The 144,179-nt window shown below is 42.7% G+C and overlaps 2 protein-coding genes across 3 annotated transcripts; both read right to left on the reverse strand.

The window, feature by feature from the left end:
• Positions 1 to 13,963: 13,963 nt before the first annotated feature.
• Positions 13,964 to 102,134, reverse strand: CFAP206 (cilia and flagella associated protein 206). 2 transcript variants are annotated; one of them, XM_089691316.1, is made up of 13 exons: positions 101,956 to 102,133; positions 88,561 to 88,669; positions 74,953 to 75,036; positions 69,080 to 69,170; positions 67,191 to 67,379; positions 66,706 to 66,864; positions 45,068 to 45,276; positions 40,621 to 40,740; positions 36,764 to 36,962; positions 34,552 to 34,692; positions 33,091 to 33,284; positions 23,332 to 23,475; positions 13,964 to 15,663 (listed from the first exon to the last, which is right to left on the reverse strand). In XM_089691316.1, exons 2-13 carry the CDS (start codon positions 88,666 to 88,668, stop codon positions 15,430 to 15,432), a joined length of 1,872 nt encoding a protein of 623 aa, XP_089547442.1. In that variant the 5' UTR covers position 88,669; positions 101,956 to 102,133; the 3' UTR covers positions 13,964 to 15,429. The 2 variants fall into 2 exon arrangements, with proteins under 2 accessions (XP_089547442.1, XP_089547443.1); XM_089691317.1 differs by lacking the exon at positions 67,191 to 67,379 and having other exon boundaries at positions 101,956 to 102,134.
• A 12,055-nt stretch (positions 102,135 to 114,189) lies between these two features.
• LOC149450886 (uncharacterized) lies at positions 114,190 to 125,226 on the reverse strand. Its single transcript, XM_089691286.1, has 6 exons — positions 125,161 to 125,226; positions 123,679 to 123,765; positions 122,002 to 122,090; positions 118,528 to 118,959; positions 115,576 to 115,627; positions 114,190 to 114,314 (listed from the first exon to the last, which is right to left on the reverse strand). The coding sequence occupies exons 1-6, from the start codon at positions 125,224 to 125,226 to the stop codon at positions 114,240 to 114,242; spliced, it is 801 nt and encodes a 266-aa protein (XP_089547412.1). The 3' UTR covers positions 114,190 to 114,239.
• Between the last annotated feature and the right edge of the window lie 18,953 nt (positions 125,227 to 144,179).

Raw genomic sequence — 144,179 nt, forward strand, 5'->3', positions numbered from 1 at the left:
TGAATGGTAGGTGGTACCGGTATGTAACTCTCCAGTATATGGCTCTCCAAAACGATCACCAGTAAGGCAAGAGAGACTCATATAGTGTAAAACCTTTTTATTAATAACAAAACGAAATCCTGCTTACTTTCATTTTATCTTATCTATATACTTGCAAATAAATAATTGTTCTTCATAAATTTAGGCCAAGATGTATTCTGCTACATGTCTTTGGTGAAAATAACCCAAATTAGGATGTATTTTTTAGTTTGTAGGGAAGTTATAGCGTTCACAAACTATGGTATACAGTTGCAAGAAAAAGTATGTGAACCCCTTGGGATTAAGTGGAGTTTTGCATGAATTGGGCATAAAATGTGCTCTGAACGTCATCAAAGTCACAACAATAGAAGAACACAGTCTGCTGAACATAATACTACACAAATATTAGATGTTGCCATGGTTTAATTGCACATAACATGTAAACATTCACAGTGCAGGGAGGAAAAAGTATGTAAAGCCCTAGCTTAATGACTTCTCCCAGAGCTAATTGGAGCCAGGAGTGAGCCAACCTTGACTCCAATCAGTGTGATGATATTGGATGTGTTGCTGACAGCTGTCCTGCCCTTAAAAAACACACACCTGTTTTGGGTTTGCTGGTTTCAAGAAGCACTGTCTGATGTGAACCATGCCTTGCAGAAAAGAGCTCTCAGAAGACCTACGATCAAGAACTGTTGACTTGCATGAAGCTGGAAAGGGTTACAAAAGTATCTCCAAAAGCCTTGATGTTCATGTGTCCACGGTAAGACAGACTGTCTACAAATGGAGAAAGTTTAGCACTGTTGCTACTCTCCCTAGGCGTGGTCGTCCTGTAAAAATGACTGCAAGAGCACAGCGCAGAATGCTGCATGAGGTAAAGAAGAATCCCAGAGTGTCAGCTAAAGACCTACAGAAATCTCTGGCACATGCTAACATTTTTGTTGACACATCTACAATAAGGAAAACATTAAACAAGAATGGAGTACATGGGAGGACACCACGGAGGAAGCCATTGCTGTCCAAAAAGAATATTGCAGCACGTTTGAAGTTTGCAAAAGAGCACCTGGATGTTCCACATCACTACTGGAAAAATATACTGTGGACAGATGAAACCAAGATTGAGTTGTTTGGGAAGAACACACAACACTATGTGTGGAGAAAAAAAGGCACAGCACACCAACATCAAAACCTCATCCCCGGGGGCGTGTCCAAGATGGCGACCGGAGCGGCCGCATAATCCGGAGCTCCGGTGCCGTGCTTTTAGATCCGCTGCCATCCGTGCGGCAGCGGATCACAGAGTGCCGGCGGAGGACCCGGGTAGTATCCCTGATCCCGGGGAGTCGGGGCCCGGGTGATATATTACCGCCCCTCGTGGCGGCTGACATCCGCGGCCTGGTGCGGCCGCGCGGGCCGGGGCTCCGGCGCCACCCATCAGCTCTCCCATCCACACCTGCTGCCATCCGGGCTGTGGGAGATCGCCTGGGAACATCCGCGGCGCCCTCTGCATTGCTGGGACTGGGGGAGAGACGCCACTGAGCCTTGCTGCTTCCCGCGGTGGCGGCGGCCTACATCACCGGTCTGGAGCCTCCATCTGGTCACAGTGAGTGGGGGATGCAGGTGCTCTCTTATTATTAGCTCCCCCCGCAGTGACCTGGGAGTGGGCCTCACGTTGCTGACCCCGGAGCCTGCCATCTCCTGTAACCACAGCCCCTGTTGGGCTCAGAGGCCTACTGGGGCCTTGATATTGCCCCGTGGAGTGTCTCCCTGGAGGGCCCTGTGCTTGGTGTTGGAGGTCCTCTGCCTCCCACTTGTCCCTCTTGTGTCCTAGATTGGGATCTGGTGCCATCATCCTGCTCCGGTGTGCTATATCTGCGTGTTACTGTGATCTATGTCCTCTCTACCCTTCCATGACTTGCTAATTATCTTTACAATATAATGTTCTCGCAGATGAATCTAACCGCATTCATGTAACTACAACCCTGAACCTATTTTGGGCGTTATAGGTCCCCTGGGGTTATAATCTCCATTCCTTATCCTATTTTCAGTTGATCACCCCCAGGAGACTCCCTGTATGCCGTCCACAAAGAAAAAAAAGGGACAAGCCCAGAAGTCCCTCACAACATACCTACTTAAGGCACACGAACTTTGTAACATGTCTCCAGTCAATACAGAGCGAGCATCCCTGTCCGATCCCACGCAGGATACCACCGCTCCCTTATCGGCCTTGGTCAGTGAAAATACACAGCAACTTACAAAAGGGGACTTGGAGTCCTGCTTGGAATCTATGTACGCCAAACTAGCCGCCAAATTTCAATCAGAATTGCATAAAAGCACTAATGTTCTCTCTCAGGAAATAGCCACATTGGGCTCCAGGACAGACCGCTTAGAAACCAAACACGATGAACTTAGCCTGGCCTATGGTGAACTTTCCAGAGAGCATGATCATTTACAAACGGCCTTTTTTCAACTACAGGCGCAGGTGGAGGACCTTGATAATCGCAATCGCAGGAATAATCTGTGAATCAGGGGAATCCCGGAGTCTATGTCTGACCTCTCCTTAATCGTGACCAAATTATTTCAATCACTCCTCCCGGATCGTGACCCTGGGTCTTTTGCCTGTGACCGCATCCATAGAGCCCTACGCCCTAAACCTCCTACTGACAAGCCACCTAGGGATATTGTCCTGTGCATGAGGGACTTTTTGACCAAAGAGGAAATACTCAGAGCTGCTCGCAATACCCCTACGATCTCCTTTGAAGGCTCGGTCTTACAAATCTTTCCGGATGTTTCCCCGGCCACGTTGGAGAAGCGTAGAAAAATGAAAGAAGTCACAACGGTCCTGTTCTCAGCTCGTATTCGCTACAAATGGGGCTTTCCCTTTAAGTTGATTGTTCCACATAATGGGAGCACATATATAGCTACATCTCCTTCTGAAGGTAGAGCAATCTTGGCCAAACTGGGCCTAGCGGATGCCCCATCACCTCAACGTCCACCCTCCACCCCTCGTGTCTCTCCCATTTGGCATACCCCATCTCCACGGAGAGATAGAAGGAGAGTCAGACAGGATCCGGGTTGATAGGTCCATTCTCACTTGCCTATTACCTATTGTTTGACAGTCCTTGGTCTTGCCTATTGTCTTTTATGACTTTACCGAGAATTGAGACACAGGGATTTTGTTTCTTACATCTTACGCTGTCAGGATGTGTATTTCTATGGTTACTGCTATGTTAATTTTATAATCCTGAGTAATATATGTGTGCCTTGCATTGATAGCTGGACGAGTTAAGGTATAACAAGGGTCTTTGGTCCCTCTTAATTGCGCCCATTGGTTTATGGTTCCACAACTCTTTGACACGTTACCCCACCCTGCCTCCTGACATGGCCGGAAGTGTCGCTGCCCGATTGAGGGGTGGCAGTTCCGTTTTCCATGTTTTAGGGAGACAGGGTTTGGGCCCATTTGGCCCCTTAATATTTGAACTTTTTGTTTTATCAGGTATGACAAATTTTCAGCCTGATCCATGTTCTTTAGTTACCTTATTTGTAGGAGCTCTTCAAATCTCCTCTCTATTGTTTTTTGTCTTCTCTTTTTTCAACACTTTTGTGCATGAGGATTGTGTTGTGTCGGTCTATGGACATCATGGCCCCCATCTTGGGGCCGGGGGGTCCCCTGGGCTGGTTCTACCACCTGTACGTCTGTCTGCTATAGACCTGCGGATCTCTATGTCTAGCCAATTAATTTTAGGGGATATCTCTGTAATGTATACTTTTATGATGATAGTAATAAGCTCTGTTTGCTATGGTAATTCAATGTATTTCGCATAATGTCCAGGGTTTCAATTCGCCAAACAAGCGCAAAACGGCCTTTCTTCAATATAAACGACTGGGAGCCAAGATTATCTTATTACAGGAAACACATTTTGCAGCTGCAAAACACCCGACATATTTTCATAGATCTTATAGGCAGGGGTATTATACCCTGCATTCCTCCAAGAGTAGGGGCGTAGCCATCTTTCTACATAATTCATTCCCCTTTGAGGTTCAACATGTGTATCGTGATCCGGACAGTAGGTTTATCATTCTTAAAGGCACCCTTTCAGGTCGAGAACTTACTATTGCTAATGTATATGCACCGAATTCAGCTCAAGCTACCTTTTTTTCAAAATTTTTTGGTACTCTGGATAGGTTTTTGTCCCCTCATCTCTTGGTGGGTGGGGATTTTAATCTGGTGGCAAATCCTCTTTTGGACCGTAGTTCCCCCTCGCATTCTTCCCAGGCTTTCCCAAAATCCCTTACTAAGAAATTAGATACCCTCCAGTTGGTGGATGCCTGGAGAGCGCACAACACCGGAGCCAGGGATTACACATTTTATTCCTATCCACATGACTCTTATGCTAGATTAGACTATATATATTGTACCCCAATTTTACTAGCTAATTCTAAGGTAGCTTGCATTCATTTGAGCCCCTGGTCGGATCACAGTATTGTGGCCTTATCTATCACATTTGTGGGATTGGCACCTACTCCTTTCTCTTGGAGACTTAATGATTCTATGCTAACCGATATCGACTCTCGCCAGGAAGTGGTTTCATCTATTCAGGAATATTTTCAATCTAATTTAACCCCTGATATTTCCCCAGCCACACTCTGGGTAGCCCACAAGGCGGTCCTACGAGGCCTCATCCAGAAATAGAAAACGTTGGCAGCAAATACTACTTCTAACCCGAGAATTAGAAGCACACTATAGAAGCCATGTCGCTAATCCATCTCTGCTTAATAAACAGCTACTGTCCCAAAAGCGCTTGGAACTGAATGCCCTGCTTTCCCAAAAAACTGAAAAGGCCCTTCGCTGGTCGAAGGCCTCATTCCTATTACATAGTAACTCGGCATCTACCATGTTCGCAAGGAAGTTGAACCACTCTCTGCGCCCCCCACACGTGTATAAATTACGCACAAATTCGGGTGCTATCTCATCTCTACCTCAGGAAGTCTTGGGTATTTTCGAACATTTTTATTCAAAACTACTAGCTCCTCCGCAGTCGGATTCTGTCCCTCTGTCGGACTCTTGGCTGGACTCTATACCCCTCCCTGCCCTTACACCCTCTCAGATTGTCACTCTTAATGCCCCCTGTACTTTAAAGGAAATAACATGTGCGATAGGCGCGCTCAAGCGCTCTACTGCGCCGGGTCCTGACGGATTTACCGCTAGCTATTATAAACATTTTGCCTCTACATTGGCTCCATACTTGATAACTTTATTTAATGATGTTTTGCAGGGGGGTAAGTTCCCTGAGGAGATGTTATTGGCTAACATGTCTCTAATACCCAAGCCACAGAAGGATCACTGTTTGCCACAAAACTATAGACCAATCTCAGTCATGAATAATGATCTAAAAATATTTAGCCGTATTTTGGCGGACCGGTTGGCCCCTATCATCTCCTCTTTGGTCTCTCCAGACCAGTCGGGTTTTATTCCCGACAGATTTATTACAGATAACATTCGTCTCACTCTAAATGTTATTCAAGACGCCAATTTACATTCCAAAGAGGTTCTGTTGATGAGTTTGGATATAAACAAGGCCTTTGATAGTGTTCTTTGGCCCTACTTGTTCTCCTTGCTACAGAAAATGGGCTTTAGTGAAGGGTTTTTGGCAGGCATACATGCCCTGTATGACTCTCCTAAAACGAGAATTAGGCTTCCTGGCTGTAACTCTGACTTCTTTACATTGGGTAGAGGTACCCGCCAGGGCTGTCCTCTTTCACCCCTTTTATTTGCGCTGGTGTTGGAACCTTTGGCATTGGCGATTAAATCACATTCGGATATTTCTGGCTATTCATTATTAGTTTCACATTTTAAATTGAGCATGTATGCTGATGATGTTATGCTTTTTATTACTAACCCGTTGACTTCTTTACCTAACTTGTGTGCTGTATTGAACGATTTTGCCAAAGTGTCAGGTCTCACCGTTAATTTTACCAAATCTGTGGTCATGCCTGTTAATGTTCCTGACTCCCTAAGTGCATCTCTCCGTAGTTCTTTCCCATTTCGCTGGGTCAAGGACAGGATATCCTATCTGGGGATTAACCTCACTCCCAGATACTCGGATATATTTGCGGCTAATTATCCACCATGTGTATCGCGTCTCTCTACTCTACTGAAGATCTGGCATGGTTATCATATCTCCTTTCTGGGTAGAGTCACGGCGGTTAAAATGAATATTTTGCCCAAATTGCTTTATCTTTTTAGAGCACTTCCAGTTCCGGTCTCAAAAACCTTTTTGGATCATTTTCAGCGGACTATTAATAATTTTATTTGGGGAAATAAGCATCCACGTTTTGCCTCATCCATTTTGTATCGCTCACAACGGTCGGGAGGTCTCGGTCTTCCTAACTTTTGGCTATATTACCTCTCGGCTCGCTTTGCGCAATTGTCACAATGGGCTACTATTAACTCTCAAATCCCGTGGATCAAGTTTGAGTCTCAGTCGATACGCCCTTTTTATTTACCGGGAATTTTATGGTCTAACATCTCCCCCCGATCGACTGTTTTTCATAACTCCATAGTGGCTCACTCACTGACGCTTTGGTCCAAACACAAATCTAAATTGGGTTTAGTCTCTTCTATTCCCCCAGGTGTGTCATTTTTTGGTGATCCTACTTTTGTTGTAGCCTTTTCTTCCCCTCATATGTTTCGTTGGTGGTATGATCGATCTTTTATCAGATTGTCTGATTTCCAAAGAGGAGGATCTTATATTACTTTTGATATGCTGCGCGTGTTGTTTGATGTTCCTCTTCGCGAGTACCTTCGATATAGACAGATTAGGCACTTTTTTAAAGCGCACTTTGGCCTTGCCCCATCCTCTCCGATTTCCTTTTTTGAACGTGTCAGCCGTGACTCTCCCAGGGGTAGGGGTCTTATCTCAAATCTTTATCACCAATTTTTGATCTGTCTTTTTCATGCTCCCCCTTTGTACAGACGAAAATGGGAGGAGGATTGTGGCGTCACTTTTTCGGATGAGGATTGGGATTCCATGGTGGATAATATATGCAAGAGCTCTAGATCTCTTTCGGTTCGTGAGACGGCCCTTAAAGTTCTAACCAGATGGTATTATACCCCGTCAAGACTACATGTACTGTTTCCACAAACGTCCCCTCTATGTTTTCGGGGCTGTGACTGCACGGGTACTTTGGTTCATATATTTTGGGATTGCCCGACCATATCTTTGATCTGGCGTAGGATTTCTGAGGTCGCTACCTTATTGTCGGGCGCCCCGATACGATTGTCCATGCAGACCTGTTTGTTGGGGGCCCATATCCCAGGGGTCTCTGATGCCAATCTGAGATTGATACACACATTATGTATTGCCACTTTATGGTCTATTGCCCTACATTGGAGGTCCAATGTTGTACCCTTAGACTCCGTTTTACACAGAATTGACACTGTAATGCTTATGGAACGCATTCATTATACCCTACTGGATAAGCTGCACTTATACGATAAAAAATGGGAGTCATGGAGAGATTGCAGACACTTATTACATGCTTAATAACATCCCCAGTAAAAGTTGGCTGGCATGTACTATTGACAGGTGTATCACCTAACCTATTTTGTCGTTTACGTACTTCATGCACTTGTAACTTCCTCTTTTTTTTCTTATCTTCTTTGTTATGTTAATATACCTTTATGTATTGTACTTTTCAAAAGTGCCTTGTTTTTGCTGACAATATCACTTTTAAAATGTGCTGTTGTTCTACTGTCTACACTTGTACAATAAAATCGTTTGTAAACAAAAAAAAAACCTCATCCCCACTGTAAAACATGGCGGAGGGAGCATCATGGTGTGGGGCTGCTTTGCTGCCTCAGGGCCTGGACGGATTGTTGTCATTGATGGGAAAATGAATTCCAGAGTTTATCAAGACATTTTGCAGGAAAACGTACGACCATCTGTCCGCCAACTGAAGCTCCGCAGAGGATGGGTGATGCAACAGGACAATGACCCAAAGCATACAAGTAATTCAACAAAACAATGGCTGCAACAGCACAGAATACGCCTTCTGGAGTGGCCCAGTCAGAGTCCTGACCTCAACCCAATTGAAATGCTGTGGCATGACCTTAAGAGAGCGATTCACACCAGACATCCCAAGAATATTGCTACACTGAAACAGTTTTGTGAAGAGGAGTGGTCCAAAATTACTCCAGATCGTTGTGCAGGTCTGATCTGCAACTACAGGAAACGTTTGGTTGAGGTTATTGCTGCCAAAGGAGGGTCAACCAGTTATTAAGTCCAAAGGTTCACATACTTTTTCCTCCCTGCACTGTGAATGTTTACATGTTATGTGCAATTAAACCATGGCAACATCTAATGTTTGTGTAGTATTATGTTCAGCAGACTGTGTTCTTCTATTGTTGTGACTTAGATGACGTTCAGAGCACATTTTATGCCCAATTCATGCAAAACTCCACGTAATCCCAAGGGGTTCACATACTTTTTCTTGCAACTGTAGATCTGAATATTGATCAATCCTGAAGTACTGACAGCCAATCTAATTTCTTGAGGTCCAAGAATGTCAGAACAGTACAGATATCCCCCAAATGACCCCTTTTTTCAAAGTAGACAGTCCGACGTACTTCATAAGAGGCATGGCAAGTTTTGTGACGTATTTTTTTTGTAATTTTTCGGAAAATTAAAAAATTAAAAAAATTAGTTTCACTATTTTTTTTTTTACATATTGTCACCAGTGCAGTACAGCGTCATCATATAGCTGGCATGGCGGTGATCAGGGACACTGACTGGTGACAGTATGGAAAAAAAATATATATATATATATTTTTTTATTTTTTATTAATATTTTTTTTTTTTTTTTCCATATTTAACTATGACCAAAGTAGTACAATGTTACCATAGTAACATTGTACTACTTTGGGGAAGTGATCAGTATTTTTTTTTTTTTTTTACACAATTTGCTTATAGCAAAGAATTACTTTGCTATAAGCAAGCATTTACCTGAATGACATCGATTCATTCAGGGTTTTTTTTTTTTTTTTGTGCTTAGCTGTGATTTGGCCACAGCTAATCACATGACATGTGCATGTGATTAGCTGTGACCATTCACAGCTAGACACTAGTATACAATGGATGGCATGAATGAAGCCATCCATTGTATACAACTGTCATGTGACCTGCAGGTCACATGGTACTGGCAACGGGGGCGGTACACGGCCGGGGACAGATCGCGCCGCTGCGCGGCTCTGCAGGAGCGCGATCTGCGCATGTGCGGGAGGACGCCATATGGCGTCCACCCGGAATGCTGATGACATTTGCCGGCCACCATTCGGCTATAGGGCGGGCGGCAAATGGTTAATGATGCTCCAATCCAGTGTGTAAATTTGTGGGACGAGTTGTCCGCTCTAATCATTCCCCCTGGTTGATAAGCTGGCCTCCTTGCCATGCGGGTCTCCTATAAAACGGTCGCTTGCCAGACCTTTCACCGACTTGAAAAAGCGCATGCACGCGAAACATGATGTCCCGGCGACCGGCCTCCTTCTTCTAAGCTGCGGCTCCAGCGTGGGTTCCTCCCCTCCATCTCCCTGACATTGCGGTGACGTCACCCAGCACGTGGTCCCTGCTCTGACAGGCATTCATCTCCTCCACAGCTCCCCTCTGAGCGGACTGGCCATCCGTCTGGAAACCTGGCGTCTTAAAGCCACAGTCTTGTGTTTTTTCATATTACCCTGTGATGTTTTATTAAAGGCACACCTCCATAATAAGGTGTTTTACATGATTACAAACTCCACAGCACCTGGCTCTTGTCAGTGCCACAAGTCAGGTATATATGCTAGCTCTAATTTAAAAAGGTGTATGGCCGGTGATAATTAGAAATGTTAATCTGATCAGACAAGTTAAATCTACATGATGAGTCAATTTCCATTTGGTTCATAGCATCTGACATTGAGCATTATGTACATTAGCCAAAAGCCTTACTCATGCCTCCCAACTTTCTGAAATGATAAAGAAGCACACCTTTTAGTACAGGGTATGTAGGCAAAGAACACATCCCTGCCCCAGCACCAGTTACACAGACAATAGATCTAATATGCAAAAAATGTTAAACACAAGTCGCTTTTTTTACTTCACTTTTTCCTGTATATGGATTTTCAAACTAACAAATGCAATAATATAGAGAGGGGATAAAAAGTTTAGTTCAGCATAACACTTTTGGTAGTTAAATAATATATTTTGTATAGAGATGTACACATCAGACCAAAATGGTGGACTATGAGACTGCACAAGGGACAGAAGGATTTGGTCTCCAAAGAAAGACAGTCCCTTCAGATAGGAAAGGTTGGGAGCTATGCTTGCTTAAGGCATCACTAATTGTATTGGTAGGACACGTGGCAGTATCTGTTGTGATTGTCTTATCCCTTTATGTATTTCTGGTTTGCACAATATCTGCCCTTTGTTTCTCTGCCCTTTTCTTTCTCTCTCTTTGCCAACTTGGCTACATGCACTGTCTTGCATTTTGTACATCTCATTTAATGCACCTTTCCTGTATCTCCAATTTTCATTCTCTATTGTTTCTCAATAGTATAAACAATCACCTTCTATATCCCCGTGGATCTTTCTTTTATAGGATAATTAAAAAGGAAAATCACTCTCCCCCCAAGTATTATTTTTTTTAATTCTTCACTTGCTTGATTGTCCTGCACCGCCATCTTCCTCCATAATATCAGTAGGAGGCAGCTGTCTCCCAATGGTACACCACTAGGCCCACCCCCTCTTCCTTCCATGATTAGAAGCTACTGCCTCCTGGGATATGTGGCGTGTATATATGAAAAAGGTAAAGAAACAAAAAAGGGGGATTTTCTTCTAATGGGCCTTGGTTGGAGAGGAGGAAAGTGTATTTTCAGTGTAAAGGTCTGCATGCAATGCAGTATTAACCCCCGCCCCCCCAAATGTAAGATATTGCAGCCTGCCAATTCTTAGATGTGGTGGCTGCATTGTTTTCTTTTAGGCCTTTGTTTCCTTTATTTGCACTTCATGATCCTGACAGTCTGTAATTTTTCCACTTCCTTAAACAGACTAAGCTGTCCAGACAAAGTAGCAGTTAGAGGTTTGAGAAAAACCATTTAACACTGACAGGGGTGCTTAGAATGGTCAGCTTTTATGTATTTATGTAAAACCTTTATTCCAAAAGGAGAAAAAACAGCTGAAACTGCCTATAAAGTATTAGCTGGAGTTTGTCTTAAATTTGTTAGTAAAGTCCATATAAATCTGCTAGTCTAACACTACCTTCCCCCCAAACTGATAATGCTGCTGTTCAAAGAGTAGTTTCATTGCCCCCCCAGTACTGGGGATGGGGGTGTTGTAAAGTGTCCGATAGATATGTACTGCTGAACCATACACTTTTTTACGCAGCGCACTCCTGAACTCTGCTTTTGGTACACAGTGCAACAACTTTGCATTCTGTACGCAGCACACTCTATGCCGGGTGTCGGCAACCCGCGGCTCCGGAGCCGCATGCGGCTCTTTTTCACCTTTCCTGCGGCTCCGGAGCACACTGCCCACCAGGTGACAGGCAATAGGGTCGGCAAGCCGCGGCTCTTTTAATGCAGATCTTCTGTGTGCCGGGCGCCCGCTGGCAAACATTGGCTGTCAGGATGTAGGCGGGGCAGCCCGGATGTAGGCGGGGCAGCGTGACGAACTCCTCTCCTCTCACAGTCCGCCCTGAAGACCAGAACGGCGCGGGAACCCAGCGAGAGGAACGCGCGGAGCAAAGGTAAGTGAATTCACACAATATGGGGAATGAATTACTATGGGGGATGAATTACTATAGGGGGGATGAATTACTATGGGGGATGAATTACTACGGGGGATGAATTACTATAGGGGGGATGAATTACTATAGGGGGGATGAATTACTATAGGGGGGATGAATTACTATGGGGGATGAATTACTATATGGGGGATGAATTACTATAGGGGATGAATTACTATATGGGGGATGAATTACTATAGGGGGGATGAATTACTATGGGGGATGAATTACTATATGAGGGATGAATTACTATATGGGGGATGAATTACTATAGGGGGGATGAATTACTATGGGGGATGAATTACTATATGGGGGATGAATTACTATATGGGGGATGTATTTTCAGTTTTAAAAATGTTTCTCTCAAAATAAATTTCAATCGTGGTTTTGGCAAGATTTGGCTCAGTCGAAAAAAAAGGTTGCCCACCACTGACCTAAGGCTATGATTGTGATTATGACGATACACTGTGGCCCTGATTAACCCTTTGCTTACTGGGCCCTTAAACCCCCTTCATGACCAGAGCGTTTTTTGCAATATATGCAGTGTCGGATTTGTTTTAAATGTTGCAATGGTTTTGCGGCTCCCAGTCTTTTTTTCCCTCTCGGAAACGGGTCCAAGTGGCTCTTTATGTCCTAAAGGTTGCAGACCCCTGCTCTATGCACTCCTGAACCATGCACTTTGTACACAGTGCACTCCTGAACTCTGCACTCTGTACAAAGCACACTACTAAACTGCATCCTGGTAGGAAGAAGGCATGCTCCCCTATCCCCAAGAAGGACCATGTACAGTATTTTAGAGGGCTCTGACAGATGAATTGTTAAGTGGGGAGCATGGGAACAGTATCAGTGAGCGGTGGAATAAGCTTTTAAGAGAACCGATAACTAAAATACTAAAAATAAATAATAATGAAAAATAACTATGAATCATCTAGATCTTACCCCCAAAGTTTCACATCCAAGTACTAACCAGGCCATGGGTGGACCCGGATACACGCTACTGAGCATGTGTGTAAGAATGGCAGCCATCTTTGATGTTGGAATTTCATGTTGCTGTACCATGTGATATGCTGTTATTTTTGGACGTTTGTAAGTGCTTAGACTTAATAAATGTCTTTTTAGTGGGTAGTTTGACTCTATATGGGGTGTCTATTTTATCATATGTGCGTCGGTCTGCTGAGCTAATTCCCAGGGGTGCAGCAGTTCCCTGCAAGTTGTGGATATAAATAGTGACAACTGACAGCAATATTCCTGGTGTCTCTGTGGATGATGGGAAGCTGGAGAGCGCATCATTTCCCTGGGGGAATTTCACTACACGCATATGACCACTCTTATATGGAAGGTCGCATTATTTGGTAAGCCTTATGTGTGACCAATGACACCTGGGAGATGTTACAAGTGTTTGATGGTGATGGCCTGAGGAGCTCATCCTATTTTCTCAACACGGCTTGTGGAACTCTTCATTTTGTCTTAGTGTACTTTCCAGTGTATATGCCTCTATATGAAATCCTGGATTTAAGCAGTTTGTTGATTTATGTTTTTGTATATTACCACAATTTATGTAAAGCATTTTGATTTCACATATTGCCGTTAACAATAGACATCAGGGGTAAAGCCTTCGGCCAGGCCACCCTGAATGCACCTGATCTTGGAAGCTAAGCACTGTTGGGCCTGGTTAGTACTTGGATGGGAGACATCAGAGGTAAGATCTTGATAAATCATAGGGTTATTTTTCATTATTACTTATTTTATTATTTTAGTTTTAAGTATTAGGCATAGTGTCAGCAGCTAATATACTGTATGCATAGATTCACCTGAGCGCAGATATTTTACTTCTGTTTTTTAAGAGAACCTGCCATTATCTGTTTGCTCTCAATATTATTATTATTATTACATCGAGTTTATATAGCGCCAAAGGGTTTGCTCAGCGCTGTACAATATAGGGGGGACAATACATGGCACAGTACAACAATAACAAACAACGTACGAGGGGTAAGCGAGCCCTACTCTTTCGAGCTTACAATCTAGGAGAACAATAGAACAGTAGTTTATAAGAATTGACTGCATCAGTTGGCAGACTCAGTATATGGAAGACACATTTACTACTAAAGTAGACAAGAAAACACATAGGCATATATAATGTGTATATAGTTTAATACATGTTCTTTATGCATAAAGTCACCAAGGTTATTTTTGCACATTTTGACAGTCAAGTACCGATTCTATATTAGACCGCTTTTATGTTTCTTTTACATGAAAATACACAGCGTTTGTGGCTAATAATTACTTAATAATAAATACATGTCACATTGGAGCAAACAATAATAACAATGGTGCAGCGTAACACATCAAAAATTGTCCATTAATCAGTGCCCCACTGTGTTCCTCTTTCTGAATAACACCTTACATGCAAACTGTGCAGATGGATGCTCACCACCTTAAACTACCTCTCTACTTGAATAAGGTCTACCAGCGCTTTAAGATGTCTCCTGCAGGGGGTCAAATCCTCAATGACCCAAGGCACATAGACGGCTGATGACATGTAACAAAAAGTTCTCTCCTCATAACGGTTGGTGACATATGTAAAGCAAAATTTGCAAGTATGGTGTTATTCAGAGGCTACATGTACACTGGAACACTAAAACGTTAAACACGGCAAGAACACTGAGTAAATGCAGTACCGCATCTAGACGTGTTTACCTGCGTTTAGCGCTTGTACATTTATTCATTTAATTGGCCAGAGTACTTGTCATTGAAATGGATAAACACCTAAGCTCTAAACGCGGCTAGCACTTATGCGCATTTACGCATGTTTTTGCCACGTTTTGTTTATTTTTTGGCCAAAATGTTCCTCTCCTGGACATGATTCTTCTGCATTCAAGAGAGGGACATTTAACTGCCCCTGAACTCTGCTACTGATAAACTCTGATAAAAGCCTATGTGTGCATGGACACATAGGCTTTTATTGAGTTGAGTTCAGGTGCTTTGGGAAAAAATTGCCAAAAGCTCTTAAACTCACAGGAGGAGCAGTGTGCACGAGGCCTGAGTTGGATTACTGATTAATGGACACATTTATGGACAATTTTTGATGGGTTGCACTGCACCATTGTTATTATTTGTTCTTGAATATGAAGTGAAATCACTTTTAGGTGTTATAGCAAGCGACTATTTTATGATATCATTTTTTATTATCTTTTTCACTTTATTAGTTTATAAGTGTTTTACTTTTATTTATGTTTTTTTTTTAATCACATGGGAGGTTGCATTCGAACGTGAGGTAAACATCTTGGGTAATTTTACAGGCTTTTTTTAGAGACATTGTACAGGTATTTTGGACATTTTTGCGGTTGTTTTTTCTGCTTGAGAGTGTTTTGATTAATGTTTGCTTTTTGGATACGAGCGTTTTTCAGGCGTTCCCAATGAAGTCTATTAGGGCCAAATCACTTTAAGCCTGTAGCTCAAAAGAAGCTCATGTACGTTTTTCACCTATAAGCATCAAATGACACTACGTTTAGGTGAATAGGTACAAGTGAAAACCACAGAATTTCAGATTATGAACATTTTAGTGATTCAAGCTACAAACACTCAGGTGTGAATAGGGCCTTAGGATTCTTCAATATCTCTGGTTAGATTTACTTTAACCATGTTCGTTGGCTTTAATAAACCACATCCACGAAGTCCAGCTAGAAAAACTTGCGGCTTAGGGACATTGCTTGAATTGTCCCTTTTTGCCTGCGTGCCCACTTGCTTTGGAAGATACACCTGTGTAAAGTTCTCTCTTCTCATGTGGCTACTATGAGTCTGCATTGAGTGTGTCACTTTCTGTCGCAAATTGGTCTGCAAGAAACAAAATGTAAACTGTGAGGTCACAACAGCTTTTAAAGAAATTATACCCAAACTCTAGCCAGAAAAGTTGAAACTGTATCTGCTGCTGTGAATACCCACAATATACTAGAAGATAAGACTAGAAAGTATGGCTTCTCAGCTCTTGGTAGTAGTAGTTCTGCAAGACTGTTTGTGTTATGCTGTATCTTGGCACACACACAGATATTTGGCAATAAAACAATAAAAGTCAGGAGGTACAGTAGTAAAGATGTTGTAATTAAACACATTTCTTTTGTTATTAAGTTTTCTTACTGAACTTGCATGCAACTACTGCTCTGATATACTGGGTTCAGCTGGAATGAAATACACTATATTTCTGAAATTATTGGGACACCCCTTCAAATCATTGAGCTCAGGCGTTCCAATTACCTCCATGGCCACAGGTGTATAAAATCAAGCACCTAGGCACGCAGACTGCTTCTACAAACATTTGTGAAAGAATGGGTCGCTCTCAGGAGCTCAGTGAATTCAAGTGTGGTACCGTGTTAGGTTGCCACCTGTGCAATAAGTCCATCCTTGAATTTTCCTTGCTACTAAATATTCCACAGTCAACCATTAAGGGTATTACAACAAAGTGGAAGCAACTGGGAACAGCAGCTCAGCCACAAAGTGGTAGGCCACGTAAAACGACAGTCTCATTGACAGAAGTCGCCAACTGTCTGCAGTATCAATTAGGGTTCCCACCTCATCCCTTTAAAACCAAACACATAATAATAAAACAGGTTCCAAGGCTAATTTAATGCAGATAAGACACTAAGTTAATTTAATTACCACCTTAATCAGCCACAGAACCTGTGTAATTATATGTGTTCAGTTTTACAGGAATGAGGTGGCAACCCTAGAGTCAATAGCTAAAGACCTCCAAACTTGTGGCCTTCAGATTAGCACAACAACAGTGTGTAGAGAGCTTCACGGAATTGTTTTCCATGGCTGAGCAGCTGCATCCAAGCCTTACATCACCAAGTGCAACTGAAAGCGTCGTATGCAGTGGTGTAAAGCATGCTGGATTCTAGAGCAGTGGAGACGTGTTCTTTGGAGTGATGAATCACGCTTCTCTGTCTGGCAATCCAAAGGACATGTTTGGGTTGGGCGGGAGCCAAAAGAATGGTACTTGCCTGACTGCATTGTGTTAAGTGTAATGTTTGGTGGAGGGGGGATTATGGCGTGGGGTTGTTTTTTTAGGGGTTGAGCTTGGCCCCTTAGTTCCATTGAAGGGTAGTCTTAAGGAGTCAGCATTCCAAGACATTTTGGAGAATTTCATGTTCCCAACTTTGTGGGAATAGTTTGGGGAAGGCCCCTGTAACAGCGTACACACAGAGATGGACGCGGTTCAACCATTTTGGCTTCAACCTCCATCTTGGCAAAGGGGTTAACCATCCTGACAAAAATATTTCCCCCTCATTCTCCCCCTCCCTTTCTGAGAGTCACAGCGACATTTGTCCAGTGTGTATGTGTGTTAGGAGTGTCACAGGAGGCCAGGGCCCAGCAGGGGGCTAGGAGCTATAAAGTCCCCAAGGGAGCTGGGGCCTAGCTGTCCAAAGAACCTGTGCAATGTAACACCTCGTATAAGATAAGGCAAGCTTTTCCAGGAGTTCAAAGAACATTCCCAGGAAACACGATCAGGTAACCACTTTTCAAAATCCATTTTTCCCCTATGTCTCATATCTTGGAATATGAGAGACTTTCATAAAAACCGGACATATTGTCAGATTTGCCACGAGGAGACGAACAATTTTATGGGTCACTCGCCTTGTCTCGAATACATAGGAAAGCCGAAAAAGTAGATCTCGTGAACCGTTCAGTGTATAATTTCATAATTCATATCTAACCAATCCTCAGAGGTGTCTGCATAATAATCTACCCGCGGGTGGAATGTCACTTGTGCAGATGGAAAGTTATGGACCAAAATATGAGTTAAGGGAGATTTTGGCTCTAGTTTAGGTCCACACCTAGACCTCCACACCCTAAACGGGGTATTGGTCCTTGACTTCAGAGACACCCCCTGCTGGGGAACTACAAAAATGGGCTGTCAGGCCTAAGAGAAAGAAGTTGAAGACGTCTCCCATTTTAACATCAGTACCATCTGGGGAGACCCGTGCCCTTTCGCTCTGAAACTTGGATCTGCTAACCCAGGACTTTGGCAAGTACCTTAACCCTTTCACCTCTCTCTGATATCTCTTTGCTGTGCTGTTGGTGTCTGTATATTTATATATATATATATCTTACAGTGGGAATCGAAAGTTTGGGCACCCCAGCTAAAAATTTGTATTAATGTGCATAAAGAAGCCAAGGAAAGATGGAAAAATCTCCAAAAGGCATCAAATTACAGATTAGACATTCTTATAATATGTCAACAAAAGTTAGATTTTATTTCCATCATTTACACTTTCAAAATAACAGAAAACAAAAAAATGGCGTCTGCAAAAGTTTGGGCACCCTGCAGAATTTATAGCATGCACTGCCCCCTTTGCCAAGCTGAGACCTGCCAGTGTCATGGATTGTTCTCAATCATTGTCTGGGAAGACCAGGTGATGTCAATCTCAAAGGTTTTAAATGCCCAGACTCATCTGACCTTGCCCCAACAATCAGCACCATGGGTTCTTCTAAGTAGTTGTCTAGAAAACTGAAACTGAAAATAGTTGACGCTCACAAAGCTGGAGAAGGCTATAAGAAGATATCAAAGCGTTTTCAGATGTCAATATCCTCTGTTCGGAATGTAATTAAGAAATGGCAGTCATCAGGAACAGTGGAAGTTAAAGCAAGATCTGGAAGACCAAGAAAAATATCAGACAGAACAGCTCGCAGGATTGTGAGAAAAACAATTCAAAACCCACGTTTCACTGCATGATCCCTCCAGAAAGATCTGGCAGACACTGGAGTTGTGGTACACTATTCCACTATAAAGAGATACTTGTACAAATATGGTCTTCATGGAAGAGTCATCAGAAGAAAACCTCTTCTACGTCCTCACCACAAAAATCATCGTTTGAACTTTGCAAATGAACATATAGACAAGCCTGATGCATTTTGGAAACAAGTTCTGTGGACCAATGAGGTTAAAATTGAACTTTTTGGCCGGAATGAGCAAAGGTACGTTTGGAGAAGAAGGGGCACAGAATTTAATGAAAAGAACCTCTGTCCAACTGTTAAGCATGGGGTTGGATCAATCATGCTTTGGGGTTGTGTTGCAGCCAGTGGCACAGGGAACATCTCACGAGTAGAAGGAAAAATGGATTCAATAAAATTTCAGCAAATTTTGGATGGTAACTTGATGCCATCTGTGAAAAAGCTAAAGTTAAAGAGAGGGTGGCTTCTACAAATGGATAATGATCCTAAACACACCTCGAAATCCACGGGGGATTACATCAAGAGGCGTAAACTGAAGGTTTTGCCATGGCCTTCACAATCTCCTGACTTCAACATAATTGAAAATCTATGGATAGACCTTAAAAGAGCAGTGCGTAACAGACAGCCCAGAAATCTCAAAGAACTGGAAGACTTTTGTAAGGAAGAATGGGCAAAGATACCTCAAACAAGAATTGAAAGACTCTTGGCTGGCTACAAAAAGCGTTTACAAGCTGTGATACTTGCCAAAGGGGGCAGTACAAGATATTAACTCTGCAGGGTGCCCAAACTTGCAGACGCCATTTTTTTTGTTTTCTGTTATTTTGAAAGTGTAAATGATGGAAATAAAATCTAACTTTTGTTGACATAAGAATGTCTAATCTGTAATTTGATGCCTTTTGGAGATTTTTCCATCTTTCCCTGGCTTCTTTATGCACATTAATACAAATTTTTAGCTGGGGTGCCCAAACTTTCGATCCCCACTGTAGTTACATCTTTTTCTGTAAATATTTTTATTGCACCCGTTTGACCTTTTTTGTACTAAATATTTCCTTGAAGTGTTGAACTGTTTCTACAGCGCTTAATTGCAATTTACGAATTCCTGCCTCTAAAAGAGACGCTACTGTGTTTGTATAACACGGTTCTACAGAGGGCTAAACAGACGATTACCTCAACCATTATAGTGTTATAACTGATATCGCCAAGTTTCCTCTTTCTCTGTACAAAAAGGAGGTGGTGGCAGTGTGAAGGGTTAATTGCATAATTAACCTGACCCAGTAACAATCGCGCAGGCTGCTGGTGCATCGATTGTGGTCCACTTAGCTGGAAAATTGTTGTGCAGGGTGCAGCTGAGTGTGGCATTGTTAGTAACGTGACAGCGCGGTTTTAGATTGGCTAGTCCTTTGGTCACAAGTTTGGTGAGAAGGGCTGGGGTCTGACACCACGTTCGTGACAGCCCCTTCCTGTTCCAACATGACTGCGCACCAGTGCACAAAGCAAGGTCCATAAAGACATTAATGAGCAAGTTTGGGGTGGAGGAACTTGACTGACCTCAACCCGATAGAACACCTTTAGGATGAATTAGAGCGGAGACTGTGAGCCAAGCCTTCTTGTCTGACATCAATGTCTGACCTCACAAATGCGCTTCTGGAAGAATGGTCAAACATTTTCATAGACACACTCCTAAACCTTGCGGGCAGCCTTCCCAGAAGAGTTGAAGTTGTTATAGCTGCAAAAAGTGGGCCAACTCAATATTGAACCCTACAGACTAAAACTGGCACGCCATTAAAGTTCATGTGCATGTAAAGACAGGTGTCCCAATACTTTTGGCAATATAGTATATATCTCAGTGGCTTAAATCCCATACCTTTTCCTTCGTAAACCCCTAACGTCCCTGAGCATTTTGTATGGTTTAGTCTTGGTTTTGTACCTTACATGTTTTATTGCTTGTAGTCTACCCCAACATATCATACTCTTTTTTTTTTTCTGCAAAAGATGTGGCTTAAATTTCGTAGCAGATTTGGATCCATATACTGTATTTTTATTTCCTGTTTGTATTAGTAGAAAAAAAAATGCATATTCCATGCAATACAATACCTGCAGTGTCCTCCTTGGGGACCCTGCAACGGACATCCTAGATTGTCCTTCCCTCCTTAGCCTGTATCCTTGGCTTGTCAGGTGTAGCACATTCCTCTGCTATTAGCCAAGAACAATCCTGCTACATCAAGCAACCTTGTCTTGTTCCCCTACTATTTCTTGGAATGATTCATCGGTCTCCCCAATAGGAGCCAATATATATAAAAAAAAATCTTCTGGGACCCCCATTTATTTAAGTTCTTCCTCATCATCAGCTTCTTTGGCACTACCTGAACATACAATCTGTGCTGGATTTTTCATCTCCACATACTATTTGTGTGTTATTAATGAATCAGTCTTTTCCACTGCTACTCTTTCGCCAGCACATACCTCCGAACTTGTTTGCACTCAACTCTTAAGTATGCCCGAGGCTCCTATCATTATTTCTGACTCCTATTCAGAAGCATCACAGCTTTTCCAGTGGAATTTATTTTTAACTGGGTCATGGAAGATTCTGACATTCTCATTGTTCTGTCTAATCTGGTAGAGAATGGCAAATAGTGAATAAAACAAACCCTTAAAAAACAATTTTTTTTAAATTACCCACATTTTGCGGGCGAGCAGCAGCTCTTGGCAAAGTGACGAAATCTTGCTTCACTTCCTATTATGGGGTGTGAACGTGCCTGCACCCCCCGCTGCCCCCCCCCCCCCCCCGGGTCAGTCCAGGGAGAGAAGAGAGAACACGGCACTGAGTAAAAGCACCACATTTTACACACACGTTAGATTAGCACATTTAACCCTTTGATTGCCTCTATTAACCTTTTGATCGCCCCGTCACCCAGCCAGTGGCATTAGTATAGTGTCAGTATATAGAATTTTTCACTGATCACTGTATTACTGCCACTAACGACATCAGATAGTGTCAGTAAGCGCTCCTCCCAGCCAGGGTCAGCTAGCATTGCCCGCACACTATAGGTCGCTGATCACCCCCATTACTAGTATAGTGTTTGTATGGATCAAGATATTGATCATGAACAGAACTATACTAGTGCCTGCTTAGTATAGTGTCCCCAAAAATGAAGTGTTAGCAAGAACAGCCCCATTCGCTGCTAACACTAGCGTTTAGCCCTTCCGCTCTTTTTCATGGAAGACGTTAGCTGTGCTCCCTTCAACCCCCCCACAACCCCCTTCTCTCTCACCTTCTCAACCCGGCTTTCCCCCCTGCCTGGCTCTCTCCGCGTTCTTTCGCACTTTGGTCCTCAGCTAACCTCCTTAGAGCCCATCACTTCTTGACTAACTCTAGTGTCAAATCCTTCCCATCTCTTCGAGAATCCCACTTTCTTCCCGCTTCAGAAATCTTCCATTACCTTCAACTAAAACACTTTTATTCCCTCCTCTCCGCTACTTCATACTCCTTTAGGTCTATGACCTCCTTTGAAAGCGCCTGCAAGAACGATTCGCACAGACGTGGCCTTCTCTTTCTTCTACGCCCTACTTTTGACATCTGAGTCCTCCCCTAGCCCCTCATATGTCTCCAAGTGGGAGAGGGATCTAGGCCCCCAGCTGAGCCCAGAGTATTGGGATCGCATATGGCAAGCAACTAAATCCTCCTCACAGAATGTAGTAGCAGTTGAGACGAATTACAAGGTCCTCACCCGTGGGTATTTGGTTCCGGCTAGGGTCGCTAAATATACTCCGGGGTATTCTCCAGACTGTTTTCGAGGCTGTGCGATGAGGGGCACATACCTTCACACTTGGTGGTCCTGCCCAGTAGCCCACACCTTCTGGGTTGGTATCTTCCACATGCTATCTGCCCTTCTCAAAAAACCGCTAGCGCCAACTCCGGACATCGCCTTACTCAATTTACGACCCCCCTTGATTTCTTGCAAGTCCAACCTCCGCCAAGCAAATTATAGCAAAATCCGGGAAAACCCTTCTCTTAGCATATTGGCGGTTCGGAATAAGGGGACACAGGCTATGATACACGCCAAAGTGGAAGCTACTATCACAGACACAGTCCCCAAATTTTTGTCAATCTGGTCTCCCTGGGTCGATCACTTCCTCCCTCAAGGTTTTGATGAATTGCTGCTTCTTCCCTAATACCTTCCCCCTTGGAAGATGCTCCGGAGCACTGGTCCGGCCCCGCATCCTCTTCCCTGCCATGGAAGTCACACACCTTACCTACCTCCTTCTCCCCTTCCCCCTTTTTTTTCCTCTCTTTCCTCTTTCTTCCTCCCCCCCTTTCTTTACTTTGGTTGCTCTATTAACTTTGCAATAATCATATTGGTGCTATAAGGCCTTGGGCCATATGTTTTCATCTGCTACATATACTGTAAATGAATGTTGCTTCCTGCTGTATGTTTTATACTCTTATAACCCAATAAAATGTTTGAACAAGAAAATTCCCCTGATAGAGTCTTTCTTACTGGCCACAGGGTGTCCAGAGATGACGCACCTCCAGCAAATGAACAGTTAAGTTCAAGCATCCTGACCCTAGGCTCTACCCTTCAACATCTGATAGATAATGAGAGTGTACCCCTCACTGCACATGTGCAGCAGGAAGTGTTAATTTTAAAACACTTTGGCTAGTACAAAAGCAAAGGAGTCTTTTGGCAGAAGAGCCAAACCAAATATTTTCTACCAAAATATCGGTACTCCTAAGATTTTCTGTTCAATTCCCCTTTAATAATCAATACAAACCAGTTTAATTGCTTTCCTGCGCAGCTCCCATTCATTCCACTCATATGATTTGACAATGTTGCTCTCCATGAAGTGTGTATCAGTCTGGGTGCCACTGTTACATTTGGTGATTGGTTTCATGAAGAGTTTTTCAGTAGCTTGAGCCTGGGGTAAAATAAGTAATACCATTAGAAAGCATTTTGACTTGTATATGCACTAATAAAATTATCAATAAACACATTAAAAATCACGCAAGACTCCCTAAACCAGATATTTTCTGAACAATTAAAGGAAATTAGGATTTTGTGCTTTCTACTAAACCAATTTTAAATAAAAAATACAAAATTCTTATTAAATGTAAAGGATGAAATTATTTCAGAACTACATCTAAATCTGAAATAATGCAAGCTTGAAAAAAAATGTGAAAATATAACATAAGGATGTGCAAAACTGTATACAAGTGTCAGACACTAAAATATAATGTAAAGCTTACTTATTTAGTGTTAGGTGTATTTAAATACAAGCCTAGGGTTACAATGGTGCTCCTTTAGGGTAAGTGTTGTCACCCTAGGAGAGGAAGTGTGTTACTGGCAGGAAATGGCAGGATGACCAGGTGAAAATAAAGGGCAAAAGAGTATGAAAGAAAACAAATGCACCCACTATATCTAAGGACTTTGAAGTGACAGTATAGTATATATTTTTTTAATTTTTGTTGTTTGTTTTAACCAGTAGTGGACTGCCTGCCACAGTTTTACTGCGACATAACGGCCCCGCTGTGCTAAATGTAAGTAGTCCACATTTCCAGGTAGGGGGCGCGTACGTGCATTACCCAATCTATGCTGTCATTTGCTACAGCACACATAGGTCAGCAGGTCCTGGCCTATGATTTATGGCCAGAACCTGTTGATTGGCCTTGCGAATGACAGTACAGAGCCTGTGTTTACTGAGAACATAGGGCTCTGTACACAGGAGCAGCAATGTGTTTATTTATCTCCCTAAAACAAACACATCTAGTAATAACAGCAGCACACATTACACATTATTAGGCACACAGGTAACTCTTTGTTTTCCCCTAAATGCCCCTTCCTAGCCAGTGTCATTAGTACAGTGGCAGTGTATAGTATTAGTACTGATCACTGTATCAGTGTCACTGGGGATGTCAGTGGCAGTTAGTCAGTTCCCACTAAGTGTCAGTTAGTGTCAGACTGCCCGCTGCACAGTTCCACTTTAAGTCACTGATCACCACCATTACTAGTATAAAATAATAATTGTAGTCGCTATAACTTTCACACAACCCAATCAATATACACTTATTGGGATTGAAGACATGTAGCAGAATACATTTTGGCCTAAATTTATGAAGAAATGTGATTATTTGACTTTTTTTTATTAGATATGCTATATAGCAGAAAGTAAAAAATATTGTTTTATTTTTCTAAATTTCTAAATTTTTATTTTTCAGTCTTTTTTTGTTTATATAATAAAAAATTACAAACTCAGTGGTGACCAAATGCCACCAAAAGAAAGCTCTATTTGTGTGAAAAAAAATTATTTAAATTCCATTTGAGTACAGTGTTTCATGACCACGCAATTGCCAGGTTAAGTAGCGAAGTGTCGAATAGTAAAAAATGCCCTGGTCTTGAAGGGGCTAAAATTTTCCAGAGCCTAGGTGGTTAAATACACAACCTAAAATTAAAGATCCTAAAAGAAAATGGTGCTGCTAGAGTGGCCTGCAGGGCAATCCACGTTGCTTCTCCAGCCATGTCTTGTTGGACTGACACTTACACAGTGTGACTTGAGTTGGCAAAAACTGTGAGCTACTTACTCCAGACCTAACCTTACCCATGAACTCTGTGCATTACTAAATCCTGACCAGTGAACCATCTGCATTACTTGCACCCTGAATTCTGTGCACTACCTAATCCTGACCCCTGATCTCTGTGCTTTACTTAAAGCAGAACTTCACTCTTTTGTTAACTGTTCTTAACCTTTATGCTGCTTGCCTTAGTAAATAGATAAGAAGGTATATTATATTTACTTGTTTTAAAGTTTTTTTTGCATTTCTTCAGTTGCTTCATGGTTTGGACTATGCCAAAATGATGTCGCACATCCCAGTCTTTCTGGGCATTTTTTATTCTTTCATCTGCAGGAGAGGAGAGGTTTTCTCAGCTAAACACAATCTCCTGCCTGGCCTAAGAGCAGGTGGATTCCAGAAAGTAAATGCTACATGAATCATCTTTCGCCCTTACTCAAGATGGCCATGACTAAAAATGATAGGGGGTGTTTTTCAAAGTGATTTCTCAACAAAATAAAGAATGGAGACATGGATCTATGGGTTAAATTGCTTTGAATCTTAAAAACAATTTAAATATTGTTTTCAGTTTGCGGTGCTTCTGGTTTAATTCTGACCCCTGACTCTGCGTTATTTAATCCTGACCCCTGCAATCTGGACATTACTTACTTTACCGAGTCCTGAACTCTGAATGTTACTTAATCCTGACCCCGTAAATCTGTGGATTACTTATTCCTAACATTTAAATTATGTGCATTACCATATCCTGACCCCTGCACTCTGTGCATTACTTACTCCTGACCCCTGCACACTATGCTTTACACTTTTGACCCATAGCAGTATAGGCTCAGGTTTTATTTAACCATACTCTTTAAGCCACTGTAACAGGAATTTGGCCATATCTATAATTTTCTGTAGTGGGTGTATCAAAAATGGGGTGTGATTTTGTAGGTGTGGCTACAAATGAGGGTGTGCTTTTGAGTGTGTGGTTAGGATGTCCCTGAACTTCATTTTAAAAAATCTGGTAACTTTAATATAAATAGAGATACTTCATTATAACCTGCACCAATTTGGCTTATGCAGGAACCTGAATGTTCAGCCTACAGTTGCAAGAAAAAGTATGTGAACCCCTTGGGATTACGTGGAGTTTTGCATGAATTGGGCATAAAATGTGCTCTGAACGTCATCTAAATCACAACAATAGAAGAACACAGTCTGCTGAACATAATACTACACAAACATTAGATGTTGCCATGGTTTAATTGCACATAACATGTAAACATTCACAGTGCAGGGAGGAAAAAGTATGTGAAGCTTTGGACTTAATAACTGGTTGACCCTCCTTTGGCAGCAATAACCTCAACCAAACGTTTCCTGTAGTTGCAGATCAGACCTGCACAATGATCTGGAGTCATTTTGGACCACTCCTCTTCACAAAACTGTTTCAGTGTAGCAATATTCTTGGGATGTCTGGTGTGAATCGCTCTCTTAAGGTCATGCCACAGCATTTCACTCGGGTTGAGGTCAGGACTCTGACTGGGCCACTCCAGAAGGCGTATTCTGTGCTGTTGCAGCCATTGTTTTGTTGAATTACTTGTATGCTTTGGGTCATTGTCCTGTTTCATCACCCATCCTCTGCGGAGCTTCAGTTGGCGGACAGATGGTCGTTCCTTTTTTCTGCAAAATGTCTTGATAAACTCTGGAATTCATTTTCCCATCAATGACAACAATCCGTCCAGGCCCTGAGGCAGCAAAGCAGCCCCAAACCATGATGCTCCCTCTGCCATGTTTCACAGTGGGGATGAGGTTTTGATGTTGGTGTGCTGTGCTTTTTTTTCTCCACACATAGTGTTGTGTGTACCTCCCAAACAACTCAATCTTGGTTTCATCTGTCCACAGTATATTTTGCCAGTAGTGCTGTGGAACATCCAGATGCTCTTTTGCAAACTTCAAACGTGCTGCAATATTCTTTTTGGACAGCAATGGCTTCCTCCGTGGTGTCCTCCCATGTACTCCATTCTTGTTTAATGTTTTCCTTATTGTAGATGTGTCAACAAAAATGTTAGCATGTGCCAGAGATTTCTGTAGGTCTTTAGCTGGCACTCTGGGATTCTTCTTTACCTCATGCAGCATTCTGCGCTGTGCTCTTTCAGTCATTTTTACAGGACGACCACGCCTAGGGAGAGTAGCAACAGTGCTAAACTTTCTCCATTTGTAGACAGTCTGTCTTACCGTGGACACATGAACACCAAGGCTTTTGGAGATACTTTTGTAACCCTTTCCAGCTTCATGCAAGTCAACAATTCTCGATCGTAGGTCTTCTGAGAGCTCTTTTCTGCGAGGCATGGTTCACATCAGACGGTGCTTCTTGAAACCAGTAAACCCAAAACAGGTGTGTGTTTTTTAAGGGCAGGACAGCTGTCAGCAACACATCCAATATCATCACACTGATTGGAGTCAAGGTTGGCTCACTCCTGGCTCCAATTAGCTCTGGGAGAAGTCATTAAGTTAGGGCCTCACATACTTTTTCCTCCCTGCATTGTGAATGTTTACATGTTATGTGCAATTAAACCATGGCAACATCTAATGTTTGTGTAGTATTATGTTCAGCAGACTGTGTTCTTCTATTGTTGTGACTTAGATGACGTTCAGAGCACATTTTATGCCCAATTCATGCAAAACTCCACGTAATCCCAAGGGGTTCACATACTTTTTCTTGCAACTGTATATCATAACTGTGCAGGCTTACCTATGATAGATTTATATTTGCTACTTATTTACAATGTAGCATTACTTGCTTTGTTTGAGCCTGACATTTTAACATTAGTGTAAGGATAGTTGCTGCCTGTCAGATCCCTAACCTCATACATTGCACACTCAGAAGATGCAATGTGTTGAAGTCCTACAGTTGACAGGCTAGTAACTGTCAGAGTTCACCCTTAGCATCTACCATAAATGTATATCGACAGTTTCCTTTTTATCACTGTAGGTCTGTGGCCAGCGACCTACCTATTGAGATCTGTTGGTGAGATCTGCGGTCCACTGGGGATTTCTGCAGAAAGACACAGGTACAAAAGCAAATGCAGTGTGCAGGTTCCACCTACTGGAGAGGCCTCAGCACTACAGGCTTCATTAAAAAAAGGTTGCTGTCATTCAGGGAAAGGGGGGGGGGGGTTGGTAACAGCAGTAGCATCAGACACTACCTTTCATTTTCCATTGCCACAAGGGGCCTCTCTTTTTTTTCTATAGAAAACAGTCTGTTTGCAGAGTTTGTGCTTGTATATTTATTTTTGCACTGACAATACTGACTCTTTCCTGTTATATGGTTTGACTGCCTGCCTAACACCACTGGCTGTCAAGGATGCACCACATAGATCCAGGTCATACCCCCTCTTATGTAGGCGATGGGAATGGAAGAGCTAAATTAGCTCAAATCCATGAGGTTTTTTTTGTTTTTTTTAACCAAGCTCAAAGACTTATTTTTTAGTTCTAAAGCCCAGTTGAATCCACTTTATTACTGTAATGAAGTCAGGCTACATGTACATTTCTGGGTTAGGTATCTTCAGTCATCTTGACTGGCCAAGCCCCAAGGCATGAGAGTCTAACCAGTCACAGGATTTTGTCCCATATTCACAGATCATGTTACAGGCAGTGTAATAAGTGAAATATTTTTTTCTCATTGAGGAGAGGGCCATCGGGAAGTGTCCCTGTCAGATAATTTGGCCTATTTACCATTGTCATTGAAAGTAAATACAATCCCACATTTTGGGTTGTCCCCAGAAAAGTAATAGAGGGGAAAACGTCTAATGGGGATACTAGTTCTGGGGACCTAGGGGTCCCCAAGGAATTCCCTTAATTTTCAAGGATTTCCACTGATGTCCTGTTTGGCTATGACACAGGAAATGAAGGGAAGTCTCCAAAATAGGACACAGATGGCAAAAAAAAAGTTGACAGGGGTTATAACCCTCCCTTGCTCTACCAAAACTAAAAAAAAATGTTTATAGTTCTTCTTTCAACTTTAATTATGTCTTCTGCATACCAAATTTTACATACTAACTTGTGGTCATCTCATGACTTCCAGATATTATTCACTAACTGCCTTGCCTGATAAAGGCGTCACATCCAAATTTAACTTACTGACGGATCACTGATTCACATCTTCTGCTTGTTTAACGTACTGGCTGATAACTGATTTAAAGGGTGTACATTTGCAGGTTCATTTTTTTTCTTAGCTTCTTCTCTGTTTACTGTTATTAATTACAAATGGTTTGGTACCTACAAACATATAATTTAAAAGATTTGGTATTCCTAGGCCCCTTTCACATGGGCGGAGTCCTCCTGCGGATCCACCTGCTCAGCAGAGGATCTGCCTGCTGATCCCCGCTGAGCAGGCAGATGACAGGTCCATGGCCGCTCCGCTTATGCAGAGCAGACAAAGACGCAGTCCATTGTCCTCTATGGGCGGTCAGGTGTAAACAGACTGCCTGTTTGTTTACATGCGACTGTCATCCAATCTGATCCACTAGACGAATGGGGAAGGATCCCAGGATGGGGATTCGTTCCCCATCCATCTGTTTTAGAGGACTGGATGCAGGCGGGTGCAAACAAACACATTAACATCCACCACTCCAGAGAGGGCAATGGATGGTAATCTCTACTTTTAAACATTGTTATTACATTTTAATTTTTTTTTACATTTTAATTTATTAAATACCTTCTTCAGCTCTGTGTATACAAAGGAGCATGGGGGAGCTCTTGTCCATAATGGGCATGGTATTGACACAGCTCCAGAGATCCAAGACCACAGAGATGAGGTCTTGCTGGAAAAAAATATTTTAGGCAACAGACAGCATGGATTCATGAAAGACAGAATTTGTCAAACAAATCTGATTTCCTTTTTATGAGGTGAGCAAAACCTTGGACAGAGGGGTGGCTGTGGACGTGGTATATTTGGATTTTGCAAAAGCGTTTGATACAGTTCCCTACACACAGCTAATGTGTAAGGTAAAGTCTACAGGCTTGGAAAAACCCATATGTAAATGGATGGAAAACTGGCTAAAGATTCAGAGAGTAGTGGTTAATGATTCATACTCTGAATGGTCTAGGGTCGTCAGTGGCGTACCCCAAGGTTCAGTGTTGGGACACTTACTTTTTAATATATTTATAAACGAAATAGGGTCTCGGATTAAGAATCCCATTTCAGTCTTTGCAGATGACACCAAGCAGTGCAATGGTACAAGCTGACCTGAATGCACTGTTTAATTGGGCAACTATGTGGCAAATGAGATTTAATGTAGATAAGGTTATGCACTTGGGGGCTAAGACATCATACATACAGGGGGAGTACAACTGGGGGAATCAATGGTAGAGAAGGATCTGGGAGTTCTGGTAGATCACAAGCTTAATAATGGCATGCAATGCCAAGATGCAGTTTCTAAAGCGAGCAAAATCCTCTCTTGTATCAAAAAAGGTATAGACTCCAGAGAGAGAGAGATATCATATTACCCCTGTACAAATCATTATTAATAACTCATCTAGAACATGCAGTTCAGTTTTGGGCACCAATTCACAAAAAGAACATTGGGGAACTGGAGAAAGTACAGAGAAGGACAACCAAACTGATAAGAGGCATGGAGGAGCTCAGCTCTGAGGAAAGATTAGAGGAACTAAATTTATTCTCTCTTGAGAAGGAGATTAAGGGGGGGATCCGATCAACATGTACAAATACATCAGTGGTTCATATAATGAACTCTGTGTAGAGTTATTCACCCTGAGGTCATCACAGAGGACAAGGGGGGCACTCTTTACATCTGGAGGAAAAGAAATTTAATCTCCAAACACGGAACGGTTTCTTCACAGTAAGAGCTGTAAAAATGTGGAATAGACTCCTTCAAGAGTTGGTTCTGGCTAGCTCAGTGGACTGGTTTAAAAAAGGCCTGGATTCTTTCTTGGATTAACAGAATATAACTGGATATAACATTTATAGGTAAAGTTAAACCAGGGAATATCCGATTGCCTCTCAGGCGATCAGGAAGGACGTTTTTTCCCTTGCAGGAGCAAATTGGATCATGCTTTGCTGGGGGTTTTTTTTTTGCCTTCCTCTGGATCAACTGTGGGTGTAGGATTATAATTTTTTTTTTTTTTTTTTTAATGGTAAAACTGGATGGACTTTTGTCTTTTTTCAGCCAGACTATGTAACGTTTGTTTGCACTTTACAACTTTAACAAATGGACATATAAAACCAATCTACATGGGTTACCTTTAGTACGTTTTTCTTTTTTTGCTCTCTGTAGGTTCCAGGGATGGATTTGATGACCACAAGTCCTTTAATGTCCAGGGAGGTGAACTTTAATCACAATTAATTCACACGGTCACATATGACAAAGTCAAGCCTAGACAGATATCTGTCAACTCTCATTTTTCTCCCAAGCTGAGTTAAGAGTCTTCTAATCCTATCTGCGCCCTGCTCTTGTCAGAAAAATAGCTCAATCCTCAGCATTGTTGAGTTTATTCGTCAAAGAAAGGATCCAGACAGGTACAACTATGAACATATCTTAGTAATGCCTTTACATGCACATGAATTTTAATGGCATCCCAGTCTTAGTCTGTAGGGTTCAATATTGAGTTGGCCCACTCTTTGCAGCTATAGCAGCTTCAATTCTTCTGGGAAGGCTGTCCACAAGGTTTAGGAGTGTGTCTATGTGATAGTTTGACCATTCTTCCAGAAGCGCATTTGTGAGGTGAGGCATTGATGCCAAATGCCTGGCTCACAGTCTCCGCTCTAATTCATCCCAAAGGTGTTCTATTGGGTTGAGGTCTGGACTCTGTACAGGTCAGTCAAGTTCCTCCACCCCATAGTCGCTCATCCATGTCTTTATGAACCTTGCTTTGTGCACTGGTGTGCAGTCATGTTGGAACAGGAAGGGGACATCCCTGAACTGTTCCCACAAAAGTTGGGAGCATGAAATTGTCCAAAATGTCTTGGTATGCTGACACCTTAAGAGTTCCCTTCACTGGAACAATGGGGCCAAGCCCAACCCCTTGAAAACAACCCCACACCACACACTGCATCCGAGGCTTTGCATTGCACTTGGTGATGTAAGTCTTGGATGCAGCTGCTCGGCCATGGAAACCTATTCCATGAAGCTCTCTACGCACTGTTGTTGTGTTATCTGAAGGCTACATTTAGCTATTGACTCTGCAAACAGTTGGCGACTTCTGCGCATTATGCACTTCAGCACGCACTGACCCCGCTCTGTCATTTTACGTGGCCTATCACTTCATGGCTGAGTTGCTGTTGTTCCCAGTTGCTTTCACTTTGTTATAATACCACTAACAGTTGACCATGGAATATTTAGTAGCAATGAAAGTTCACAGATAGACTTGTTGAACAGGTGGCAACCTATCATGGCACCACGCTTGAAATCACTAAGCTCCTGAAAGCGACACATTCTTTCTCAACTGTTTGTAGAAGCAGTCTGCATGCCTAGGTACTTGATTCTATATACCTGTTCCTAGATTGTAAGCTCCAAGGAGCAGGGCCCTCCTATCCCTCTTGTATTAAACTGTATTGTTGCTGTATTGTCTCCCGTTATATTGTAAATCGCTGAGCAAACTGTTGGAGCTATATAAATCCTGTATAATAATAATAATACCTGTGGCCATGGAGGTGATTGGAACACCTGAATCCAATGATTTGGAGGGGGTCCCAATACTTTTGGCAATATAGTGTGTGTGTATATAGACAGATAGATATACATGTATATAAAATGATTTAATGTTGATCCAATATGAGTAATGAGGTTTACTGGTGTAGTTGCTCATACCACATATGGCTCCGATATCAGAAAATGTGTCAAACTTGCTAGCATAATGCATGAAAATATGTAACAACCTTGAGTATCTGTTTAAACCTGTGCTATATACAATTTGTATTAACTGTGCTGATGGTAGTAAAAGATCTTATTCTGTGTTATACATTTCTTTACCTGGGAATAAGGTGTGATGGATGCAAACTGCTGGTGCAGTTCCAATAACTGTATGAGCTCTGCACACTGTTTTGCATTTTCTCCAATTAAACTGATATAGTGATCTGGATCTTGAGCAAACATGGAAGCACCTTCCTTGGAGCTGAAAATATAATACCTTTCTCTGTGCTTCAGAATGCCAATGTTTGGGTTTCCTGTTAAAAAGTATACACATATATATATATGAGGAATGGAAAGGCAAATATACATTGATTGAAAAATTCAAATCAACTACACATAAACACATTTATGTAAGTAGATGAATAATACAATATACAACACTGCTTTTTAAATGGCTGTTTATTAAACTGTATGTTATAATGAAAAATAATATTGATATTGTAAAAGATATGACATTTTCCATAAACGGCAAAACATAACACTTACTTTGAACCTTTTTCCTGCAAAGGTTAGATTAAATGAAGAAGCTAGATTACATTATTGCCATATGCTGCATTTACTACTCTAAACAGGAGGTGTCTATTCACTGAGTACTGTATGTGTGGAGGCAACTATGCTGTATAAAGATCATTCATTCTCCACAACATGGAGGCGTTCTGTACATAGTTGGCATACAGAACTTCCCCAGACATGTGATTGGCTCACCAGTTTTCCCACAAATCTGCACTTCGATACAAGTCAGATTTTAGGCAACCTCTGCAACAAAAAAATAATTTTGGTGTTATACTCCCAAAAGGTTTACTTCTAAAAGGATGTAGACTCTGCAACTTTCCTCATCAGAACTCTGCAAGTGCAGCAGCTGATTTAAGAATGAAAAAGTCACTTCCATTCAGATTTATTCTGCATACAGTAAACCGCATTTCTTCAGAGCAGAAACAGGTAGATCACCCAAAGGAGAATGTTTGTTTTTATTGTGCTGTTTGCCTCAATGACTTGTATACAAATATTGTACAAAAAATTGTGAAAGTAAAATATTATAAAAAGAAAAAGGTAATGAATTCCTAAGGCTTGAAAAAATATGTAGGTCTTTAGGCTGTGTTACCTAGTGATGGGGCTTTCTGTACATAAATGGTGAGCTTTGCCTTACAGAGCATATTACCCCTACGGAGTTCAGTTTGTCACCAGTCATGCGTGGATGATCCAGCTGACTGAGTGAACTTTCATATGAATGTTTATAATTCAAGCATACACATTCCCATCAGGTACGTGGTTGTACATATGATGTCAGGAAAGGAAGCACCCTTGCATGTCCTAGTGATAGGCCAAGGCAATCTAATCTGGCCAGTCAACACTCCTCTTGAGAAGGCTCAGGCTAGGCATATCTGTCAAAGCTGGGGGAACTGATCAATAATTGTACACCTAAAAGAGTTTTCTCCATTAAATGCATTATTTATTCATCGTGTACATTGTGAATCCATAAGTACTACATGTCCAGTTTTATCACATTAAAACAGACCACACCTGGCAACAAGAGGCCATCTTTCGTAGCAACAGTATAGCCACAAAATCCATGGTATTGAATTGGGAGCCGTTCATAATTAGCTGTGTTTTCAGGGAAATACCACTCCTGTGTTGAAAAATTTGATGGATTTATATGAATACCTAAGTAAAGAGATAAAACGTGTCGTTAATAACCAAAATATATAAAATAGCATTGTTATATACAATGGTCATCAAACCTACCAAAAGATTTTGTTTACAAACTGTTTGCGATACATGAGATTTTGAAAATATATATTATTCCTCTCGATATATCCATTAATAAGTGTACTTATTTTTTAAGTTAATTTTAAATATAAAAAGTATAAAACGAATAACAGACCTCCATTTGTTATAAGTATCCCATTAACACTAGTTATACTGCAAAAAATGGATTCATTGCATTGCAAGATGTGTTTGTTCTGTAGTATAAGCAAAAACATATAATTTTATATATTATGAAAAAGCATTACATTTACTCAAAATAAAAATAAGAAAAAAATAATTGTTGCAGAGTGCATATCAAATATTACAATTACACAGAAATGTTAGATTGCAATATACAGTCATGTGAAAATGTAGGTACAACCCATTGAAATTATTGTCTTTATCAAAATATTTGAATAGGCAAACATTAGATCTTCACACAGTGCCTACAGATAAAGGCAATAGACCTGAAAAAAACACAAGAAAAAATTGCCTACAGTATCTGCAGATCCCACAATGGACCTTTTTGAGGTTTCTAGGATAATTATTTTAGCATTAAAGGATCAGCTCTTTGGCTTACTTTGCTAGGCTGGCTAGTCCTGGACAAATTAGCAGTTGTTTAAAAATCCATGCCCCTTATAGATTATTTTTCTTACAGTGGAATGATTGATTATAAAATAATTTTGTGATTATTTTAAAGCCCGTGCTAGAATCCTAGGCATCTGGAACCTGCTTCCTGAAGGCCTTCAGCGCTTAATAGCAAAGAGAACACGAGACCTGAGATATGTGATGTTTAAATAAGACAGGTCCCACCTGCATACTCCCTTTAGAAGTTCTAATCACTGTCATTGACTATCTGAATAAAGGTCCAATGCTTTCCTGTTCAAACATGTTAACAAAGTAAACAATTTCTGTGGGGGGGGGGGTACTTTTTCACATGACTACATACTTAACATGCATACATACGTTATCAGATCTAAAAAAGATGCACTGTCCCACCTCACCTTATGAGGCACATTTATCCATTCACTGTACAGTATAAACCAGAAATGATGAGGGCTCTGCTTATACCACCTGTCCTCCCCAAGACCATCAGATGGTTTAAAGTATATGTAAACCCTCACCTTGTAAAACAACCCATTTAGTTTAAAATATACATGAGAGACAAACCATTAGTGTGTGTGTGTGTGTATATATATATATATTATAATTACCATTTTTAATTTTTTTATAAGTGATCACATAAGAGCTGTGGGGCTGTGGGAGGAGAAGCAGTAGCAAACTAATCTTCCCAGTGAATGGCCGTGTGTGTGTGTGTGTGTGTGTGTGTGTGGGGGGGGGGGGGGGGGGGCGTGTCAGCACAAGCCTGATCATTGGATTAGCTCCCAGCACAGCTAGAAAACTGACCACACTGTGCTTTCCAGCCTAGTGTTGTCATTTTTTAATAGGAAAGCAGAAGAACTGGCAGAAAAAACAGGAATTTCAGAAAACAGGATAGTTTTTCATACAAGTACACTGTACAGCAGGCACATGTCAGGAATATGAAATGCTGAGTTTACATATTCTTTAATGAACCCAGGCTGCCACAGTGCAGAAAGTACCCAATCACCTTAAATTGCAAATTCTTCTAGAAAATCTTCTTCCCTTTCACTGACCTAACAAGCTGTATACTTAGGAACCATTCAGCCTTGGATAGTGCCAGGCCAGATTCTACAGCGATCCTTTCAGGCAGAAGCATGGGGAACACAATTTGTTTCTGAGTGCATAGCATACCAGGTTAGTACAAATCTGACAGGTTCTCTTTAAATTGCTGACATAAATTTGCATGCATTTTTTTACCTATTCATTTTTTTAGAATGCCAGTGAGTTTAGCTTATCAAACCTGAAGCAAGAAAAAATAAACCTGTTACCATCAGCAATTAATCCAAGTCCATGTTATGTTATCCAGGTGAATTTTAGAAAAGATTAAATCTGACTCATTTCTCACCTTCATTTTCTTTATTCCTTTCTTCATCAGTTTTTATTGTTAAATCACTTAGTAATGGCTGGAGGATGTGATCAGGAAAGAGCTCTTCATGGAGTCCTAGAAAGGGCTGCAGGTTTGTAGTCATATTGCTAAGGACACTTAATAACACAATTTCATCCTGGAAGCTGTTCCACAGGTTAGATAGTGAAATAAAGAGTGGCTGCAAAAGACACATATAATCTTCATAACCAATGAGTTTATAAATAATGTAGTCTTGTTCTCTACTGTACATTGCACAGAATAGGATTAGAGTTATACTAAATTATAGAATAGTCCAGCATAAACTGTTTCATGAGACCAGTTATTAGTTCTGTTTTCAACATAGTATTTCACAGAATCAGCCAGAGTGGCCATTTTTTGTAAGTAAAATGAATTAAACTAACCAATAAACTCTATTTACCTATGTTATTGTGCCAGTGAAACTAAACATATGTTTTGCGATTACTGACACTACACAAGTTAACAAGCAATTAATAACAGGCACTTGCCTAGAACCCATATCTCCAGCATTGGTCAGAGAGATTCTCAAGCATGCTCCAAAATAACAGTACAGCTGATACTAGTAATAGGTAGTAGTAATCAATTCTCAAATTGGAAGAAGTTGTTCCTGCCAACTGTTAAAACAATGGGCAGATTTCAGAATATTTCATCATATCTGACCAAAGACAAGTCTATGCATGGCTTGGTCCAGGGTAGATTCAGTGCAAACTATATGTATTTTGCTCACAGTCTGTGTATTATGTCCAGTGGTCTCCATAGCAAAGGTAAATCCACTTACGTCAGATCTCACAGTTCTGCAAGACTTGACCAATCCAGGAACTGTGTGAAATGTTTTTACTCACCATTTTTCTTAAAGTCCATTGGGGTGCACAGCTTGATGAAATTAAAACTAAAGTTCAAGATACTTACTTTAGCTTCAGCGGTCCATTGCCCATGAGGGCCCTTGTAGGCATCTTCTCCTGGGCTTCTTCTGAGTCTCGGTTGTCAGCCTTCTTGTTTGGGCAGTGCAAGAGAACGTAGCTCCCACGCATGTGGTGTGCAGGAGTTCAACCATCTTGGCACACAGGCTGGAATGTATACTGAGCTGCTCAGTGTACATTCTAAAGAAGACTGTGAGCAGGTAGGTAGTTTTATTTTATTACAGAAGAGATATTGCACATATATTCTTCTATAAACAGCTTGCCTGCTCACAATTAAAAAAAAAACAGCTTTAGTTCCGCTTTAAAATGGAATTAAACACAATAACAAAAAATGCAATATATTGCAACTAATCAATTCTTAGATATGGTGATTGTATTAGCTACCTTTTTATGCTTTTTTTTTTATTTTATCTGTTGATCTGGCCATTAACAGCTAAGTTAACCTTTTCCAGAAAATACATGTGGAGTGTGCACCCCAATGGACTCTTAGAAAAGTTTCTGTATTGTCCATTGAGCAGCTTGATGAAATTAAGCAATGTACGGACATCCAAAAGCTGTCCAAACCAAGGGGCAGGCACACAAACTCAGACAAACCAGCCTGCCAAGGAAAAAAGGAAACCAAGAGCATTAAACAGCTATTTGCCTACATTTTCAACTAAGACTAGCACCAGCCAAGATTCAATCCATCTACAGTATGTATCAATTGAACGACTTGGGTACAAACAGCATGTCAGATTTTTAGCATGCAATAATTGACAGTGGCTATGGCCACTAGCAGTAATCACTGTATTCTCATGGCAGGTACAGCTCCCCACGCCCCCTCCCAGGAGAACACAATAGTTCTGTGGGAGGGATTTAGTCAGTGTTGATGGGGAAATCAAGCAATTTTCTTTCTTGCAACCCATGGTTCTAGGAATGAAAATCACATAATCCATGGCCTGCTTTAGTAAGCAAAACTGAACAAGTGTGAGGAAGGAGTGGTTATAGCTGTACAAGGGCAGGCCTTCAGTTTTTATGTGTCTAGTGTCCATTTCTCCTTTAATCAGTGGGATAACCTTAAATTGCTTAGTTTCATCTTGATTTGTACTTCAATGGAAGATATAGAAAATCAGGCTATGCTGGGGTTAAAAGCAACCATAAAAAGTTCTCATCACTGTTCCCAGAGATTTTAAGTAAGTTGGAAAATATCTGATTGGCAAAGGACAGTAACCCTTTAAAAAAGACAACTTTGTCCAAGTTCTCCAGTTTCTTCTCACAATCCAAAATCATGCCTGTAGGTGTATCAAATTCCTCTAAAAAAAAAATTGGCACTGCAAATGTTTCAGTGAAATGAGATGGTCCTTTGTGGGACTGGGATGGATGTGTATCAAGCTATGTACTCTCTAAAGTGTTGTGTAATATTTGTGCCTTATAAATACTGGGGTGTAGTAACTGTGAAAATGAAAAGTAGAGCTCTTCTAATAATTATTAAATCAGATATCTATCTAACTATGGTAAATATACCATTTAAATCACTGCAGAATATATATCCAGTGTATTTACAGCTCTTTACAATAAACCTATTGTTTGATTTTTGGTCTCTTCTTGAGTAAAATTATGTCTGTGATGTTGCAATGAGCTGTTTGTAAAGCAGGCCACAGATGGGTTAGATTTTTTTGTTCACCCAGCAGGATTCCACCATCCACACATTCAAAGTGGGTTGGAGAATCACTCCTGCTGAGCTTTTGTGATCAGTGCTGCTAACTACAGCCGGCAGTGCTGATCGACCAGCATTTATCTAACAGGATGTTTGTACAGAAGTCGATTGGTAGATTGACTTCTGTACAACCAGCGTGCCCATACATGGATCAAATTTTGGCCAGTCCCTGCTGAACAGGCCAAATGTTGATGCATCTATGGCTGGCTTAAGAAAGAATGAAGAAAAATTCCACAGTGTAATATTTTAAAATTCTCTGAACTGCATTATAGCGTGCTCATCAACCATCAATTGTTTTTCAGGTTGTAGTTTGTTTGGTATGAAGTTACTTAAAGAAGAACTACACTACACCTGAACACCACAAACCAAAAATGCAATTGAATTCACTTTTGTTATTCAAAGCAAACTCACCCATCCATACATGTCTCCATACTTTATTTTACTGAGAAATCACTTTTAAAAATACCCCATAGCATTTCTGGCTGTGTCCATCTTGAGTAAGGGCAGATGATTCAGGTAGCATTAACGTCCTTGAATCCATATGCTCTTACCTCAGGCATGCAACTGCTTTTTATTGCTACTTTGTTTCTGGCTGCTAAATAATAATAGGCTAGGCCTGGAAGAAACTTACAGTCCATTTTCAAGTAGTCAAAGTATGAATATGATACTGGTCACAAGGCTTATTTATGCCTTTTCATCTCTTTCTGAACTCTTCTAGCCTGAGTAAATTATAGTTTTTGGCTTGGCCTTTGATCCTGTGTTCATGGGAGATTCTTCTGTGTTCTTCCTTTGCTACCTATCCCCTTGTTTTATCCTTGTTTCCCAACCTACATCTTTTCCCTGGTCATTTACTTTATCTATTTCCTCCTTCCCTGGCCTGCACCTCTTCTCCTCACTACCATTCCCCACTCTCTTCTCTGATCACCCCCTCTCCTGCCCTCCCCCTTCACACCTTTTCTGGACCTACCTTTTCAACCAGTGGTTTAAGTCACCTATCCATGACTAATGGACCCTAAAGGGCCCACTAGCATTGTTTTTACATAGGTCCTGAATGTTAACCAACGCAAATGTTTTCTCATCTTTACCAATATTGATTGTTGTTATTCCTATCAGATGTTTTAGCCTCTGCATGTGTGTCATTGCTGTTAGCTCAAATTAATAACATGCAACATAATGTGACATTGACAGCTGTCATTACTTACATAGACCTGCGCTGTGGGAACTGCAGACTTTAACCGGACTGTATCCCTCAATTGTTCCTTTTGTGCCCAGTACTGCTTATCAATTAGATCAACTTGTTGGGCACATGTGATGATATCTGACTAAAGAAATAAAAGAAACATACATTACTTTCTAGCATAATAAGTGGCCACACACTAGTGCAATATTATGCTACATTTTATAGAATCACAATGAACACAGTGGGGTTGTGTCAAAGGTCTGTGCAAAGTGCATTGATTCACCAGAATCTATATTACTGTAAACACAATAAACCTAAAGCTGACGTTTAGGTATGTACTATTTTTGCATAGTTACATTGGTCTGGCTTGGACCATTGTAAATATGTATGTGCCGTACCTGGCCAGTCCTTGTGGACACTGGAAGTCATTGTAGTAGGTATTAGTGTGATCTCTGCTGTTTTCCGGGACCCGTGCCAAGCTGCCTCTCTATTGCTTTGTGAACACAGGAGCTTGCTTACCGTATATACTCGAGTATAAGCCGACCCGAATATAAGCCGAGGTACCTAATTTTACCACAAAAAACTGGGAAAAACTATTGACTCGAGTATAAGCCGGTGGTGTCAGTGGGGGGAGGAATAGTGCCCCATCGTTGGTTTCAGTGGGGGGAGGAATAGTGCCCCACCGTTGGTGTCAGTGGGGGGAGGAATAGTGCCCCATCGTTGGTGTCAGTGGGGGGAGGAATAGTGCCCCATCGTTGGTGTCAGTGGGGGGAGGAATAGTGCCCCATCGTTGGTGTCAGTGGGGGGAGGAATAGTGCCCCATCGTTGGTGTCAGTGGGGGGAGGGATAGTGCCCCATCCTTGGTGTCAGTGGGGGGAGGGATAGTGCCCCATCGTTGGTGTCAGTGGGGGGAGGAATAGTGCTCCATCGTTGGTGTCAGTGGGGGGAGGAATAGTGCCCCATCGTTGGTGTCAGTGGGGGGAGGAATAGTGCCCCATCGTTGGTGTCAGTGGGGGGAGGAATAGTGCCCCATCGTTGGTGTCAGTGGGGGGAGGAATAGTGCCCCATCGTTGGTGTCAGTGGGGGGAGGAATAGTGCCCCATCGTTGGTGTCATTGGGGGGAGGAATAGTGCCCCATCGTTGGTGTCAGTGGGGGGAGGAATAGTGCCCCATCGTTGGTGTCAGTGGGGGGAGGAATAGTGCCCCATCGTTGGTGTCAGTGGGGGGAGGAATAGTGCCCCATCGTTGGTATTAGTGACACCAATGATTGGGCACTATTCCTCCCACTGACACCAATGATACTTACCTTGCTGACCCCTGCTCCAGCCTGGGCTCACTCGCTCCCTCCCTCTCCCATGGTACACACTTACCGGTCAGATGTCTTCCTTCTCCGGCCGCTCTCCTCCTCTTCACTCGCTCGATCTTCGCGGTGCCGCTCGGCTCCTCCTCTCCAAGCTCCACCTCCTCGCCGGTGATTGGGCGCCTGTGTGCCTCTCCTGAGCTACAGTTCCAGCGGCCAATCACCGGCGAAGATTGATCCCGGGGGTGTGTCCAGATGACAGGGACGGCATGTCATCCCGCCCACACCTGGAGACGTTGACTCGAGTATAAGCCGAGGGGGCCGTTTTTCAGCACAAAAAATGTGCTGAAAAACTCGGCTTATACTCGAGTATATACGGTACTTGGCACGGGCACCATTCAGAGAAGACTTTGCATTTTCTCAATCAGTGCAAAGGGTTCTCTGATTGGACAAGGTAGAGATTTTGACATCACTACCTCTCCACCTTATCCAATCAGAAAATGCTTTCAATTAATTGAGAACATGCAAAGTGCTTTCTGCATGATGCCCATGCAAGGGATTAAGAAGACAACAGTAGTGGTGTCTACTATAGTGATTTCCAGCTTCCACAGGGGATCCCACAGGTATGGAACATGCATACTTACATTTCTCCAAGCTGGACCAATGTAACTCTACAAAATAGTCTATACCTAAACTTCAGCTTTAAATCAAACTTATTTCTATGGGTTACTGTACTTTACACACTAATAAGAATATGTTTTTTCAAAATAAATTAGTTTTAGGGAGAACACTTGAGAAATGAAACAGTATAGCTGGGGTACAAATATATCAGCAAAAATATTGCTTGACAGCCAAAAACAGGTTTAATCCTATCCACATTCCTTCAAGGCAGGATAACAGAATCACACTATTGCTTTGTGAAATGCGCTATGAATGGTCTCCAACGCACCAAGGCAATGCACCTGCTTAGCAACCCTCACCAACACACTACCATGCATTTTGTTTCCAAAAAAAGGTCAGGTGCAATTTGCCCATACTAGGATGCACTGATAGCTCAGTCCAAAATAATGGGCTGCCTTAATGCAATATGCATTAACGTGTGTACTTCACATTGTGGATGTGTGAACCTTGACTTAAAGTGGTATTAAACCCAAAAGCAAATATTTTTTATATTGCAGTTAACCAATTTTTAGCTGTATAGGCTGCATTTGTTTTCTTTTTTAAGCTTTCATTTTAATTTTCACCTGGTGATCAAACCAGTAAGTCTGTTATTTTTTAACAGAACAAGCTGTCCCGCAGATGGAGCAGTTAGAAGGTTGAGAGACCATTTAACACTTACAGAAGTGCTTACAATGATCAGCTTTTATTTATTTAAATTAAACCTTTATCCCAAAAGGAAAAAAACTTTTGTTGTAACTGCTTGTAATGGTGTTTACTGGAATTAGGCCTCCATTTGTTAGTGTATTTAGATCTGCTAGTGCATCTAATACTTCACTCCCCCTATACTGTTAATGCTGCTGTCCAAAGGTGTCTCTGATGCTCCTTCATCCAGAGTGTAGGCACCCTAATACAGGAGGTATGGCAAAATCACCAGGTGGAAACAGGGAAGAAAGTCTACAAGAGAAATCTAATGCAGCCACCATATCTAATGATTGTCAAAGTAGTTGTAAAGGCTGAAGGTTTTTTACCTTCATGCATTCTATGCATGAAGGTTAAAATATCTTGTGCGTGCAGCAGCCCCCTCAATACTTACCAGAGCCTCATCGCGATCCAGCAAAGTGAATGACAGCCTCGGCTGCCTCCTCATTGGCTGAGACAGCAAGCAGGAGCCATTGGCTCCCACTGCTGTCAATCACAGGCAGTCAGCCAATGAGGAGGGGGGGGGGGGCAAGACGCGGCTCCATGTGTGAATGGACACACCAAGAAGTGGGTGCCCCCATAGCAAGCTGTTTCCTGTGGGGGCACCCGACAGAAAGGAGGAGCCAGGAGAGCCTGTGGGGGACCTGAAAAGAGGAGGATCCGGGCTGCTCTGAGCAAAACCAGTGCACACAGTAGGTAAGTATAGACATGTTTTTATTTTACAAGAAAAAAAAATGAACCTTTAGAATCACTTTAAGCTGCAATATATAAAATTTTTGGTTTTGAGATTAACACCACATTAACAACAAGTCATGCAGTTTGATATAGCTTTTAAATTCATGCTGCAATATAGCCAGAAGTAGGGCTGACTTGAACTTAAAATAGAGTTTTCTGTAATTTTCCTCTCTACTGAAAGACTCTGTACATGCAATGATACACCGCAATATAATAATGTTTTTATCATTAAAAAGCAGTCCTTGAGCTCTGGTCAAATGAGTTTGCCTAGAATGGGAAAATGTCATTCGTCTGCTTCAGAAATAAAAAACGTTTAGTCTTGGTTCACACTATTGTGATACGGGAAACCGCATGTGATTCAGACAATTCAAATGTGAATTCTGAAGGAATTTGGTATAGCTGGAGATAAAATTTGCACCAAACTCGCACAAGACTCTTTTTTTTCACCAGATCAGAATCGCACCACATAGATGTAAATGGCTTTCATAGCAATGTTTTTTCAGATGATGTGCGAATCTAAGCCTTTCAGATCGGATGTAATCCGAATAGGTGCTCAGTCTCCATTTCCCCAGTGATCAGAGTGCATGATTGTAAATTTGTAGAAAGTCACAAAGTGGGAGGTACAGCTGGGGCTAATCTACATTAGACATTGAACACAGCCAATGATTCTATGAGAATTTACATGACTGTTTCATCTGAGCTAGATTTTTACTCTAGGAAACATGCTGATCCTGGAGGATGCTTTAAAAAAGATAGTGCTGTCCTTTTGGGAAAAAAAACTGATCTCTGTAGGGTTGCCACCTCATCCCTTTAAAACCGAACAAATATTAAATACACAGGTTCTGAGGCTAAATTAATGCAGAAAAAGCACTAGATGAGTTTAATTATCACCTTAATCAGCCACAGAACCTTTATAATTAATATGTGTTCAGCTTTAGAGGGATGACGTGGCAACCCTAGATCTCTGTGATAGGGACATAGCGTGACAAAATGTAACTGAAGCTTGGTTCGCTTTAATCAAAAGATTTTAAACTGTATAATACAAACCCCATCCAAGACCACACACAGCACTTACCAAAATAATGTTTAAAAATGCCTCATGCTGTCTTGCATTGTAAAGTGCTTCTTTTATCTGGGTTAAATTGAGCAGATTGGTTTTTGACTGTTTTCCATACATCTTCTCCAAAATTGCTGTGTATTTGTATATCATCTCCCGAGAAGATTGGAGCTCAGAATCAATGTGCTTTGTTGTAGCTGGTATTGCCTCCTTTAGAACGACTGGCACTATCAAGGCAAAAAGTCAATTTAATGATAAATAAATATTCTAAGCTCTAAATATAAAAAAAATTCCCAAAATAAATTCACCGTTCAAAAAAAATCACATAAATCCCCTTACATATCCTCTTGTGTAAGAAACATGTGCATGGGAAAACAACATACTTCTACATAAATCGGGGCAAATCCTTCAAAAGTGCTCTTTCCATACATTATGACGTTTCTCTTGGGAAAACAAACTCACCAGCACCAAAAGTATAATGACCAGAATGCAGGAGTCAGGACTAAGAAGCGCAAAGTGCAGGGGTCAGTGGTGTGTAGGGCAGAGTGCAGATGTCATCAGCATGCAAAGCACCATGCAGGGGTCAGTAGTGTGCGAAGCAGAGTGCAAGGTTCAATAGTATTCAGGGCAAAATACAGGGGTCAATAGTATTCAGGGCAGAGTTCAGGGAGCAGTAGTATGTACAGCAGAGTACAGGGGTCAGTAGTATGCAGGGCAGAATACAGGGTCAGCAGTATGTCGAGCAGAGTACAAGGGTTAATAGCATATATGGCAGAGTGTGATTCCCTCAAATTCCCAGGACCAGGAAGTTGTGGTGAGACAGATACCTGTGCTGGTCCCTGTCAATCCACCTCTCACATCCGACCCATCATATGTGATATAATGAATGCCAGAAGATGTGTGTGTTATCAGTTCTGTGTTTTTTTTTTTTCAGATTAATGGCCCATACACACGATAAAAAAAAACAAATGAAAATTTCCATACAAGGAACGATTGGCTGATTATGTGATTGTTAGTATAATGCTTTGGACTTTTCGGATGACAAAACTGAGGGTGCAAGCTAGAAAATTTTTATTGTACGTGAACATAACATCCGATTTCCATTTAATGTGTACAGTAATCATATGTAAATAATTGAATAGAAAAAAATGCACATGATCAGAAGTATAAAAGGACCCTACACTTCCTCTTCCACTACGCTAGTATGTAGCTACATTTGCCTGCGTTTGCCTTTGTCGGTCAAGAACTTTTTTACAAGTTAATACCATTCCGGCTACATCATGGAAAATTGGACAATCAGTCATCCAATGTTCTCATAGTGTATACTAGGCTTTACATAAAATGAATTTGTTGCTTTTAGGAAGTAAACAACAGCAGTTTTCTAGTGGGAGCATCTATCAAACAAATGCCATTGGAACAATGTTTGCACAACTATTTTTTTAGTTTTGCTATCCTCTAATATAGTGGGGAAATGCCATTAGAAGATTTCCCCACTATAACTGTTCTGGGGACAGCCCAAAATGTGGGTTTTCTTTCACTTTAGAAGAAAACTGTAAACATGATCAATAGAGGGGGTGAATCTTGTTTAAAGAAAAAAAGATATTTCACAAAATCAGTTAAAGTAGAACTAAAGGCAAAATATTTTTTTTCATTTTGTTATAGTAAAAGGTTATAACCTGTCAAGTTTTTTTTTTTTTGCCATCTGTGTCTCATTGGGGAGATTTTCCTTCACTTCCTGTCCCTTAGTCAATACAGGAAGTGAAAGTGAGGGAATACCTTGTTGTCACCAGAGTCACTGAAACTAGTGTATCCATTGAAAGATTTACGCTCTATAAGGCTAGGTTCACATCTGTGTAGATTGCGGTTGATGCATGTGTTTTGTGCTTTTTGTTACTTTACCTGGTTGTCAAGGAGCGGGCAGCTGCCGGTATCCTTAACAACCAGTGAACGACATGGTTGTTAAAAAGCGGACAGCCGCCAATGTCCTTAACAATCAGTAAACAACATGCTCATAAAGGAGCAGACAGCCGCCACGTACTTGACAATTGAGTCATTTGAGTCATCAGCTGTCAGTGGGGTTCCCTGCTGCCAGCTGAATATAAACAAACCTACTACCGGTGATTAAAAAATTGGGAAAAAAACAGCATGCCCCCCCAATCCTTACCAGACCCTTATATGAGCATACAGCGTGGCAGGTCAGGAAAGGGGAGGAGCGAGTGAGCGCCCACCCCCCTGGACCATACCAGGCCACATGCCCTCAACATAGGGGGTGCTTTGGGGCAATGGTGCTCCTCCACCCCAAAGCATCTTGTCCCCATGTTGATGAGGACAAGGGCCTCTTCCCCACAACCCTGGGCTGAGGTTGTGGGGTTCTGCAGGGGGTGACTTATTGGAATAACAAAGGGTCTCCCAGATCCCGGCCCCCCATGTGAATGAGTATGGAGTACCCCTACTCATTCACCAAAAAAGTGTCAAAAGTGAGTAAAAACGCAACAACAGTTTTTGACAAGTCCTTTATCAAAAAAAAGGTTAAAAAAAAAAAAATTGCTGATGACCTAAAGAAAAAAAAAAGAGCTCCGCTCCCGACGAAGGCTTCTGCCGTCTGATAGCTCTTAAATAAGCTAAGAGATGGAGCATGCCCCGGTCAATGGCGTCACAAGGGGGCGACATCACTGTGTGGCTCCACCCCTTGGCTTATTTAGGAGCTATCAGACAACGGGAGCTTTCGTCGGGAATGGAGCTCTTTTTTTTTTTCTTCGGGTCAGCAGTGGTGTTTATCGTGATTGATGTTGGATCTACTTCGGGGGACAATTTTTTTTTAAAGTTTTTTATTAAAGGACTTGTCAAAAACTGTTGTTGTGTTTTTTATTCACTTTTGACACTTTTTTGGTAAATGAGTAGGGGCACTATGTGCCCCATACTCATTCACATTAGAGGGGGCCGAATTCTGGGGGACCCCTTGTTAAGTCAACCCTTGAAGACCCAAACAAGCACAGCCCAGGGTCAAGTCACCCCCTGCTCCAAAGCACCCCCCAGGCATGTGGCCTGGTATGGTTCGGGGGGGGGAGGCTACCCCCTTTCCTGACTTGCTTGGCTGCATGCTCAGATAAGGGTCTGGTAAGGATTTTGGGGGGGAACCCATGTCAGGGTTTTTTTTTTAAATTGGCATGAATTCCCCTTAAAATCCATACCAGACCCGAAGGGCACAGATGTGAACTAGATCCACAGGAAATTACCGTATGTTAACCTCCCTGGCGGTATTCCCGAGTGTAGCTCGGGGTAGAGTTTTAGTAACAAAAGCGGTAACCCCGAGCTACACTCGGGCTTACCATGCGGTGCTGCATAGGGAGTCCCTGCAGCACTTACCTTGTCCTTCGCTCCCACGATGTGTCCCCTGCAGCGTCCCCAGCCATCTCCTCCGGCTGATGCCGGCATCCGGCTTCTGTATTCCGGTCCCCGTGGCGTCGGGACGTACGGGCGGCGGCGGCGGGAAATTTGAAAATTTTTTTCAAAACACATTTTTCACAGTAAAACATTGCTGTTTTAACCCATTTCACATACATATTGTCCCTAGTGCTTTGTCCTGTGCCCTGCCTACATTTTGTCTGTCTTTCTGCCTGGAAACTTAGAAAAATCCATGGCGTCCAAAAAGTGTCCCTTTAGGTCAAAAGCGGTTTTAGACCAGCTAGAGAACAGCGACAGTAAATCAGAACCACTTGCAGAATTGAGTGATAATGATTCGTGGGGAAATTCGTCATCAGACACTGAAAACGATTTTGCGACTTTGCTCAGCAATGTACGAACTTGGCGCTCTATTTCAAATTTCTGTGTTTTCAGTTTGATTATATTATTGAATTAAATGTATTATTATTATATTATTATTTTTTTATGATTATTTATTAAATTATAATTTATGATTTTGTGTTTCAAATTTTATCATACCCGGGATGTTTAATAGACTCTTGTTCAGACAGATTTCAGTGAGTTATTCCTAAAAATTACAGCCTACAATAAAAAAACTACATATTTCTATGCAAAATAATGGTACCGCTTTCAGCACCAAAAATCTGAAATAATCATACCGCCAGGGAGGCTAAATGAACTGTAGTGAAATCGTGAAAGTGTGAACCTAGAGTTAATGTTCTGGGGACAACTCAAAATTTTTGATTTTTTTTTTTGTACTTTCAATATTGATGATAATTAGAGATGAGCGAATCGAAGTATCCGAAGTGGAATTCGAGTCGAATATCGGAAAAATTTCGATTCGTGCCGAATCCGTAAAACAGCCTAATTCGGACGCGCGAATCGAAATTTTTCCGAAAATGGCGGCTGACATGTGCGGCGACGGAGCGGGGATGTCGGGGAAGGCGCGCAGACAAGGCGCGCTGCCCCATAATGCATTCCTCAACGACATGTGATCGCATCAGCCAATCAGCAGCCAGCCAGCCAGCACTGTGTAATGGTCGAGGTATATATAGCGGCCATTTTGGAAATCTTCATTTGCCTGCAGTCATTGAACAGAGGCAGACCGCTCTGTACTAGGGACAGGGACAGAGTTAGGGCCACAGAAACGAGAATTGGGGACAGAGAGAAGTTACTTAGGGACAGAGAACCATTACTCAGGGACACAGACTTGTTAATGAGGGCCACAGAATCGTTATTTAGGGACAAAGAAACGCTAGTTAGGGCCACAGAATTCATACTCAGGGACAGACAGAATTTTCACTCAGTGCCAGAGAATTGTTACTTAGGGCCACAGAAACGTTATTAGGGCCACAGAATTTTTACTCAGGGACAGACAGAATTGTTACTGAGTGCCAGAGAATTGTTACTCAGGGACAGACAGAATTGTTACTGAGTGCCAGAGAATTCTTACTCAGGGCCACAGAATTCATACTCAGGGACAGACAGAATTGTTACTCAGGGACAGACAGAATTGTTACTGAGTGCCAGAGAATTGTTACTCAGGGACAGACAGAATTGTTACTGAGTGCCAGAGAATTGTTACTCAGGGACAGACAGAATTGTTACTGAGTGCCAGAGAATTGTTACTCAGGGACAGACAGAATTGTTACTGAGTGCCAGAGAATTGTTACTCAGGGACAGACAGAATTGTTACTGAGTGCCAGAGAATTGTTACTCGCACAGACACAAAATTGTTACTTGCACAGACACAGAATTGTTACTCGCACAGACACAGAATTGTTACTCAGGGCCACAGAATTCATACTCAGGGACAGACAGAATTGTTACTGAGTGCCAGAGAATTGTTACTCAGGGACAGACAGAATTGTTACTGAGTGCCAGAGAATTGTTACTCAGGGACAGACAGAATTGTTACTGAGTGCCAGAGAATTGTTACTCGCACAGACACAAAATTGTTACTTGCACAGACACAGAATTGTTACTCGCACAGACACAGAATTGTTACTCAGGGCCACAGAATTCATACTCAGGGACAGACAGAATTGTTACTGAGTGCCAGAGAATTGTTACTCAGGGACAGACAGAATTGTTACTGAGTGCCAGAGAATTGTTACTCAGGGACAGACAGAATTGTTACTGAGTGCCAGAGAATTGTTACTCGCACAGACACAAAATTGTTACTTGCACAGACACAGAATTGTTACTCGCACAGACACAGAATTGTTACTGAGTGCCAGAGAATTGTTACTCAGGGACAGACAGAATTGTTACTGAGTGCCAGAGAATTGTTACTCAGGGACAGACAGAATTGTTACTGAGTGCCAGAGAATTGTTACTCAGGGACAGACAGAATTGTTACTGAGTGCCAGAGAATTGTTACTCGCACAGACACAAAATTGTTACTTGCACAGACACAGAATTGTTACTCGCACAGACACAGAATTGTTACTCAGGGCCACAGAATTCATACTCAGGGACAGACAGAATTGTTACTGAGTGCCAGAGAATTGTTACTCAGGGACAGACAGAATTGTTACTGAGTGCCAGAGAATTGTTACTCAGGGACAGACAGAATTGTTACTGAGTGCCAGAGAATTGTTACTCGCACAGACACAAAATTGTTACTTGCACAGACACAGAATTGTTACTCGCACAGACACAGAATTGTTACTCAGGGCCACAGAATTCATACTCAGGGACAGACAGAATTGTTACTGAGTGCCAGAGAATTGTTACTTAGGGACAGACAGAATTGTTACTGAGTGCCAGAGAATTGTTACTCAGGGACAGACAGAATTGTTACTGAGTGCCAGAGAATTGTTACTCGCACAGACACAAAATTGTTACTTGCACAGACACAGAATTGTTACTCGCACAGACACAGAATTGTTACTCAGGGCCACAGAATTCATACTCAGGGACAGACAGAATTGTTACTGAGTGCCAGAGAATTGTTACTCAGGGACAGACAGAATTGTTACTGAGTGCCAGAGAATTGTTACTCAGGGACAGACAGAATTGTTACTGAGTGCCAGAGAATTGTTACTCGCACAGACACAAAATTGTTACTTGCACAGACACAGAATTGTTACTCGCACAGACACAGAATTGTTACTCAGGGCCACAGAATTCATACTCAGGGACAGACAGAATTGTTACTGAGTGCCAGAGAATTGTTACTCAGGGACAGACAGAATTGTTACTGAGTGCCAGAGAATTGTTACTCAGGGACAGACAGAATTGTTACTGAGTGCCAGAGAATTGTTACTCAGGGACAGACAGAATTGTTACTGAGTGCCAGAGAATTGTTACTCAGGGACAGACAGAATTGTTACTGAGTGCCAGAGAATTGTTACTCACACAGACACAAAATTGTTACTTGCACAGACACAGAATTGTTACTCGCACAGACACAGAATTGTTACTCAGGGCCACAGAATTCATACTCAGGGACAGACAGAATTGTTACTGAGTGCCAGAGAATTGTTACTCAGGGACAGACAGAATTGTTACTGAGTGCCAGAGAATTGTTACTCGCACAGACACAAAATTGTTACTTGCACAGACACAGAATTGTTACTCGCACAGACACAGAATTGTTACTCAGGGCCACAGAATTCATACTCAGGGACAGACAGAATTGTTACTGAGTGCCAGAGAATTGTTACTCAGGGACAGACAGAATTGTTACTGAGTGCCAGAGAATTGTTACTCAGGGACAGACAGAATTGTTACTGAGTGCCAGAGAATTGTTACTCGCACAGACACAAAATTGTTACTTGCACAGACACAGAATTGTTACTCGCACAGACACAGAATTGTTACTCGCACAGACACAGAATTGTTACTCAGGGCCACAGAATTCATACTCAGGGACAGACAGAATTGTTACTGAGTGCCAGAGAATTGTTACTCAGGGACACCTAATCGTTGAATTAAATAGTATGTCAGACAACATGCAGAGGAGTGGCAGAGGAGGCAATGTTTTAGGAGCGAGCAGACGTGGCAGCAGAGGAAGGGGTCGAGGCAGCAGTATTCGCAGCCAGAGGCCAGTGCTCCCGGTGTCATCCAGCGGTCGTGTCTCCACCGACAACCCTGCCGTCATTGATTGGTTGGCTCGGTCGTCTTCCTCTTCCCAGGTCACCTCTGACACCTACAGCCAACGGTCGGTGGGTACGTCAGACACAACCGTTAGTTGGCATGGCCCGGGAGCAAGCCCACTGAAATCACGTGTCCTCTACCTGCCCCTGTCCTTTGCTGTTCCCTCACCAAGCGAAGTATCGCATGCTGTGGGCTCAGCCCCACTGTACAGTGAGTAAGAGCTAACAGAGGGCGGTCAGGAACGGGGGGAGACATCGGCCTTTTCAGCAGCCAAGCGAACAAGTACTGGCGAGGAGAGTGGCTCGGTAGCCGGTCTAGAGACAGGTCTGTCTCCTGACCCAGACGCAGCCGAGGGGGCTAGTAGTGAGGCGGAGACCCTACTTGATGATGAGGAGGTTGATCGCACTTGGCAGCCTCGTCGTCATCAGGCAATTTCTTCCGCATCATCAGGAGAAGAGGGTGGCAGCTTGGCAGCGAGCAAAACAGTCGGTGGGTTGCCCAGGAGACAGCAGCAGGGTCGCATCAGTGTCAGTGGAGCCAAACGTCCACGGAGTAGAGCACCAGCTCCACTGCAGCCTACCACCACGGCCAGTAGTGGTGCCGGTGCGCACGGAGGAAGTAGCAGTCAGCCAGTGAAGAGTAGCGGGGGCAAAGTTTCCTACTCGGTGGTGTGGCAATTTTTCCTCAAGCCGCCCGAGGAAGTAAACGTAGCCGTATGTCGACTATGTGGCCAGAAATGCAAGCGTGGCCAGGGGGCCCATGTTGGGACTACAGCGTTGCGTCAGCATATGCAGCGTCACCATTCGGTGGCCTGGGAAAACCGTGATAAACATACGGCGGTTCTGCCTGCCCCAGCCCCCGCTCCATCACCCGCTCCGTTACTTGCTCCGTCACCCGACGTCGTCAATCGCCCTCTATCAGCCAGTCAAGGCTCCAACACCTCTGCTGAGGGGAGTTGTCGCTCGTTGGCATCTTCCGCTCGTTCAGATGCTCCTTCTCCTGCTACTCCTCTTCTCGGATTCCGTCAACAGTCTTTCTTGGAATCCGTATCCAAGAGACAACCCGACGGTGCAAAAGCTGAACGTCCTCCTGTCCAAGTTGCTGGTGCTGCAGTCCCTCCCTTTCCAACTGGTGGACTCAGCACCTTTCCGAGAAATGATGGCTTGTGCCGCGCCGCGGTGGAGAGTGCCAAGCCGTCATTTCTTTGCCCAAAAGGCAGTGCCAGCCCTGCATTCACATGTAGAAGAGATGGTGGGCCAGTCTTTGAGCATGTCGGTCTCTGCCAAAGTGCACGGCAGCGCCGACGTGTGGAGCTGTAACTACGGTCAGGGACAGTACATGTCATTTACGGCCCACTGGGTGAACGTGGTGCCGGCACAGCCGCACCAGCAACTTGGACAGGTCACGACGCTTTTGCCTCCACGTTTGCACGTCCTTGGTCCAGCAAGCATGTCCGCCTCTACCACCTCTTTTTCCGCCGTGTCCTCAGCCGCCACCCCCGTGCCAAGTCCCATTACCCGACCGGCATATCACATGTGCAGGGCGCAACGGTGTCACGCTGTGCTGCACCTGGTATGCCTTGGCGAACGTAGTCACACAGGGGAGGAACTGCTGAGTGTAATGAACAGAGAAATCGACAGATGGCTGTCTCCGCGCAAACTAAAAATCGGAACCATGTTGACTGACAACGGAAAGAACATGGTGTCTGCTCTGCGTCAAGGAAGGTTGTGCCATGCATGGCTCACGTGTTCAATCTGGTTGTCAAGCGGTTCCTAAAATCCACCATCCCACTGCAAGACATCCTTAAAATGTCACGTAAACTGTGCATGCATTTCAGCCATTCCTACACCGCAAAGAACACCCTCATTGAGCTGCAGCGGCAGAACGGAATTCCACAGCATCGCCTGATCTGCGACGTTGCAACAAGGTGGAATTCAACCCTACACATGTTAGACCGCCTTTACGAGCAGCGAAAGGCCATCACCGATTTCCTGATGTTACAAGCGGATAAAGGTACTCCCCTGTGTAACTTAGATGTCAGCCATTGGCAGCTCATGCGTGACACCTGCCGCTTGCTCAGGCCCTTTGAGGAGGCCACGCTATTCGTGAGTCGGCAGGACTATGGGATGAACGACGTCATTCCTCTGTTGCACGTCCTGGAACAAATGCTGTTAACAATGGCTGGTCAGGGTGCGGTAGACGTGGCGCACAGATCTCAACGCCACATGACCCCTGTGGGGGCAGGACAGGAAGAAGAGGAGGAGGTAGAGGAGGACATTTGTGCTCAGGAATTATTGAGTGAAATGGGTGGTTTTTCCACTCAGCGGACAGGAGTGGAGGAGCAGGAGCATCTGGTAGAGGAGGAGGAGGAGGAGACAGAGGACCCAGACGCACCGTGGCAGTATGCTGTGGAGATGGAGGCAGGGAGTCCCTCGCATTCCTTGGCACAAATGGCCCATAGCATGCTCGGTTGCTTGCGTAGCGACAGCCGAATAATAACCATCAGACAGAGGGATGACTTTTGGCTGTCCACCTTGTTGGACCCTCGCTACCGGTCCAAAATGGTGGCCTTTTTCACACCTGCTGAGAGGGAGGCCAAAATTACGTACTATAAAAACCACCTATGTAGTCAGTTGGTCTCTGCCTTTGTGCGCCAACGTCCATCCTCAGACACTATGGGCCCTGTGCGCTCGCGTTCCGCTGGCATGGCAGCAGGGGAGGGGTGGGGTGGTAGGAGCAGTGGCAGCTCCACCAGCAGCGGCTGCCTCAGTCTGCAGTCGATGATGAGTAGCTTTCTTCACCAGTGCAGTGAGGAAACTACTAACCAGCCGCAGCAGCAGCAGCAGCATCAGGTGGACCTGGAGCAGGAGCTCAAACAACAGGCTTGGGCCTACTTGGACAGCACCCTGCCAACCGAGGTAGACAATCCCCTTGACTACTGGGCAACGAAACTTGACCTTTGGCCCCAACTAGCTGAATTTGCCCTTGAAAGGCTGTCATGCCCGGCCAGTAGCGTGGCATCGGAGCGCGTGTTTAGTGCGGCAGGAGGTATTGTAACTCCGCGGAGGACACGACTGTCCACCCAAAGTGTGGAGAGACTCACGTTTGTGAAAATGAATCAGGCGTGGATTAGTCTGGATTTCAAACCACCAGTTCCTGACACAACTGACTAAATTCGCCATGAATCATGCCTCAAACATGTGCCACTTTCAGGTCTCCTCACACTGCTGGTGTGTTTAATTTTTTGACATAGGGTGCTGGCAGATTACGGGCCTCCTATAGCTGCTGCCAGGCCCCTAATCTGCCATAGGCCCCTATATACCGCCTCCTCATGCTGCTGCTAGGTCCAGAGTCTCTCATGGGTCCCTGTACGGCCTCCCATTGCTGCTGTCTCCATCGCCACACTCTGCTGCCATGTGCCACTTTCAGGTCTCTTCACACTGCTGGTGTGTTTAATTTTTTGACATAGGGTGCAGGCAGATTACGGGCCTCACATAGCTGCTGCCAGGCCCCTAATCTGCCATGGGCCCCTATATACCGCCTCCTCATGCTGCTGCCAAGTCCAGAGTCTCTCATGGGTCCCTGTACGGCCTCCCATTGCTGCTGTCTCCATCGCCACACTCTGCTGCCATGTGCCACTTTCAGGTCTCTTCACACTGCTGGTGTGTTTAATTTTTTGACATAGGGTGCAGGCAGATTACGGGCCTCACATAGCTGCTGCCAGGCCCCTAATCTGCCATGGGCCCCTATATACCGCCTCCTCATGCTGCTGCCAAGTCTAGAGTCTCTCATGGGTCCCTGTACGGCCTCCCATTGCTGCTGTCTCCATCGCCACACTCTGCTGCCATGTGCCACTTTCAGGTCTCTTCACACTGCTGGTGTGTTTAATTTTTTGACATAGGGTGCAGGCAGATTACGGGCCTCACATAGCTGCTGCCAGGCCCCTAATCTGCCATGGGCCCCTATATACCGCCTCCTCATGCTGCTGCCAAGTCCAGAGTCTCTCATGGGTCCCTGTACGGCCTCCCATTGCTGCTGTCTCCATCGCCACACTCTGCTGCCATGTGCCACTTTCAGGTCTCTTCACACTGCTGGTGTGTTTAATTTTTTGACATAGGGTGCAGGCAGATTACGGGCCTCACATAGCTGCTGCCAGGCCCCTAATCTGCCATGGGCCCCTATATACCGCCTCCTCATGCTGCTGCCAAGTCCAGAGTCTCTCATGGGTCCCTGTACGGCCTCCCATTGCTGCTGTCTCCATCGCCACACTCTGCTGCCATGTGCCACTTTCAGGTCTCTTCACACTGCTGGTGTGTTTAATTTTTTGACATAGGGTGCAGGCAGATTACGGGCCTCACATAGCTGCTGCCAGGCCCCTAATCTGCCATGGGCCCCTATATACCGCCTCCTCATGCTGCTGCCAAGTCCAGAGTCTCTCATGGGTCCCTGTACGGCCTCCCATTGCTGCTGTCTCCATCGCCACACTCTGCTGCCATGTGCCACTTTCAGGTCTCTTCACACTGCTGGTGTGTTTAATTTTTTGACATAGGGTGCAGGCAGATTACGGGCCTCACATAGCTGCTGCCAGGCCCCTAATCTGCCATGGGCCCCTATATACCGCCTCCTCATGCTGCTGCCAAGTCTAGAGTCTCTCATGGGTCCCTGTACGGCCTCCCATTGCTGCTGTCTCCATCGCCACACTCTGCTGCCATGTGCCACTTTCAGGTCTCTTCACACTGCTGGTGTGTTTAATTTTTTGACATAGGGTGCAGGCAGATTACGGGCCTCACATAGCTGCTGCCAGGCCCCTAATCTGCCATGGGCCCCTATATACCGCCTCCTCATGCTGCTGCCAAGTCCAGAGTCTCTCATGGGTCCCTGTACGGCCTCCCATTGCTGCTGTCTCCATCGCCACACTCTGCTGCCATGTGCCACTTTCAGGTCTCTTCACACTGCTGGTGTGTTTAATTTTTTGACATAGGGTGCAGGCAGATTACGGGCCTCACATAGCTGCTGCCAGGCCCCTAATCTGCCATGGGCCCCTATATACCGCCTCCTCATGCTGCTGCCAAGTCTAGAGTCTCTCATGGGTCCCTGTACGGCCTCCCATTGCTGCTGTCTCCATCGCCACACTCTGCTGCCATGTGCCACTTTCAGGTCTCTTCACACTGCTGGTGTGTTTAATTTTTTGACATAGGGTGCAGGCAGATTACGGGCCTCACATAGCTGCTGCCAGGCCCCTAATCTGCCATGGGCCCCTATATACCGCCTCCTCATGCTGCTGCCAAGTCCAGAGTCTCTCATGGGTCCCTGTACGGCCTCCCATTGCTGCTGTCTCCATCGCCACACTCTGCTGCCATGTGCCACTTTCAGGTCTCTTCACACTGCTGGTGTGTTTAATTTTTTGACATAGGGTGCAGGCAGATTACGGGCCTCACATAGCTGCTGCCAGGCCCCTAATCTGCCATGGGCCCCTATATACCGCCTCCTCATGCTGCTGCCAAGTCTAGAGTCTCTCATGGGTCCCTGTACGGCCTCCCATTGCTGCTGTCTCCATCGCCACACTCTGCTGCCATGTGCCACTTTCAGGTCTCTTCACACTGCTGGTGTGTTTAATTTTTTGACATAGGGTGCAGGCAGATTACGGGCCTCACATAGCTGCTGCCAGGCCCCTAATCTGCCATGGGCCCCTATATACCGCCTCCTCATGCTGCTGCCAAGTCCAGAGTCTCTCATGGGTCCCTGTACGGCCTCCCATTGCTGCTGTCTCCATCGCCACACTCTGCTGCCATGTGCCACTTTCAGGTCTCTTCACACTGCTGGTGTGTTTAATTTTTTGACATAGGGTGCAGGCAGATTACGGGCCTCACATAGCTGCTGCCAGGCCCCTAATCTGCCATGGGCCCCTATATACCGCCTCCTCATGCTGCTGCCAAGTCTAGAGTCTCTCATGGGTCCCTGTACGGCCTCCCATTGCTGCTGTCTCCATCGCCACACTCTGCTGCCATGTGCCACTTTCAGGTCTCTTCACACTGCTGGTGTGTTTAATTTTTTGACATAGGGTGCAGGCAGATTACGGGCCTCACATAGCTGCTGCCAGGCCCCTAATCTGCCATGGGCCCCTATATACCGCCTCCTCATGCTGCTGCCAAGTCCAGAGTCTCTCATGGGTCCCTGTACGGCCTCCCATTGCTGCTGTCTCCATCGCCACACTCTGCTGCCATGTGCCACTTTCAGGTCTCTTCACACTGCTGGTGTGTTTAATTTTTTGACATAGGGTGCAGGCAGATTACGGGCCTCACATAGCTGCTGCCAGGCCCCTAATCTGCCATGGGCCCCTATATACCGCCTCCTCATGCTGCTGCCAAGTCTAGAGTCTCTCATGGGTCCCTGTACGGCCTCCCATTGCTGCTGTCTCCATCGCCACACTCTGCTGCCATGTGCCACTTTCAGGTCTCTTCACACTGCTGGTGTGTTTAATTTTTTGACATAGGGTGCAGGCAGATTACGGGCCTCACATAGCTGCTGCCAGGCCCCTAATCTGCCATGGGCCCCTATATACCGCCTCCTCATGCTGCTGCCAAGTCCAGAGTCTCTCATGGGTCCCTGTACGGCCTCCCATTGCTGCTGTCTCCATCGCCACACTCTGCTGCCATGTGCCACTTTCAGGTCTCTTCACACTGCTGGTGTGTTTAATTTTTTGACATAGGGTGCAGGCAGATTACGGGCCTCACATAGCTGCTGCCAGGCCCCTAATCTGCCATGGGCCCCTATATACCGCCTCCTCATGCTGCTGCCAAGTCTAGAGTCTCTCATGGGTCCCTGTACGGCCTCCCATTGCTGCTGTCTCCATCGCCACACTCTGCTGCCATGTGCCACTTTCAGGTCTCTTCACACTGCTGGTGTGTTTAATTTTTTGACATAGGGTGCAGGCAGATTACGGGCCTCACATAGCTGCTGCCAGGCCCCTAATCTGCCATGGGCCCCTATATACCGCCTCCTCATGCTGCTGCCAAGTCCAGAGTCTCTCATGGGTCCCTGTACGGCCTCCCATTGCTGCTGTCTCCATCGCCACACTCTGCTGCCATGTGCCACTTTCAGGTCTCTTCACACTGCTGGTGTGTTTAATTTTTTGACATAGGGTGCAGGCAGATTACGGGCCTCACATAGCTGCTGCCAGGCCCCTAATCTGCCATGGGCCCCTATATACTGCCTCCTCATGCTGCTGCCAAGTCTAGAGTCTCTCATGGGTCCCTGTACGGCCTCCCATTGCTGCTGTCTCCATCGCCACACTCTGCTGCCATGTGCCACTTTCAGGTCTCTTCACACTGCTGGTGTGTTTAATTTTTTGACATAGGGTGCAGGCAGATTACGGGCCTCACATAGCTGCTGCCAGGCCCCTAATCTGCCATGGGCCCCTATATACCGCCTCCTCATGCTGCTGCCAAGTCCAGAGTCTCTCATGGGTCCCTGTACGGCCTCCCATTGCTGCTGTCTCCATCGCCACACTCTGCTGCCATGTGCCACTTTCAGGTCTCTTCACACTGCTGGTGTGTTAAATTTTTTGACATAGGGTGCAGGCAGATTACGGGCCTCACATAGCTGCTGCCAGGCCCCTAATCTGCCATGGGCCCCTATATACCGCCTCCTCATGCTGCTGCCAAGTCTAGAGTCTCTCATGGGTCCCTGTACGGCCTCCCATTGCTGCTGTCTCCATCGCCACACTCTGCTGCCATGTGCCACTTTCAGGTCTCTTCACACTGCTGGTGTGTTTAATTTTTTGACATAGGGTGCAGGCAGATTACGGGCCTCACATAGCTGCTGCCAGGCCCCTAATCTGCCATGGGCCCCTATATACCGCCTCCTCATGCTGCTGCCAAGTCCAGAGTCTCTCATGGGTCCCTGTACGGCCTCCCATTGCTGCTGTCTCCATCGCCACACTCTGCTGCCATGTGCCACTTTCAGGTCTCTTCACACTGCTGGTGTGTTTAATTTTTTGACATAGGGTGCAGGCAGATTACGGGCCTCACATAGCTGCTGCCAGGCCCCTAATCTGCCATGGGCCCCTATATACCGCCTCCTCATGCTGCTGCCAAGTCTAGAGTCTCTCATGGGTCCCTGTACGGCCTCCCATTGCTGCTGTCTCCATCGCCACACTCTGCTGCCATGTGCCACTTTCAGGTCTCTTCACACTGCTGGTGTGTTTAATTTTTTGACATAGGGTGCAGGCAGATTACGGGCCTCACATAGCTGCTGCCAGGCCCCTAATCTGCCATGGGCCCCTATATACCGCCTCCTCATGCTGCTGCCAAGTCCAGAGTCTCTCATGGGTCCCTGTACGGCCTCCCATTGCTGCTGTCTCCATCGCCACACTCTGCTGCCATGTGCCACTTTCAGGTCTCTTCACACTGCTGGTGTGTTAAATTTTTTGACATAGGGTGCAGGCAGATTACGGGCCTCACATAGCTGCTGCCAGGCCCCTAATCTGCCATGGGCCCCTATATACCGCCTCCTCATGCTGCTGCCAAGTCTAGAGTCTCTCATGGGTCCCTGTACGGCCTCCCATTGCTGCTGTCTCCATCGCCACACTCTGCTGCCATGTGCCACTTTCAGGTCTCTTCACACTGCTGGTGTGTTTAATTTTTTGACATAGGGTGCAGGCAGATTACGGGCCTCACATAGCTGCTGCCAGGCCCCTAATCTGCCATGGGCCCCTATATACCGCCTCCTCATGCTGCTGCCAAGTCCAGAGTCTCTCATGGGTCCCTGTACGGCCTCCCATTGCTGCTGTCTCCATCGCCACACTCTGCTGCCATGTGCCACTTTCAGGTCTCTTCACACTGCTGGTGTGTTTAATTTTTTGACATAGGGTGCAGGCAGATTACGGGCCTCACATAGCTGCTGCCAGGCCCCTAATCTGCCATGGGCCCCTATATACCGCCTCCTCATGCTGCTGCCAAGTCTAGAGTCTCTCATGGGTCCCTGTACGGCCTCCCATTGCTGCTGTCTCCATCGCCACACTCTGCTGCCATGTGCCACTTTCAGGTCTCTTCACACTGCTGGTGTGTTTAATTTTTTGACATAGGGTGCAGGCAGATTACGGGCCTCACATAGCTGCTGCCAGGCCCCTAATCTGCCATGGGCCCCTATATACCGCCTCCTCATGCTGCTGCCAAGTCTAGAGTCTCTCATGGGTCCCTGTACGGCCTCCCATTGCTGCTGTCTCCATCGCCACACTCTGCTGCCATGTGCCACTTTCAGGTCTCTTCACACTGCTGGTGTGTTTAATTTTTTGACATAGGGTGCAGGCAGATTACGGGCCTCACATAGCTGCTGCCAGGCCCCTAATCTGCCATGGGCCCCTATATACCGCCTCCTCATGCTGCTGCCAAGTCCAGAGTCTCTCATGGGTCCCTGTACGGCCTCCCATTGCTGCTGTCTCCATCGCCACACTCTGCTGCCATGTGCCACTTTCAGGTCTCTTCACACTGCTGGTGTGTTAAATTTTTTTGACATAGGGTGCTGGCAGATTACGGGCCTCCCATTGCTGCTGCCAGACATGTAATCTGCCATGGGCCCCCGTACCGACTCCTCATGCTGTGACGTTGCAACAAGGTGTAATTCAACCCTACATATGTTAGACCGCCTTTACGAACAGCTAAAGGCCATCACAGATTTCCTGATGTTAAAAGCGGATAAAGGTACTCCCTGTGTAACTTAGATGTCAGCCATTGTCAGCTCATGTGTGACACCTGCGCTTGCTCAGGCCCTTTGAGGAGGCCACGCTATTCTTGAGTCGGCAGGACTATGGGATGAATGAGGTCAAATCGGCCATGGGCCCCCGTACCGCCTGTTCACGCTGATGCTGGTCCCACAGTGTGACCTGGGTCCCTGTACGGCCTCCCATTGCTTCCACTCTGCCATGTACCTCTTTGAAATCTCCTCACACTCCTGCGGTTGTCCATTTTGTCATAGGTTGCTGGCAGATTAGCGGCCTTCCATAGGTGCCGCCAGGCCCCATATCGACCATGGGCCCCCGTACCTCCTGGTCACGCTGCTGCTGAGCCCACAGTGTGACCTGGGTCCCTGTACGGCCTCCCATTGCTTCCACTCTGCCATGTGCCACTTTGAAATCTCCTCACACTCCTGCGGTTGTCCATTTTGTCATAGGTTGCTGGCAGATTACAGGCCTTCCATAGGTGCCACCAAGCCCCATATCGGCCATGGGCCCCCGTACCGCCTGGTCACGCTGCTGCTGGGCCCACAGTGTGACCTGGGTCCCTGTACCGCCTCCCATTGCTCCCACTCTGCCATGTGCCACTTTCAGGTCTCCTCACGCTCCTGCTGGTTTCCATTTTGTCATAGGTTGCTGTATGGCCTCCCATTGCTGCTGCCTCCACCGCCACACTGTGGCTCCAAACACTGGTTTTGGCCCCGTGACTGGCCAAAGGAGTGAAGTGTGCAGTGATTCTAAGATCGACGGCACTCATCTGCATGTCATACTGACAGACAGTATTATTTCTCTTCCCCAGCAGACTCCAAGGGCATTTAAATTAAAGGTACAGTGTTCTGCACTAATATTAAGTCTCTCTGAAGCCTAGAAACACCCTTTTTTAAGTTAAATTCACAGCGAATTTATTCGACTCGAATCGAATATTGTCCACGAATTCGCCGAATCAGTCGAATCGAATTTTTCATTTCTTCGCTCATCTCTAATGATAATAGTAAACATGATAAACAAAGAGGGTGAATCTCCCTAAAGGGGGTGCAGACAGCAATAAAAACCTGACAGGTGTTGTGATCCAAAATGAAAAGAAAAAAGGTTTGCCTTTAGTTACAATTTAGTAAATTGTATATTTTCAGGATCTGTTAATTTGCTAATTCTTTTCTATGATACAATGAGGCTACAGTTTGATCCGATGCATTGTTAACATTTGGGTATCAAGAGCTAAAACATCTACATTTTTTGACAGTTGTGAAATTCATTAACAGAGAAGCCTGCTGTAAAGCAGTCAGGGAATATAAAATACTCCAGAAACAATTATGCCTATAAATGAGTTTTTTGGTTCATTAGACACTCACGATTTATAAATTGGTACCTCTGCTGATTGGGGACCAAGCCACAATGGATTTTTTTTGCTGTAATTTGCTCCTACCAGCGTTACCTTTTTCCTGATAGATTATTAATCACAAACCTCAGTGCCTGAAAGAAGTGCATTTCTGGAGCTACTGAAGAACACCAGCAATGACATTTGTTGATAAAACAAGCATAGGAACACAGGGTAAGATTGTGTTGAAGCTAGTTTGTCATTCACGTTAACATCCAAATAAGTAAACTCATAATTTTCTTGGTTTAAATAAAATAATTATTTGAAAATGAATGTGGAAATATTTACATTATTCATGTTTCTTTAAAGAAATAATATACCATTTAAAATTGCTACACAAGTCATTTTGTCTCTTAAAACGATTCTAAAGGTTAACTTTTTATTTTTGGAAAATAACAAACATGTCTATACTTATCTACTTTGTGCAGTGGTTTTGCACAGAGCAGCCCTGATCCTCCTTTTCTCAGGACCCCGTGGGCTCTCCTGGCCCCTCCCTCCTGTCAAAGGCCCCCACATCAAGCAGCTTGCTATGGGGCACCCGCTGTTCCATGTGTCTATTCACACATGGAGCCATGGCTTGGCCCCAACCCTTTCTCTCCGTGATTGACAGCAGCGGGAGACAATGAGGAGGCAGAGAACCAGGACAGCCAAGGCTGTCATGCACATCGATGGATCTCAATAGGGCTCAGGTAAGTATTGAGGGGGCTGGGAGCACTGCTGCACAGAAGGTTTTTTACCTTCATGCATAGAATGCTGAGCCTTTAAAACCATTTTAAAGTTATTAAGTGTCACAATCATGCACACAGGGAGAGGCGCGGTTCTCCATTTTGCTCCAAACTTCTGCATTTTGGTATTTCTCTTAAATTCAAAATCAGTCTCCCCCCTCCGACTTTCCCCCCTCCCTCAGAAATGCAATCAGTGTATGATGCCGAGGCCCTTCCTAACAATCATTTGACCAAATAAGGCAATTGGGTTCTGTTGTAAGAGACACCCTGTTGATTTTGAGTAGAAAAGAAGCTGTTATGCTTTGTGTGTAGACAGAGAAGTGAGGACTGTCTGCGTTTTAAAATCTAGCAGACAGAGAGAAAGCAAAGTCTCCTGCGATGAACCAACGAAACTAGCAGTCGAGACCAGAAATCCCTTTTAAGCTCATCAGACTTGAAACTGCTTACCCCAGGTATCTTTGTGGGCAAGTACTTATTTACCTAAAATTCTTTCTATTATCTGTCTGCAGTGCTGATGTGCTCTGTATGTTTATGTGCTTTTATATGTTTGCTGTGCTGTTGTGCTCTGTATGTTTATAGTCCTTCGGTCACGAGTTTGGTGAAAAGGTCAGGGGTCTGATGCTGCGCCCGTCACATTAAGAATTACCTTTTTCATTTCACCAAGAAGGGGACACTCCCCGAAAGCTTGTCCTCAAAATTGTTTGTTAGTGCAAATAAAAAAAGTATCACGGACAGTACTCAATTGTTTCTGTCGCAAATGCACTAATACGGCTACAGTCACCTCAACCAAAGCTGTTGTAATTTTTAAAACTGTAAAAATATTTAAATACAATATGGCAACCTACAGGCGTTCTGTACGCTGTTGGTGTAAGGAACACCAACAGAAATGTAATTTCCTGCTTCTGTGATTGGCTTACGGATTTTTTCAGATGTCTGCAATAAGGGGTTTATGTATAAAAAGTTAGCTGAATAATGTGACACACATCCACTCAGCTCCAGCAAAACTTGCCATATCCCTTATTATAGAACTAAAAATTAGATGGCGATCATAAAATACATGATAGTTCTACTTTAAAGAATATAGCAAATTATTTTAAAGCTAAGTGGATGTGTGTCACATTTGTTTAGCAAACTTTATACATAGACCCCTAAGATACAAGTAAAATTTTAGGCATCCTCTGCAATAGGCATTTCATTTTTTGTTAGATACTCTCTAAGGGTTAAATATCTCTAAAGGGATGCAGACACTGCAACTTACCTCGTTAGAACACTGAAAGTGCACCAAGTACTTATGAACCTAACCTTACCATTTGGGAAACAGTCTGAAAAGGATACAGTGGAACATACAGCTTTTTCTTCAGAGCAGAAAAATGTAGGAAACTACTACGAGCTTTGTTAAAATTTGTGCAACAGACACAGATTACCCAGTGTCACGGTCAGGGGTCAGGCTTGGAGGCCATTATCTATACCAGTGGAAAGGCTCACACAGACTCAGCAGGATAAATACATGAGCAGGTTCCCATGGAGGGTGACATAGACACACCCGAGGTGCGGAATCTAAGCACTATCCGGTCTTCACAAGATCTCTTGATGGTGAAGATGGGTTTTTGCTACATAGTAGTACCAGATCACAGTCCTCAGGATCCCCCCACCATTAGGTGAGCAAGCTGGGGTGCGGTAGCAGATGTAAACGTGGGGATCCTGTAGGGTCACAGCTTAGTGTGTGGATGTATGATCCAGAAGTGATGGATGATAAATCTTAATGAACAGAATGTGCACTCACCAGCTCTCTTGAAATTGAGCATTTTTATTTTTCCCGTATGTGCTTGCTGTTTACAGCTAACAATAAAATAAACCATGTTATGGTCACTGCTACCCAGATGTTCTTTTATATGGCCATTCGTAATAAGCTCTGCATGGTTTGAGATTACCAGGTCCAGCAGAGCATCATTCCTAGTCGGGGCTTCTCATGAACTGCACCATAAAATTGTACCAAAAATGTTTGCCCTTTAACTGTTCCTGCAGTACCATTACTCCAGTCAATTTCTGGGTAGTTAAAATCTCCCATTATTATCACTGTCCCAGCCCTTTCGATCTGTGCAAGGAACTGAGTTTCCACCTCCTCATTAACACTGGAGGGCCTATAACAAACTCCACTGATTACCTTTGTAGTACACACCCCCATGTGCAGTTCTACCCATAATACTTCAGCCTCATCACACCCTGATGTTTGAAGGCGAGTCACAAATATCAGTCAGAGAACATTAATAGTAAACAATATCTCCTGAATACTTACAATCATCGATTCCCTCTCCGCCTTTTCCACAGTCTTTGTTAAACAAACGTATGCCAGTGACTATCATAGTAAGTTCCTTCAGTTGACGCTCTTTATCCCTCTTAGATAAAGACAAAAAGGTGCCCAGCTCTGTGTGTGGGAAGATGCTCTGAAGAGCCGCTAAGGAAACACAGGAATTCAAATCATAAATAATATTATAGATAACATGATGCTTTTCCATCGACATTTGTCACATGTAATCCATCCAGTGAGCTCTGTGGCAAATCAGCAGAACTAACAACTAAACGAACACTCCTTACTATTGCAAAATATAATACTAGATTTACATGACACTGGATTTATATTTATTATGCAGTTTCGTAACTCCTATTCTACCAATTTATCATCACAAACATCACTTACCTTACCAGGTCCATGCATCATACAGGATACATCTACATTTTACCTTTTATTAAACACATTCATGTATCTTTTATTTTACAGACCTGTGGCTTCTCTAACAACTTTGATGTCAGTAGGGGAGCCGAGGCCAGACCTGAGGAGCACATAGCTAACAATTTTACGATATAGACTTTCCAGCTCCTCAGCTGTACGAGCTCGGCTGTCGGTGATCTCCCTGCTCACAGGTGCAAGTCTAGATTCCAGGACCTGATGGTGTTCATCTAAAAACTCTCCTGCAAAATATGAAGTTTTTTAAGGTATGTTTTATTAGGTTTTGTTAACAATATCATAGAAATTGGAAAACTGAGGAAAATATAGTCACCCTGTATTAACATTCAATATAAGACATAATGTTTATATGTTTTAGGTAAGATATTTCCAATGAGATCTACCAGCAATATGATGGCATATCCATTTTATATGCATTGATTTGTAGCACAGAGGTGCAATATATCATATCTTTTTTTTTTTTTCTTAAAGTGGAACTAATCTCTCTTGTCCTTTGCAGTCGAGGAAGCTTCCATCTTAGTCTCCGTTTGATGTTTAGTTGCCATGATGCTGCACATGTGATCAATTATGACGTCAGCCATTTGATGGCTTCACAGTTTAGTTGAGAGCAGAAGCAGCTGTGCCAGTTATAATTCATGCCATTCCTTGAATATACTTGCTTTAAAAAAACACTTAAATTTATAAGTTTAGTTGCACTTTAAATCAATGGGTTTAGTTCCACTTTAAGGAGAAACTACCAGAATGGAAACATGGGTACTGCCATTGACTGCCTACAGACAATTTGTAATTCATTCCACTTGCAGTCCTTCCTATACTTTAAGATGTGGATTAACTTTGCATTGTTAGCACAGACGAATATGCCTTTAATAACAATTCTCTGTTGTGTGTGTTCAAGTTTCCCATATTAAGACTATACTTTTATCTGTAATCCTATGAAGCATTTTTTAATATTTCTGTTTGCATTTCAGCACAACATATCCTCCAGCCATTTTCAGCCAGTCTTCATTTACTTTCTTCACATCATTACTGTGGACTGGCCTCTTGCTAGTGATAGTGGTAGGCTATGCCTGTGTGATATGTGCTAGCACGGCCCCCTGTAGCCTCCATCAGGGAGACAGCACAGAATCACAACTGCAAGACCATGGTCACCCCATAACATCCTGGAGAAGGACCTTCATGGCAGGATCACTAGGTATTATTTTAACAAAAGCGTGAAGACCACTTTTTAAACGCACTAACATGTTAAATGATCTTTGGGTGTTGCACAGCAACATTATTATTATTATTATAATACAAGATTTATATAGCGCCAACAGTTTGCTCAGCGCTTTACAATATAAAGGGAAACAATACAGTTCAATACAAGAGGGTTAGGAGGGCCCTGCTCCTTGGAGCTTACAATCTAAGAGGGAGGGGCTAGTGGTACAAAAGGTAATAACTGTGGGGGATGGACTGGTAGGAGGAATAGAAGATTCCATTATTATCTTCCCTGAAGAGAGAGGTTGTCAGAGATTGCCTGAAATTGAGCAGAGTAGGCGATAGTCCGATAAATTGGAGTAGAGAGTTCCAGAGGATGGGGGAAGCTCTGGAGAAGTCGTGGAGAGGAGCATGGAAGGAGGAGACAAGGGAGCTAGAGAGCAGGAGGTCGTACGAGGAGTGGAGGGTATGGTTTGGGTGATATTTGGAGACAAGATTGGTGATGTAATTTTGGGCAGAGTTATAAACATTATACATCTATATGCTTTGTGGTTTGTGTAATCTAACTGTGCAGTAAAAAGCTTCTCAATAAAACATATTTCTGATAAAAAAAAACCTAGTGCATCGTAGCTCTTTACAATATCATTTTTCAATATATTTACAGTTAAGCTGCCATCTTCTTTAGTGGTAAATGTGTACTATACGGCAGGTACAGTACAATGCTTACCTCTACTTGTATAATTCATGTCAAAATACACTTGCATCTTTATTGTTTCTAGTGAAGGACTTCTCGTGTCAAGCAATCTGTCCACACAAAGCTTAAAAAAACAGAAAATAACCAGCTAAGTCTTAGGACAAAACACACAGTATGATTCAGAAAGGCTATTCCACCCAAAGCCAGACTCTGGGGAGCTGGACCATATAGTGGCTTTTTATATTTCTCAAGAAACATAAAAGGCAAGATCTGCATGCCCGAATTTTCAGACCTGCTACTCTGCTGCTGCCACCAATTTACACTCTTCAGGCTGTATTCCCTGTATATAGAACTGGCCAGAAAAATGTAAGGGATGCTTCACTCCTCTTTAAATTTCTACCAAGTAAAGTCTGCAGACTTTGATAGGCTACTTTTTAATCTGCGGGGAATCAGAGTGATTTTATATGAAAACAGCCCAATGTTATTCCTTGCAGGCCAGATGCTTAAAGAATAGGGAGTACTTGTGGCAACATTCCCAGAGCCCTTGCCAAATGTTCAATGACTTCCTCCATCCACATGCATGTTGTCACTTTAGTTCCCAATGTTCTTGACAATTTCTATGTGTTCTTCACATGACTGAAGGGCTGTGCAAAGGGACAATTCAAACTGTAAGCAAACTGCTGAGAGCCCATGAGAAGTCATGCCTAATTTCAAAATGACACAAACCCTGCTGGTGCTGCTTTCTACTGATTAGGTCAATAAAACAAGGGCAAAAAAATTGGGAAAGTGTCCATCAACTCCACGTCAGCTCTCCTACTGAAGCCCAGCAACTATTTTTTATATAAAAGCACCCCACAGAAGATGGTTATGGATACAGTATGATGGCACTTAAATGACAAGAAAGACAAGGTTCCAACCATCACTGTACATGAGAAAATGATCAAGTACAGAATGAAAAAATTTGTTTCGTATTGATTCTAAGTTACTAACTTCGTTTTGTTGCATTCGTAACGAAATTTGTTTCGTTTATTCGTTTTTGACCAGTTTAGAATTTTTGTAATGGATTTGAGGTATTTGAATTGAAAATATGCTATTCAAATTAATTGTGAAAAATAGCTGGTTATATTCTATTTGAAATTCGAATTTCAGAAAATGACTTTTCTTTTATTTTATTCTATTCTATACTTTTCTATTCTGTTATATTATATTCCTTTCTTTTCTATTCTATTTTCTATTCTATTTGAAATTCAAATTTCGGAAGATGGCTATGTTCTTTCCATTCTATTTTTTTCAATTCTAATATATTCTTTTATTTTATATTCTATTCTATTTTTTCCTTTATTTTATATTCTATGCTTTTATTTTCTGTTCTATTCTTTTCTAATCTATTCTGTTTTATTCTTTTCGAAATTCGAATATCGGAAGATTGCTATATTCTTTCTATTTTATTCTATTCTATTCAAAATTTGAATTTCTATTCTATTCTTTTTTTTTATTCTATTCCTTTATTTTCTATTCTATTCTGTTTTATTCTTCTCGAAAATTTGAATTTAGGAAGACTGATATATTCTATTTTATTCTATTATATTCGAATTTCAAAGTTCAGAAGATGGCTATATTTTTTCTATTCTATTCATTTTTTTTTATTCGATTCCTTTATTTTCTATTTGATTCCTTTATTTTCTATTCAGTTTTTTTCTATTTTATTCTGTTTTTTTTCTATTCTATTATTTTTGAAATTCGAATTTTGGAAGACGCTATATTCTAATTTGTTCTATCCTATTCCATTCTATTGTAATCTATTCTATTATTTTCTATTCTATTCCTTTTATTTTGTATTCTTTTCTTGTATGTTCTATTCTATGCTTTTATTTTTCTTCTATTCTGTTTATTTTATTCTATTCTTTTCTAATTCAAATTTTGAAAGACGGCTATATTCTAATACACACACACACTGGTTTATTTACTAAAACTGGACAGTTCAAAATCAGGTGCACTTCTGCATAGAAACCAGTCAGCTTCCAGGTTTATTTCCAAAGCATAATTGAACAAGCTGATGTTAGAAGCTGATTGGCTACTATGCACAGATTGTGAGTGAACAAGCTTTAGTAAATCTCCCCCACAGTCTTTGAAGTAAATCAGCAATAGTCAGCAATTTGTTTACATTTCGAATTTGTTTTCTAATCTGAATTTCGCTTTATTTTGGATTTGTTTAACCACTTGCCCTCCAGAGGACTTACGCCCCCCCCCCCCCTTCCTGACCAGGCCACTTTTTGCAATACGGAGCTGAGTTACTTTAACTGACAAATTAAATTTATGTCCTGTTTTTCCCACAAATAGAACTTTCTTTCAGTGGTATTTGATCGCCTGTGCATTTTTTATTTTTTGTGCTATGAAAAAAAAAAGACCGACAATTTTGAGGAAAAAAAACAATATTTTTTAGCTATTAAACATGTCCAGTAAAAAAATATAAATCAAAGTTTGTGATAAATTTAGGCCAAAATATATTTTGCTATGTCTTTGCTAAAAAAATCCCAATACGTGCAAATTAATTGGTTTACATGAACGTTATAGCGACTACAAATGTCGGTATAGATACTGTTTTTTTTTTGTATACTAGTAATGGTGGTGATCATCGACTTAGCAGGACTGCGGCATTCTGACACTGGGGGGAACTGACTAACTGTCACTGACATCCCCAGTGACACCAATATAGTGATCAGTGCTAATAAAAAGCATGGACACTGTACTAATGACACTGGGTAGGAAAGGGTCAACATTTGGGCAGTCAAAGGGTTAACTGTGTGCTGTGTTGTGTTTTACTGTGTATGTGCTTTACTGTGTAAGCACATCGCTTTGTATTGCTCTGCTATGCAGAGCAATACAAAGTAATGTGCAGGAGCTAACAGGGGAGCGATCTGTATTGTTTACATATAGGTCTCTCCCCCGTCGGTGATACACAGTGATCGCCGAGTGCCAGCGGGGAAGCACTGGCCGTGAACCGATGATTGACAAGTGAGGCCGCCAATGTGCCCCCTACCTGGAAATGCAAATTCACACATATATATATATATATATATATATATATATATATATATATACACACACACACACACACACACATGATTTTGCGCAGCCCTGTTGCCCTGTAGCAGTATTTCTGCTATATGGCGGCAGGAAAGCGGTTAAGTTTGATTCTGAACGAAACAAAACGCACATGTCTACGAACAAGGCCCTGCTTACACGTGAGGGTTGAGGGGCAGTAACAACATGTGATTGAGTAATGTTTTCTCTGCCCCCTAACACTTTCCTCTTAAGCTGCAAAGCATCATGGAAATAATAATCTCTCCTACTAAGCTCACCCCTGAATAAGGCCTTATTGTGGTGGTACAGACTTTCATCGGTTAAAGCAAGAAGGCAACATTACCATTCTTTAAAAGGCAGTATAAGTGGAAATGAGCCCCAACTGTGCTATTATGAGCAATGCACACAAAACAACACACATCTGATGATGAGCTATAGGAAATAGTTAATTGTCACCTATAGCTTCCACAGACACAGTTGGTGGCTGACTGAAATATTATGAACAATTTTTTCCCTTATACATCAGCTCTTTAAACTGTATTTCTGCTTTTGCAGTCAAGTTTGAGAAAACCCCACTGTATGTTTTTTATGTGTTTCCATTCGCACAGGATACTGTATCTGAAGCATTAAAAAATATTTCTTACCTGTTAGATATTTCTTAGGAGAAGGTATCATGGCTGAGTTCATGCATTTCTGAATACGTTAAGCATGAGGCTGTCCCAATAGAAAGGCTAAGGACATGCTGAGTTTCCTCTCATTAACATAGAATTGAGAAGCCCAGCTTCTAATCTTTAACCCTTTGTTAAGATAGACAGTGTTCAAATCAAATTTATAACTGAAGGGATAAGATCTGCTAGCACCAGGTTAATTATGGCAAACACCATTTCCCAGCCTCAGCATAAACAAAGAGAACTATGTAAGATATATCAGTGCTGGAATTTCTAGAAAACAAAATCATCTAACAGAGGTACACTGCAATTTTTACTTTTTTAAGTTATGCTATGTGAATGGGAACATGTAACGGTTATAAAATAGGTATTAATACAAGTTGGCTGCAAAAGTAGAAATTCACTTGTTCTACACCTTTTGGGACTGCTACCATCACTAGGAGAAAACAATAATGACAACTAACAGTCACTAACAAGAACAGAGACACTTGAAGTGATGCTAAACTCTGGTTTAAGAAAAAAAATATTTTATTAAAGTATGCATTCTTAAAGAAGATGTCTGGGGTTACTAAAAAACAAGCGCACATACTCACCTCTATGCTGCAGCATCACAATAATGTTGCAGTTGTCCCCTGCTTGCTCTAAAACCAAGGACTGAGTGATCGCATGACTGCCTATCACTCAGTCCTCAGTCAGCTTGGAGTGCAGAGCAGACACTGTCAGTCACCACTCTCCACTTTACCCCTCCAGCACTCACTGGAGTGGCAGGCTGGAGAGGAGGAGGGGCAAAGCCGATGTCAACTCTCAGCTACGCACTCAGAGCTGGAGCCAGCTGTCAATCAGGCAGCTGGGTGGATCCCAGCAATATGGCTGCAATCCTTGCAGGGCCTGAAGCGGCTCTGTGACATCAGTCAACAGCAGGACATCTCCTGTGACCAACAAGAGAAATATGGCCATACATTTCTATTAATTAAAAAAGTACCTTCTATTGCTCTCAGCCTCCTCCCAATTTTTTTTTTGCTGTGATCTGACTTCCTGTTAGAGCAGGGGTGTCAAACTGGCGGCCCTCCAGCTGTTGTGACACTACAAGTCTCATCATACCTCTGCCTTTGGGAGTCATGCTTGTAACTGTCAATCTTGCACTGCCTCATGGGACTTTGTAGTTTCGCAACAGCTGGAGTGTTGCCAGTTTGACAATCGTGTGTTAGAGGGTGGCTATGTTCCTTCTCTATGGTCCCATTGTATGAGGGACTCAGTGGCCCTCTCTGGCTCACTGAGATGGACTATGGACCAGGGGCGGACTGACAACTCATGGGGCCCGCGGGCAGTAGGGGATCATGGGGCCCAAACTCAAAAAAGCCTATGAAAAAGGTACCAGGGGCATCTCATGGGGCCCCCTACTGACCCCAGGCCCTCAGGTGGTGCCCGAGTTACCAAATGGTCAGTCTGCCCCTGCTATGGACTATGAGTTATGGGATTTGTCGTGTGCATAGAGCAGTACACATGACTACAACTAACATGCATGGCTTGTTCCAAAAAAAATGAAAGTGAGCGGGGGAAAAAGGAGAGGTCTGGGAGCTCACAGAGGACATTATAAGGAGGCAGAGAAATTATTTAATGAAAAACAGATTACAAGGCTATTACGTAGCGGATGTGTATGTATTATTTTTTGGAGAAATTGGATATTGTTTAGTGTCACTTTGAGATCAGCTTTATTTTATTTATTTTTTACATTTATAAGTTTAACAGTTTGTATCCATTTTTTCATTATCTTCATACAATCTAAACATTTAATACTGTATGTGGTAAATCAAAGCAACTTGCTCTGCAGCTCTTTTATATGACTAGGCAGCCATATAAGACATGCGTCATTGTTCCAAGCTTTGCCAGGTCATTCCAGTTCTGTAAAGGGGAAGCAATCACCTAATGATGTGAAAAGGAAAGCACAACTCTAACTGCTGGCTATATAAAAGACATATATATATGTAAAATGTCATGTTTACCTGTCTAAAAAATGCCTTTTCTTTAATTATAGTGCTTAGTTCTGACTAAAATAAAGAATGAAAACACAAAACCACAATATATTCCCTTTGACCAAAGATATACATATTTTCTGAAAAAGAATATGCAGTATATAACTGCTACAGTCGTTACCTTAATGAGCTTCTGTACATCATTTTTTGTGAGAACACGGTCCACATTAAAGCCATTCCTTGAGTCTAATACTATAGCCTTTACCTAAAAAATGTCACAAGCAAAAATAAAAAAAAAAAACAATATAAAATAATGTACCAGTCAGCAACAGTTGTAAACACATAGGCTCCAGCTTCAAACTTACTCCTCAGCTATAAAGTGATTGTAAAGCCTTTTTTTTAAAGTGGAACTTTAGTCAGAAAAGTAAGTCCTGCTAAATCACTTCAAGCTGGATTCTTTTGCAGGTGAAACATTTAAAAATAGGTGCCTATACTGTTTAAAATCCAGTAATACGCTGTCTCACCCTGCTCTGCACATGCACAGTTGCTCTCTATTTTTCGGCACTGTGACAAAAATGTTGAGGCTGATCTGCTAACAAGTCTAAAGATTTACTGCTGCTCAGGAGCTCTGGACTTCAGCAAAATGGCAGCCTCCAGCAAGAAGACACAGGAACAATACCAGAGGCAATTTACAGCAACACCAATTTTGGTAGTATAATTATTAATGTGGAATGTATGTTCCTTGCTATGGAGCATTATTTTTTATCATGTTGTTCTAGGTAAAGTTCTGCTTTAATGAAAAAAAGATGCTACATTTACCTGCTCTGTGCAATGGTATTGCTCCTCTACCTCCACAACTGGAGCCCCCCCTGCTCCTACTTTCCTGCGGGTGCAAGCTGTGTGCTATTGGGGCACCCATGCAAGCGTGCTCCTAAACTGGGCTGTGTGTGTCCATAGACACGCTCAGCGATGCTCAGCCATGCATCCCACAACACCCCCCCCCCTTCCTCCTTCCTGAGTCTCCACTGAGACCAGGAAGTGAAGAGGGAAGTGCTGTAATCCAGCACAGCACTGGGTTGTTGACAGGCTCAGGTGTTTGGAGGGGTAGGGGGAATAGTTAGTGGGGAGACTTTTACCTTGCAGGTAATGCTTTAAAGTGGTTCTAAAGGTAAAACTTATTCCCTGCATTAAAAAATGTGTGATTACTTGTGAGCTACTATGGTAAATCGTGATTAATCAATTTAATGAATAAATAAACCCACCTGTGGTTCGCTGACACTCACACTAACTCATCAAATAGTGCTATGTAACTCAAAGTAATATATAAAAAAGTGCCGCGCTCCCATATAAATATCTTATATTAATAAAAATTATGCTGTAGATCACATATATCACTCTATATTAAACAAATATATTACTGTGCTAATTACCTTTGTGAAAACAAAAAACCAGATCAGTATATCCAAGTCCATATTTAAATATAAATATGAGTGTGCACAAAGTCCTCTTCCGATTAGTTCAGCATAAAAAGTGCCACTCCCAAAATCCACGTGCAGTGTGTACTTAGTATGCGCTCACCTTGTGTTTTGCCTAAGATGATAGGCAAAAAACGCTTGTTGTCCTCATAGGACTGATGTAACCATATTCCTCCTTTTGTAAAATTCCTCTAGATATAAAATGGACCTTTGTAATAATATATTATTCGACCTGGGGTCTCTCCAATCTGTCAGTATACTGTATACTGTATAATGTGGGTGGGTACACTTGGTCTGTACATGTAGAATGTGTCTGAGGCTCTCAGTCCACCCACCACTGCAAGTGGGGCTGAATTACATCACTGCTTCCTGGAGAAAGGGATGTGCCAAAACCAGTGGCTGGGGGAATAGGAGGCATAGCTGTCAATGGTCTTACAAACAAGAAGTCAAACTACTGACTGACCCAGAAGATGGATGACATATTCAGTGAAGGTAGGAAATCAGCAACAAGAACATGTAAATATGTTTTTGCCCAGAGTTTTGCTTTAAGAGCAACAAAACTAAATACAGTATGAATGACTTTTTCCTGATAATTTTACACTGATATATAATATACCAAGGCAGCTTTATTTTTACTGAAATATAATATGTGTAGATCATACAGGATAACTCTACATGCCAAACACGCAAAACTTGATCATCTTCATATTTTTCAGTTTTAGTGACCACACAAGTTAAAATATTTTAAGTAGAATGCAATGTAGTAACAGGATGCTTTCACATAATGATAGGACACAAGGAATGCTCTCGAGAATAGAGTCCAATCTAAGTTCGTGAGCTTTGCCCATGCTACAGTTTTTTGCGCTTATTTCAAACATCCATGTGAGCCAATGATGTATTTAATAGAATATAGAATTAAATAGAGTATTTAAGTCTATATATTTATATATCAGTAATATAGGTGGAGTGCACAACGGTGATCAATCACACTACATAGCAATCAGGCCCTCCCAAAGGCCAAATATAGAAAAAAGAAAATTGAATTTCTGCAAATAAAAAACTTTTATTGCTGAAAAATCACCATACGGAAGAGTGATCCAATAAAATGGACAAAGCTATACATCATAGTGTTCAACAAACAGTTTGGGGCTATTATGTTAACGCCCTTCTTCAGATCAGAACACATAGTGAAATACAAAATGCTACTTTGATCTATATATACATACATCATAATTGGAATCAATTATATACATAAAAAAGTACATATGTGTGTGTGTGTGTATATATGTGTATATATATATATATATATATATATATATATATATATATATATATATACTTTTATGTTTTTTCCTTAATGTATCTGTGCTTTTTATAATAGGTATTTAAGTCTACATCCCACATCTTTAATATGGGGACGTTTCTTCCTGACAGAATTTTTACTCTTAAACCACCACATTTATTAGACGTTCATCTGTTGTGCATTCCTTTTATGGTTCATTATATAATTGATTACAATTATTGTGCATTTACATATTGATCAAAGTAGTATTTTGTATTTCAATATGTGTTCTGATCTGAAGAAGGGCGTTAACATAATAGCCCAAAACTGTTTGTTGAACACTATTATGTATGGCTTTGTCCATTTTTCTGGATCACCCTTTTGTATGGTGATATTTCAACAATTTCTTTTTCAACAATTTCTTTTTCAACAATTTTTCAACAATAAAAGTTCTTTATGTGCAGCAATCCGAATTTTCATTTATATATATATATATATATATATATATATATATATATATATATATGAATCTGTTTTAATATTAGTCTCCTTAACCACTTAAATCCCAGCAACTTAGACCTAAATAAACCCCCTGAAGGCCCATGGCTTTTTCAGGTTCTGGATAGATAGATTGTCTTAAAGTTGCTGATTTGATTTGCAGTCAACCTAGCCAACCTTGATATGGTTGTTTGGGGACAGATAGCACTTTCATTTGATACCGTACTTTACATGATATCTTGTAATTTTTCTTTTAGAAATTAGAGAAGAAATGGTGAAAATTATTTAAAGAGTAACTCCACTTTTGCTGAGAAAAAAAAGAGTCTGCATCTCTTTACATGTGATTTTACATGTGGAGGACACAGCAAATACGTGGAAGAAGGTAAGAAGGTGCTCTGGTCAGATTAGACCAAAATTGAACTTTTTGGCCTAAAAGCAAAACGCTATGCATGGCAGAAAACTAACACTGCACATCACCCTGAACACACCATCCCCACCGTGAAACATGGTGGTGGCAACATCATGTTGTGGGGATGCTTTTCTTAAGCAGGGACAGGAAAGCCGGTCAGAGTTGATGGGAAGATGGATGGAGCCAAATACAGGGAAATCTTAGAAGAAAACCTGTTAGAGTCTGCAAAAGACTTGAGACTGGGGTGAAGGTTCAGTTTCCAGTAAGACAACTACCATAAACATACAGCCAGAGCTACAATGGAATGGTTTAGATCAAAGCATATTCATGTGTTAGAGTGACCTAGTCAAAGTCCAGACCTAAATCCAATTGAGAATCTGTGGAAAGACTTGAAAATTGCTGTTCAGATGCTCTCCATCCAATCTGACAGAGCTTGAGCTATTTTGCAAAGAAGAATGGGAAAAAATCACTCTCTAGATGTGCAAAGCTGGTAGAGACATCCCCAAAAAGACTTGCAGCTGTAATTGCAGCGAAAGGTGGTTCTGCAAAGTATTGACTCAGGGGGGCTGAATAAAAAAGCAAGCCACACTTTTCAAATATTTATTTGTAAAACATTCTGAAAACCATTTATCATTTTCCTTCCATTCACAATTATGTGCCACTTTGTGTTGGTCTATCACATAAATCCCAATAAAATACATTTACGTTTTTGGTTGTAACATGACAAAATGTGGAACATTTCAAAGGTATGTTTACTTTTTCAAGGCACTGTAACATTCAATTACAATATGATTTGTGTCACTATAGTATATGCTATATCATTTATTTATTTATTTATTTATTTATGTTTGCTAGTTTTATTTCCTATGAAAATGAAGTTACCCTTTCAGAAAAAAAAAAAAATTCTGGTGATTTTGACCGTGTAAAAATGTAGAAGATGAGGTGCAATGTCATTTTTTTTCAGATTTTTTCTTTATCTTGGACAAAACAATATCCAATTACTTGTTTTTTCCACATTATGGGGAGAATATATTGCATATAAACAACGTAGTGTATACATTATATTTTCCTTATGAAGCTTTTTTTCTCTCACACTTGACATGGCAACAAACTCCATCACTGAAAATATTTAAAAAAACGCCAAACATTGCACAGATGTATTATATTGTGAATATTTTAAACATTTTAAATAATTGTTCTATATTAGGGTTACATGAAACTGAAGCAAGTAAAAATAAACCAAATTGAAGCAAAAAAATAGAAATAAAATAAAAATTGTTGTTTCTATGTATATACATTAAGTAGGTAAACAATCACAAGCAAAGCATAGAGGATGTAGATGTAATATATTACACTTACAATGTATTAGAGTATGTGCACAGCATGAGATGTGGACACAAGGCACAAAGGAGGAAAAAGCACAGCTGCTTGGAGCTTCCTTGCAGCTGTCAGGCAGGAGATGCCAACACTGGTACACTCAACCTGCTTCAAAGAAGAGTCATGCAGCATTCAGCAGCAGCAGTCTATGTGAGCAGACTGCATCCTCAGCTACTGTTAGACTGGGAAGGAAATGCATTTTGGAGCCCCGACCCTTTTTCAAGCCTAGGAGTAAAACTAACAGGCGGAATTAAATTGCAGCAGTGAGAAGACACTACAGGGCCATCGGAACAAAAAACTATGCTTATGTAAAATTCTCTATGTGTGGGGAGACTTTTACTTATTTGATCTTGGGAATCGGCATCTGTGGACTTAGTTCTCAGTATTGAAAACAAAGTTTATTTGGGAAATAAAAACTGGACTCCATGAGTGGAATGAAAAAAAGAGAGGAGGATATAAACTTTGTTTCTGAACTGTTAGCCCTCTCCACATAATGGCTAATAGAGGGAGTCTCAAGCTAGTAGAACCTAATGTATAACGGCAAACATGAACTGATGAAAAGGATACATAGTACTAGCAGTTGCTATATAAATTAATGAACTAATGAATAATATAAAAGCAATTAAAAGAAGATAAAAGAGAAGTGTGGCTTTAAAGTTAGGATCTTTCCCCAGCCTGGACCAGATAAGTGATGTCAGCAGACAGTGGACTTCAGCCTGCTGTCAGTTGAATACGGGTCACAGGAGTGCAGAATGACATGCACTTCTGTGATTCACGGAAGTACAGCCAAAAGAGCTTTGGCTGTACTTCTCATTAATGAAAAATATAAAAATAGTATATAAAAATACATAAAACTATCACCAGTGTGTTTACCATGAAAATCTAAAAGGTCTCAAGGTGACATAGTCTGTGGACCTCTTCTGCGATGGAGTCACATGGGAGAACAAACTCTATGATCCATACTTTTAGACCTTAGGTAGATTTGGTGCTTTAAAGGAAAAGTGTCTCAGGGATATAGTCCAGGCTCCATTGTTCAATGAGCCCCTGTTGTTCCACAAATCTGCACTTAACGTTCTATTTTTCTTCCTACATATGTCTAAATTTGGAGTGAAACGTTGTAATAAATTTTACAAATGACAAACGGAATAATCCTAGTTTTTTGGAGGTGGGACATAGCTCAAGGTAATAATTTAAAGCTTCCTCTATTGGTTCCTGGGGGTTGCCTTTATAAAAGGATTTGGCTTTTAATACCTGATGTGGATGATGTACCGTAATCTACAGTTTTTCACTGAGCCTATAGAATTGGCTTCGGGGAATAGTGCTCTTTTATTTAGGATTGTGGCAGCTCTGAGAAAGTATGTACAGTATGAATTACCAGACCAAAATATTTGTTAGGCTAATTGATTGTTGTTCCATATACAGTTAAGTTCCCAGGATCCCATAGTGTGGTTGGCATAGCTGGGCGTAAACTTTTGCCTGTTTTGGATGAAGGTCACAACTAGTAAATCAGTAAAAAGTGTTTTAATCCATGTAAACCTATTGTAAGGGATACTAAATGCAGATATCCAGCAAGGATGACCACATCAGTGGGTTGCACCTTAAGAAATCAGACTGAAGGAAGATAAATTGTGTTGGAATTATACTACTTGTCTTAACAAACTTCAACACCAGTAAACCATAAACAATATAAGTGAAAAATAACCATGAACGCAACCCAAGTAACAACCTGACTATGTACAAATGGAGGGAGCTTACATAAGCAGGGCAGAGTTTGGACAGAGAGCAGAAACAAGGGAAGCAGGTGCTGGGATGCTGAAAGCAGGGTACAGGGAGCAGGTCACAGAAGCAGGTATCATGCTACAAGAACAAGGATCAGGATCAGGCAGGGACATGGCTTGCAGGAAGAACACTAAAGCACTTAAAGCGGGGCTCCACCCAAAAGGGGAAGTTCCGCTTTAGGCTTTTGTCCTTCACTCCCCATTAAGGATTGGCACCTTTGGGGAGAGAGGAGGGAAGCGGGTACCCGAATTCGACAGGTACTGGCTCCCACTTCTGCTGCGATTGCCTAGGCGATCGGAAGCAGAAGTTGTCCTCCCCTCTCTCTCTGTAGTCTTCTGGGACGTGTGACAGGTCTCAGAAGACTACAGGGCCATTCACAAAGTGCAGCGCTTCTCGCGCATGTGCAGTGGGCACACAGCCGGGTGCCCACATTGAAGATGCCGGCGCCGGGGAGAGAAGACGGCCGGTGAAACCAGCGGTGGTGAGGACACCACTGGACCGAGGGACAGGTAAGTGTCTGTATTTTAAAAGTCAGCAGTTTTTGTAGCTGTCGACTTTTTTTTTTTTTTTTTTTGAGCTGGAACTCCTCTTTAACTTCAGTCAAGAGCAGGATTATATACCTGCCAGTAACCAAGTCAGGTGCAGCCTACTTACCTGGACAGCCCAGCTGCTGGGAGACACCCGCTGGTGGTCACCATATCTATGCCCTTTAACTCTGGGAACCACAGTGCTAAAAGAAGGTGACCCAGGTGATAACACAAGTCCTGACATCTATGTTATAGGAGATGGATGTATATAGGGAGCTTACATCCAGGGACACTCAGATATAACTTGTATGAAGGGTTCCAAGAGCAGATTTTTAAGGTGTTTAGGAGGTGTGGCATGTCACAATGATGCCAGCCCATATGTGTATTGCTCTAAGCATTCACACTGTTACCACAAAAAATGCACTGCAAGTAGTTCATTGCTGCCGAGACGGTTTCTCCCTTTTTGCTGATGCTGATGTACAAGTTGTTTCAGGAAGCCCTTTCTGTTTGCTCTAATAATACCACATGTTATTGTCTGGTTTTATAAAAATGCTTGAAAAGTGGGATTCTGGTATAATAATTGTCCACATAAATGTGAGATCCCTGATAAAAAAGGGGTTCATCAAATCCAGTTTTTCATTGAGGCCCATGTAAATCAGTGGATATAGTTCTCTATCTTTGACCTCATACACAGGAAAGCTATGTGTGTATCCTGTGCCATTTTCACATAACTTGAAGTGTTATGCAACATACTTGGCACGTTTGCTAGGGTTGTATTGTTTTATTCCTAGTTCACCAATAAAGTGAATCAGTGATTCTTCAACAGCAATGTACTGGTCAGGAGTGTACTTTTCTGAAATGTAGAGAATAAATATTCTATCACAGGACAAATTTTAAAAAAGCGGTTGTATAAGGGGCCATCCCTGCTCAGACACAGTTCGTTGTTATTAAAGTACAAAAACATTAGCAAAATTTGATACCAAGTCTGCTTCATGCTCTTAAAATAGAGGGGTGTTGTCACTGTCAGGGGTCAGGCTCGGAAACCAGTACCTATAGCAGTAGAGAGGCTCCCACCAACCAGCTGGATAAGTATAGCAGCCGGTCTCCCTGGCAGATGACATAGACTCACCCCAATCTAAGCACTAACCGAAGTTCACCAGAGCTCCTGATGGTGGAGATGCATTTTTCTGCATGTTAGTACAGGCTGTGACCCTCAGGATTTCCCCACCAGGAGTTGAGAATGTCAGGGTTCAGTAGCAGATAGGGCAAGTAGGGATGAAGCAGAAACATTGTCAGTAAACAAGCCAAAGGCCAGCAACAAGTGGTCGCAGGTTGGGATTAAGTAAAAGCATATTCATGGAACAAACCAAACGTCAGTAACGAGATGCAGACAAGGACGGCAGCAGGAGTGACATGAGCTGACGCTATTGGCTGGATAAAGCACAATAACCTGGCAAACAGGAAGTGCAAAGGCATGGCTAAAATAGGAAGTTCATGGGAAGAGCAAGGAGCTCAAGGTTCATCAGAAACAAGGCACTAGGCAGAATTGTCCAATGGCTCAGACAAGGAATTGGCTCAGCAAGAAGAGACATTGCCAGACACAGCAGAGGTTGCAGGTTCAGAGCCAGGTACTAACATGTGTTTTATAAATTTGTAGGTTAGTAGATGTGTACAATCTAATGGTGGACTTTTTAGTGAGGCCCATATTAAATGTAAGGCCCAAAAATAACTTCAGCTCTGGCAAAGTCACAGGTTCCCCAGATTCCCATAGTAATCAGGATTCTATGTCAAAAGCTGCTGAGCAAAACGGTTTGTTTGGTGAACAATCTGCAAATAACTGAAAAAAGTCAACTGGAGTGAGATTTTCTCTGGAGACATTTATTCCTGGTTTTCCAGTGCCCTTACAGGATTATCAATTTCCTCGGGCACAGTTTCCCTCCATGTTCTGTGTTCTATCTCTGACCTGTGAAGCCACTTACGGAGAACATATTCATATTGCATTCATCCACAGAATTTTCTACTGCACGATTTTTAGCTGTGCCACTTGAAGCAGCAGCTGAAGTTGTATTCAGTTGAGGAGAGTTGCATCTCTCTCTCTCTGGGCTTTATAGATGAAGATTTCTCTTAATCAGAATCTAATTATTATTATTACACAGGATTTATATAGCGACAACAGTTTGCACAGTACTTTACAATATAAGGGAGACAGTACAATTACAATACATTTCAGTACAGAAGGAATCTGGGGCCCTGCTCCTGGAGCTTACAATCTAAAGGAAGGGGGAGGTGATACAAAAGGCGATAGCTGCGGGGGATGATCTGGTGGAGGTGATTCAAGTACAGTTCTTAAGTGGATGTGGGGTAGGCTTCCCTGAATAAGTGAGTTTTAAAAGATCACCTAAAGGCAGACAGGGTGGTGGCTGACCAGACATACTGTGGTAGGGAGTTCCAGAGGATGGGAGAGGCTCTGGAGAAGACCTGGAGGCGAGAGTGGGAGAAGGTGATGCGGGAGCTAGAGAGGAAGATGTCTTAGGAGGAGCAGAGTGGACGATTTGGGCAATATCCGCAGATAAGGTTGGTGATGTAGTTAGGGGCAGTGTTGTGGATGGCTTTGTAAGCTGTGGTTAGTATTTAGAATTTTATACATTGGGTTAGTGGAAGCCAGTGAAGGGATTGGCAGAGAGGGGCAGTAGTCACTGATCGGTTGGTAAGGTGGATGAGCCTGGCAGCAGCATTCATAATAGACTGAAGGGGGGATAACCTGTGTAACAGTAGACCAGTGAGGAGGGAGTTGCAGTAATCGAGGCGGGATAAAACCAAGGCATGGATAAGTTGTTTTGTGGTGTCACTGGTCAGAAAGGATTTTGGAAATGTTCCGGAGGTTGAAGCAGCAGCATTTAGCCAGTGATTGGATGTGGGGCCCAAATGAGAGATCAGAGTTTAGGATTATGCCTAGCGTCCTGGCATGAGGGAAAGGACTAATGGTTGTGCTGTTGATCTTAATGGTAAAGTCATAAGTGGGGATCGGGGAGGAGGAAATATTACAAGCTCGGTGTTGGAAAGATTGCGTTTAAGGTAGTGATGTGACATCCATGCTGATATGTTGCTTAGTAGATTTGTGATACGTGAGGAGATTGAGGGAGTGAGCTGGGGAGTGGAGACATAGATCTGGGTGTCATCAGCATAGAAGTGGTATTGGATGCCATCTGATTTGTCCATACTGCTATCAGTGGGCTCCTATATTGTGTCTGTGTGATTGAGCTTATCACTGATCTCATCATTATCACTTCTGTAATCAGATAAGCAAATCATCTTGTATGCTTTGCCAGCACTTTACATCCTGTGTGCCATAATTCAGTTAACTGGAACTCAATTGACTGTATACATTTCCAAAGAATAGATTGATGAAGCACCTATGGTTAACCCTTATCTTATTAAAGCAGCTGAGTTCAGGATAGACTGGAATGGGGATAGCATTTGTTTGGGTAGGCCAGTGAGAAGAGAGTTGCAGTAGTGTAGGCGTGAGATAATAAGGGAGTGTACGAGTTGTTTGGTGGTGTCTGGGGTGAGGAAAATACATATCTTGGACATGTTGCGGAGGTGGAGCCTGCATGAATTTGGTAGTGATTGGACATGAGGTTGGAAGGAAAGGTTTGAGTCCAGGGTGACACCTAGGACTTTGGCGTGTGGGGAGGGATTGATGGTGGCATTGTTAGTCGTGATGGAGAGGATGGGGGGGCGCCGGCTGGGGGGAAAACTAGGAGCTCGGTTTTGGACAGGTTTAACTTGAGGAAATGGAGCGACATCCAGTCTGATATGTCGTTCAGGAGGTGGGTGATGCGGGCGGAGAGTGAGGGGGTGAGGTGGGGTGTGGAGAGGTAAATTAGTGTGTCATCGGCATAGAGGTGATAGTTGAAGCTGTGGGAGTGTATCAGTTTGCCGAGGGAGGAGGTGTAGATGGAAAAGAGAAGGGGTGGGTCCGAGGACAGAGCCTTGGGGGACCCCAACAGAGAGGGGGAGAGAGGGGTAGGTGGCGGCGTTATAGGTAACGCTGAAGGAGCGTTGGGATAGGTAAGAGGAGAACCAGGAGAGAGCATAGTCCCTGATGCCAAGGGAGTATAGTTTAGTAAGGAGGAGGGGGTGGTCGACTGTGTCGAAGGCCATGGAGAGGTCGAGGAGTAGGAGGACTGAGTAGTGGCCATTAGCTTTGCGGTTAGCAGGTCGTTAGTGATTTTGAGTAGGGCGGTTTCGGTGGAGTGTAGGGGACGGAAGCCGGACTGTAGTGGATCAAGGAGATTGTTGTCAGTGAGGTGGGCGCTTAGGCGATTGTAGACTAAGTGCTCAAGAAGCTTGGAAGTGAGTGGCAGCAGGGAGATGGGTCTAAGGTTGTTCAGGTCAGTGGGGTCCAAGGACGGTTTTTTGAGTATGGGGTTGATGTGCGCGTGCTTTGGGGGGAGGGGAATGCGCCAGTAGAGAGGGAGAGATTAAAGATGTGGGTGAGGGAGCGAATGATGGAGGAGGGGGTGACCGGAGGAGTTGTGAGGGGATGGGGTCCAGGGGGCAAGTGGTGAGGCGGGCTTTAGAGAAGACTTTAGTGACCTCCTCGGTGGTATCAGGGCTGAAGGAGCAGAGTGTTGGGGAGATTATAGTGTGCGGGACATTAGGTGTGGTGGGGGGCAGTGCGGTTGCGAGGTCAGAGGAGGGGAGGGTTGAGGGGGTAATGGAGGGAGGAAGGCTAGGTGGAGAGGTAGATTGTGAATTGACAATGTCCTTACGGATTGCGTCAATCTTGTTTTGAAAATGATTGGCAATCTCGTGGGCGGTGAGTGAGGTACTGAGTGGAGGTGGGGGGGGAGAGAGCAGGGAGTTGAAAGTGGAGAAGAGCCGGCGAGGACAGGTGGAGAGGGTGTTAATGAGGGTTACGAAGTAGGCTTGCTTGGCGGCGTGGAGGGAGGAGGTGTAGGTGAGGAAGGCGGATTTGTAGAGGAAAAATGCGCGAGGGGATCTGGTTTTGCGGCATGATCGCTCCAGCGTGCAACTGCGTCATTTGAGACATTTTGTATGGTCATTCTGCCAGGGTTGAAGCGGTCGGGGTCTGATGTTATGTGTGGTTAGGGGTGCCAGGGAGTCTAGGGCAGCTGACAGTGAGTCGTTGTACGCAGTAGTGGCCAGGTCAGGGCATGACAATGGAAGGATACTGTTGTACAGCTGCCGAGTGGAGAGGGGCCGGGTTCAGGTTGCAGAGGTTGCGGCTGGTGATGGTTTAACGCTTTGGGGGGGGGAGTTAGAGGAGGGGGAGAACGTGAGGAGGTGGTGGTCAGAGAGAGGGAAGGGGGTGTTAGTGAAGTTGTGGAGGGTACAGAGGTGGGAGAAAACGAGGTCCAGGGTGTTCCCATCGGAGTGGGTGGAGAACTGTGTGCACTGTGTGAGCGCGAAAGAGGAGGTTAGGAGGAGGAGTTGGGAGGTAGCCAGGCTGTGGACGTTGATGGGGATATTGAAAATCGTCCAGGAAGCGGATCCAGGAGGCTGATGAACAAACACTAGTCTTAACTCTCTTATAAAACCTAATAATTTTTTTTCAAATTGACAGATAGAGATCCCGATGAATACATGGCCAACAAATAAGTATAACCCTAAATACTTTTTCCAAACATAAATAAGTGGACTAAGGGGGAAGATATGACAGACATACAGATAAAAGGATGAGCTGGTTGACACACAAACACTAACTTTAACTCATAAAAACAACATTTTTAAAAAATTTAAATAGGCAGTTTGAAGTTCAGACAGCTAGATGAACAGGCAGATGACAACCTTTACCTCTAACCTTAGAAAAGCTAAATCCTTTTTTATATGCTTTTTTAATTGACACATCAATAAATGGATTGATAAAGTGATAGGGAGATGGAGGGATGGGCAATATGCGTAGATGTGTGCACACTACTACTCGTAAATGTGCACACAGTATATAGTATACAGTACATACACACACATACATATATATATATGTATATATATCCCAGAGTAATTTCAACATTTTGCTGGGGGCTTACGTTGTTAGAGCCCAACTCCAGGCAAAAAGCTTAGAAAAAAAAAGTTTTCCCTTGCAGTGAGGCCATGCCTGCATTGCAAGGGTTAGCTGCTTGTTTTGTGCAGGGGCGACCAGAAAGCTATTCCACTGGTGAACAGCTCTCCACCATAATACAGTGGTGGACTGTTCCTGATTTCCTCATGTCCAGAGCAGAGCTATGGGCTTGATGATACCAGGAACAGTCTACTGCACATGACCGCTAGTCTGTGGGGGGTGAATGTGCCGCAGGGACCGCACTTGTGTAGGGAGGATCAGATAGGTGTATCTACGCTCTTCAATCCCCTAGACAAAAACAACCGAAAAAACAAAAGTTATTTTTATTGCAGAAACAAAACCCTTGTTGAAGCTTACCACAAATGCTACCATGGTTTCAGATACATTTTGCCCCTTTTCGGCACATTCTTGAGCAATTTCCCGTATAATATTTTTTATCACACTTTCGGCCTGAGTATGCGACATTCTGATAAGAAAAAGAAATATTTTAATAATTAGAACAGAGTCCATAAAAATATTATAATTTATATCATAATTATGGTAGCTGGTGGGAAACAAAGTAAAAAAGCCAAACTGAAAAAGGTAAACAATAAACCAGACAGGGATGACAGATGAGGCTAAATCATAACAGAGATGGTCAAATAGTGTGATGCTGACAGGAGCAAGTCCCTCTTTTACCATATCGATTACAAAGGACCTATGACACAATAAAAGAGATCTTCAGGGTCACCAACATGTTCAAAGAGAGTACTAGAAGCAACCAGTCAACAAAGGTTCATGTACAAAAGCAATTATTGGGTCCTATATTTCTTTTACAAAGAATTTTATTATAGAATAGGTAACAGCAGAGAATCAGTCGAAAACAGATGCATTGACCGACAGGAATAAAACATGCAAAGTATTCGATGGGTGATACAGAATATGTACTGATGCAAAGACATGAGAATAAACTGCGTACACAGGTGCCAGATATATATAAAAGAAGGTGGGGAAGATGGGAGATGGAGCCTCTCTGAATGCCGATAGATACTCCACATGCAGGGCTCTTGAAGGAGTCCAGCATATGGATATAGTACTGCTGGTAGGGCACTCAAAGCAAAAATCACAATCAGCACAAATAGTATAAAAACAGACTAAACAAAAGGAAAGAGAGGAACAAAGAGAAAGGAGACAAGACAAAGAAAAGGGCTCCAGGGGGACCGCAGAAGAAAAAAAAAAAGAAAAATAAACTGATATGTAAATTTTATATCGACAAAAGGGACTAATTTCAACGGTTGAGCTATGTCAAGCCAGGGACGCCATGTCTGCAGAAATTTTGTGTGGGTATCTAACAGTATAGCTGTCAGCTTTTTGTTAACCATTATAAAGTTCATCTGGTTTTTGACAGCCTCAAAGCTGAGGAGGGGAGTCTTCCAAGCCCTCGCGATCGTCAGCTTCGTGGCCATGAATAGGTGCGACGCCAGCTGCCGTTCAGGACAAAGTAGGCCCACTATTGGTTTAAATAAAAGCGCTTCATACAAGTTGTGCTTAATGTCTGTGTGAAACATAGTGCGGAGAAGGGCATAAACTCTGATCCACAGTCTGCACACCTTGGGGCAAGAACATCAAATATGGACCATAGTGCCCATTTGTTGACAACTCCGAAAGCAAGTCGGGGAGTATGTGGGAATAAAATGAGCCAGACAAGCAGGCGTGTAGTAAAATCTATAAAGAACCTTATAGGCATTTTCTAGAATAATAACATTCCTAGAACATTTACATAATGCTTGGGTCATGGTCCGCCAATCCTGCTGATCTAGAGTGCCCCCGAGTTCCGACTGCCAACGCTGATGATAAGAACGGACCGGAGGGGTTCTATAATGGGTCCTATATTTCATTACTATCCAAGTACAAACATAGGATCACTGTGTGTAGATACTGTATATGCAGATAAAGTGCAGCCTTAATGCACACCAAGTTACTGCATGTAAGACATCACAGTCTGCATAAATGCTACGAGATTTATTGGAGAAAGACTCTCTCCTTCAAGCTGGAAGAACCCTTAATAAGACACAAATCTATATTATTCAAGTGCATTTCGATACTTATGGCCCACGGATGAAATGTCTACTACCACTTCCTAAGATAATTTGTCAAGATAAAAAAATACAGAAAAAAAGGACAACAAGCTGTCTCTGCAAAAGAACAAAAAACACCTCTCCAGGTCGGTTCCCTCTTCCACTACCATACACACACTAAATCCAAGGTGCTGGCCCTGTATGCAGCAGACTCCAATATACAAACAAATATCAGATGGCCACACATCCATCCTCTAAGGCAGCGTTTTTCAACCACTGTGCCGCGGCACACTAGTGTGCCGTGAGATATTGTCTGGTGTGCCATGGGAAAAATTCCAATTTCATCCGCAACATGTGGCCTCGGCTCACAAATAGACCAATCGTTAGAATCTAATGATTGGTCTATTTGTGAGCCGAAGCGCATGTTACGGACTATAAATAGCTCCGGTGTCACTGTTACACTGACAGGAGAAGACATCGCAGTAGATCGCCGATGCGCAGAAGAGCACCGAAGGATCTGGACTCTGGAGGATTATCGCGGACTCAGCACAGAAGAGCGCTGAGTGATGGATCTGGAGGAGACAGGAGCAGAAGAGCGCTGACTGATGGATCTGGATGGAGTGTGACGGACAGCGGCTATCTGGAGGAGACAAGCGCAGTAAGTACTGAGTGACAGTGAGACAGGAACAGATACTGCAGTGATGGACAAATTTTTGAAAAGGAAAGAACTGGACTCTGAACAAAATTCGGAGCCAGATAAGAGCCCAAGTATGAGTGGGGATCAAAAGAAAGCAAAGATGGTTAGCTCAAGGAAATTCTCTGGCACAAGGCAATATAGCGAAAGCTATATTTCATTTGGATTTACTTTCACCGGAGATGCAAAGAAACCAACTCCACTGTGTGTGGTGTGTGGTGAAAAGCTATCTAACAGTGCTATGGTCCCAAGTAAACTTAAACGCCATCTCCAAACGAAACACCCTTCGCTTCAAAACAAGAATGCGGACTTTTTTGTTCACCTGCATGAAAACACGGAGAAACAGGCAACTTTCATGAGAAAAACCACAAAGGTAAATGAAAGAGCTCTTAAAGCTAGCTATCAAGTTGCTGAACTTATAGCCAAGTCAAAAAAGTCGCACACTGTGGCAGAGACATTAATACTTCCCGCCTGCAAAGCTATTGTAGAGGAGATGCTCGGACCTGAAGCAGCTAAGTCAATATAGGCACAGAGGTAAATTTTTTTAACATTTTCTAATGGTGGTGTGCCTCGTGATTTTTTTCATGAAAAAAGTGTGCCTTTGCACAAAAAAGGTTGAAAAACACTGCTCTAAGGAGCCACGACTAAGCGTTAGTGGAGCATGAAACGCATTCGCTGGAGTCCTGTATCCCTGTCATGTTTGTGGAATATGTTATAAGAAGAAATAAAAGTGATTTTACTGGATGTGCGGCCGTCGGATGTTTGTTTGTATATTGGAAGCTGTCTTTCCAAAAGCATCGACAAAACACTTACCTCTCCTGCTGTTCATGCCACATAACCTTTCCTGTTGAAGAAAAATATTGCTCTTAATTTCTTCAGAAGCCAACACTTTTGGGAGTATCAGTGTACAGGTCCCCTGATGTACTCAGTGGTTCCTCCCGCCAAGTTCCTCCAGTATTTACACTCCTTTATGTGCTCCATTTATGCACGTGCAAAAAGGTTTTACTATTTTAAGACTATCCATATTATGTTATGTAACAAGCGAAACAGCATGAAAAATAAAGATTTCCTACCAGAGTCCTTGGAGTCAGACTGGGGAAATCTAAGGTAACATCTGACCAGGGGCGGACTGACAACTCATGGGGCCCCCGGAAAATAGGGACAGTGCCCGAGTTTCCAAATAGTCAGTCCGCCCCTGCTTCTGACCTATTTAGGCTTTGCATGCGCTAGTGACTTCGAGATTGATGGCCCAACCATCAGTTTGTCCCTGCATTCCAGGGTGTTAGCTGTAATCCTGGAATCTGAGCTTTTGGCTGCACATCCAAATCTGCCGAAATCTTGCCACCTCAACCTCTGCAACATCTCGAATATGTACCCCTTCTTAACCAACAACACCAGAAAGCTTCTATTTAATTCCCTGGTTATCTCTCACCTCAACTATTGCAACTCCTTCCAAACTGGTTTATCTTTATATGTGCAGCGCTAACCCCTGAAAGAGCCCGCTGAGTAGTCCCCAGGTTCCTTGCCCACATTGGTGTAGTAGCACCGAAGCACACAGCAACAAAGTCACTCTCATGGCCCAGTTATTGGTCTAGGGGTATCTTTTGATGCATTATTATAAGTTGAACTTGGTTAGGGTGAAGAGAGCTGTTGTATACTCCAGAAACACAGTTCAACAATCAGAGGACACACTTCACTCTTATCTAAACCTCTTAGCACAGTCCCTCTAGAAGCCTCTGAAAGGGTGAATGACATTGAGACCCCTAAAAGGAAAGTCCCAATCTGAACAGCACGGGCACTGATGCACGAATAGGGAAATAGTAACAGCAAGCAGTCACTAGGATCTCACACTCAGGTTGATACTCACAATGTCCCTGGATACTTAAATGCCTCCCTCCAAAATATATAGTTACATAGGTAGTCTGACTGAAAAAAGACAAAAGTCCATCCAGTTCAACCATAAAAAAAAGTAATAATCCTACACCCACAGTTGATCCAGAGGAAAGCAAAAAACCCAGCAAAGCATGACCCAATTTGCTCCTGCAGGGGAAAAATTCCTTCCTGATCCCCGAAGAGGCAATCGGATATTCCCTGGATCAACTTTATCTATAAATGTTAGTATCCAGTTATATTCTGTGTATCCAAGAAAGAATCCAGGACTTTTTAAAGCAATCCATGGAGCTGGCCAGAATCAACTCTTGAGGGAGTCTATTCCACATTTTCACAGCTCTTACTGTGAAGAAAGCTTTCCATGTTTGGAGATTAAATTTCTTTTCCTCCAAGCGTAAAGAGTGTCCCCCTTGTCCTCTGTGATGACCTCAGGGTGAAGAACTCTACACCGAATTCACTATATGAACCACTGATGTATTTATACATATTGATCATATCCTCCTAATCTCCTCTTCTCAAGAGAGAATAAATTCAGTTCCTCTAATCCTTCCTCATAGCTGAGCTCCTCCATACCTCTTATCAGTTTGGTTGCCCTTCTCTGTACTTTCTCCAGTTCCCCAATGTTCTTTTTGTCAATTGGTGCCTAAAACTGAACTGCATATTCCAGATGAGGTGTTACTAATGATTTGTACAGGGGTAATATGATATCTCTCTCTCTGGAGTCTATACCTTTTAATACCAGAGAGGATTTTGCTCACTTTAGAAACCACAGCTTGGCATTGCATGCCATTATTAAGCTTGTGATCTACCAGAACTCCCAGATCCTTCTCCACCATTGATTCCCCCAGTTGTACCCCCCCTAGTATGTATGATGCATGCATATTCTTAGCCCCCAAGTGCATAACCTTACATTTATCAAAATTACACCTCATTTGCCACATAGTTGCCCAATTACACAGTGCATTGAGGTCGGCTTGTAAATTGGAGACATCCTGTAAGGACGTTATTCCACTGCACAGCTTGGTGTCATCTGCAAAGACTGAAATTGGATTTTTAATCTCAGACCCTATATTGTTTATAAATATATTAAAAAGTAAGGGTCCCAACACTGAACCTTGGGGTACACCACTGATGACCCTAGACCAGTGGTGGGCAACCTTTTTTTTCAACTGAGCCAAATCTCGCCAAAACCACGATTGAAATTTATTTTGAGAGCCACATTTTTAAAACTGAAAATACATCTCCCATATAGTAATTCATCCCCCATAGTAATTCATCCCCCATATAGTAATTCATCCCCCATATAGTAATTCATCCCCCATAGAGTAATTCATCCCCCATATAGTAATTCATCCCCCATAGTAATTCATCCCCCATATAGCAATTCATCCCCCATATAGTAATTCATCCCCCATAGTAATTCATCCCCCATATAGTAATTCATCCCCCATATAGTAATTCATCCCCCATATAGTAATTCATCCCCCATAGTAATTCATCCCCCATATTAATTCATCCCCCATAGTAATTCATCCCCCATAGTAATTCATCCCCCATAGTAATTCATCCCCCCATAGTAATTCATCCCCCCATAGTAATTCATCCCCCATATAGTAATTCATCACCCCATAGTAATTCATCCCCCATATAGTAATTCATCCCCCATATAGTAATTCATCCCCCATAGTAATTCATCCCCCATATTAATTCATCCCCCATAGTAATTCATCCCCCATAGTAATTCATCCCCCATAGTAATTCATCCCCCCATAGTAATTCATCCCCCCATAGTAATTCATCCCCCATATAGTAATTCATCACCCCATAGTAATTCATCCCCTCCATAGTAATTCATCCCCCATAGTAATTCATCCCCCATATAGTAATTCATCCCCCATAGTAATTCATCGCCCATATAGTAATTCATCTCCCATATAGTAATTCATCCCCCATATAGTAAGTCCCCCATATAGTAAGTCCCCCCCCCATATAGTAAGTCCCCCCCCATATAGTAAGTCCCCCCCCATATAGTAATTCATCCCCCATATAGTAAGTCCCCCCCCATATAGTAAGTCCCCCCCATATAGTAAGTCCCCCATATAGTAATTCATCCCCCATATAGTAAGTCCCCCCTGTGTCAATTCACTTACCTTTGCTCCGCGCGTTCCTCTCGTCGTGCTTCCCGCGCCGTTCTGGTCTTCAGGGCGGACTGTGAGAGGAGAGGAGTTTGTCACGCTGCCCCGCCTACATCCTGGCTGCCCCGCCTACATCCTGACAGCTGCAGAGTCCTGACTTTTGGGGCGGCCGCCCGAGAGGAGGGAGGGGAGCGGGCGGCCGTCCGAGAGGAGGGAGGGGAGGGAGGGGAGGGGAGGGGAGGTGAGGGGGCGGCTGCCCGGCACACGCCCGTCCGAGAGTAGGGAGGGGAGGGAGGGGAGCGGGCGCCCGGCACACAGAAGAGCCGCATTTAAGCTTGTAAAGAGCCGCATGTGGCTCGCGAGCCGCGGCTTGCCGACCACTGCCCTAGACCATTCAGAGTATGAATCATTAACCACTACTCTTTGAATACAATCTTTTAGCCAGTTTTCTATCCATTTACATACGGATTTTTCCAAGCCTGTAGACTTTACCTTACACATTAGCCATATGTGTGGGAAACTGTGTCAAACGCTTTTGCAAAATTCAAGTATACCACGTCTACCGCCACCCCTCTGTCCAAGGTTTTGCTCACCTCCTCATAAAAAGAAATCAGATTTGACAACTTCTGTCTTTCATGAATCCATGCTGTCTGTTGCTTAAAATAATTTTTTCCAGCAAGAACTCATCTCTGTGGTCTTTTAATAAACTCTCCAGCATCTTCCCAACTATAGAGTTAAACTAACAGGTCTATAATTACTTGGTAAAGATTTTGACCCCTTTTTAAATATTGGCACCACATTGGCCTTACGCCAATCCAGTGGTACTATGCCAGTCATTAAAGCGTCCCTAAAAATGAGAAACAATGGCTTTGAAATGACAGAGATCAACTCTTTAACCACTAGCCTACAGGGCACTTATACCTCCTTCCTGCCCAGGCCAATTTCCAGCTTTCAGCACTGTTGCACTTTGAATGACAATGGCACGGTCATGCAACACTGTACCCATATGAAATTTTTATAATTTTTTTTGTGACAGATAGTGCTTTATTTTCGTGGTATTTAATAACCTCTTGGTTTTGTTTTGTTTTTTTAAACCAAAAACCACTGAAAATTTTGGAAAAAAAAACGTTTTTTCTTAGTTTTTGTTATAAAATTTTGTAAATAAGTGATTTTTCTCCTTCACTGATGTGCGCTAATGAGGCTGCACTGATGGGCACTGATAGGCTGCACTGATATATGGCACTGATAGGCAGCACTAACTGGCACTGTTAGGTGGCACTGACTGGCACTGTTAGGCGGCACCGAAGACAGCACTGATGAGCACTGATAGGCGACACTGACACTGATAGGCGACACTGACTGGCACTGATAGGTGGCACTGACTGGCACTGATGGATGACGCTGAAAGGCAGCTCAGATGGGCACTGAAATGTGGCATTGATGTGCACTGGTAGGCACTGAAATGTGGCATTGATGTGGCACTTGCAGGTGGTATGGATGAGCACTGACAGCTGGCACTGATGAACACTGACAGGTGGCACTGCTGGGGCTACACAGATCATCAGGTAACACTGATCATCAGTGCCCTGATGACCAGTGTACATATCCCCTCTGAGGGATGCTGATTGCCGGCTCTCCTCTCCTCTCGAGCTGTCAGCGTGACAGCTCGTGAGGAGAGAAATGCTGATAACCGGCATTTCCCTTTTTACATGTGATCAGCTGTGATTGGACACAGCTGATCACATGACCGAGCCGACATCTTCGGCTCTTTCCGTTGATCGGTGATCCGCTGTGTCCGAGGAACACAGTGCACCGCTGATCGCTGTGCTGCGCGCTCCCAGAGCCGCGCATGCACGGTTAGAATGGGAGGACGTCATGTGACGTCTCCCAGAACGAGAGAACCGCCTTGCGTCCGTCATTTTACTTTATGGCGGGTGTGAGGCGGTTAAGAACCCGTGGGTGTATGCCATCCGGTCCAGGTGCTTTATTCACTTTTATTCTGTCTAAATATTTTTGGATCATATCAATTGTGAGCCAATTTTGATCATCTGGAGCTGTGTCAATACCATGCCCATTATGGACAAGAGCTCCCCCATGCTCCTTTGTATACACAGAGCTGAAGAAGGTATTTAATAAATTTGCCTTTTCTTTGTCCCCAGTCACCCACTCTAGATTATTTTGTAAAGGGCCTACATGCTATTTTTTTACTATTAATATATTTGAACACTTTTTAGGGTTGGTCCTGCTATCTATTGCAATCTGTCATTCGTTTTCAGTTTTTACGGATTTTATTTCCTTTTTCACATATTCTGTTATATTCTTTGTAATGTTTAAATGATGATAGCGTTCCTTCTTTTTTTTATTTAATAAAAGCTCTTTTCTTATTATCTATAGCTTTTTTAACTTTTGCTGTAAGCCACATAGGTTTGATTTTTAGCCTTTTAAACTTGTTGCCTGTGGGAATATATTTTGCAGTGTCTTCACATACAGTCTGAAGAACTCCCATGTCTGTGTTGTGCTCATCGATGCCAATATTCCCTTCCAGTTTAAGTCCTGGAGAGCAGCTCTCAGCCTTGGAAAACTAGTTGTCTTAAAATTGAGCGTTATTATTTTTCCCGTATGTGCTTTCTGTTTACAGCTAACAATAAATGAAATCATGTTATGTCACTGCTACCCAGATGTTCTTTTATGTGGACATTCGTAATATTCTCTGCATGGTTTGAAATTGCCAGGTCCAGCAGAGCATCATTCCTAGTTGGGGCCCCCATGAAATTGTCCTGTAGTATGTTTAAAAATTCTTGCCCTTTAACTGTTCCTGCAGTACTATTACTCCAGTCAATTTCCGGGTAGTTAAAATCCCCCATTATTATCACTGTCCCAACCCTCGCAGCCCTTTCGACCTGTGCATGGAGCTGAGTCTCCACCTCCTCATTAACACTGGGAGGCCTATAACAAACTCCAATGATTACCTTTGTAGTACGCACTCCCACCCATAATGCTTCAGCCGCATCACACTCTTCATCAACTAGGTCCTTTCAGACAGAAATTTCTCCTTTGAACTCACAGACCAGATATTCAGCAACATCCCCTGGTTAGTTCCAGCTATTTTCAGAAAATAGGCCCCCTCCCCAGCTCTGGCTGAGCTGGGACCTCGATGAGCTCCTGCGAAACTTCGGCTGTACTGCAGTAGCCCTTCAGGCTGAGAACTTCTGAGCAAGAACCATGCTGCTCCAATCCCTAGAATATGTATGCATTTCTCAGCCTACTGGGCATCCTTCCCCAGGGATTGGCCAAGCCCACATAAATATTCAGGATGAGGGTCTGCCTCTTCCAGCCCACTACATTCTAGAATTCTCTAGACGGCAGTGGGAAGCCATTGAGCCTGCAGTCAGTGACACCTAGAACAGCTCAAAATAATCACACCCTGCTTCACTGAATGCAGTGAAGCAGAAAAAAATAACTTTACCTAAAGCTTTCTAGCAACCTATTTAGGAGAGTGCTACACATAGGCTATAATCATCATGAATGTTGTTGCCAGACTCATCCACCTTACCAACCTTTCAGTGTCTCCTAGCCTTCTCTGCTGATCCCTCCACTGGCTTACACTCACTCAACTAATAAAATTGCTGCTTGCAAAGCCATCCACAACTCTGGTCCCAGCTACATCACTAACCTTGTCTTAAAATACCAGCCAAACTGTTCTCTTCAATGTTCCCAAGACCTCTTTGCTCTCTAGCTCCCTCATCACCCTCTCCCATGCTTGCCTCTAGAACTGCTCCAGAGCCCCTCCCATTGTCTGGAACTCCTTACCCCAATCAGTCAGCCTATCTCTTACTCTAACCACCTTTCAGTGAATCCTGAAAACCCATCTCATTAGAGAAACCTATGCTGTCATAACTTAATATTTTTTTTCTCCATCAGCATTTCCCCCATAGTAATTACCTTTTGTATCACTAGACCCTGCCTTTTAGATGGTAAACTCTAAAATGGTTCTAAATATTGAAGGTTTTTTGCCTTCATGCATTCTTTGCATTAAAGTAAAACACCTTTAATGCTCAGCTTAGTAATCACATAGTAAAACATTACTGTATCAAACCATTTCACATACATTTTGTCCCTACTGCTTTGTCCTGTGCCCTGCCTGCATTTTTACTATTCTTTCTGCCTGGAAACTGAGAAACGTCCATGGCGTCCAAAAAGCGTCCCTTTAGGTCAAAATCGGTTTTAGATCAGCTAGAGAACAGCGATAGTAAATTAGAACCACTTGCAGAATTGAGTGATAATGATTTGTGGGGAAATTCGTCATCAGACATTGAAAACGATTTTGCGACTTTGCTCAGCAATGTGCGAACTTGGCGCTCTACTTTGATTATATTATTGAATTAAATGTATTATTATTATATTATTATTTTTTATGACAATTTAATAAATTATATTTTATGACTTCGTGTTTCAAGTTTTATCATACCCGGGATGTTTATTAGACTCTTGTTGGGACAGATTTCAGTGAGTTATTCCTAAAAATTACAGGCCTACAATAAAAAATGCAAAAAAATGCAAAAAAATGTACCGCTTTGAGCACAGAAATATGGACATAATCAGACCGCTAGAGAGGTTAAATTTCCCACCGCTCCGTCCCCGTACGTCCCGACGTTGCAGGGAAAGGAACCCAGAAGACAGATGCCGGCATCTGCCGGAGGACATTACAGGAGACACTGCAGGAGGGACATCGCGGGAGCGCAGAACAAGGTAAGTGAAGAACAGATCCCGGAGCAGCGCCGCATGGTAAGCCCGAGTTTAGCTCAGGGTTACTGCTTGTGGTACTGAAACTTTACCCCGAGCTACACTCGGGAATACCGCCAGGGAGGTTACGAGTGGGGGGTACTGTAGTACAGGAGGTATGTTACTGGCCAGATCACCAGATGAAAGCAGAGGGGGAAAAAGTCTAAAGATGAAAGCTAATGCAGCCACCACAATGATGGTAAATTGCAATATGTTACATTTTTTGTTTTGGGTTTAATACAGCTTTAGGGCCAGTTCACACTACATGCGTTTCAGTTGTTTTTTTTCTGCATCCAAAATGGCCAGAAAGTAGGTTATATGGTTGTCAATGTCATAGTTCACATCAGTGCTTGCAATTCCGGTGCGTTCCAGTTGCAGAAAAAAAAAGTAGAACAGACTGCATTATTTCTGCACAGAACTGTACTGGAATGCGGTAAAACGCATCATAAGCGCAGCAGAATGCACCAAAAACACACTGGAATACACATGTCCCTATTTAAGTTGAAGAAAAAAATAGGGGAAAAATTAACTGGAATGCATAAAAAATGCACTGGAACTCGTCAAAAATGCGCATGCAAAAACGCATCTGGACTCCGTTTCTAAGGGCTGGTTCCGGTGTGAATCAGCCCTTAATAGGCAAAGTGCAAATAAATCAGGTGATTTTAGATTTCATTTCATTAATGCATGTATAATGTAAAAGCATTGCATTTCAAAATAAGCAACATTTAGATATAGTTCTATGGCCAGTTCACTATAGAAACGCAGTCCAGATGTGTTCCGGATGCGTTTTTGCATGTGTGTTTTTTCCATGTTTTTGGCCCGCTGGTGTTACTGACGCGTTCCAGTGCGTATTTTATGCATTCAGGGCCAGTTCACACTACATGCGTTTCAGGTGCGTTTTTCTGCATCCAAAACGCACAGAAAGTAGGTGATATGGTTGTCAATGTCATAGTTCACATCAGTGTTTGAAGTTCCAGTGCGTTCCGGATGCAGGAAAAAAAAAGTAGAACAGACTGCAGTTTTTCTGCACAGAACTGTACTGGAACGCGATAAAACGCATAACAAACATACCAAAACGCACCAAAACCACACATCTCCCTATTTAGGGCCAGTTCACACTATAAAACATAGTCCAGATGAATTCCGGATGCGTTTTTGCATTAGTGTTTTTGACACAATACTGGTGCGCTTTTGATGTGTTTTTGATGCATTCCAGTGCGTTTTTTATGCATTCCAGTTCATTTTTTTCCTTTTTTTTCTTCACTTTAAATAGGGACATGTGCATTCCAGTGCATTTTTGGTGTGTTTTTGATGCATTTTACCGCATTCCAGTACATTTCTGTGCAGACAAAATACAGCCTGTTCTACTTTTTTTCTGCACCCGGAACACACTGGAACTGCAAGCACTAATGTGAACTATGACATTGACAACCATATCACCTACTTCCTATGCGTTTTGGAGGCAGAATAAATGCAACTGAAATGCATTTAGTGTGAACTGGCCCTTCAAGTGAAAAAGAGAGCTGAAAAAATGAACTGGAATGCATAAAAACACACCGGAACATGTCACAAATACGCATGCAAAAACGCATCTGGAACGCATCTAGAGTGTGAACCGGCCCTCAAGTTCAATTTTTCCCCTCTCATTTTTCTTCAATGTAAATAGGGACAAGTGCATTCCAGTGCGTTTTTAGTGCGTTCCAGTGTGTTTTGGTGCATTCTGGTGTGTTTTTGGTGTGTTCCAGTGTGTTTTGGTGCGTTCAAGTGTTTTGGTGTGTTCCAGTGTGTTTTGGTGCGTTCCGGAGTGTTTTGGTGTGTTGCGGTGTGTTTTTGATGCGTTTTACTGTGTTCTAGTACAGTTCTGTGCAGAAAAAAATGCAGTCTGTTCTACTTTTTTTTCTGCAACTGGAATGCACTATAACTGCAAGCACTGATGTGAACTATGACATTGACAACCACATACCCTACTTTCTGTGGATTTTGGATGCAGAAAACAGCAACTGAAATGCATGTGTGAACTGGAACTGGTTCTTTTGACTCCCCATAGGGGACTCCAACAATTCCGATGGTGGGTTTCTCCTACAAACTCCAACTAGCAGCACTAAAGTTATTAAACCATTCGATATGAGCAGACCCATCACCCAGTGTGACTCCATACTGAGGTACCTGCGATAACCCTTCACACAGATCTTACCTTGCAAAGCACAGAGAAGCCTTCAGTGTATGGACTCTGCTTGTTTACATGTTGCCATGGAGACCCTCCTGGACTAAGCTTCCGCTGACATGTGATTGGAGGAGGTTTAGACAATGTCACTGTCATGTGACCGGTGTAGCAGTAAAATGTGTATCCTGTGAAGAGCTGTGTCCCTGCAGCTACTGCACATGTGCACGTTCTGTGAATCATTCAGGGAAAGCTAGCTGGAGCTGAGGGTGTCCCTGAAAGCAGTTAACTCCGCAATGCAGGGCAGTCGAGTGGAACAGGGATGTTTGTCATCTTCATTCACAGTGCCTATCCCGGGGGACACACGGGTGGGGGGGATACAGGATATCGCGGCCATTCTGCATGAGGAGAGCAGAAGCTGAGCGGCTGCACCAACTTAACCCCTCAATAGCCAGATATCTTTTCCACAAACTACTTGTAATATTTAATTCACTAATTAACTTACAAGGGAGATGAAATGGAGTGGGGGTCCATCAGTGGGGGGTGCTAGGAGGTGGAGGTCCATCAGTGGGGGGAGGGGGTCTGTCAGTGGTTTGTGGGGCGGTGACCGCTAATGAAAGACCACCAGCATTCCTTCCCCCCATCTTCATGGTAAGCCGCTATGAAATCCTGTACCCAGGGGCGGACTGAGCATTTGGAAACTTGGGCACTGCCTGAGGGCCCAGGGTCAGAAGGGGGACCCATGAGATGCCCCTGGTACCTTTTTCATAGGCTTTTTTGAGTTTGGGCAAGGACACGGGCCCCATGATCCCCTATTGCCCGGGGGGCCCCATGAGTTGTCAGTCCGCCAATGCCTGTACCCACCGTGCATCCACTGAGATTGGCACTGTCAATAATGAAGACTCAAGTGTCCTCATGGAGTTAAAGTGTTACTAAACCCAGGACCCTGCATCCCCTATATCTGGTCTCCCACAGTACACGCAACATGGAAATGCAATTATTTTTAGTAAATATAAACTGCTAAATACCTTTTCTCATCAGAAGTTAGAGCAGTCTTGTGACTTCTATCAGTGTCCAGCAGAGCACTGGTTAATGCTTGTAGGAGGAGTTTTTATTCTGCTCTATGAGGATGCAGACCCCCTCTATGCATTCGGCATAGAAATAGTTAAATGATTCTGTCCTGTCCATCCTGTAGCATGTCAGGGGTTAACTACAGCAGCTCCCTGTGTCCCAATCTCATCTCATCTCTCCTGCATTCAGGAGGGGAGTTCTGCAGCCAAACACATGCATTTAAGTGAACTGGGCTGTGCCGCAATCATCCTGTGCCACAGAATTTGGACATCATTTTTGTAGATTCAGAGATTTGGATGTATCCAAATTTCTGACTTACAACATAAAAAAAATTTAAGCAAATCCAAAATAGCAAAGCAAGATTTCGGCTGAAATAATGAAAATGTAATCAAATTCTAAATCAATTTGAAAATGAAATTGAAACGAGTTCCAAAATGAAATTGAAATGAATTAAAAAACTAAAATTCAAAATGTAAACATATTGCTGACAATTGCTGATTTGAAGGACAAAGACTGTGTGTATTAAAATATAGCCGTCAATTCAAATTTCGAAAAGCATAGAATAGGATAAAACAACAGAATAAAAAATAGGAGAATAGAAAAGCATAAAATAGAAAAAAATTATAATAGATTAGAAAAGAACAGAATTAATGTCTTCCAAAATTTGAATTTCGAATAGAATAAAATAGAAAGAATATAGCCATCTTCTGAAATTTGAATTTCGAAAAGAATAGAATAAAACAGTATAGAATAGAAAATAAAAGAACAGAATACAAAATAAAGGAACAGAATAGACTAGAAAAGAATAGAATAGAAAAAAAAAGAATAGAATAATACAGAATAGAAAATTAATAGAATAGAAAGAATATACTGTAGCTGTCTTCTGAAATTTGAATAGGATAGAACTAGCTATGGTTTGAATACTCATATCCATTGAAAAAATTTGAATCCGGTCGAAGATGATTAAACGAGAAAATTAGTAACTTCATGAATGGGGATGTACTAATAACACCCTGCAATGGCATGCAATGCACATGATTACAGTAAGTTGGTGCTACACTTACAGGGGTGTCAAATTGCTTCCTCAGGCCTGTTAGACACCCCCAAAAAGTGACCTGAATGCAAATATCTTTTCAGAGGCATGAAATTTTAGCCACACATCTAAACTTACCCTTAGTAGTCTTTTCAGCACAAATAGCGTATGTCAGCCCCCCAAAAAAAAAACAGTCACCCTGTGCTACCCTGCTCACCTGTTACAATGTATGATATATCCCTTGATTCCTCCCTTTCACCAAAGACTAAACCCAGTCCTCTTTCCTATGGAGGGGCCGGGCATCCCATACTTTGCTGCACAGTACCATGTCTGTAATGCACACTAGGTATAAGAGTGCGTTCACTCTACTTGTATTGGGATGTATTGGTCAGCATAGTCCCACTGCATGCACAAGTAAAAAGCCTTGCCTTCTATTGTGTCACCTAACACCAATGTAGCACTGGAAAAAGGGATGGCTTGCATTTACACAAAGAAGCATGTTGAGACGCACTACTGCATAGCGTAATAAAGCAATCGAAGTTAAAAAAGGAAACAGGGGGAGGGGGACAGACTGGAATGCATGTGTCCCTAATATGTGTGTACAGTGAGGAACAGAAGTATTTGAACACCCTGCGATTTGGCAAATTCTCCCACTTAGAAATCATGGAGGGGTCTGAAATTCACATTGTAGGTGCATTCCCACTCTGAGAGGCAGAAATTAAAAAAAAAATTCAGGAAATCACATTGTATGATTTTTAAAGAATTTATTTGTCTTGCACTGCTGAACATAAGTATTTGAACACCTAAGAAACAGCAAGAATTCTGGCTCTCAAAGACCTGTTACTGTGCCTTTAAAAAGTCCACCTCTACTCCACTCATTAATATAACTTAGTAGCACCTGTCTGAGCTCTTTAAAGACACCTGTCCACCCCACAGTCAGTCAGACGCCAACTACTACCATGGGCAAGACCAAAGAGCTGTCAAAAGACACCAGAGACTAAATTGTGGACCTCCATAAGGCTTGAAAGGGCTACGGGGCAATTGCCAAGCAGCTTGGTGAAAATAGATCAACTGTTGGAGCAATTGTTAGAAAATGGAAGAGGCTAAAGACGACTGTCATTCTCCCTCGGACTGGGGCTCCATGCAAGATCTCACCTCGTGGGGTATCACTGATGATAAGAAAGGTGAGGAATCAGCCCAGAACTACAAGGGAGGATCTGGTCAATGACATGAAGAGAGCTGGGACCACAGTTTCAAAGGTCACTGTCAGTAGAACACTATGCCGTCATGGTTTCAAATCATGCATTGCACGAAAGGTTCCCCTGCTCAAGTCATCACATGTCCAGGCCCGTCTGAAGTTTGCCAATGACCATCTGGATGATCCAGAGGAGGCATGGGAGAAAGTCATGTGGTCAGATGAGACCAAAGTAGAACTTTTTGGTCTAAACTTCACTTGTCGTGTTTGGAGGAAAAAGGATGAGTTGCATCCCAAGAACACCATCCCTACTGTGAAGCATGGGGGTGGTAACATCATGCTTTGGAGGTGATTTTCTGTGAAGGGGACAGGGCAACTGCACTGTATTAAGGATAGGATGAATGGGGCCATTTATTGTGAGATTTTGAGCAACAACCTCCTTCCCTCAGTCAGAGCATTGAAGATGGGTCATGGCTGGGTCTTCCAACATGACAACGACCCGAAGCACACAGCCAGGATAACCAAGGAGTGGCTCCGTAAGAAGCATATCAAGGTTCTGGAGTGGCCTAGCCAGTCTCCAGACCTAAATCCAATAGAACATCTTTGGAGGGAGCTGAAACTCCATGTTGCTCAGCAACAGCCCCGAAACCTGACAGATCTAGAGGAGATCTGTGTGGAGGAGTGGGCCAAAATCCCTGTTGCAGTGTGTGCAAACCTGGTCAAGAACTACAGGAAACGATTGACCTCTGTAATTGGAAACAAAGGCTTCTGTACCAAATATTAACACTGATTTTCTCAGGTGTTCAAATACTTATGTTCAGCAGTGCAAGACAAATAAATTCTTTAAAAATCATACAATGTGATTTCCTGAATTTTTTTTATATTCTGTCTCTCAGAGTGGGAATGCACCTACAATGTGAATTTCAGACCCCTCCATGATTTCTAAGTGGGAGAACTTGCAAAATCGCAGGGTGTTCAAATACTTCTGTTCCTCACTGTATATCATCCAGCAAAGGGAATCACTCATGTGGCTACCAGTGGAATACCAGGGATACACCTTGAGGGGGGGCTGCTCCAAGCCGCCGCTGCTCACGCTGCCCTCGGCCTCCTGTGCGCTGGATGTCTGACATCCAGCGCACAGGAGGCTGAGGGCAGCATGAGCAGCCAGATGACCCCCAGTGTCCCGTTTCCAAATCCAGATGACCAGGAGTTGGTCTGCATTACTCAAATGCGCAAGTTATTGCGCTTCTGGTTAGTGTAATATACATCCATTTATTATCACTGGAATCACGGATCTTCACCTTAAGGCTGTTACTATTAGACTTATCAATAAAATTTATCACATCACTTTGAGCACTTTATACATCATGCCTGGACGTTAATTACACAATTGTTATTTTGGCGCTCCTTAGCGTCTTATATTGTATATTTTTATTGTTTTGTTTTATTGCATGGTTTTTACTCATTTAAATTTTCATATAGTGCTGCATATTTTATTAATATATTTATGAGAAGGATTTGAGATTTACCTTTTATGCTAGCTGCTCTTATTTGACTTTACCTTGCGCTCGTTTGTTGCTGCTTTTGAGATTGTATATAAGACTCCTATCAGCCCGTGTGTGGTCAGCCAGCTGGATTGGAGTGGAGTCTCCCTCTAGTGGTGGCCAGAGGTAGTGCGGGCTGTGAAAGTATATCACGGCTGGTCTTATATATATTCAGAATAAGTCCCCCTCATTCCCTCTTTACCTCAAGTCACGGCCGGACGTGCACGCCTCGGTTAGCTAGTCGCTGTGGGCATGTGCGTGTGGGTTGGATCCGTGACAGTTAGCACTTCTACCTGGCAGTGCTATAGTCGTTGGTTCGCAGTCACGGCACCACCTGCCTGGAGTTTGCATGTTCTCCCTCTGCCTGCATGTATTTCCTCCTGGGTTCTCCGGTTTCCTCCCACACTCCAAAGACATGCTGGTAGGTTAATTGGATACTGTTTAATTTGGACTGGGATAAAAAAATAGGCCCGGGCATTTTGGACTGAGCAGCCTCAAGTCCGGGGACCCTTTCCTCAGATCGCTGTGATGGAATACCAGGGCCCAGCAACCTTTGTGACCCTGCTAGTCCTGCCACTAGTGTCAGTAGGTTTTTATTTTTATTTAATTTTTTACAATTTTATAATTTTTTTACATTTTTTTTGTAGGAGGGAAAGAAGAAAGGAAGGAGGGAAAGAAGAAAGGAAGGAGGGAAAGAAGAAAGGAAGGAGGGAAAGAAGGAAGGAAGGAGGGAAAGAAGGAAGGAAGGAGGGAAAGAAGGAAGGAAGGAGGGAAAGAAGGAAGGGGGGAGAGAAGACACAAGGCTAGCGTGGAGTGTAGGCGGGGCAGACACAGGAGGAGAGGGCGGAAGGAGGAGGGGCCGCTTTCTCTCTCCTCTCCCGTCTGTGGTGGGCGGGGAGCTGTAAGCACTGGGGACAGGATATGTTGACAGATGCTCCGCAGCGCTGCAGGGAGGGGGGAATCCGGTGGCAGCTCTGCAGGAGATGGGGGGGGGGTGGCCATGGGGGAGCAAACAGGAGCTCAGGGTAGGAGATGGATAGGAGGGGTGGCCAGGCAGCACATAGAGGAACCGAGAAATGCATGGTCCAATTACTCTATGTGCCGCCCCGCTGCCGCTCCTATCCAGGCGACCCCAGCCCACAGGGCAAATGCCCGGTGTGGCCTATGGCCACTCTAGGTCTGAATATGTATGAATGTTAGTTAGGGACCTTAGATCGTATGCCCCTTGAGGGTTAGGGATTGATGTGAATGTACAATATACACTATATTGCCAAAAGTATTGGGATACCTGCCTATACAAGCACATGAACTTTAATGCCATCCCAGTTTTAGTCCGTAGTGTTCAGCATTGAGTTGCCCCATAGTGTGCAGCTATAACAGCTTCAACTCTTCTGGGAATTCAGTCCACAAGGTTTAGGGTGAGGCTATGGGAATGTTTGACCATTCTTCCAAAAGTGCATTAGTGAGGTCAGGCACTGATGTTGGGCATGAAGGCCTGACTTGCAGTCTCCGCTCTAATTCATCCAAAAAGTTATTCTATTGGGTTGAGGTCAGGACTTTGTGTAGGCCAGTCAAGTTACTCCACCCCAACCTCGCTTTGTGCACTGGTGCGCAGTCATCTTGGAACAGGAATGTATCATCAAACTTTTCTCACAAAGTTGGGAGCATGAAATTGTCCAAAATATCCTGGTATGCTGACACCATGCTTTACGCCACTGCATCCAATGCTTTGCATTGCGCTTTCTGATGCTCAGCCATGGAAACCCATTTCATGAAGTTCTCCAGAGCCTGTTGTGCTAAGCTGAAGGCCACACAAAGTTTGGAGGTCTTTAGCTATTGCCTCTGCAGCCAGTTGGCGACTTTTGCACACTGTGCGTTTCAGCATACACTGACCCCGCTCTGTAATTTTACGTAGCCTACCACTTCGTGGCAGATTTGCTGTTGTTCACAGTTGCTTCCACTTTGTCATAATACCACTAACAGTTGACCGTGGAATATTTATTAGCAAGGAGATTTCACAGTTGGACTCATTGCACAGGTGGCAACCTAACACAGTACCATACCAGTCTGCATTCTTAGGTGCTTGATTTTTATACACATGTGGCCATGGAGGTGATTGAAACACCTGAATCCAATGATTTGGAGAGGTGTCCCAATACTTTTGACAATATAGTGTCTACAGTACATAAAATAAACTAGTGCTTTTTTGCATGAGAAACTGAGTTTATACGAGGACAGGAAGGTACTAATTTAGAAAGGTGTTGTGTAAATGAAGCAGGATCCTCTAACATACTTATATGCAGAGTTCAATAGATGGATACAGTCCATGTCACTGCTATGCATTTATCTACACCTGAGCTGGTTAAACCAACATCACTATTGGTGATGCTAATGGATCAAATGCAGAAATATTTATATTTGATCAAATAAAATGATTTAGAATTGAAGTGGTTGTAAAGGGTGAAGGTTTTTTAACTTTATGCATTCTATGCAAGAAGGTTAAAAAAAAAACACCTATCTGCAGCAGTACCCCCAGCCCTCTTAATACTTACCTGAGCCCCATTGCAATCCAGCGATGTGTACAACAGCCTCAGCTGTCCCAGGTCCCTACCTCCTCATTGGCTGAGTCTGCAATCAGGAACCAATAGCTCATGCTGCTGTCAAAAACAGCCAGTCAGCCAATGAGGAGAGAAAGGGGACAGCCAAGCCACAGCTCCATGTGTGAATGGACACACAGAGCAGCAGGTGCCCCCATAGTAAGGTAGTTGCTGTGGGAGCACCTGAGAGAAAGGAGGAGGCAGGAGCGCCAGTGGGGGACCTTAGAAGAGAACAATCAAGGCTACTCTGTGCAAATCCACCACACACAGTAGGGAAGTATGCCATGTTTGTTTTTTTTATTAAAGATAACCCTTTAGAATCACTTTGAGTTTTTATGTACACTTAAGTGAGAGTGTTCAGAGGAAAAAAAAAAAATACAATATTTAGTATTGTGTGTGGCCAGTTGTAATTTATCATAAATGTACAGGACACAGGTTTGCTATTTGTAGACCCTGGGTTTTAGGCTGTTACCTTCATAGGATTGGACACCTCAAAGCTTTGCAGCACAACAGCTGGGAATCCCCATATAAACAACACTTCACTGTCTCATTATACAATAGATGCAGTGCATCCCAATCTGTGTAACCTTAGGAAAACCCTAGCAGCCATACCTGGATCCAACATCTGGTTGATAATGCTTCACGTATTGGCTGTTAGTTGGAAACTCACCTTGGCATTTGTTACAACATGTGTAGTTAGCTACAGAATGCTGTCAGTATGCCCACTGGGTGTTTGCTATTATGGCCGCCTTCTAGGAGGTTGGATTCTCTTTGTACTGTATATATGAGCTCCAGTGATCTCTCTATTCCATTTGCACTTTTTAATTTTATAGTTATATTACCATATTTTTTTTCTGCTTTTCCCTGTATATACATTTGATTTACACCATCTGCTGCATATTTTTAACCCTATAAAAATGACTAATGCAACTTTGTCAGGGGTGTTTTGTGTTGGGGGTATCAGGAATGGAATAGGGAACATACCTCTCATGCAGCCAGCTAACTGCATCGGGGGGGTGGGGGTTTGGCCCACAGCCCCTTCTGGATACAAAAGGGCTGTGATGATTGCTTCATCCAGTTGCTTTGGAAAGCAAAAAAAAAAACAGCATTATATAAAGCCAATTTAAATAAATCCACTTTTGTATTAGCTGGCTTTTAGGACATCAAGTACAGCTTCATCATCTGGTCATTGAAGTCCACCCCTCCCATGTTAAGGTTATAGTCATGGACACAAAGGGGCTTCTCAGCAACACCAGCTACTGTGGCAAGTTGGATGGTCTTGTCTGCATGAATGGAAGACGGGACAAAAACATCCCATTTGTCCTTCCATTTCACTGCAAGCAATTCCTAATTTCTCAAGCAAGCTTCCCCAACCCCCCTTTCTAGAACAGGCATTTACAAGGCCATTAAGGGAAGCCCTGCAATTAGGTCACATGCCAATTCCAAGATCGTATAAATGTCTAAATAGTGGCACACTTGAATAAAAATTGTCCACATACCATATTTTTTGCTCCACAAGACACCTAGGTTTTAGAGGAGAAAAAAAAATAAATAAATAAAATATTCTGATGGACTGTGGACACAGTTTTTAAAAAAAAAAAAACCAACAGACTGGACCTCTGGTGAGGGGTAACAGGTACCTGCTCCCACTTCTGCAGAGTTGTCCTCTCTTCCTGTGGCGGCTTCTGTGACAGCTGGGTGCCCACTGCACATGCGTGAGAAGTGCTGCACTTTGTGAATGGCCTGGAGCCTTCTGGGACCTGTCATTTGTCCCAGAAGACACTGGACCATTCACAAAGCACAGCGCTTCTCGTGCATACGCAGTGAGCATCCAGCTGTCACAGAAGGCGCCGCGGGAAGACTGCAACTCTGGAGCTAGGAACAGGCAAGGTCCTGCAGGAGAGAAGAGCTGAGCAGCCAGCCCGATATTCTGACATGGTTGGGCCAGAAATACCGGACCGGCCACTTTACATTCGCTCCATAAGATGCACTGACATTCTCCCCCTTTGAGGGGAGAAAAAAAAAAACAAAAGTGTCTTATGGAGCAAAAGATATGGTATAAGTGGTACCCCATATTGAAAAAAGGATGACACCAAGTCCCAAAGTATCTTGCCACTACTCCCCATGGAGTCTGAGCATCCAGGAGCCTCCACATGACTCTTTTCCCTCACAAATCCAAAACTTATTTGTATAGCCTAATATATAAAATAGTGTAGCTGTTCATTGCACTGTTTTGGTATCAGTTTGAGTATTAGCAGCTGTAGAGTAGGGTTTGGCGTCCATAGCAGCACAGGAGGAATTGTTGCATAATATATGTATAGCCTGTTGCCCTCTCACAGGTCTTAAACATCTTGACCCCTTTTTTAAAGTAATGCCCATGTTTAGGGTTAGAGCACCCCCCCCCAAAAAAAAAAAAGTACTTAAATTTGCGGTTTCCACCTGAATTCCAGGTTGGGCAGTGAATGGGTGAAGTACAGGTGCTGCAGAATTTGTGTGCTGCCAATCAGCATTTGCAAGCACATCCAGAAGGATACTAGGAGCTCTACAAGCCTGTGTGCAAATTCTTGGTGGCTGCAGGACACTTGTGCTTGCCACCGCACCAGCTTGTACTGCACTTATGGGACTCTCCATGTCACCAAGTGATACTGCAGTGCTGGTATGTGAAAGACCAGGATATACTATGCCGCTGGTGCTCACCAAAAGGTTAGAGCAGCACTAGTACTGGCACTCTGCTGCATATGAGAGTCATGTGATTGTAACATCTCAGTAACCTGGGAACTGAGTTGGGTACACCCAACCTTAGCATCTGGCAAAGTGCTGCTGTCTATAGGTTTGTTATTCAGAGGCTGATTAGGGAGTCATCCTTCACTCACCTGACATGCTCAGAATCCTGCAGGCCTCTTCACTAGTGTACCTTTCCATTGGGGGTAAGTGTAGGGGCTAAACACAGGTGCTGGGGATGATCCTGCCAACGCTTCGTTTTTGGGGACACTATATTATGTGAACACTGGTATAGTGCTGATCTGATCAAAGCTATTGATTCAAACACTATACTAGCAATGCAGGTTTGTGTATGAAAGCATGTTTCTGGCAATCGAGGTTAAATGAGATTGTCAGTATGCCATCTGAAGTTGCTGGTGACATCAATACAGTGATCTCAAACCCCCCCACACACACAGTACTAATGACACTAGTGCAGGGCAATGAAGGGGGTTAAATGTGTCCTAACTGTGCTGCTTGTACTCACCGTCTTCATTCTCTCTGGGAGAATTTTCCCAGAGAGATGATTTAATCACTGCCTGTAGAGGAAGTTTACAGAAAGATCCCTGATAGGACAGGGATCCATCTGATTTAGGTAGAACATCACTGGCCTAAAATTAGATGATTGATCCCTTGGTGATCAAATCACAGCACACACCACGCTGGCGTGCAAAACCTATAAGTATGATTTTGCACACCCGTGCCACCCTGTAGAGTGGTCAGGAAGCCGTTAAAAATCCAAAGACAAACAAGGCACAGTACATGACACTTCTAAAATACATTTTATTAAAAACCTAATATCTATGACAAGATAGGGTCAGACTAAACAGATTGACTAGATTTCTGAAACCAGTGATTATATGTAGAAGTCTACATTAAAAACATGTAATCAAACCACACATTGTGAATTCTTAAAGGGGGGTGCTTAAACAACAACAAAAAAAACTGTGAAAAGTCAAAGTTCCTATACCATTTGTGTGAGTGGAAAAAACCAACTGAAGTAATTGTTCATGCAAATCAATCTTCTACAAAGGTGAAACATGTGATATTGATTGTATGGCATTTAGTAGAGACATTCAGCTGTATATGCCTTGACTGGCTTGAACAAAGTCAACCCAGACCTCAAGCAATGCACTGGTGTTTTTAAAAACCAGCCCCCAGTACCATATAGTCCCATTTCCTCCCTGCCATAAGTAGCTGAAATACCTTATAGTTAAAGCTTGTGACACCACTGGTGCCTTGTGATAAGGCTAGTGCCATCACATAGCTGTTGCATAGGATTCCTAGTCAAAGCATTCACCCATGTCTACCTGCTGCTAAGCAGGGACTGGGCTTTAAAGTGACCCTGTTGCTTTGACCTCCATGAGCAAAGCATAGTTCACCAACAAAATGGCCAGGGCAACTAGGAGAGAAACCATGAAAATTTCTGCACTTAACATTTAAGGATGTACATTAGAGGCAGCTAGGACCTGGTTTGCATAGTAAATATCTATAGTGATGGGGGAGCCAAAAACCAAGTAGGTACACAAGGCAGAAAGTTAAAGACATGATCTACAGCTTAATTTGTGAGCTCAAAATGTTTGTGAATATCAGATAAGTGAAGAAAAGGAAGAGACGATCAGGGACAGTGTATTGGTGTTGACAGTAGTTTGAATAGCTATATCTTGGAACTTTGCAGAGATAAGACTGTAGCCCATAACCAGATTCTCAGCCTGGTACACCATTTTCTGGCACACAACTCTTGACAGCTCAGGAGGAGCTTCTATATTAACTGATGTTAAAACCCAATAGCACAGCAGGGGAGATCTCTGTACTGATGGGGGGGAGGGGAGGGGAGGGGAGGGGAGGGGGGGGGGGGGGGGGGGGGGGAACGACGACTGCTGCCCGCCCAGCAATTGGCCGAGCACGCTGACCAGTAGACCTTTAGTCATGCCCCTTCAACAGAAGCTGGCTGAATGGCTGGCTTCTGTTGTATGAATAGAATACACTTGGGCTGAATGTCAGTCATTTATTGAACTGGCTGACATTTGGCCCATGTGTACTAGGCTTCAGAGGCCCTCTATAAATTTGTACAGTGGGAAATACAATGGGTAGCAGACCATATCCATAGCAGAGTCCTAAAAAATTGCAAGATATTTTCTTCTAATCCATGGGGTAGAAGACACTGGTTTCACGCTATCATCAGATACATCCTTAAAAAAAAAAAAAAAAAAAAAAAAAGTGACCACATAGTACAAAAATGAGAAAACCAAACACAGCAAGAAGCAATGAATTACAGTTTCACTTTGTTAGAATAATCTAGAAAAAAAAAAATACGCTACAAGCTAGGAAGTTTCTATGGCATTACAGGTTATAATTTATAGCAATTACCCCAGGGTATCTGCAAGCAATTTGGTGGCCAATAGCCAAAATCCTGGGGAGCTTTGTTATGCAATGCCTCTATATTAGAGGTATGTGCCCACCCCCTATTTGTGGGGGGGGGGCAAATAAATAAAGTGGGGTAGGAGGGGCAAAGTGGCAAAATTTCTGGTCAAATCTGTGAATCCCTGTAGACACTGCTACTGCAGTGATTTTTGTCTATGCAGAGCTGCTGCTTAGTAACCACAGATGGAGAACGGTTTGGTCAGTATTGGAGCCATTCACAGAACCTTACATTTTTTTCCTCCATGATTGTGTGGCTGTGATTGTACAAGGTGGAACACACCCCAAATCATTGGATTCAGGTGTTCCAATCACCTCCATGGCCACAGGTGCATAAAATCAAGCACCTAGACATGCAGACTGCTTCTACAAACATTTGTTAAAGAATGGGTCACTCAGGAGTTCAGTGAATTCAAGTGTGGTACTGCGATAGGTTGCCACCTGTGTAATAAGTCCATCCGTGAAATTTCCTTGCTACTAAATATTCCACGGCCAACTGTTCGTGGTATTATAACAAAGAGGAAGACTGCGCTCCAGCATGCGCCAACCCCATTGTGTGCAGGAGTTGCCAACTGTCTGCAGAGTCAATAGCCAAAAGATATCCAAACTTAATGTCGCCTTCAGATTAGCACAACAGTGCTTAGAGAGCTTCATGGAATGGGTTTCTATGGCCGAGCAGCTGCATCCAAGCCTTACATCACCAAGTGATTTAAGGTGTGGGGTTGGGCTTGACCCCTTAGTTCCAGTGAAGGGAACTATTGAGGCATTAGCATACCAAGACATTTTGGACAATTTCATGCTTCCAACTTTGTGGAGATAGCATACATACACAGCTGAACGCAAAGTATGGATATTGCATATAGTCAGTTTGCATAATCGATTGGCTCCCTAGTTGATTGCAACACACTTTAGTGGACTAGTCACATGTGTTTAGAAGCTCTGTTTCATGTGAGAAGGTAAAAGCTAACAAGTATCAATTGCTCTTGGCTACAAGAGAAATTGTTTCACTAAAAATGCAAGAAGTTACTGTACCATGAGTGTCAAGTCATCATAACTGCAGAGTTCTTCATTCGATGCAAACCAACTTTAAAAAAAAAGGGAAAAAAATTATATCCTTAATATTGCAGCTTACAAGGATATGTTGGCTGCATTCACTGAATACATTTTAGTACTTTTTAAAAAGGCTGAGCACAGTAAAGTGTGGAGGCATGAATACTAAAGTCTGTAGACATTAGAGCAAAAACTTTGTCAACTTTCAAGTCTCAGGAACCCCCCCCCCCCCCCCCGCTAAAATGACTATCTACAATTCACAATATTAGTGTGATAGAGGCAAGAATGCTCCTTACACGTGGTCATTGGGAAGAATTAGATGGGCAACAATGAGATGACCCAAGACCATGATTTTACAGGTGGAGGCCACTGACTTTTCCCTAAACAGTTTTTCCCACTTGTTTTGCATTTGGCTAGGGTCAGTGTCACTACTGCTAGCACGTGGCAATACCTGGAGGTTGCACAGGTAGCCCAACTCCTCCAGGATGGCACATCAACATGTGCCATTGCCAGAAGGTTTCCTGCGTCTCCCAGTACAGTCTCAAGAGCATTACGGTGATTCCAGGAGACAGGCAGTTACTCTAGGAGAGTTGGACAGGGCCATAGAAGGTCCTTAACCCATCAGCAGGACCAGCATCTGCTCCTTTGTGCAAGAAGGAACAGGATGAGCACTGCTAGAGCCCTACAAAATTACCTCCAGCAGGCCACTGGTGTGAATGTCTGACCAATCAGAAACAGACTTCATGAGGGTGGCCCAAGTGCCCGATGTCCTCTAATGGGCCCTGTGCTCACTGCCCAGCACCATAGAACTTGATTGGAATTTGCCATTGAAAACCAAAATTGGAAGGTGCGCCACTGGCACCCTGTGCTCTTCACAGATGAGAAGGTTCACCCTGAGAACATGAGACGTGAAAGGGTCTGGAGAAGCCATAGAGAAGGTTATGCTGCCTGTAACATTCAGCATGACAGTTTTGGTGGTGGGTCAGTGGTCTGGGAAGGCATCTCCATGGAGGGAGAGACCTCTACAGTCTAGACAATTGCACCCTGACTGCCATTAGGCATCAGGATTAAATCCTTGGACCCTACACTGTTGCAGTGGGTCCCTTCTGGTGCATGACTATGCCTGGCCTCATGTAGTGACCATGCCCAACGTCATGCGGCGAGTATGCAGGCAGTTCCTGGAGGATGAATTAATACCACTAAATGGCCCCCACGCTCGCCTGATCCAAATACAATAGAACACCTCTGGGATATCATGTTGGTCCATCTGACACTGCCAGGTTGCACCTCCGGCTGTCAAGGAGCTCAGTGATGCCCTGGTCCAGATCTGGGCAGAAATACCCCAGGACACCATCTGTCTCATTAGGAGCATGCCCTGATGTTGTCAAGCATGCATACAAGGATGTGGGGGCCAAACTACCGAGTAGTATGTTCAATGACATTTCAGCAAAATGGACTAGCCCACTGCATCATTCTCACTTTGATTCTCAGGGCATCTGAATTCAGTCCTCTGTAGGTTGATAATTTCTCCTCATTTCCATCAAACAATGGGGCAGCCTTACGTTCCTAACATTACTCAGTCCATATCAGGATATCCAGCATTATATTTTTCCCCATTGAGATTTGTGGTATTTTCAAAGTGTTCCTGTAATTTTTTTTTAGCAGTGTATATTTGAACATTTCATATGGAATTTTAAGTCTACATAGAAATAAGTAAACTGCTAAAAAGCAATAAATGCTTAAAAAACCCACACCAAATATGTATGGGGCTCAACCACAATTGAAATACATTGTAGTTGCTTACCATTGTAGACTGCTGATGTCTACATTTGTACAAATATGCACTTTAACAAAAGATACCCTATTGGTCCCTCATAAAAGGCTTCCCCCTGCCTGTCAGATTTAATGTACACCAGGCTGTACATGCATGGCTCAATAAAAAATGACAGTACCACTATGTGCCATGATGATGCAACGCCTGTGTGCATGCGTGGAAGCAAAATCATTGCAGCCTGACCAAGCAGCCAAACAGACAGAACCTGGAAGGAAGACAGCCAGAAGATGACTATGCCCCTAGCGAGTCGGAGGGCCGACAGCAGTGCTGTAGTGTATAGTTTTGAGAGAAACCCTTGGGCTGGCCATATATTATACAATTTTCTGTCCAATTTCCTTTAGATTTACCTTCAACTATGTAGTGCAAGGTCCTGCCTAATTGGATACAATTGAAAGTGTTTAGGTTTGATATGGTTTTTAGAAAATCTAAAGCAAAATTCAAGAAAAATTGTATAATGTACGGCTGGCCTAATTCAGCCAAAACATACAAGGACTGGTAAGTGCACTGAAATTTTTTGGCTCTGGTTTAAATACACTTTAATGTCCAAATGTGTTTATGGTACTTAAAATCCAAGTACAATTTATTGCAGCTAACCAAGCCTTGATGTGGGAGCATTTGTTTCCCCCCCTTCAGGCTTTCCTTTCTCACCTGCCATTAACACCACTTCCTGTTCCAGGGTGACATTCCATCACTGTACTGAATCTATGGAGGAACAGGTAGAAGGGGGGGGGAACCCAAAAACAACACATGCTCTATGTGCATACTACTTGCTTTCAGAGCATAGGTTGGTGCTTGTGCTTTATACAACCCACAGCTGCCTTTTCTGCTGCATCTCAATGGACTGTTGTGACAGCTGCAGGTCCTAGCAATGACATTATGCAGGTTTTTGCATGTACATTTGTATGCATGAAAGCCATAAGTGGTACATTTAAAGCTAAATCTGGGAATTTAAACTACCCTTACAAGGAGTAAGCTTATTTACTCTATGGTGCTACCACAAACCTTTGTAGGGGTTTCACTTTCCAAAATATTCCAATACAAAAAAGTCAAGTAAAAACAGTTTGGAAAAAAGTCGTCATACAAGGCACAACTATACTCACTTGTTCTCAGGTCCACGACTCATTTTGTTGTTTGAGTCATGGAGATCGTAACTATCCCAGAGTATGCTCTGTGTTGTATCCATTCCATCCATATAGCACAGTATATCATACAAGGAGATCTCTGCATCACAATCATCCAGGGTTTGTACAGTTTCATTTGCAGGTATGCAACTCATTTCCTTGTTATCTTCATGGAGATCATAACTGTCCCAGAGGATACTAGGTGTAGTGTCTATTGCGTGTACACAATTCATAAAGTCATACGAGATTTCTGTATCACAATGATCCTGTATGACATGTGTAATTAAATCTGCAGGAACCAAGAAATAGAATATATTTTGTGTAGTCTGTGGCTTAATACTCCCCAGTTCATTTTCTGCTTCTGCGCATGTCAACAAGGTGTTCACATCTAACTCTGGCAAAGAGTCCAAGCTGGCACATAATTGTTCAGGTTCTGGCAAAGGGTCCAAGTCGGCACATAATTGTTCAGGTTCTGGTAAAGGGTGTTCCTTGGTGGTTTGTAAGTCAGGTATGTGAACTTCAGTGAGCCTGAAGTCATAAAAAGGGAAGAGCGGAGGGGAAACAAAAAGGGGGGGGGGGTTATACAAAATATGGGAATCACAAAAAAAAAAAAAAAAACCCCATTCAAAACTTCAAGAAATGCCATAAAGAAAAAAAAAAAAAAAAAGTGATGCCCTGTAATGTAATAACCCAGGAACCTGAAAACAATGTCCTACGACTAGCAAATCCTCTAGCAAAGCATATCACTCATGGGAGCCTGGGAGGAGACAGCATGACACTTCCACAGAGAAAGGAACAGACCAGTGTAAGTAGGGCACTCACTCCTTACCATTCACACCCTTCATATATGCCATGTTGTAGTAAATACACAATCATAACCCCTTCCCAGCATACACCATGTTGCATTTTACATTTATGGCTCCAAAAAATCATATACATATACATATCAAAGGTGCTCAACCCTTGGCCCTCTGACATTACCCTCAAACCAGGGAAGCACATGCCTGGGTGTGGCAACCCATTGATCATGATCTGGGCTTACTGACCCACCATCCCAGAGCATCAGTGTGACGTGAGCTGGCGCCAGCAGCGGAGGGAGCAGGAGCCGATTCTCTGTAGCACCAGCTCCTGTCCCAGGTGTACAGCGGCCAAGTGCACGCCACTTCTAATACTTTCCAGCAGCCTGGAGAGCAATGCCAGCAGCAACTGGAAGGGGAAATAGTCAGTGTATTAAATAAAGCATACACTGGACATAAAAGTTTTTGCAATGGGTATATGAGCACCTAAAAAAGGTTAGCTATTAGGCTGCTTTAACACTGATCTGCAGCTCTCTTGGGTTAGATGTACTGAGCCATTGACCCATTATATCCTGTGTGTTTGGGAAGCATTCTGAAAGTGCACCACAACTCAGCTGTGGTAAACTTTCAGAAAGTCCACCACACTTGCAAGATGTAATAGGAATCTGACATTGGCCTGTGACCAGTTAACCACTTACGTGGCCCTTGCTCTTAAGGGGGATGAGCACCTCTGCCCAGTGCTTTACATACTTGAGGCAATTCCCTCGTAATTTACAATGTCAGAACAGTTGTGCTGGTTGCTAAAGATTCTAACGGTTTTAGACACAGATCAGCATTTCTTTTTGACTGAAGTCAATCAAAATGATCAACTTCTGTCAAGCAGGGACAACCAGTAATCAAAATTCAGCCAGTCCCTACTGAACCAGACATTTTGATCAGTCTTTGGCCAGTTTTAGAAACTTTGTCTATTCAGTGTAAAAAAGAAAATGTAATGAAAAGTTTATTAAAAAATGAGGATGTCAAAATATTCTGGTTTTGATGTTTTATGCACATCAAAGACATGGTCAGTTGTGGCATTGACAAAGTGGAAAAAAAAACCCACACATGCAAGCCAGTCCTTAGAGTTCTAGGCTTCTTAATTGTCTGTACTAGACAGAAGATGACCATGGCCAGCTAGGGTTGTACTCATCACACTGTGGAGGCATTTTACAGGGTTTGGTTCTGCTTGCAGGCATATTGCATATGAGTAGTGTATACAAGGAGTGTTCATGCACTTTTAAGCCACTTTGTGTGATCTGGCCTTTCTACACATCTAGATTTGTGGCCCAGGCCTTTCAAAAAAATTCTAGCAATGCTCTTGCAAACATAAATTATGCAATTTTCATGCAGCCTTTGCTGTTCCATAAGACAAGTGAGCAAGGAACATAACCTAGCAGTTCTTGGCTGGGTTTTGTGACGAGGGGAAGGTGTTGCCTGGCAGCACTGGTGGTGATGCAGATATTGAGGGGAAGGGGGGGGGGGTGTACTCTGTTCCCAATTTATCTATGCCCCTGGGAAATCTTAGGGCTCATGTACACTGCAGCTGAAACTCAACTCACATTCAGGAGCTTTTCTGCATTTTTCTTCAGCAGCCCCTAATGTTTTCCTATGTGTCCATGAAAAGTGCAGGCCGTTGAGTTTACAGCCTTTTTTTAACGCAGCAAACTTGCGTTCAGGAGTAGATTATCAGCGTTTCAAAAGCTTGTAAATTCTGCTAACTGCGTTTAGAAGCATATTGACAGGTCCATATCCAGGGCACAACTCAGTAAGCGGTATCCTACCACAACCGAGTATGAGGTAGGATTTTTTTTTTAAATCATTTGAATCCACTAAAAAAAGGCTACTAAAATACTGCATTTTATTAAGTCATGTGGAATTTTAGGAGTGAAAAGCATGCATCATGTTTCAGCTGTCAGCGGGGTTCCCACTGACAGCTGATTTAAAAGAATTTCTGGCAATTAAATAATTAAAACAGCGTGGGGTCCCCCCTCCCATCCATACCAAGCCCTTTGGGTCTGGTATGGATTTTGAGGGGGAAGCCCCATGAAAAAAGTGTGGGGTTCACCCCCAAAATCTATACCAGACCCTTATCCAAGCATGTAGCCTGGCAGGTCAGGAAAGGGTGGCCTCCCCCCCCCCCCCCTCCTGAATCATACCAGGCCACATACCCTCAACATGGGGGGGCCCCCCCATGCCTTTTTGTATTTAATTGCTGACAATTCTCTCAGCAATCCCAGTGACAGCTGAGACTTTAATGCATGCTTTTCACTAGTAAAACCACGACTTGATAGAATAACTTGTGCAGTATTTTAGCAGCTTTTAGCGAGTTTACTCAGTACATTGTAGGCATTTGGAAAGGTCTCCTGAGGTTCTCTTTTAAAAAGCTTCTAAATGCAAACGTGCATAAACACTGCTAAATGCATTATGCAGACACTGCAAAAAACTGACTTTTTAACCTACATTTTCCAGTCAGTTTCCATCATTCAGAAGATTTTTCCAAATGCCCCATGTACATGAGCCCTTAAAGGGTTGTTCAAACTAATCAGCAAGCTAATGCTTTTTTAGCCTTTTACAAGCACATCATACAGGTTTGCTAACTTTTTTCATCCAGACATACCTTTCTGTTAAAACGGTGTCAGTGATTTTGTGACATTGTGAGTGTGCATCTGGTAGTGTAACATACAAGTGATCAAAGTTTTCCAAATCCTAGAAAGAATAGCATAGTTAAAGTTTAATATACATGTACAATTAAGATTTAAACAGTTTAAAATGCAGCTGCCAATTTTTCTGCCATAAAACCTGTCTCCACAACTAGCCAGTAGAGATCTTTCTAAAATCCTCAATATAGTTCATTAGATCCAGACTGTCTGCATTATCCTAGATTGTAAGCTCCAAGGAGCAAGGCCCTCCTATCCCTCTTGTATTGAACAATATTGTCTCCCATTATATTGTAAAATGGCTGAGCAAACTGTTGGCGCTATATAAATCCTGTATAATAATAATAAATAAGACCCAAAGTAATCGTGTATGTTAAACGATAAGTTCACCTTTCGTGACGTGTTACACCCATATTCAGGGTGTAACAGGTTACTGTGACAAGCCCCCACACTGTGGGCCCTCCCCCTTGTGACTTTACAGCAGTTTTCTTGAGTTCTTCATGAACTACCATGGCACCATTGAGCACTGTGGCAGTTTGATTTTTTTTCCTGTCAGCATGAAACTGCCTGCCCATTTGGGAAAAAGAAAAAAAAAAAAAAAAAAAAAAAAAAAAGGGGGTACAGGCTGACAGCTCGGATTGAGTCTGCAGGAGTCCTGCATGCCTTCAACCAACTCCAAAACAATGAGCATTTTTAAATTGAACTTAAAGCGAAGTTCCACCCAAAAGAGGAGAGAACAGGTACCTGAATTTTACAAGTACCCTCTCCAATCGCCTAGGTTATCAGAAACAGAAGTTGTCCTCCTACCCTCCCCGAAGTCTTGTGGCACACGCGACAGGTCCCAAAAGATGGAGCCATTGCACAGCGCTACTTACGCATGCACAGGAGACACCCGGCTGTGAGTGCAACTCTGCTTTAACCTTTACCTGAAGCCAGTGTGAAACCATGGTCTAAGCAACCAGATTGGTCTTAAAAGTGGCAGGGGATAGACACAGCTGGGATCAGTGCCGCATCCACCTAGAGATGGGGGCGGGTTGTTAAACCCACACTTTAAAGACACTCCTTAAGGCAGGAGGTAAACTGCTGGAGAAATCAAGAGGGCACAATTAACTGTTAGAAGCACCTAATTTTCAATTTGTGTTAGTTTTGCCATTGGCCCAGTACAAGCAAATGAGGACCTTGCCAATGCCTTTTCACTTTCAAGTTTTTAGGTGCCTCACTCATACTGCTGTAACATTACTTCTGTATGATGATTACTATGGAGACCTTCAAAGTGATAACTCCAGGGCAATGTAGACAGATGTAGATGGAAAGAAATTTGCCCCTGAAGTCAAGTCAAAAGCAGCCAAGTTAGTGATTCAGCTGCTTGTAAACTTGTAACAAGAATTCTCCGCCTGAAAATGTTAGTTTCCTGGCTATAAAAGGTAATCTAGTGGCTTCAGTATTTGAATCACTGAAACTGAATCTTGTGAGGTATTGACTTCTTGCCGCATTCTGGGTAGCCATGTAAACATGCAAAAGACAGCCAGGCATACCTTTTCAAAAGGGCATCATAATTACATTCTACATATATTTGTCAGTAAAATGTTTCCTTTAGAACAATCCAAAAATGGCAAGTTTAATGTCCATAAACTCACCCAGTAGTAGCTTTGATTTGGTGTAACAAAAGAAGAGGGAGCATTCATACAACCAAAGAGCTCAACTGCTGTGTTCAACAATACACACTAAGGGAAAAGGAAACAAATGCAGTTAGCTTTTTATTCCCCCCCCCCCCCTCTTTACACACCATTTATGTCATATACAGCATACAGTATAAAGAGCCAAAAAAAAAAGTGTAGTAAACTGCTGCCCTCCACAAGTGGCTGTGCTTATTCCCACAGTTATTTGGTTCTATACTGGTTATTTCCTAGCCCTGCAAGCTGGGTCAGAAACACTGCTTGGAGAACTGACGTAAAAATAAAATATATGTTTCTAGGAAGTAGGGACAGAACTGAGCCACATGAACTTCTATACACACATGGGTTGCTTTTTCACCCGGACCAGAAACTATTAGACAAGTACCCCCATGTTCTAATAGTTTAACTGTAGCTGCCATTATCTTCTGCAGTGCCTCCAGGATCTGCATTGCATAGTCTAATGGCACAGCCCACAACTGCCTACATGTCCCTTGTGAAGTAAGAGGAACATGTACAGGTTCAGTTACTTGCCCTTACCCCGCTGGATCACTGCAGGAGTATAGAAGCTGTAACTGGGCCTCCAGGACATCCACCAGGTCAATGGCTCCCTATGGTAGGTAGGCTGCCCTGTGGATGATCTGGGTCTGGTGACCACCACCATCACCTGACTTCCACTCTCCCCTACAGAGTGCAAACCTGATTTTCAATGCTCAGCAATGAGTGGAAAAAAAACTCAAAATTACATTTTAGTTCACCACACTAGCAGAAAGGGTTTAATTCACAGCTTTTGAATGAGTCAAGTCACATATTTTGGAATGATTACGTATGACATACATCACCATAAGTGGAAGATAAGATAAATCAGATAGTCACTGGACTGATTGACCAAAGTAGAAGGAATATAAACACTTTAGCACATGAAAACAGGCCACCCATATGCCTCACTAGTACTCCACTGACCAGTTTGACCATTGAAGCAGCCAACACTTTCTGCAGCATCAACTAGGATAATACAACAAAATGTACAAAACACCAAATTACACATAACTCCCTCAATTTCTAAATTGTCAGCTACAGAATCCTTAACCTCCTGCAGTGCTTTCAAGCTCCTATAGTGCCCCCACCATAGTGGTCTGCAGCACCTACCAGCCCCTAGTGCACTCTAGTCTCCCACAGTGCCCCTGCAAAGACACCAGCCCACATCAGAGACTCCATCCTCCACAGTTGCTGCTAGCTCCCTCCAGAAACCTCATGCCCCACAGGACCACCAACTCCTGCAGATTCTCCATACTTTTTATTGGGAGACTAATTTTAAATTTTTTTCCTCCACAGGGCATGGAAGGTTCTGGAGATTTTACCAAGTCCTAGTCTCAATAAGATTGTGAACCACTAGATTACAGAACACCTTTAAGATGCAACAGAAAAGTGGTTTAAAAATTATACCTTTAAGAGCTTGTTTGAGGACAAACATTTGCCAAGGGAGGTTATAGTTTTCTTTAAACGGTCCATAATTTCCTAAAAGAAAAACTGCTGCATTAATTATCAGAATTCTATGAACATTTAGATCACATGCAAAGAAGGTGTTTAAAGGAAGTCTGTAATGAGTAATGAACACTTCTTCCACTGACAAAAAAACAAAAAACAAAAACACACCACTATATATATATATATATATATATATATTTCAATATGCTAATTGCCTGGCCATTTGTTGCATTTCAAAAATATTGATGCAGAATTTCAATTAAGCATACTTACTCTACAGCTGTAATTCTAAAGTATTGAAACCATTGGATCAGAAGGTCACCAACTAGCACCATACTTGAAAATAGGTTTCATTAAGGGTTAAACTACAGAAGCAATTTTTTTACTACAATTTAACCTCTTGCTAGCAGTCACCTTATTAAACTGGAGCTACACAGATGGTTTTAGAAACACATACAACATAAAAGTTACTAGTAGTCAGGAGTAACAATTAAACAAAAATGAACAAGTGGTTACTAATCCTAAGCAGTAAGGTACTCACAAAGGGAAAAAACCCACCTAGTTCAGTTACAAGACTCTCCTAACACAATAAAGAGCAATTCAATCAAACTCCCTCCTCACCATCAATATTCTGCCTCTTATCTACTGAGTAGCCTCTTCTGCCTGTCTCTTATATGTGGAAAGATAATTCACAGAAATGCATACAGGTGCCTTTAGTTCTCTTGATGAACACAGGAGGGAGAGTAAAAAAAAAAACAATTGACTATCACAGGCAATCTGATGCCTAATCATTTTACAAAGGATTTGCCACAGTTGTCTGCTGTTGTTTGGTGCAGTGATATAATCAGGAGAGTCATAAGGCTCCATTCACACCTATGCAGTTTGCTTTTTGTCCATTTTGCAGTTCGTTTTGTGTTTTTCTACATGCGGTTTTGCCGCAATTTGTGTTTTGTTCAGCTTTTTTTTTTATAGTGGAATTTTTTTTTTTTGCTGGGCAGAATAAAAATGCAACACGCAAAACACGGCAAAATTGCAGCAAAAACGCTTTACCATGCATTTCAGCGGATTCACCATTGAACTCTATTGTAGCAAAAACGCTGCGTTTTGCTTTTAAAAAAAAAGTCCCTGACCCTTTTCAAAAACGCAGCAGCTCAAACAAGCATAGATGTGAACATGTTCCATAGGAAACCATGTTAAATGGACTGTAGTGTGTTTCTACAAAAAGCACTAAAAAACGCATTGGTGTGAACAGAGCCTTGAACTGTCTGCAGCAATTCTGCATAAACAGATTAATACTCCAGGTCAGAGGCACCTTTTTTCAGCTGTGATCCTACTTTTAACCAGGTGAGGGTGAGAAGTACCGCAACAAGGTGCTGTCCTACCAGAGCTCATTTAAGGTGGGAATACACGATTAGAAAATCGACCGATTGGTCATTCGACGACCGAGAGGCGTTCGTTCGTTGGTCAAAATTGTGGCCCACTTTATCCAATCTAAAAATATTGTGCGTCGGGCAATACATAGTGTTGACATCTTCCGTACAAATGGAAGTGATGCAGTCTGCGTGTGACCTTGTAGCCACGCCCTTCCAACCAGAACGAGCGATATACACAACAATTAACAGCAATCAGTATATTATAGTTTATTACATTATCTATATACATAAATAGTGATACATAAAATATAATATGCAGAATTCTGCTTTCATTATCTCATTAGGCCAATCTACTTTTAACATCTGGATTTTTTGTTTGTGTTTACGAAGATTCCTTGGATGTAAACATCCGAGTCATCTACTGTTTCCGCTCATGTGTGATAGCGCTTGATAGATTTTTTTCATACGACCATCATACCACTGCATAGAAAATCGGTCGTTTGTATGCGAAACAACAAAATTTTTCACTGTTGTTCAACCGGATTTTTTCGTTCACAATATCGTTATCGGATAAAACATCCTGCTCATCAACGAAGAGAAAGTCGTTTGATCAGTGGTTCCGCCAAATTTTTTATACGATTTTCTTATCTTGGCAGATGTGATTTGCATTCAAATCATAGGAAAATGGCAAAAAAAGTGTGAATAGGTTCCTACAGAGAGGGCTGGATAACTTTACTTGCCTAAAGTCATTGGAATTAGGAAATTGTTTTGAAAGAGATTCTGCCAGACAAGAAGATTTGCTTCAATGAAAGCATTCACAACTGATGTTTTATTTGAAATGATTATGCCATCATTATCTCAGATAGGGGGAATCATTTTTATGGCACTTCATGGCAGCTGTCGGTACTGTAAGCTTTTGATGCAGGCAGCGCAGCGTCATACTTTTGCTGCTGTGTTTTAGGGGTTAAATTTAGTGTTAGATTAAAGTGACACTTTAATATATTCTATTCTATTGTTCTCAGAGTTCTGGATTCCTTTTTTTCTCCCATTGTAATACAACTTCCTGTTAGAGGTTGGCTACGTTGGTTTTCAATTGTCCCACTGTATGCTGGAATGTAGCCACCCTATCTTGCTCACTACTGATATGGATTGTGGGATTTGTAGTGTGCATAGAACAGTGCACATGAGTGCATCTGATGTGCACTGTTCATGCCAAACAAACAGAGGTGAGGGGGGAAAGGAAAGGTTCTGGAGATCCCAACGGACATTACAAGGAGGCAGAAAAACACAGTAAGAAACAATTTAATGAAAAATAGATTATAGGGCCATTAAGTAGTGGATGTGTATGGATTATTTTTTTTTAAGTGTTACTAAACTCACAAAAGTAAAATCAGTCTGTATATGCAGTAAAACATTCTTGTTATACTCACTATGGAACCTAAGGGGTTAATCCTTCACATTGTGTAAAAAGGATGTTTGATCGTCCTGTCTTCTCTGATCCTCCCCTTCTTCCACAGTCCCCAGTCTATCTGCTGATAGAACAGAGCCTTGGGGGCAAGCTTCACATGCTCAGTTTGGTGTGCATTGCTAGAGAGTTTTTTTTTGTTGGGAGGGTGCATGTGATCAGCATAGAGCCAATCAGCACTGTCCAGACAGGTAAGGGGGCATGCAGCTTCATAGGATAATCAGGGAAGAATGAAAACTTTCCATAAAGGCTTTAACCAGTGTTCTGCTGGTCACTGATAGAAGCCACAAGACTGCTCCAACTGCTGCTGAGAAAAGGTATTTAGCAGTTTATATTTACTAAAATAATTGCATTTGTGTACTGTGGGAGTCCAGATATAGTGAATACAGGGTCCTGGGTTTAGTAACACTGTAAGGTCATGTAAGGTAAGAAGAAGGATTAAATTACTAAATATGTAGGGACTGCCATTGCTGGCTTTCTTCTTAAAACATCAGTTGCCTGGCTGTTATTCTTACCCACTGGCTTTCATATTCTCAGTTGTTGGCCTGGATCACACATGCAGATCAATAGTTTCAGAATTCCTTATTGGCATTTCTGTTCATCATTAAAAGTACAAAAAATACTAAAAGACTAAAATCCTATATCCTTTTGTTTAAAGTGCTGAAACCATTCAATCACAATATCACCCAGGCAATTAGAATTTCTAAGAAAGGTCTACATTAGAACCACCATGTTCCTCTCTTGGCAGTTATCCTTTAAGGGGTTGATTTATAAACAAATATGCATAGCCATTTTCACAATGAAAATGCAGGTCCATTTGTTCTGTGTGAATGAGGCAATAAAGGAATGTAAAAAGGCTATAATCTGTGCTACTCAAATGTAAATCCTTGAGTTGGAATGGAATATACAGCATTTTGTCACTACATGGAGCTAAGTATTATAGGACATTTCTATGATACTTAGCCCCAGCTAGTGGCCAAATGTGGTATTTTTTATTTTAAATCAATGAACATCTGGGGTACTCAACCTTTGAAAAGCAAGGGCCACTTAAGGGATTTGGTAATCGTTCGCGGGCCACAATGACAATAAATGGTTCAGAATCCTGAATTTTTTATTTTGAGTAGCATAAAAAACATTTTCCACCTGCAGCTGCTGATTGCCGGTGGGAGGGAGAGGAGAAGAAGCTTTCAGTGGTTGCAGTAGGAACATGGAGAGGATTGGTTCCTATATATGTCACCCACTCCACCCCTCCTGTCCAAGTGTAAAACAGAATGAGATATGGAGGCCGCATGGGCCTCTTGGAGCATAAGGCAGGGTCGCCATTGTGACCCCTGATGCTACACCAGTGGTTGGGGTGTGTGGTAAAAACACATGTCAACTACTGAGATTTTACTGCCCCCAAACCACAAATGTAAATGAGCCCATACTGTCACCCGCTTACCCATGGGCCATGGGTTGAGCATCCCTGATGTACACTATGCATTTTCACTGGACAAATAGCCATATTAATTCTTGATAAATTGTTCAGATAAAAGGCTTAGTTGATGTGTTAGCAGTTAGGAAAGTGTGTAGGAAGGGGTTTAAGTTTGTATTCTCTTTTTTGCTGCCCACTCCCCTCTGGAGGTCTGCTTTTAGGATTGGCCCGGTCCTCCACCTATATTTAGGGATTGGAGGAGAGGATCTTGGTCTTGGGATGTTGGCAGCATGAGAAGGAAGTCATTCCTCTTACCAGGAGAGCTCCCCCTATGGCTTGTAAAGCAAAGAGCCGCATGCTTGAATTGTAAGTAGCACCACAGCACCGCTCCTGTAAATAGTAAGACAGGTCAACAATAACCCAATATAGGTTGGTACAGACGCCGATACAGCATGGTCTGTGGTGGGTCCAGCTTTCCACCACACAGCTCATTGGTCTTTGCTGGTATCTGATGCTGCATAGGGGCTGTCACGGGCGCAAGATTGCCGCCACCAACATGCGACAATCCCACGACCGCTGCCACCAATATGTCACGATCGCGACGTCAGACCCCAGACCTTCTCACCAAACTCGTGACCGAAGGACCGGCCGATGCAGACTGCGATGTGACGTGCATAACAATGCCACACCCAGCTGCACCCTATACAGCGATTTTCCAGCTAATGGATTTCAATCTGTGCCTGCAGCCTGGATGCGCTTGTTACTGGGTCGGGTTAATTACGCAACTAACCCTTCACTGCCACCACCCCTTTTTATACAGAGAAAGGGGAAACTTTCTTTATCAAATATACACTGTAATGGTTGAAAAGTCGTCTGTCCAATACGGTCACCGCAGGCCGATTGGGCAGAGGATTAAACAAACACAGTAGCGTCTCTTTAGAGGCAGGAATTCGTAAATTGCAATTAAGCGCTTCACTTTTTAGGCCTGCTAGCCTGTGTTTTAAAGTCCCCCAGCAGGGGGGTGGCTCTGAGTAACTGACCAATACTCTGTTTAGGGAGGGATCGTCGGGCGAACTCTGAATTAAAACCAACATCTGTCATAATCCATGATATGAAACATAGGGGACAAACTGACTTGAGGAATGTTCATTTAATTCTGTCACCTATGTGGCTAGGTTTTATGAGGTTACAATCTCTTTCAATTCCTGGGAAAAGCTGCCTTATCTCGGTTACGAAGTAAGAAATTACACATGTTCTTGGGCAGCTAGTCTCTGTCACTCTTGAGGGGCTTTGTAGCTCTGGGCCCCCTTCTTGCTGCTGTACCTGCCAGTGACACTTTTAACACACACACATCTGTCACTGTGCCTCTCAGGAAAGGAGGGGGAAGGAGAATGAGAAATGAGAGACACAATATATACTCCGTACCAAGATGGAGGTGCCTACAAAATGGTTGTACTGTGTACTTCACTGTGTTTTGCGCAGTTTTTGCGACAGGCGCTGCTTCTCCCTTCCAACTTAATGGTGGTTTATCTTTGCCTACATGTAAGTTTGGTTTTTATTTGTGAATAAACATTGTCAATTTTTACTGATTCAGCACTTTGGTGCTTTGTTCTCTTGCATACTTCTTGGATCTTCCCTGGATCTGTCTTCTCCAAAAGCTGCGGATCTGTTCATCTGTTCCTGTTTGGATTCATCCCACTCCCAGATTTTCTCATCCTTTTGACTGGCGTTCCTTCCTGCAGGTCTCCTCACTATTTGCTTGCTGCTATTTCACTTTCCATTCACATATTTATAATATGATTTAATGCTACTTCTGTTTACTGTGAGTGCTGGGTTAGAGTCTTAGGCTCATCAGTGTATATAATAACCAAAGATATGGAGAATTGCTGATGCACTTTTTTGCCAACTTGTGGACTCGTGTATGCTATTCAAATTGAAGGATTGCAATTGAGTTACGTAACTTGTTGCCCTTTTTAAGAGTTAAAGTAAAGCTCAAGCAAAGAGAATCCTTACTTCTTCATTGTCTCAGCCAGGGAAATAGTTGTGTTTGAGAATTTTTTGGAATACGTTTAACCAATGGGTGAAGAAAGTGTTAAATGTTATGAACCATGCAAACCTGGTCGGCCAAGAAGTGGATTGGTGGTTAGGGCACAGGAATCACCCTCCTGGCAATGAGGAAAGACCCTCCTCAAGTATCTTGTGCCAGGTGACCCAGACTCATGTGTCATGGGGCCTGGATTCCTCGAGTCCTAACCTGGAGCATGAGTTATCACAAGGCCCTGCATGAGAAGGGTGCTCTGGGCGATAGAACGTTAAATGGACTTTGGACTAGAGGGGTGAGCCATAGAGGGCTATGGTCTGCATCTGTGCATGTGAACAGAGAATCCAGATCCAATGGTAGTTCTAGAAGCTCTGTCAGTAGGAGGGGCTCAGCTGCACATGCTGGTTACTTGTACTGGAATTGGGCGCCCTGCCCACAACTGGGTTAAGTCAGGGCTTGAAAAAGCCACTCACCAAATGCGAGGAGAACTTCTTGTGTGGCGAGTGGCGAGCACAGATGATGGAGCGGCTGCACCTGCGCTCCAAGCCTCATTGTGAAGCAGAGTTTCGGTTTCCAACTTCTTTGGCACCGCCATTACACTGGCAGCGCCAGATGGGCCAGGGGTGGGGTTGTAGGCGGACCTGGGTAAGGTTGGGTGGGGCAACTGGTGGAGAGTAAGGTTTGTGCCTGGCTAGTAGGTCTAGACTCGAAATTTTAAGCCCTAGGCTAAGTTACATAGTTAGTCTGGCTGAAAAAAAGACAAGTCCATCCAGTTCAACCATCAAAAAAAAAAAAAAGTTATAATCCTATGCCCACAGTTGATCTGGAGAAAGGCAAAAAAAAGCACAGCAAAGCATGACCCAATTTGCTCTTGAAGGGGAAAAAATTCCTTCTTGATCCCCCGAGAGGCAATAGAATATTCCCTGGATCAACATTACCTATAAATGTTAGTATCCAGTTATATTCTGTTTATCCAAAAAGAATCCAGGCCTTTTTTAAAGAAATCCACCAAGCTGGCCAGAAGCAACTCTTCAGGGAGTCTATTCCACATTTCCACAGCTCTTACTGTGAAGAAACCTTTCCGTGTTTGGAGATTAAATTTCTTTTCCTCCAGATGTACAGAGTGTCCCCCTGTCCTCTGTGATGACCTCAGGGTGAATAGCTCTACACAGAGTTCACTATATGAACCACTGATGTATTTATACATGTTGATCATATCCCCCCTTAATCTCCTCTGCTCAAGAGAGAATAAATTCAGTTCCTCTAATCTTTCCTCATAGCTGAGCTCCTCCATACCTCTTATCAGTTTGGTTGCCCTTCTCTGCACTTTCTCCAGTTCCCCAATGTTCTTTTTGTGAATTGGTACCCAAAACTGAACTGCATATTCCAGATGAGGTCTTACTAATGATTTGTACAGGGGTAATATGATATCTCTAAATAAATTATAACAATGATGCCGCGCCCTTTCAATAAATGTGTATTTTTTTATTAAATGTGAGTCCCATCATACTTGCGGTTTGCTCAATATACTGTAAGTAGTTATTCAAACAATGCAGATAATTTGTGCTATTAGACCCCCAAACATGGGTGTAATCTGGTGTATTCCTTGGTTAAAAACTGTGTGTCCTTTTAACCAAAGCGCTTAACAATTTTATACTTTGTGAGTGTGAATTTGGCACAAATAAATACTTATCCCTATATCAAAGATAAGGCACTATCTCTCTTTCTTTTCTCTCGGTATACACCTGGAGTAATAGGGAGAGAACACAGTGAGCCCAGTGAAGGGAGGACCCACACTCTGGATTCATCTCTAACAGCATTACCAGGAGTAAGAAGCGGAAATATCAGATCTGCTTTCTACAAAGGAATACACCAGATTACACCCATGTTTGGGGGTCTAATAGCACAAATTATCTGCATTGTTTGAATAACTACTTACAGTATATTGAGCAAACCGCAAGTATGATGGGACTCACATTTAATTGAACTCACTTATGAACTGGACACTTATATGTAAAATTTTAATTACTAATAATGTTGGTTTATATTGATTGATATATAAAGTTTTTTCAGATTTTTCTATTAAGTTATTTAATGAACGTATATAAGCAGTTCATATTGCACATTTAGCATAAACAAATACACATTTATTGAAAGGGCGCGGCACCATTGTTATAATTTATTTGGCAATATTATACATGTATATGAGGATGTAAAGAGGAGCCCGCGAATTTATTTCACAATTTAAACTCACAGTGGCTCACAGGTAATTGTATTATTTGAATATGATATCTCTCTCTGGAGTCTATACTTCTTTTACTACAAGAGAGGATTTTGCTGCTTTAGAAACCGCAGCTTGGCATTGCATGCCATTATTAAGCTTGTGATCTACCAGAACTCCCAGATCCTTCTCCACCACTTTTTGCCCCAGTTGTACTCCCCCTAGTATTTTTTAAGTATTGGGTTAAAATTATTATGATGGCAAAGTTATTGTTTTTATTTATGGATAGGCTAGGGATGTGTACTCCTGGGTTCATTTTTACAGTTAAGTGTTAGAGTGCAGTTCAGTAAAGGGTCATTTTTAGGATTAAGATTCAGTATAGGCATACTATAAGAATGCAAATGACATACTGTATATGAAATGTGTTTAAAGGAAACCTGTACTGGGAAAATTTGGTGGTTGTCTCTGCTACCCCAGTTCAAAAATACCTTAAATTCAATGCCAGGGAGGCATCTGCACCAGGACCTCTTGTTGAAAGTTGTACAGGCAATCATGACCTGGGTGCAAATTTACCTACCACACCTAGGAGAAGCCTATCTACCAACCAAGGCCAGCCTTCATCATCCAGAATTATATCCTCCTGGTCCATCAAGCTGATTCAGAATGCCTACAGACTTTGGGGACTCCCTAATACTGAAACTTTCACCCAAAAGCATTTCCGGGGTATTGGTGGCAAATGCTTGAAAGGCAGCAACCTGGTCCTTGAAATCATTCACCCATCACTACGAGATTGATCTGTCACCACTCATAACTGTGGATTTCTGAAGAGGTGTTGTAACACAATCATCTGACTTTACTCCTACATAGACATTTCCAGTTATCCAACTGATCACACCCTTATTTTCACCAGTTAAACCTGCCAGTAAGTCTGCTATTTTTTAATGTCCTTTACAGTGGAACTAAACCCTGCTAGCTTTTACAGCCAAGGAAGCTGCCATCTTACACTCTGTTTGATCTACATTTGCCATGGTGCTTTACATGTGATCAGTTATGACACCAGCTATTTGATGGATTGACAGTTTGGTTGAGCCCTAACATAAGCACAACAAATTCTGTTTTACAAGCTTTTCAATTTCAATACATTTTTATTGAAATAATTTAAAAGTACAGACTATAGCACAAGAGATTATGTAAAGGTGAGCAAAATGCTACTAGTTGAGAAAAATATTGCAATGGGTGATGAAAGACCATGCATAAGTTCAATGAACATGTACATGTATCTTGCTAAGGTCTTAAAAGCGGACTGGACTGTGGATAGATTGATGGAACAGGAAGCTAGAATTGATCAAATTTGTAATCAATCTTCTCTATCCCTTGTGCACTAGAGATGATCTTCCCATATGGAAACATAAGCAGGACTGTGAGATGTGGTAGAGTTATTTCATCTTGAATAAATGATGGATATGTGTTTGGAACAAAGAGGAGTGTCATAGCAGATGTGCTCAAAAAGAGAAAGCTGGGGTGTAAGCTCACTTTTATCTAGCATGGTTGTGAGCCAATGTTTTATTTGTAGGTAACGGAAACATTCAGAAGCTTGGTATTTCTCTCTAATTTCTGCCCAGGTATAAACAGAACTGATGTTTTTAAAGGAACAGACGTAATGGAACTCATGGAAGTTCCACCAGTGGAAAGTGCTAGGAGAGTCCAATCCTGAGGGAAATAACTGGTTGCTTAGATGGAGTAAAAGGGGCAGATGGGGTGAGATAATTTTACTGAAATATTTAGGGGACTTCTAAATGTTAAAGTGATTCCAAAGGTCAGAAGAAAAGGTCGGGAAAAAAAAAAATATATATATATATATATATATATATATATCAACTCATGTTATACAATACTTACCTGCTCTGTGCAATGGTTTTCCACAGAGCAGTCCCAATCTTCTTCTTTTTGGGTCCCCTGCCAGTGGTCCTGGCTCCTGCTCCCTGCCGAATGCCCCCAATAGCAAGCCTCTTTCTATGGGAGCACTCGAGCAGGCTCACTCCCGAGCCACGCTCCTGTGCATGGACGTTGTCTATTCACACACATCGTTCGGCTAGGCCCTTCCCCCTGCTCTCTCCTCATTGGCTAACTGGCTGTGATTGACAGCAACAGGAACGAATGGCTCCCACTGCTGTGTGAGCCAATAAGGAGAGAGAGAACTGGGAGAGCCGTGGCTCTCATGCACATCGCTGGATTGATATGGGGATCAGGTAAGTATCAAAGGGGACTGAAGGGGGAGCTGCACCCAGAGGGTTTTTTTTACCTTAATGCATAAAATGCATTAAGGTAAAAAGCCTTCTGCCTTTAGAACCACATTACGTGTGTGGTGCATTAAGGGACTCATGGACGTCAGTCTCATTTTAGATGGTAATAATGGTAGCGAGAAAAGGGAAACTGGGGAGCAACAAAACGCTTTCAGATTGACCCAAAGGGGAATTTGTCGTGAGATGTACAAGGGGGCCAGTGGGTTGATTTGTGCAGCTGTGAAGTATTTGAGGAGATTAAGGTCTCCAGTCCCCCTGCCTCTTGTGAGTAAACATAGTGTATTTGGAAATACGTGGTTTCTTGTTACACCACATAAAGTGCAAGAGATGGTTTTGAAAGGATCACAAGGTGTAGGGTGGGATGGGGATCAGGGGAGTGCAACAAAATTTAACAAGCTTTATTTTTTTTTTTTTATAGAAAGTAAAAATACTGTTTTGCTATCTTAGGGCATCACAACTCCATTTTTGTCTGCTATAAAGAGCTATGGAATATGATGGTGTTACAGAAATAGAAGCTAATAATAATAGTCAAAGGCTATGCCATGATCTGTCAAGGAAATCTGTAGTGAGATAATATGCAAACTGCCATTGGTGACCTTTCCATCTGAAAATAATGAACACCTGATTATGTTGACAATCCATTAGTTCCAGTACATTATAAGGAACTGAACTGGAACACGTAATGCAGATCAAGAATTCTATCTGACTTTTGAAACACATGCTTGTTCTGGGGTCTGTGAAATTATTGATGCCGAAGACAACCAGGCTGGTAACATTTTAGGAGGTCAGCAATGGCAGCCTTTATACACTGCTCAAAAAAGTTAAAGGAATACTTTGAAAACACATCTGATCTCAATGGGGAAAAATATCATGCTGGATATCTATACTGATATGGACTTGGTAATGTGTTAGGATTATAAGGATGCCCCATCATTTGATGGAAATGAAAATGATCGACCTACAGAGGACTGAATTCAAAGACACCCCGAAAATCAAAGTGAAAAAATGATGCAGCAGGCTAGTCCATTTTGCTGAAATTTAATTGCAAAAACTCAAAATGGTGACTGTCAGTCACCGCTCTCTGCTCAGATCAAAGAGGAGTACTCAACAATCAATGGTCATGTGATCATCCTTAGAGCTGGTGGGAGACACCTAGGTATGTATAAATAGGATAAAAGGCCACAGGCGGTGTGGGGGCGAAACATCGTTTCATCACTATTTAACCTGAAAGGCCTGAACCACTGTGGCACAGTTATGGTTGTGGCATAGTGGTTCAGCTTTTTAGGGCTGTTGTGGTGTGGCCTCATACACCTAAATGGGTTTCATTTGGCAGCACCGCCCACTGAATGGAACATGCTTAATTTTTGCCACGGCCACAGAGAAAAGTATAATTGCTGTGGCCCAGTTTAGCTGCATGCCCTTCTTTAGGTGGGTAATCGGGGGGTGGTAACACTGTAGCTCAACTGCCTGATTTTATCATTCACTGGCCCACATTTGAAGTCCTTACACATCTAAAACTTAAAAAACCTTGGTGCCTGGAGTTGGACTTTAATAACTAATTTAATATCTAGAGATGTTGGATAGTGCAGGATACAACTCATTCAGCAACACAACAGCACATGCGGTGATAAATTATAAGGATGTGAGCAAGCCAAAACATTTCAGTTACTATGAAACAATAAAAACACAAATTGCTTTACAAAATATTTTAGTTTATTGATCGATCTTACTATGAGAAAAAAGTGCACATGAAAAAAATGGACAGTTATAATTTCCTTCCTGATTGTCTCTTATGTCCTGCACACAATAAGACAATAAGGGCTCATGTACACTGCAGCTGATAAACTGACATTCAGGATCTGTTGAGCGTTTTTTTCAGCAGCCCCTGAACTCTCCTTTATGTTTTCCTATGTGTCTATGTACACATAGTCGTTTACAGGCAGTTGAGTTTACAGTCGTTTTCTTGAACGCAACAAAATCACGTTCAGGAGTAGATTTTAGCGGCATTTCAAATGCCAACCGCTTGTAAACGCTGTAAACCGCATTTACAAGCATTTGCGTTTAGATGCTTTTTTTGGCTGGTCCATATCCGGGGCACAATTCACTAAGTGGTAAATTACCACATCCGAGTATGCGGTAGGATACCGCATAGCATTTAAAAAAAACCCATCCACTAAAAAAGGCTACTAAAATAGCGCATGAGTTATTTTATCAAGTTATGTGGTATTTTAGTAGTGAAAAGCATGCATTAGTGTTTCAGCTGTCCGCGGGGTTCCCACTGACAGCTGAATGTAAAATAAAGAATTGCTGGCAATTAAAAAATAATTTTAAAAAACAGAGTGGGGTCCCCCCTCCCATCCATACCAAGCCCTTTGAGTCTAGTATAGATTTTGCCCCACGCTAAGAAGAAAATAAGAAGAATTCCAAGCCGGCAAAAAGTGTATCTGCAGAGCTCCTCTATTCTGCAGATACACTTAGAGGAGCTCTGCAGATACACTTTTTGCCGGCTTGGAATTATTCTTATTTTCATCCTACTTCTTCTTCTTCTTCTTCTTCATCCTCATCCTCAGAAGAAGAAGAAGAGGATGAGGATGAAGAGGAAGAAGAAGAAGAAGAAGTAGGATGAAAATAAGAAGAATTCCAATCCGGCAAAAAGTGTATCTGCAGAGCTCCTCTATTCTGCAGATACACTTAGAGGAGCTCTGCAGATACACTTTTTGCCGGCTTGGAATTCTTCTTATTTTCATCCTACTTCTTCTTCTTCTTCTTCTTCATCCTCATCCTCAGAAGAAGAAGAAGAGGATGAGGATGAAGAGGAAGAAGAAGAAGAAGAAGTAGGATGAAAATAAGAAGAATTCCAAGCTGGCAAAAAGTGTATCTGCAGAGCTCCTCTATTCTGCAGATACACTTAGAGGAGCTCTGCAGATACACTTTTTGCCGGCTTGAAATTCTTCTTATTTTCATCCTACTTCTTCTTCTTCATCCTCATCCTCAGAAGAAGAAGAAGAGGATGAGGATGAAGAGGAAGAAGAAGAAGAAGAAGAAGTAGGATGAAAATAAGAAGAATTCCAAGCCGGCAAAAAGTGTATCTGCAGAGCTCCTCTATTCTGCAGATACACTTAGAGGAGCTCTGCAGATACACTTTTTGCCGCTTGGAATTCTTCTTATTTTCATCCTACTTCTTCTTCTTCTTCTTCTTCCTCTTCATCCTCATCCTCTTCTTCTTCTTCTGAGGATGAGGATGAAGAAGAAGAAGAAGAAGAAGGATGAAAATAAGAAGAATTCCAAGCGGGCAAAAAGTGTATCTGCAGAGCTCCGCTAAGTGTATCTGCAGAGCTCCGCTATTTCTGACAGTTCTGTGACATTCCCTCCATACAGCGGTTGAAACATTGTATCTATTTGTTTCCATTTATGGAAACAAATAGATACAATGTTTCAACCGCTGTATGGAGGGAATGTCACAGAACTGTCAGAAATAGGCTATTTCTGACAGTTCTGTGACATTCACTCCATACAGCGGTTTCAACCGCTGTATGGAGGGAATGTCACAGAACTGTCAGAAATAGCCTATTTCTGACAGTTCTCTGACATTCACTCCATACAGCGGTTGAAACATAGCCTATGTTTCAACCGCTGTATCTATCTGCAGAGCTCCGCTAAGTGTATCTGCAGAGCTCCGCTATTTCTGACAGTTCTGTGACATTCCCTCCATACAGCGGTTGAAACATTGTATCTATTTGTTTCCTTCTCCTTCTTCTCATCCTTCTCCTTCTCCTTCTTCTCATCCTTCTCCTTCTTCTCATCCTTCTTCTCATCCTTCTCCTTCTTCTCATCCTTCTCCTTCTTCTCATCCTTCTCCTTCTTCTCATCCTTCTCCTTCTCCTTCTTCTCATCCTTCTCCTTCTCCTTCTTCTCATCCTTCTCCTTCTCCTTCTTCTCATCCTTCTCCTTCTTCTCATCCTTCTCCTTCTTCTCATCCTTTTCCTTCTCCTTCTTCTCATCCTTCTCCTTCTTCTCATCTTTCTCCATCTTCTCATCCTTCTCCTTCTCCTTCTTCTCATCCTTCTCCTTCTCCTTCTTCTCATCCTTCTTCTCATCCTTCTCCTTCTTCTCATCCTTCTCCTTCTTCTCATCCTTCTCCTTCTTCTCATCCTTCTTCTCATCCTTCTTCTTCTCATCCTTCTCCTTCTTCTCATCCTTCTCCTTCTTCTCATCCTTCTTCTCATCCTTCTCCTTCTTCTCATCCTTCTCCTTCTTCTCATCCTTCTCCTTCTTCTCATCCTTCTCCTTCTTCTCATCCTTCTCCTTCTCCTTCTTCTCATCCTTCTCCTTCTTCTCATCCTTCTCCTTCTCCTTCTTCTCATCCTTCTCCTTCTTCTCATCCTTCTCCTTCTCCTTCTTCTCATCCTTCTCCTTCTCCATCTTCTCATCCTTCTCCTTCTCCTTCTTCTCATCCTTCTCCTTCTCCTCATCCTTCTCCTTCTTCTCATCCTTCTCCTTCTTCTCATCCTTCTCCTTCTCCTTCTTCTCATCCTTCTCCTTCTTCTCATCCTTCTCCTTCTCCTTCTTCTCATCCTTCTCCTTCTCCTTGTCCTTCCTCATCTCCAAGGGCATTTAAATTAAAGGTACAGTGTTCTGCACTAATTTAAAGGCTCTCTGAAGCCTAGAAACCCTTTTAATGAGTTAAATTCGTAGCGAATTAATTCGCATCGAATCAAATTTCTTCCTCAAATTCGGCGAATCAGCCGAATCGAATTTTTGAATAATTCGCTCATCTCTAATCAGCATCAACAAATAGTATATTTTGTAATCTATATTGGCAGGTATCTGTGCATTCTATGAAATGCTTAGTCCTCAGAAATGAATGCTGGTTCTGCTCCAGGCACCGAACGTTCTAAAACGCAGGACCTGAACAGAGATTTTCACGCTATCACCCTGAAAGAGATTGCCATCTTTTCCTAATTTCTTCTGCAAAGTGGTGGAAAGGAAGCTTAACCATAAAATATTTAGAGTATCTTGCGAGCCAAAAACAAAAGGTCACCCTAATATACAACATATAATGTATATCCTCTATATAGTAGGATCGCAGACATCTAACACATAACTACCAATGTGTAAAAAATTTTTGTGAATATAATCCTATAATGTTGCGCTCCCAAAACACTCCAGTATATATATATAATCACTTATCCATATCCTAAAATCATATGCAAAAAAGTGAAAAAATCATATAATAAATACTTTAACCAGATGACATACAAAATTATAATTAATATCCGTGATTATACTAAAATAAAGTCTGTGATTAAGAGTACCTAAATTAATATTACTTCACTTGTAATAAAAAGGAAATATATTACTCAAATGATTTAAATAATTTAATTAATTAATTAATTAATTTATGTATATTTATTTAAATCATTTGAGTAATATATTTCCTTTTTATTACAAGTGAAGTAATATTAATTTAGGTACTCTTAATCACAGACTTTATTTTAGTATAATCACGGATATTAATTATAATTTTGTATGTCATCTGGTTAAAGTATTTATTATATGATTTTTTCACTTTTTTGCATATGATTTTAGGATATGGATAAGTGATTATATATATATACTGGAGTGTTTTGGGAGCGCAACATTATAGGATTATATTCACAGGAAGCTTAACCACTTGAGCTCAGGAAGGTTTTTACCCCCTTCATGACCTGGCCATTTTTTGCTATTTAGCGCTGCTCTTCTTTAACTGGTAATTGTACGATCATGCAACGCTATACCCGAACAAAATTGTTATCATTTTCTTCGCACAAATAGAGCTTTCTTTTGGTGGTATTTGATCACCAGTGGGGTTTTTTTCATATTTTTTTGCGACATATACATGAAAATACCCTCCTAGATTGTAAGCTCCAAGGAGCAGGGCCCTCCTTTCCCTCTTGTATTGAACTGTATTGTTGCTGTATTGTTTCCTGTTATATTGTAAAGTGCTGAGCAAACTGTTGGCGCTATATAAATCCTGTATAATAATAATAATAATAACAATAAATAAGATCAAAACAATATTTTCCACTTTCTGCTACAAAACATATTCAATAAAAAATGTAAAAATCATATTTCTTCAATAAGTTAGACCAAAATGTATTCTACTGCATGTCTTTGGTTTTGCATGAAAGTTATAGTGTCTACAAACTGTGATATAGATACTGGAAATTTTTTTTTTTTTACACTAGTAAAGGTGGTGATCAGCAACTTATAGTGGGACTGTGATAGTGCAATCTGACACTAACCAACACTGGGGGGGAACTGACAAACTGACACTAACATCACCAGTGACAATAATACAGTGCTAAGTACTAATAATGTACACTGTACAAATGACACTGGCTGGGAAAGTGTTAACATTTAGGGGCAATCAAGGGGTTAACTGTGCGCCTAACAATGTTTAGTATGTGTAATGTGTACTGATTTTACTAAGCAATGTGCCAGTTTTTACTCCCTGCTTTGCAGCGAGAGAGAAAAAATAGCACATTGCTGCTGTCCGTAGAGAGCCCTGTGTTGTTTTCCAACACAGGACTCTCTTTTGTCATTCACTCAGCTGATTAGCGGGTCCTGGCCAATGATTCATGGCTTGTGTTGCAGTGAATGGCATACACCCAAAAGAAAGCCGCAATGTACATGTATGTTATGATGCCTGTATGAGCCGACCTGCCACAGCATATGTACTGCGGTGGGTCAGCAAGCAGTCAAAGTGACACTAAGGAATATCCTTATTTTCCAAAAATAATCCATGCAATCAAACTACTTAACCTCCCTGGAGGTATTCCCGAGTGTAGTTCGGGGTAAAATTTCAGTACCACAAGCGGTAACCCCGAGCTACACTCAGGCTTACCATGCAGCGTTGCACAGGGATTCCCTGCAGCGCTTACCTTGTCCTTCGCTCCCGCAATGTCCCCCCTGCAGAATCCCCGGCCATCTCCTCCGGCCGATGCTGGCATCCGGCTTCCGTGTTCCTGTCCCTGTGACGTCGGGACGTACGGGCGCCGGCGGCAAATTTGAAATTTTTTAAAAATTTCATTTTTTAAAAAATGATTATTACATAGTAAAACATTGCTGTTTCAAAGCATTTCACATACATTTTGTCCCTAGTGCTTTGTCCTGTGCCCTGTCTGCATTTTGACTGTTCTTTCTGCCTGGAAACTTAGAAAAGTCCATGGTGTCCAAAAAGCTTCCCTTTTAGGTCAAAAGCGGGTTTAGATCAGCTAGAGAACAGCGATAGTAAATCAGAACCACTTGCAGAATTGAGTGATAATGATTTGTGGGGAAATTCGTCATCAGACACTGAAAACGATTCTGCGACTTTGCTCAGCGATGTGCGAACTTGGCACTATATTTCAAATTTCAGTGTTTTTGGTTTGATTATATTATTGAATTAAATTTATTATTATTATTTTTTATGATTATTTATTATATTATAATTTATGATTTTCTGTTACAAGTTTCACCATATCCGGAATGTTTACTAGACTCTTGTTCGGACAGATTTCAGTGAGTTATTCCTAAAAATGACAGGCCTACAATAAAAAAACTACATATTTCCATGCAAAATAATGGTACCGCTTTCAGCACCAAAAATCTGAAATAATCATACCGCCAGGGAGGTTAATGGCCCTATAATCTATTTTCATGAAATTGTTTTTACTGTGTTTTTCTGCCTCTTTGTAATGTCCTTCATGAGCTCCCAAACCTCACCTTCTCCCCTTCTATTCCATTTGTTTGGGATGAGCAGTGCACTTTAGTTGGAGTCATGTACACTGTTGTGCTCACGACAATCCCATAGTCCATCTCCTCCAACAGACAGTGGGACCATGGAGAATGAACATAGCCACCCTCTTACAGGAAGTCCGATCACAGCAGCAAGAAGGAATTTTTTAGTAACGTTGAACTTGGATGGGGTGAAGGGAGCATTGGATGCTACAAAAACTGGTGAACTGAACACTTTGAGGACTCCTCTAGCTTGCTCTAAGTTGCATAGAATCACCCACAGAGTCTCTAGTGCTGACAGGTGACTAGGACTTCCCAAAAGATCAAAAGCTGCGGTCAATAACTTCCATTACTGGGGTCATCTATTCACATTTCCTCTCAGGATCATTGGTTGCCTCCTTC

The sequence above is a fragment of the Staurois parvus genome, unplaced genomic scaffold (assembly GCF_062004578.1).
Source record: "Staurois parvus isolate SC_StPar_1 unplaced genomic scaffold, SC_StPar_1.0 ptg000561l, whole genome shotgun sequence".
Taxonomy (NCBI): Eukaryota; Metazoa; Chordata; class Amphibia; order Anura; family Ranidae; genus Staurois; species Staurois parvus.

Coding starts and splice junctions, on each gene's coding strand:
- CFAP206 (XM_089691316.1), bottom strand. CDS start 88,668: ATGTCGCATACTCAGGCCGAAAGTGTGATAAAAAATATTATACGGGAA. Junction 45,277..66,705: donor CGGAGAGGGAATCGATGATT/GTAAGTATTCAG, acceptor TTGCCTTGATAG/TGCCAGTCGTTCTAAAGGAG. Junction 23,476..33,090: donor CCATCACACCTTATTCCCAG/GTAAAGAAATGT, acceptor ATTTTACCCCAG/GCTCAAGCTACTGAAAAACT.
- LOC149450886 (XM_089691286.1), bottom strand. CDS start 125,226: ATGGACCGTTTAAAGAAAACTATAACCTCCCTTGGCAAATGTTTGTCC. Junction 123,766..125,160: donor CCTCAAACAAGCTCTTAAAG/GTATAATTTTTA, acceptor CTTTTCCCTTAG/TGTGTATTGTTGAACACAGC. Junction 114,315..115,575: donor ATGATGACTTGACACTCATG/GTACAGTAACTT, acceptor TTTTTTTTTAAG/GATGTATCTGATGATAGCGT.